The following is a 143,411-nucleotide window of genomic DNA, read 5'->3' as shown; positions in this document are numbered from 1 at the left end:
GAGACGCTACTCATTGCATCAGTTGGGGTTAAATAACTTGTTGCCAGCTGAAAGATAATCGCCCACGCAGTAATTATCCAATAGGAGGCTCTTACCTATTTGCTTAGTTAAATCCAGGTGGCGACTTTTTTTTTGGCCAGGCAGTGTATGATTAAACAGTAAATAACAAAAATATTCAACACACTAACTAGTAATGAAAATAACTGTTTGTTTCTCCCCTGGGACATGAGTTGTCATTTTTGCATCTCTTCCATTCTTGGTTTACAGCACTTACAGCACATATTTTTAGAGGTCTGTAAATGTCTCCTTTGTATCTCGGCTTCCTGCTTCCTAAGAAATGTCTCAGAAGTATGTTGAGGTGATGAGTAAAACACACACACACACACACACACACACACACACACACACACACACACACACACACACACACTCAGACGGGTATCATCCTACACATTCATTTCACATGTCAGGTAAAAACAATGATGATTGTTTCTATCACATCTTTGGACGTCTTTTCTCAGTCTGTCAAACTGAGTAAAGATTTCAGCTGAGGTGGAAAGAAATGTCTTTTTTTCTTGTCATCCGCATTATTACCCATGGTGCACCTCCACCACCAAACTGTTTGCTGTTTGTCTCTCTCCTTCCCTCCCCTCCTCTCCCCAATCCCCAAGCTGTACCCCTGTCCTTGCCAGCTCTCATATCTCATTTCACCACCCGAGAGACACACGTTGGTGCCTGTTGTGGTTGTGGTCAATTCACATTCACTCAATTCAGAATGTAAAACGAAACTGGTGTTTACTTGCTGCTCACAGGGCCGCTCATTTTTGATTATACCACCCGAGCTGATCCCCATACCAGCCTTCATCCATTCAACTTCACATTCCATCATTTTCCTCCAAATCAACATGCCTTCAGTCACAGTGATTGAGTTACACCGTCCAACACTTTCTTCCTTTTCTTACTCACCGCTGATATTCTCTGTCTCTTTCTTTCTCTCCTCCTTACTAGTGCTGGCCTTGGCCTTGTTTGTGGAGGATGGTCTGTTCCTTTTACACTGCAACTACGTGGGATGGTTACAGTTCAGAAAATCACATTGATGTGTGGTGCTATGCTCATTCACTCTTAATATAAGAGCTCACATAATAACATGGCTCAGTGAAGAAATACTCTCCCTCCATTTACCTGCTCTGACTACTCTTGTCTTAATCAGGTCCAACTAATATTGATTCTAAAACGACTATTTGATGGATCGTCATAAAGTCTTGCACTGAAATTTATGGTCCCCAGAAGATGAACCAGAATGACTATACTCTTGCTTACAACCACTAGATTGGAAAAAGAAGAGAAAATGACAAGCTCTGTGGACTAATATTATGGGTTTTTTTGTTTGAGTAGAATTACTAGACCTTTGTTGTACATTTGTTGAGTTGTGTACTTATGTTATCCTAAATGTTTCAGACAATGTTCTAACCCAAAGAAATCTGTAAGTTTCCATTTCCTTTGGTCGCCTGGCGCTATAACTCTTGTTAACTTAACATAACATGAATAAAACTTTAATACGTTACCTCGGCTGTGAACATCTCACCTCAGATTTTTATTGAAAATGTTGGTTATTTGATAATGAAGGCAGCATCTCCCATGATCCTGCACTACTTCACAATGTCATCAAATAAATGAGGTCTATCTACATTGAAATCAAGAAAGCCTGTCACTTTCGAGATCTTTTAAGTTCAGCATTAGGAAAATATTGCTTGCGTCGCTCTCCTGTAATGGCTTTTTTTAATACTTTGTTTATCTGTATATCGTTAATGTGGACCATGGCCATATAAACTGCCCAAACACACACAGTTTTGTCTGCTGAAGCTGCTCCTTCTTATTACACGTGTTGACAGTTATTAATATCTTGAACGTCCTCTCACTGTGTGTGCGTATGTGTGTGTGTGTGTGTGTATCAGATTGTGTGTACATACTTATGTGTTGGAATGATAATGTTAATGAGCCGCGGGCATGTGCCTCTTAGTTATTTATAAAGTGTTTTGTGCTCAAGGGTACACACAACTGCCCCCCTATCCCGTTACGTGCGTGTCCCACTGAGGACACAGCGCACACTCCTGTTGCTTTCCAGGGTTGTGTGTCAAAAGACCTGCCTTCAGATATATGTAGCTATGTGTGGAACATAAGTCAGACCTTAGATGAAGATGTGTGCGTGCGCTAGACAAAGAGAGTTGTGGGTGAGTGATGCTACCTTTGATTCTGTGACTGGGGTCACATCCTCTCTACAGGCACACTGCTTCCTGTTGTGTTGCCATGGTGACACCGCATACAATAAAAGGACAGGCTACTCTCCTCCTTTAAGCCGTGAGCCGTGTTTGTCTTAGGCGTCACCACATGGAAACACATGCACACACACACACACACACACACACATTCAGAAGGAGTAGAGATCATACACACATTTGCTCTCCTTCTGTTCGGTTATAAATACTCGTGTGCACCAAAACAGCAGCACAAATTACATTATTGCAACACAGGAGACCATCTAGTTACAGGTTTATTTCGTCAGTTAAGCCATGCTGGCATGCCAGCCGTGTTAACTCACTAGAAAATAGGTCACTATATTGAGATATTCACCAATCACATCACTGTGGATTACCAGATGCAGCCACAGCCCATCAGGGCATTAGATATTGAACATTAACTGGTGGATTTGGTGACAATAAAAACATATCTCATGATGTGTCTAATATGAGCAGATCAGAAGCTGCAGTGTTTGATGCATGAGGGTATAATTATGCCGCCATGGGTTTTTTTTTTTTTGAAGACAGAAAACTTGTGACTTTTGAGAGCTAGAATTCACAGGCAATCTGTTTCGCTGGTTTGTCGAAAACTTTCAGTCTTGTGGTGAACGTGAAAGATTGCACAGAACAGATCCAATATTTCACACGGAATATTGAATTAATTGTTGTACTGCTAATTGTTACTCATTCCAGCATGTCAGCGCAGACAACCACTTAAAGACCCTTGAAGTCTTGAGATAATACCATCTGTTTTTACATTGACAGACACCATCATTTACGACCACACACTCATACTTTTCTTTTTCTAAATAATAATACCCTACTTTACTGAGTTTTTTGACTGGCTGCTGTACTGGGATGACTGTGCAGAGAGTAGTTAAGCTGAGGGATGTTAAGCCGTCCCTTACTACTGAAATGAAATGACCTGTAGGGGCAAGCAGCAGTGTGTTGGCGTCTCTGTATTTCAGTGCACATGTGTTCAACTGAGTGGGTATCTGCAGGGGCTGCATAAGTATGCTCATTTACAATACCAGAGCTGCTGTCATATTTCCATGAATACATTTAAATAAAGATCTAGATTTAAATAAGATAGCCCATTTCCAATTTATTCTGATGTCCCGCCCATGTCTGCCCACAAGTCAGCTGGTGTTTCATCCGAGGTGGAATCGACCCGAGGGTGCCGCCGCCGCCACCGCCACCGCCACCGCCACCAGTTGGGGGGATTTGGCCTATGATGGCTCATCAATCACTGTCAGTAGTTAAACATCCAATCAGAGGGACCTTGCCAGTGTCATGTCCAATCCGATTGATGGGAGAATTTTTCATCCTCCTGTCTAATCAGACTGAAGATGTCAAATGTCTCCTCTACCAAACTATTTCATCTGGTCAGGGCCAAATAAAGGTTTCACCCCCAATGGGGTAGATTGTCTTTAAACAGTAAGTTCTTTCTAAACATCAGATGGATATTTTCAAATAAGTTGATTGCTGATGATTCCCATATGCAAACTATAGTTACGCAATATGCTGGAGAGCGAGAAAAGGAAACAGGAATAGTTAGTATTGTAAAGGTGGAATTTCAAGGTGTGATAACTATCTGAGAAAACCTAATGGTTTCAAATATTATCGGTATTAGACAATTATTATAATCATTATGATCAGTTGCAATGACCCCAATGATAACGGTCAATTTTCATGCCATGGTATACATTGAACGTTAGTAAATCCTCAGAAAATAAATGGTGACTATTTGGATAATTGGCTTAACTGTGGCTGATATTTTCAAGCAAAAGTGTCGAACATCTTCTGCTTTCAGTTCCTCAAATGTGAGAGTTTGCAGCCTTTGATTGCCATATATAACAGTACATTGACTGCCTTTGGGTCTCAAGCATATTGAAGACATCTCTGTGGGCACTGAGACATTGTGCATGGCATTTTTTTCCACAATTTTTTTAACATTTTACAGACCAAAGGGAATAATCGGCAGAGTAATAGATTATCAAGACACGAAATAACTGCAGCTCTACATGTAACCAGATGCAATCATTTACAATAACCACATGGGCACTTCCGGTTTCATGTTATACTATAGGAGGCACATGTACACAGTACCCGCTCCGCTTACTACTTTCAGTTTAACTTACTTGTGTCATCATTTTCAGTTACTCGTACCATGATTTCAAATGTTTGCAGAAATAAAGTATAAATACCGTTATACCGTGCGTAAACAGGTGTGTTTATTTGGGAAATGACAGTAAAATGTAAATGTACAATAAATACTATACAGAATGACTAAAGAAATCAAACATGACAAATCCTCTGATGATAAACGGTCAACAAACGATGTCTGAGTCAAGGCAAGTAATGACTAAAATGTAGATTCCCCAACAGCTAACAATCAGGTAGGCTTTCAAAATGACAAACTGTGTCACTCAGTGGTGTGTGTGAAAAATATATCTGCGTGCCTCTGCTGTTATGTTGTGGTTTTGTGATTCAGTTGAAGTGTACTAATGAAGTGCTTTACAAGAGGTATCCATTGGGGTGCAGCCCACACAACGTGTCGCCCCAGACTTGGGAAATGGATTTACAGAAATCATTTCTCCGACATGACACTGAATGTGCAATCTGAGCGTGTCAAATGGAAGTGAGATTTCATGGCCTTGCATTATCAGTGCTGCAGCAGAAATTGGAGGAATGTTGTTTTTTTTGTTTTTTTTTTTATTGCGGGGAAGATTAAATTGTTGATATACGGTACACACAAACACAGACAAGGCTTTACATGCCATTGGATTCCAAGGACATTGTTGCTGCTATGGTGGCCTTTCAATTTTATATTGTCTTTTGGCCTTTCCTTGACTTTCAGAGCATACAAGAAGCATATATGACGAAAAGCAAGGCACACTTTATAGTAATCATGCTATAGCACACAGGTCAAACGGATGCAGCAACAACTACAATCTGAGGATTATGAACTTGGCTTACACGAGATGATTTCTGTTTTGATAGCAATTAAGAAAAGTAGAGCTGTGGGAGTCAATCGTGTCTCTGGCAGGGTTGGATATTAAATGCGTTGGCTGCCAGCTCTAGCACATACCCTGCATTTTTGTCAAGTTTTCAACCCATGGATTAGAATCAACTGTAGCTGTACTGAAGTGCAACTTATAATACACGCTGACAGCTCTTGTGCCTGCATGGCTGACGTAAACTGTACTTTTACTGAAGAGCTCATCAGCAATCTTTTGTCAATTTTGGGTAAATCTACCACAATTCATGTCAATTATTCAACATGAATTCTTAAAACTTGTCGCACAGTCAGGTCTAGGTAACTTGCAGGTCCTGAGAACTTCCTGAGACAATATGTTTTTCAGGTGCACTTGGAATTTTTGACAAAAGACACCAGGACACAAACAAGTATGGAAAAATAAATAAATAAAATACAATAAAATATAATTGGATCCCTTCCCTGTTTATATGTTTTAGTTTGTAAATTATGTAAATTAACCAAACAAAAAATTTTAAATCGGTCCAGTGGATCACCTCAGCTGGCAGCCACGACACGGTTGCAATGGCTGCAATGTAATCCTTTGGGGCAATTGTGACTGTCAAAGTTGCATGCACTAAAAGGTTTTTGCCACTCACAGACTGATTTATTTGAACTTTTTGTAGATGAGAAACATCCTTTTTGAGCCCAAGTCTTGTTCTGGGAAAAAAGTCTTTACCTGAAATCTTGCGAACTGAGTTGTGACAGTTGTTGCCTCATCTAGATTGTCACAGTCAGCTAAATCTTCAGCCATGACTTTGAAGTTCTTGCTGGCGGTTCCTCCGGGTAAACTCCAGGCTCCTTTCTTCAACTCTGACTCCTTTCCACCGTCATCTCCCTGCAACAACTCACCACTTGCGAGATTTCAGATTGAGTCAGAAAAAGGCAGCTAGTCTTGTTCAGAAAATCGCATCACTTCAATGTAACACAGCCTTTAAAACCAAGAAAAGATGACACTTAGGACGCACAAATTTCCCCATTTGCAGGACTAATAATGAACTTTCTGAGTTCTGATTTCTTCTATAACAATATAACGTTATCTATATCCAGTGTAACATCATTATATTAATGTGTTATGTATATAATACCAAGTTATATGTATCTAATTTGGACACACATTTGCCAAATTCTCATTTACAAGAAACAAAATATGGACTATTCTCTTTTTATGCTGGTGAACAAAAGCACTGAGCTTGTGAATCTTCTTAGTTGAGATGAGTGTCAGTTACATGCCTGAGATGTCACAGTCCTCCTCCGCAGCTCTTCTCTGCTGAACATCACAGGATTTTTGTGAATGACTGTGCCATTGTTACGGTTTGCTTTTTATCTACTGAGCTGTGAATGCGTCTGCTTGTTCTCCCTGTCTCTCCCTCAATTTCCCTGATAGTCACACTCACTCTGTACAAACACCTATTTCTCTCCGACCGACTCGCATGGTATTATGCTGCCAGTGCATGATCGATTTTTCTGGTAGATTTGTGCCTACACACCCACAGCCAAAAACTTTGCTATGTAATCGCACAAATTACGTTGGAAATCCTTTTTATTTTCACACCGAAAGGTTCATCAGCTCTTGGCCCACTCACCGACGACACTGCCTCCGCTTTTGTGTACCTGTAGAAATCAATCGGCATCCTCTTAGGAGTGAGGGGGCTCTAATTAGATAAATGGAGCGCATCATTGTATGGGAAAGAGTGCGGAGGGCAGTGCAATCTGTCCTTTTTCGGGATCCCACCCTCAGTGCAGCCATGAGTCAGTCACCCTCTGAAACACCCCTGCCTGCATGCGGATACACACTCTGTTTCTCACAGTCCATCAGGTGTGTGACTAAGCATGGCATTGTCAGTGTGACTGAGGATGAGCCTCACTAGTTCACCAGTCCCCACACCCACCGTCCCTCCTACACACAGGCACACACACACACACACACAGTGCTATCCCTGTTTCCCATCTGTCACCCTCCACACAGCAGACAGCAGTGTCGCCTGTCAAAAGTGGTGGTCATTGATTGCTACTATAAGGTGGGATGGGCCCTGCAGTATTGGATTACGAATGACTGCATTGAACTGTGGGGCTGGTGTGGGCTTGGGCAGCTGTTTTGGTACAGTGCTGCCTTTGTGGGCCCCAGCTGACTCAAAGATCTCATCACAGACAGTTCATACTGAGCTGTTGGATCACTGGCTGATTCATCCCACCCGGTTCACGCTATGAACAGTAAATTGGCTAAATTGAAGACTTTCTTGAATGGGGTTTTCTAGGGATTTTGTGCTGCATTCTCAAGTTTGGCGACTCAAGAGAGACAGACTTTACAAATATTTGTTTTAAAGTAATCCCTTTTAATTCCTTCATAGATAAAGCTCTATAACATACAGTTCAGTTTTTGTTCACAACAAACGCATGTGTCTTCATGCACCTTTTTGAGCTCCTTATCTCAGTGCCTCTCTCCTATTAGCAGCAACCAACAGTAGCCCTCTAGTTTAGAAATTGAGTCTGCTAGCATAAAGTTACAACCTTCTTTCTAGCACAACACAGAAGTTATATATATATATATATATATATATATATATATATATATATATATATATATATGTATGTATATATATGTATATGTATATGTATGTATATATATGTATATGTATATATATGTATATATATATATATATATATATATATATATATATATATATATATATATATATATATATATATGTATGTATGTATGTATGTATGTATGTATGTATGTATGTATGTATGTATATATGATAGCTCTTTAGCTGTTAATGCGCCACTGTGTTCACCAGCAAGTGGCTAACTGCATCTGTGTGCTTTTTGCTGCTGAGCAGGTAGCATAAAACATTTCCAGAGATTTTTTGCTGAAAAAAACTGCCTGCTTTAACTGAAAAAGGCACTATATGGGTGGTGAATTGAAACAGTAAAGTTGCAGACCAGACAGCTACACAATTACCTGACACTCGCTGTAATGCTGAGGGGAGATACAGATTTAGATGATAATTCTCTGTAGGTTCATCGCTACAAGCAACTCCTTTCACATTGTCATTTAATTTTTATTGTAGTGCACAAGTAATACGTACATAATGAATGAATTAAGACAATGGCACTACCACTTAGATTTTAGATTAAAAATGTAGTCCAATTAGAACTACATAGAACGTGGGCGTCCCCGGTTGTTCTCTCATAAACATATCCCTGGCTGGCATGCTTGCTGGATTGCTAATATGGATTTATCTGAGTGCCACCATGTTTGTTTTCAATGCGACCATGTCTGGGTGAGCATCATGTTCCGTGTTTTCTGAGAAAGGCCTGTTGGCCGACAACAGGAGAAGGAGTAGGAGGAGGAAAAGGAGGCTAAGGCCGAAGCAAGTCTCCATGTCCCACCGCATCCTCAGGTTACTCACCAGCCTCATCCATTATTGCTGACCCTCATCCATTTTGAATGAGCAGGTACAATGCCACATGGCTCCGGAACCGACGCTCCCAATGCTCTCCCCTTCCACCACTAACACCACTGCCGCCGCCGCTGCCGCCGCCCTGCCAGGAACCTCCACCGCCCTGGAGCTTCTTTATCATCTCTCTTGGCTGTGACCTACATAAACTAGGAGCACGGACATCGTCTCAGAGAGATAGCGGAAAGATGGGATGGTGAGACAGAAAACAAGAGGAAGGAGGTGGACGACTGAAATGACGCAGATCCGTGAAAGTATGCGATAATCATGATTAGGATGATTTAGGCCTTCATATTTATTTTATCTCGCCTGGTGTTCCTATCAGTTGATCGTTTCCATTTCACATCAGCACACCACAGTTTATACCTTGAGCAAACAGTCTATCCATAATGATAGCAATTAGCATCTACTAAAACTGGCACTGTGCCAGCTTGCAGCACATCCAGCACTAAGTTCCACATGATAACACTAATGATGACTTGCAGCCTCCGACCAGAGTCTCCTCTCTGTCCGTTTTTCCCTTTTATAGCAAGGAGTTCCTCAATGCTACTGCTCTGGGGAATGTATTTAGTCACAGCTCCCCTGCATTTGACAGTCAGGAGGCACTTGTTTGACATTGGGAAGTAAACTGGAAAGAACCCATGTTTCGTTCCAGCCTGGAGCACATCAACGGTCTTGGCTAACGTCTGCCAACCAGACCTTGAAAACAGCTAGACGTGCTGTTATTAAAGGAGAGCAGAAAAATATTGTGATACATTCAGCAGCACATATAGAGGTTTGATAAAAAAAAATAAAATAAAAAAAAACCAGCATGAAGTTAAGTCACTAAACTTTCCAGGGAGTCTCCATAAGACTCAGTCAGGGCTCATTAGCAGCCATATGTCCTGCCAACGTGTCCTTGAGCAAGAATCCTGTAAGTCACTCAGGGACAAGCTTGTCAGATAGGTGCCTGAAATATTAATGTAATAAATATCCCATCCCAGTTCTGGCTCTCTGTGACAACTCTGCCCAATCTTCCCTTCTCGTTTTAGGTTAGCTCCAGCTCACAGTTGCCATTACTTATTTGGACTCTGTTCTCATGGAGAGACTGACTCTTCTGGGTGTTTTTGTAACTGGGCTATTGGAGCTGAAAGTAGGGTAGCCCTTAACTAGGCTATGCACAGACTACTCCAACTCGGCTTCATGTTGTCTGGTCACTCTAATGAGGCTGAGGTCTATTTCCCAAAAAGTGAATCTAACTGCCCACATGTCAAATGTGGGGACATGTGGGCACTTAAAGGAACAGTTCCCAATTTTTTCTGGGAAATTGATACCACTCTCATGTCTGCATAGTATATATGAAGAGTTAATTTGCAAAAGGATAGAGCAAATCTATTCTTAAAACTATAATGGCACTCAGCAACTCGACAGTCTGATTATTTTCATGAAGACCCATGCATTATTTCCTTGGATATTCATGAAATATCGCCCTATTTTGCAACCTTGGTGGGTGAAAAAAATTCCTGGATCTGTTCCGTTATCCAGCTCTGCACCAGTAGTTAGTTGGGTCTATTCTGGGCCAATACCAAGCTTCCATGTAAGTTTCACGGTAATCTGTTCCGTAGTTTTTGGGTAGTGCTGTTGACAAACCGACCAACCAACAAACAGACGCGAGAAAACATAAAGCTAATCAATAAACACAAGTTTTATCGATATTCCTTCCAGTGTACAATTAACATTCCTTAGGAAAATGAATCACATTGAGATAGCTGTTTGTCTAAATTAGTCCTTAGCTAGAGCCAGCAGCCACATGATTGATTCGCTGTTAAGCTAACCCGCTTTAGCTGGAAATGGGGAAAATAGCTTTATTTCGAAATTAAATCGACTTACCAGCATCCATAAGGCCCGAAATTTACTAAATTTCTTATCACGTGTTTGACTGAATAACCCTGTTCACATGCTTGCCTATGTACTACACATGTTACTGGAGGATACCAGTTGTTCTGTTTACTCACCCTGTCTCATCCCCACACTGACCCAACACTGCCCCAATCGTTCATTTGTGTTTTTCATCCTGCGAATATGTGGTGTTAATTCTGAGGACTTGCACAACCAACGCTCCAAGCTGACGCAGGATACGCAAGTCAGGAGGTGGGATAATGGGCCAGGCTATTTTTTGGCAGGGATGAGTTACTTCCTGGAGTCTTCGCTGGTTGTCTTTCAGTTGGCCAGGAACTAATCCATTGTTTTTTGTGCACATCCAGCAAAAGAGATATCACATATTCATATGTATGGGGGGTATGAGTTGCATCATTCTTCCCATCTAACTCTTTTAGAAAAAGCTTCTTTTTTTTTCTCTCAGAATGTGGTTTTCCATCCTCCAAAACATCACAACTCAGGATTCTGACTGGTACAAAGAGAGAGTTTATCACAAAGAAGAGTAAATGGAAAATCATCTTCAGCTTTTCAAATTTTCACACCTTTTATTAATGTAATTTTTTCACCAATTTTTTTCTCCAACACTGAATGTGCGAGTTGGCCAGTCATCTGCCACAGCAGTATTACTCAGTTCAGCTCACAAGACACTTTCCCCAGCACGAGAAACAAAGGCCAGTCTGTTTCTATGGTTTCTCACATACTGGAGATCTGAGTGGAATTTTACATAGACAAGGCTAATGGATGGACTGCACCAGCCGACATTTAACAAATACCAAGGAGAGGTACGATAATAGAGAGTGCAACTTCAATGCTCCGTGGCTGAATGTGAGCCGTTCCACAGATAACATTTTCAGATATTGCTTGTGTCACTGTGTCGCTCATTAGTGAAATGAGGTGTAGTTGTTACATCACAGGTGGCATAGGGAGAAAAAAAAAACGCCCGTGAATGCGCTCTGATGCTGGGTAGAGCCCAAACACCTCCTCCCCAAACAGAGTATACACACACATACACACATACACACATACGTACATTCACGCACACATAAACTCTTGCCCTTCTGTAGGTCAAAACAGGAAGCCCACCAAGCAGGCTTTGACAAACATGCCCTCCTTTCTCACACGAGGGAAGGGTGTTTTTCTACAGACAGAGCATTGGAACACTCCTGCCTTGCCCTTCAGATGACACACTAACAGAGAGGAAAGTTTCCATTAACTGTTGGACGGCAGCTGAAGGTTGTGACTTTAGGCGAGAGGGACAGCTGGAGGACAAAGGAGAGAAGATCCATGGCAATATTTCTGAGCAAAGTTAAACAAACTGAATATGTGTTTAAAGGGAATTGTGCAGTCTAGTAAGTAACCAAAGTAAACATTTCTGTAAAGGATTGATGAGAGGAAAACCTTCACGACAACCAGATCACCGCACAGTCTATCAAAAAGGTCATCTGTGTCTAAATACATCCTCAAAAGTTTGTAATCAAAGAACGACAGAGAGAAAATGGTTGAGGACCCAATGACTGCTCGGCATCACACGTATTATGACTCAGGAACTGAACACAAGGCTTGTTGGACCTTGTCAGTGTGTTCTGTAATTGAATTGAAGGGAATATTGTGTTCCTTTTGAACATGAGTAGACTAAACTGACTTCCTGAATTGCAGTGAAGCAGGTCAGCGCCAGTGTCTTCAATTTACAGCTGATGTGCTTGAATGGGCAGGTATTTATACTCCCTTTTTTATGGGCTTTTTGAAGAAGAGTAATCCTCACCCAAACCACAAAGCTGAAGCAATCAAATGTCACACATATCTTTACATGTTGGTCAGGCAGCTGATGGTGCACCAAGAGTTGGTTGTAATCTTGAACATCTTCGCTCAAGGACAGTTTAAAGTATCGACAAAGTGGCTGTTGGTCAGGAGGTTTGATCTCCACTTCCTCCTGTCCACATGTTAGAGTGTTCTTAGACAAGAAACGTAGCCCTTTTCTGTACACATGTGATGGCTTGGCTTGACTAGGTTTAACTCGACACTTGAGGCCAGCACGGAAGGGATTCAGCATTAGGACAGGCCTACCAGCTTGAAGGTTTGACTTTAACTGATGACAGGCTCGTCTTGAGTCGATTGATGTTTAAAAGCAGCACCCACTTTGATGCTGTTTGCAGTGTGACGGTTCTTGGTAGCTAGCTTCTTTTCATCATGGGTTTTCAGAGTTTCTTTACGTTTTTTGTCAATGTCATCGCTTGGAGGCGGTTGCAAACGCTTGGACCCGACTCCGGACATGGCCCCCCCACGAGCACAGATCGCCAAGGCTGAACATGACTTGTCACAGCTTGGTGCTTCCAATAATGGTATTGCAAATGCCAATCCACATGACATGGTTTGACTCGCTATGGCCAAAAACACCACAGTAGATGCCCCAACTCTAATCCGGGTTGCTCACCAGCCACTGGGGAGCCGAATAAATGGCCGATTAAAAGCCTGTGCTAAATCAAATATGCAGATTAAGACTATCTACTGTATGCACACCTAATGGGGAGAAGCCAAAAGGAGGAAGAAGAAGAAGTAGAAGAAGAAGACAATTTAAAGCAATTTCTCCACCTTGTCACCTTGCCAGCCGTAGTAGTGTGTAATTTGTCATTTTAGCCAACAAAGTAAACACAGCTGGTTCGTTCTTTCTGTCTCCAATTGACAAAAGTTCCCTCTGTCTGGTCTCTCAATCAGAATGGTGAATCCAAGTTATATCTGGCTCTGGCTCTATCCTGCCTTTCAGTCACAGTAAAGTGACTGAGTTTTCCCCAGACAGACCCAGGGTAATTGGAACAGTGGATTGAGGGGTAGGCACACACACACGCGCACACCAACCCACACAGGTCATTACATTTACCACTAAGCATCTCCATAAGCCCAAGCAGGCATATCTGACATATCCATCTGCTATGGTGGGATCATACTGGATCTGCCTCGCTCTCACTCTCACTCTCTCTCTAAATCGGGGTAAGGGGTGTGCCAGTGGTAATGATGATGGGTATATGACATGTAATCACAGGGTTGATCACAGCTCGGTAACTAAGCAGGGCTATGATTTTACCCACAGTTACATCTTCTCAGAGGCAACATGTCATATTGGCCTGTTCAGTGCAATAAAATAAAAACAGTTGAAATTCTTGAAATCCTTTAATCCTATAAGGATAACTGATTCTTTACGGATTGTGTCTGTTGCTGCTCACATATTACAGACCTTCCCTATTTTTTCTTGCCTCTCTTTCTTTCAGTGCATGGGTTCAATTTGCTGTTACGTATTGCTTGCATAATGCTAAATATTACAATACCTTCGTATTAGTCCAGACCTCAATACTTTTGAGGTTTTTTTCCCCACAAAACCTGTTTGTTTCATTTAAGAAAAAGAGCTGCAGTTCTTAAATGTTCGACGATGCCAAAACACAAGCAGCTGTACAAGAGCTTTGCTCATATAAAATTGAATTGGCAAAAATTGTATATTAAGATTGGAGAATTGACAATCCTTAAGACTTGAGCATTGTTAATACTTAGAGCCTAGTTACAGTGAACAGGTAACATATGCAGACTGGCTACACCAGGCATGTGAGCACATGCAAATGATGCGTATTTGCCACAGATATGAAAATCCCTCAACAAAAATAGGCCTGTCTTGTTTACTTTTTACGCGAGGTGTGCGCGGCCTCAATATTTTGTTTATTCAGCTTAAACTATCACTAAACAGGAAATGACTGTGGCTGGCAGTGTGGTTTTGAGAGTTTTATATATTATTTATTACTTCCTGTCACATGCATCTTTTGATGACAGCTGACAAGACAGATTGAAATATCAGCTTTCACCTTGAGGTCTCGATCACTATGCCACCATTTTAATCAGCTGGTGGTCGCTTAGTATCATTATATAGCTTAGTTTGTAGATGTTAAATGACCCATATCACAAACTCGGTGAAAAGCTGAAGTTTCCCAATGCTGCTGGGTCCCGTTTAAGATGCAATATCAAAAACGGAAGCTCATTGTCTTTTTTCTTTTCACCAACGGTTTCCATATGTGACGTATTTTATGTAGTCAGTTGCATCAGTGCTACAAACACATTACAGCTGATATGAAAAAAATATTTAACATCAATATCTAGCCCTGATTTTGAATGCATATTTAAACCATCAGCACAAAATTTAGGGAAATATACCTTTTTCCTTTATTGCTGAGAGTTAGCTGAGAAGACTAAGGCTACAAGCTAGCAGGTGGTTTGCTAAGCTTAGCTTAGCTCAGTACAAAACATGTATTCTTGCCAGTTTTTAATTTGTGTTCAACAAATAAGATAAAACATGTAAATTGGAGATTTCCTGAGGTGTTGGTAGGCAAATTTGGATCTTCGGACAGAGGTAGGCTAGCCATGTTCCCCAGTTTCTAATGATTGTGATAAGCTACCTACTATTATGAGAGTGGTATCAATATGCTCACCAAACACTCAGAAAGAAAGCAAATAATCATATTTCCCACATTGAAGAGTTGTTGCATAAAAATTTAAACCTGCATTATAGACAGTGTAATGAACATTTTGTACATAAGCAGATGTAATGTATTCTTCTGAAGATTCAGTTGATTTATGTCTTATTCCTTGACTTACTTCTGTCCTCTGCTTCTCTTTTCACTTTTCACTTCAAACTTTTCAGCTCCTTCTCACTCGTCCAGACACACATATGTTCACCTGCTCTCTTTCCTGCATCAGGAAGGTCAAAGCCATCGCCTCCTGCAGGGCAAGATGTGTGTTTGTGTGCGTACGTGCATCTGGAGTGTGTGCTCACATGTGCTCTAGGATTCGTTTTTTGTACGAGAATCATGGGTCCTAGTCTATAAGCCTTCCTCTTTTCCTCCCTGTGCCTTCTTTCCCTCCCAGGGGAAAAGCCCCCATGCGAAAGGGAAGAAATGGGGTGTAAAGGGCACCGAGTTCCCATTGGATCTACTCTATGCCCCATCTGTGCCCAGTTTATGCCACTCTGCTTTGGATATTGCTAAAGCTCTGCGCCAGCTTGAGGAAGCAAGCGCTTTTAATGTTCCCCTTCTCTTGGTCTGTGGGTTAAGCAAAAAATCTGATATGGCACTGTAATTAAGTTGCCATTAATTGTTTTGCCTGGTCCCGGGTGGCACTGCTCAGACTTTGGGGGAAGAGAGCAGCAGATTTATAGGGCTGATGGGCTCCACGCCTAACTGAACAACTAAACACAGTGAAAACGGTTCTTAATTACTGCCTGTTGCTGCTTATTCACCCAAAGTCACCTCTGCCAGAAAGCTAACTAGCCCTCACCGTCTCACTGCGCTCAAGCACACAAGCTCCCTCTCTTTTATAATTTGGCCCCTCTATCGATAAATCATGTATAAACACCTTGAACTGTTACCCTTTCTTATCACGTATACATCATTTCTGGTAAACATGTTTTTCAGCCTGAAACACACAAAGCAAGTGTTTGATTCTGCAATATTTTTTTCTTGTATGTTTTGTTTCCCCCGTTCATTCCTGTTTGAGTGTAATGGCAGCATTTTCCATGAGCTCTGCACTGAGTCTAAATGTGGAATCTCAGGTGGTTTCTCTGCCTTGGCGGTAATTGAATCAAGACTATTTATATGCCCTACATTTTATGACATGTAGATGTTCACTGGCCTGAATGAAATACACTTTCCAGCTCCGCTGCTGGCCGAGCCAAATGTAAATACAGAAGATATCGACGGAAAACAGACCATGGAAAACATGTCCTAGAGGGCAGTGGCACTACCCCCACAACCCCGCTAACACCCTTCTATGGCTCTTCTATGACTCCACACACACACATGTTTATGTGGTGAAGGAATACTATAACCATACACAGCCTCTTCCACTCACGCCCTCATATTGGGCTGGGTGGGTCGCTGTCCTGACTAAGTCTCGCCTCAATGGGCACTTGAGGTGAATTATTGTTTGTGAGTGGAAACTTGGCCAGATAATCTCGATGCTGCTGGCTCAGGGCTGAGTAAGACCACTGTCTCCTTCCCTGCACACACACACACACACACACACACACACACACACGCATACATGCCCTGCACACACACACAGCTCTTGTTTTACCATCTCTATTTCCACTTCACACTTATTTGCTGACTCTTTGCCTTTTACAATAAGTCCTTCTCTGTCCTGTCCGTCTGTTTCTTTTGCTCCGTTTTTCTCTTCCTTTTCTACTACTTCTGTTTTCTCCCCTCTCTCAACCCTTTCTTTTCCCAACAACTCTGGCCTTTATCCTGCAGGCCATTCACCTTTCTGTGGCTGCCCTCGCCGGTGCCTGCAGTAAATTCCAGGGCTAGTTGGAAACACAAACATGCACAAGCCTGGGACGAGCAGCTCAGTCATGATAGACCCCTCCTTACCACCGCCACCACCACCACCACCTCTCTCTCAGCTCCCCTTCACACAAGGGGTCTTTGTGCGTCTGGCTGCTTCAGTTCAGATCTTCTGTCAGAAGTTTACCTGCATCATAGGTGTAATTCATGTGTCTGTCAGTGTCTTTCCAGTTGCCAGTCAGCATTGTGTGAATGTTAATCATATAATTGGGGATTCCTCAAGCAGACATTAACTAATGTTTGGACTTTCGTGGACCTCTGGAAAAATGTGATTACAGTAATTGTGGCAGGCTAACGATGTGTTAGATGAGAAAGGTTTGTTATTACAATGAGCTAGACCCATCCTTATTACAAACTTTGTCTGATTGATGTAGCCACTGTCCTGCTTGAATAATAGGTCTAAACAGTCTCATGTTAATGCAGTCTTCTTCTGAGGATGACGCTGAAATACAGGCAAAGAATCGGTTAACAACATAACTTTTGATTAACGTCCTATTGGAACATTCTCACACATCATCATCCTCTGATCAGCAGTCTCTTTCTAAAGTATGCAACACAATTTTCCCTCTTCCTCTTCAAAAGAAGGAAGCCCCCCCCCACCCTCCACGTCTAACTCTTTGCCAATGTGCTGAGCCAGTGGAAAATCCAACGTCCGTTCAAGAAACAAAGTGGTGTAGAAAGATCGTTTGACCAGAGGAAGCAATATTCATACAGCATGTCCTCACTGATAGGGACCCACTTGTGTAAGTCAACTAATGAGACATCTTCACGTTAGCATTTTCCACTTGCCCCGGCTTGAGAGGCACATGATCTCTGAGTGCGCCATAGGCATTTCCACCGCAGTCATATGTTTATTTAAAAATTGTTTAGGAAATAACTGATTATCTCTCTGTGGCCTTATGATTTATATTTTCCATTCCCTTTGGCATTTCCATTGTGCTCTGTTACTTGTGCAAATGTCTTAATCTGCTCACAGCAGTGTGTTATCTAGAAATGCGATAAGATGCCGAGTCCGCAACTAAGTTCCTCTCTCAGTTGGAGCAGCAGACACATTCATGCGGTGCCAGTTGCGAGACACTCTTGGACTGAACCTGCAATTATTTGTCAAGCTATCTCGTCTCATGGTGTATAGAGCTCTCCCCCAGTAATTAAAGTTCTATGTTGGGATGAACACACACATGCAGCACACACACGTCCACAACTATCTTATTTATTCTCAAACACTTTTGCCAAACTTTTTTGTTGTTGTCTGTGTTCTCTTTCAACTTAGATTAATAAAGCTGTTCTGTTTTTGAGTGCGTTTCAATAAATGCAAAAGTAACCCTGAGGGCAACATCCCCTTTTTGGAGTTTTGGTATGCCTCATCATTAATGCTTACTCAGAGAGCATGAACAACACATTAGCATGCGCAAAGGCTAATGACACTTGACATTTACTGTAGTTCACAAGATGCTCCAGAGCATATGGCAAATTTCCACCGAGAAACTGAGTCAACAAGACTCAGACAACAGCTGTGGGGAAAATGATTGGTGTCCTCGATTTCAAAAGCTTGATACAAGTTTTTCTAGAGTGGTTAATTCCCTTCGTCTGCTGCTCAGTTACACCTTTTTTTTTAAAATTATTTTCAGGATTAAATAATTCACTGACTCCATTAAATAGTGAAGATTGTTGTGTGGATACAGCTAAAAAGGCCCTTCATGTGGGGAAGTACCATCTCCCTAGCTTCTGCGGTCCCAAAGTGTTTAAATGGACTGAAGCTGAGATTAAGTGGTTTCAACTGAACAAACAGGCTCTGTTGACACAATGCAGAATTCCAATTTATTGTCTATCATATTTAGATAGAGAATAAGACAAACATCAGCTGCTGACTGGAAGGAAAATGTCACGGAAAGTTGATGTGCTTTGCAGGAAGACCTTGTTTTTTTAATATATGTTAAATTTTTGTGAAAACTTCTATGGCCTATGGTGTAACTGTGTGTCTGTCTCTGTGTGTGCGGGCTTGTGTGCATTTCTTCTAATGCTTGTTTTTTAATGTTTTACATACTTATGGTGCATAAGATAAGAATTTTGGTTGAACACTTTACTAAAATTATCAACAGAATGTGAAATATAACAGTTTTGACATTATGACTTCTATGTATTCTCAAACCAAACATGACCAGCTGGCTAACAAAATAGCCCTCGCCCGTACTTCTTCAAAGCTGTTAACAGTCTAAACACTGTGCACTTGCCTGTTGCTACGGGCTCCCAATCCGGACTGCTAGCTGGACAGCTAACTGAGCTAACTAGCTAATGGTAGCTGCAGTTGGAACCAGATAGCTAGTGTACCGTGGTATGTTGCCGCCTATTTGTTGAGCTTGAATTCAACATATTATAAACTCTTACGTATTGCACCTTTAAATATACTGCAAAAATAGTCTGACATTTTGGGAAAAGCACTTATTTGCTTTATGATATTTTTACACTTCAGTTTTTCTAGAAATTAAACAAATGAGATAACACTCATCAATTAGTGTTGTTTCGATATATTCTGTTATAACTAGCTGCCTGCTAGCTGCTTCCCCCTGTTTCCAGTCTTTGTCCTAAGCTAAGCTAAGCTAACCATCTGCTGGCTGTAGCTACATATTTACCACATAGACATGAAATCCATTAGAAAGCAAACAAGTGTACTCCCCAAAATGTCAAACGCTTCCTTTGACAAGATGAACGCAGATGCGAACATATGCAAATCGGCATCTTTCCTGCTGTTTTTACCACCTAATTCTCTCTCCTCATCAGGCATATTATACTGATCTAGGTTCCTTAAATCCTTAAGCTTCTAAATAGTTTGTGAGTAGACATTTTGAGTCTATATTATTATCATCCCTACCATTGGATTCTTGTTAAGTGTGTGTCCCCCCCCCCCGCGCTTCTGAGGCATTTGAGCAAGTCTGAGATAAAGAGGGAAGGGCGATACGAAGACTGATAGACAAAGATAGACAGAGAGGGAGAAATGGGCGGCATCGGTGTCATGTTAGAGGGACATCTGCTCAGCCAAACAAAAAGCACTGCAGGCTGCCAATCAGAAAGCCACCAAAACCACTGACAGTTAACTGGAAAAAAAAAATGGCAGCCATAAAAATAGGTCTTCACCGCTATTGGGTTTGAAGGCCTGTTTGCCAGTGCCGGCTCAGAGGAGGCCTGCGTTGCTGTTGGATGTACAAGAAAAACATCAGCACTGAAACGCTGCTGTGCTGCAGCCCCAGTTTGAAGTTTGAGAGCAGAAGATTGAGTGACAGATTAAAATGTGTGAAGGGTGTGGAAAGGCATATTTGACACCCACACTTTAGTGACTGCAATTTCTCAGGGTTGCTGCCACTGCTTCCTTTGCTATCAGTCTATCTATCTATCTATCTATCTACTTATCTATCGAATAAATCTTTGTATATCTACGCAGCTTGACTGATTGTTTCTCTTTCCTGTTGTGACTGAAACAATTCGGTCAAATAACACAGACCAGAAACCAAACGGTTGCACAAGTCATCTTACATAAATCAAGTTTTTTCCTGCTTCTTCTCTTCCTCTTTCTCTGTCCTCTGAACCGTTGACGTAAATCTGACGCGTCAAGTTCTGAAATGGCCATTTTCCAACTTCTAAAATTGCACACAGACGTGAAGGTGTTGAACTTTCCCCCCGTTTACGAATCTGATGAGGTGAATACTTGTGTGCACTCAGGGCTGTTGTGTTAATGATAAATCCCATTATGTCAAGACAGCAAGTATATTACACTGAGGTTTGACCTCAAACAGAGTTGTTTTCTGTTTATCATCTACCACCACTCGTGTCTCTCTTTTAACCTGGGGCCCACCATGTAGTAACAAAAATAACGTTTCTTCACCTGAATTGATTGGTGGAAATTATCAGTATTAGACTTTTAAAATTCTTGCATTCAGTATCACGCACCTTATAATTTTTAATAATTGACTCGTTGCGGTGCTGGTTTGCACCTCATACTGCTGCACAGCAGATTGCACTTATCTTACAACACAGCGAGGTGATCACAGGGGACTTTTCCCTGCACTAATTGTGAAGCATATTCTGCACTCTGTCCATTATCAATGCGCTGTTTAATTTCTATTGCATAATAGAAGTCTAGGGGGGTGAGAAATGGAAGGATGCGCCTCTGCTTGCATTGTAATGCAATGCAGTTCACTGCATTTCACTGACAGTTGGCCCTAATAAGAGCATGGCTGGCTGTCGTGTGTGACTCCTTCTCGGCTGCACCAAAGAATCGCAAAGAATACAGCCATTGAATCTGCAGAAGAAGTAGGGGAAAAAAATGCGCTACGTCATGGAAAGAATGACGTCAGGTTTGATTAGGCGCCGAGGGAAGAGCCTTGTGTAGCCGAGGTGGAGTTGAGGCAGCCAGAGAGCAGAGAACGATGCGGGAGTGAAAAGGTTTTGGTGCGTACTTTTAGCAGGCTGCATTATATGATGGGAGGCGGGAGGGGGGCTGTTGAATAATCCTGTTATTATAAAGCGGACACGGGAGCAAAGAGGGAGTACGAGCGGATCATGACGTAACCGTTTCCATAGGCGACTGATATGCTGGATAAGCCAATGGGAATCCACACCAGCGGTCCATACCCATCCTCCTTTTGACGTGCATCACATGTCCCCGGCGGTGTTGTGACAGTAAGGGACCAGACGAGGCGAGATGATTCCCGACAGCCCACTTCCGCCTTCGTCAAAAAAACCTACATCAGAAAATCTAGATCCCCTTTATCCTTTGCCTGGATTGTCTCCTAAATGTGTCTGATATCTTTTAATACAGGTTTTAATGCCTAAAGTGACTATAGCGCAACGAGACAATTACGTGTATTGTATTGTAAAAAACCAGGTGCTTTTGTCTTTCATTTATTCTATTATTTGTTAATGTCTTACAGTTTATATTCGCATTCTTTTAAACATATTAATAACCGGGTAGACAAGTTGTGGTAAAATCGTGCCAGTAGACCGGTATAACGGCTCGAACAACTGTGCGCATGTGTCATACTGTTTCCGGTCAAGTGGAAATGAGTTTCCACTCCCTCTAACGGGATGGTGACTATCTTGACAGCTCTGGTCGGAGACTTTGGTTGTGGTTGTGACAGCGAAGTGGGCGGGATTTTACCTCAGATCAGGGGAGAGAGTCTAGTCTTTGGTGAGACTGAGGGGAGTTACAGAGAGAAAGGGACCTGGGGTGCTCTTCAGAGAACGGAGTAAGTATTTTCGGTTATATTTTCAGCGCTGGCGTGGCAAAACGCCGCATGATAAGGGGCTGCTTTCAGGCGTGTCAGACGCTGCACAAAAAAACCCTCACCGGTTGAGTCTTCATTTTTGCGTGCAGTGATCAACGAGGGCCAGCCACCGGTGGGTAGCTGCTGTGGGTAGTTAGCCTTATACCAAGCTAACATCGTTAGCTAACGTTATATGTTGGATACATACTGACATTGGGCGTCTCGTTCCCAAACGCAGGTAGCTAATCAGCCAGGATGCTGCCAGATTTTCTGTGCCTGGTGCTCGGTTTTGTTAGACTTCTGATTTGCACTGGAGCAAGTTTTTCGACCTGTCAGCCCACTACAAGGGGCTTTTTGGGTATTTTCCTTCTTTACAATCAACATAAGCTAACGCCTGGGAGCTAGTTGGCTAACGTCGTCCGCTAGCCTAGAACCGTTGTTTTTAACGTTGGACCCAGCACGCTTCATGTCTCGTGCACGGGCTCCTCATGTGGAGACAGCCGGTGAAATAACGCCAGACCTCCATCACGTTACGAGAAAGTTACCTCCATTTCATCCCACAGCGAGGCGCGTTGTGCGAGCTGTCATTCAGTTTATTTAACGGTATGTGGATCTTCTATGAAAGATAATGTCAGTAAGCTAGTGTAGTAACATTATTAACCGGGCTGGAAGGGTTATCTGCGAGTGTTGTACTGTACGCTGCGGACGAGTCGTGGAGCTCAGAGAGAGACCCGTGTAGTCGCATTGAAGTTATTTCCTCGGCCGACTGTCAGCACAGTGTGGACACGTTAAATGTGTAATTCAATGCGAATATCAGCAACCAACAACGCCTCTCCTTGCTGTCAGTGTTAAAACATCCCTTCGGAGGATATCATGTGTCGAATTTATGATGTTCCTTACCTGAAACGAACCTTTCTTTCTAAACCTTAACCATATTCCGCATCGTGCCAGTCTGGTAATGTCAAGCTGCCTACCAGGCTTAAATGTCATACTAGGAACATGCCACTTTCATCAGGGCAAGCTATAACCATGTTAAAAGAAAACTACCGAGGCGAATTTAATTCAAAAACAGACGGACTTGAACGCAGCACGCCGCTTTAAATTACATTTAAACGCTAATGGCAACGATAAACCTCCCATTTCCCAAGCCTTGCAGTTACTGCAAGTTGATTACGTAGATTAACGTTACACTCTTGACCTTGATGAACAACGTAATAGTTTCGCACTCGCGAACATTGCATGTAAGTTTTCAGGTTGATGCTGAGTGCAGCCACTGAGCACCTTTAGGTGTCTAGTTGAAGGGATCACTCCTTATCCAATTAAATAGCACCGGGTTTGCTGCTGCAGCAGCAGCAGTGTCTTCCTGTGTTTGTGTCATGACATGTGATCCTACAGTGGGTTTCAAATAATGCTTTTATTTTGAACAAAATGCATTTGAACACTGAATTCCAGCTTGAGCTTGAAGAGAATAGACTGTGATTCAATCACATAAGGTGTGCCGGTCTCTGTGGTATGGTATAGTTATCTGTAGATACTGCATTACATAATGCTGTATAATGTAAGCTAACCAATTCCTTCGCCAAGCGTTATATTGAGAGTATCTTGTTGCAGATTATATGCTACACATTCAGATTTAGTTTTGAGTAGTAATATGTTTGAAGTGAATGGATATTACAGATACTCAGGCCAGGTCAAAGAAAGAGAGATTTTTCATTATAGCAGCCCATCTCAGCATATAGAGATTCACAGTTTGTTTAATGATTCACTTAAACCTCCAGTAACACAATCTGTTGCTGTGTCTGAGCCCTTTGAACTGAGACTGTCGCTGTCACTCAAGAATGACAAAAATATCCTTTCTTATTCCTTGCTATACCGTGCTTTTTCATAATGGCTGACTGCTGGCAGCACTAGTCACGCTGACCGAAGTTTATGAGTCAGTAGTTCTTACACTTCGTTTTTAAATGTTTTGACAAAATGGTTGTTTCTCAGATGCAAAATCGCTTGACCTCCTTGACAGTGTGGTCCAGCTGGATAGCGTACTCCCTACTTTAATTTGTGCTGTAGAGCTATCAGCCTTTCAAGACTTCGACTCTAGGTATTCATACTCTTTGCATTCAGTGCATATGAGGTTAATTAACAATGCTTGAGCATATATAAATTCTATCAATCTCACATCATAGCTTGCTGTTAAAACACTTTTTGCCTCTCAAGACATGGGAGTCTTTAGTAGTCACACAGTGATAGTCAGTGAGAAGTAATGCAGTGTACTGGGTACAATTTCTTCCAGGCAGTTGTCGCCTGTCAAGTCTGTACCTCACACATCATGAACAAGTCTGCCTTACAGCTGTTTGATATGTCCACTGATTTCATTGTCATGCTCTGCACTTAGGTCAATTACAGGCATACCCTAAAACATTTAAATATATTATGTATTGAAATAATTGCTACCATTTATCCTCTGTTCAGTTTGTTTTCCTTAGTATTCTCTTTTGTGAGTATCAAGTATAAAGCATTATTTTAGAGAGTAAGCCACTGTAGGTCATTAATCTAAGGTGACATTGAGCCTCATGTAAACGGACATGGAAAGCTAAATATAGTCTGGTTTTCTACCACAAAGTACAATGTATTTATGGTGCTATTTACATATGTAGTTTTGCTTATCTTTCTTTTTCTGTGTGCATTGTATGACCAAGGTTATTCCAAGCAGAGGTTGACTCAATCATTACTAGCCTACTTATTCATTAAAATCTTGCCAAACCAAGCAGTCGAAACAAAACTAGATTTGGATGACCACAAATATATATATATTTTTTTAAAACGCAAGACTCCATTTGACTCCAAGTGTAGGGAGACTATGATGGCTAAAACTGGAAAAAACTGGTAAAAGTAATTGGATGAACTCTGCCCACCAAAATGATTACAAGGCACACACAGCAAAATGCCGAAGTATCCTTGAGCAAGATACTGAACCCCAGAATTGTTTCTGATGTGCAGTTGGCACCCTGTGGGGCAGCCACTGCCATCAGTAAGGGTCCTGCAATGAGCTGGCGACTCGTTCAGGGTGTACCCTGGCCTTCGCCCATGAGTAGAACTGGATTTGGCCCCAGTAAGCCCGGCAACCCCTCAGGGGGATAAAAAGCGGCAACATCCCGCAACCCTCACAGAAAAAGCAGAAAAGAAAACGAACGAACGAACGAACACAGCAAAATATCAAGAATTAGTCATCAAGACAGTTAGAAGGTCTAACTGTGCTGCAAGTCAGTCTATCAGGCATTTGTGTTAGATTTGGCATTTCTGAAAAGTTGGTGGGATTTATGGCTTGACATGAAGCCTACTGGTAGATTTAGGTGTGTCATTAGTTGTGCACATCTATGCAAAATTTAAAATGATTTCTTCATGACCTTATAGCATTATTGTTAAGTTTATACAATATAAGCATACCGGTTCAGTTGACTCTGAAGTTGATTCAATGTAAAGAATTGCTGGTTGTGATTTACAGGATCAGGTGTAATCTGCACAAATTCAGGTGATCATTGTAGCAGTTTTGTGAAACATAGCCATACTGAGGCAGTAGAGGGAGGCCATTGGATGTGAGTGAACACTTACTACCTGTGCAGGTCTCTTAAAAGGAATCTCCATCAAAATGCAACTTCCTAGGACTCTATCTTTGTGAGTAATAGTCTTGCAAAATATTACAATGTTGGGGACACTAAAGAAGAAAAATCTAATTTCTAAACACCTTTCAGACCTTTATTTAGCTGTCTAGTTTCAAATCAACCAGTAGACATCGGTGTAGGGTTATCTGGTGAACCTGCAATTACAGCAGCTACCTTCTTGTTAAGGCTTCATTGTGTACATATCTGTTTGGCTAGGACAAATTGCATTCAGTAACACAGGTCAAGGTGAAATGAGCCTAATGCTTTTAACTAGTGTGACCTGAAACCACAATGGTAAGGACAGCAAGGTCAGGCTGTGGCAGCAAGCGGCAGGACCTCAGGCCACTGGGCCGCTATGTAGAATCACACATAACAAAGAACACCGAGAGCTTCTCATCTTCAAAGTGGCTTGATGAAAGATGCTCCATTTTGGAATATTTTCCACCCTATGGACATGAAGGACTCTGTAGCAGCTAAATAAAACCATCCCTCCTGGTTTTATTTCCTCTGAAGGGAGACCTATATTTTTCACAATCACAGTTTGAAGATGTCTGCCGGATTGACGATACTGAGGCCAGGACAAATCTGATAAATACTTAAAATCTTACATAGAACATTCAGTCCTGCATGAAAAAAACATATATTTTTTAAGGGTGTGAAAAAGTGTTTCAGATATTATTTATATCGTTATTACAGGATAGTCGTTAGACTCTGCACTGCTTGGACATTTTTGAGCAAATGAGAAGTAAATGATTATGCCATATGACCTCTCATCATTAACAAAGATATCTTCCCAATGATTAAAAGAGGTACTGATCTGGAGAACCACTGTATTTCAAACTCTGCGTTACACCTTAAATAGTTCATTGATGAGGTTTTTAAAATTCAGATGAATGGATTGATCATAGATTTCCTGCTTTGACTTTGGCTCACATTAAAAGCCTTAGCTGTATTTTGTGACGACTTCGTGACACATTTAACAGGAACAACTCTGTCCTCTTCACTTGAGCATGCAGGGATTGAAGTAGATCTTGACTTGATTTTTTCTGACAGGCCCTTTTCATGGACAAGTTTTTGCAAACACAATTATAAGCACACTGCAGGAGCCTGCTGGTCATTCTTAACGTCTCTAAATCCTTCCATGCTGTAAATTTTAGTTTTTGTGGCTCAAAAGCTAGAATTTATTTCTCCTTGGTATTCTGATCTAAGGAGCCAAAATCCTGCCCCATTTTCAAGATAATTTCTGCTTCACCTGCATGGATTCTGTGATGTATCTTTCTGTTTTTATTGATAAATATGAAGAAAAAAAAAAACTCAGTATGGATTCTTTGATTTGACTTTTTGAAAAAAATGGAACACCTTTATATTTTAACAAAGGTTTCACAACAAAGATTGTTTTTAGCGCATGTACAATTTTAGTGTACAAAATCACTTGGTTATAAATGAATGACTGGAACAGCAATTCCTTAGCAAATTCGATGAAGCAGTTATATTAAAACTATCCCTAAAACAACTGTTTTCAGTGGCTAGACATTTACTTATGTACACAACAAGTAAATGTAACATTTTTAGTTGATTCTCGCATCCATATTATTTTACTAACTGTTACATGTCCATCCGTACATAAAGTAAGAAAAGCTGAAGAGGAAGTGATGATGATGGTTACACCTCTGACATGCTGTGTGTTCGTATGAACTGGCAGCCTGACAGCGTTTTTGAGAGCCGTGTAGAGGTTCCAGTCTGTGGGGTGAAGTGGCGCTCTCCGCTGCGAGCCATGCTGCACAAGGAGGGCTGGGTGTCTCTGCTTTGTACCCTCCACATTTACATGGCCTGACCCAGTTCAGCAACGGCTCGCTGTGGGGGGAGGGGACTGTCTGGGGGAAGCTAAAAATACCACCCCTCGCATTAGGCAGCTCCATTGCAGAGGGATCCCTAGAATTGCTATCCTTGACTTGCATCTAGTTGTTGGCACATAGAGGTGTACAAACTGCCAGAGGGTTTCCTTAGCGTGGAAACAAAGACATGAGTATACTTCTGAGATGCCCACCACTGTTGTCCTATGTACTCGTCTCCACTTGCCACTGCCTTCTGGGTGGAGGATGTAAGTGTGCATCCAATGTGTGAAAGCAGCCGTAAATAGCATGAGTAGAGAGACTTGTGACTTACAGTACAAGACGCCGGTCCTCGGGTGAGACTGCCTCTTATTCGTGCTGGGCTGCGGTTTGGTTGCTGCTGTGTGGAAAGGGTTAACCTTAGCCTTTGCCATTCAACCATACCATGCCAGCTGTTGGCTTCAAGATCCAATCACAATGATTTTCCACTGTTGTGACATGTGACCTGCTCCGCAACCCAAAACTGTCGCAGCGCAGCAAATGTTGGCACTTCCTTCAACTTGGCGTTGTTGCTGCTTGTGGGGTTAGGGGGTGTGAATGTGGGAGAGGGCTCATCGAGTAGGACTAGAAGACAGGGAAATGGAGAAGGCAGAGAATTGCGTTCATTACTGTAGGCTACACATGTGCTCTACCCATGTGGGCAGAAACCCTGTCTGAGATCATATCATGTAGTCATGTTGTAAAGACCATTTACACAATTACAAAGCCACATGTTATTCCAAGATGAAGTGCTAAAGACGTGGTGGCAAAAACTCTTGCGTGTCAGGATTTGTATCAGTTTGTTTTAAAATGTAATTCTTATATATTAATCTATTCTGTAGGATTATTTTGTTTTGAGAAAAGGAAAGAAGGAAAAATAGCTGAGACCAGTGCAGCATAAGCTTTCTCATAAAGGCATTTTCACTTTATCGTCAAAATATATTGCAGTTTTTAAAATTCCCCTGAATAGATTAAGTGAAAATAACCTGTATGTTCTTATGTGCGTTGTTATTCATGTTATGGATGACTGTAATCGAAGAGATCCGAGGCTTGTCTTGTTAGTCGCTGGGCATCAGAAGGTTTAAACAGAACTGACCAGACGTGCTTTAGGATTTAACAGTTCTAGCATGTCATTTATCATCATGGAAGGGCAAGTATGTGTCTGACTTGACTAATAATTGTCACACTTGCGTGGCAGTGTAACTCGTGCAATGGAAAGATGACCCTCCAGAAAATTTTCTTTAAAAGGTTGGTTTGGCATTCTCTGGCATTTCTGTCCAAACCCAAAAGCAATCCTTTTTTTTTTGGAGGGGGGTTAATCAGAAAAGTTGTGCAAAAAAATTTTAATTAATGTCATAAAATTATCATGAATAATCAGAAATGAAGAAATGTCTTATTGGACATGTGGTCAGTACAAGAGGTGCAAGAGTATTTTCCCTTCAAAATAGGGATTGCTGTGATCTCTCCCACCTCGGTAATACACCCGGCCCTGCAATTATGCTGTGTAATAAATAATAAATTCTGTCCCGTTTTCCATGGCAGATGGCTCCAAATAGAATCTCAACATGTGACAGAATAGTTTCCAAGAATCTCAATGGAATAAGCTGCAAGCATTCATTGGTGCAGTGAGCAATGAAGCCTTCATTTTCTCTCCTGCATCTGCGTCCTAGTATAAAGTTCTGATAGTTTGGAGTTGAATTCCCGTTTGGTGTAAAGAAAGATGAATGGCGTTCTTTCAAGCACATTTTGGTGGGGTTTTTTTGTTTGTTTTTTTTTTGCCAGATATTCAGAAAGTGAGCAGAACCTCCCCAGCTGAGAGATAACTACAGATTTTTTCCAGGCAAGGAAAAACGCTCCTGTCTGCTTTCACTGGTGCCTTGTCTTTTTGGATAACACTGCTGAGTCCAGGTTCCCTGTGCAGTACAAATTATAGTCTGACATTTCTTTCCACCTGGAAGTATAGTGTATGTTCCGTGTTTCTCAAAATAGTTTTAGACTAGAAATCATGATCATCTTGTTGAATCTTTCCAACAAATAAAACAAATATGTTTTAGGTTTTTAAAGAGCTGATATGCTCAGTTTCAGGTTTGTGCTTTTTATTCTAGGTGTCTACTAATTTACATGCTTTTATGTAAAAAAAATGACATTTTTCTCACATGGTCCATGGCCCAGCGGGCCACTAAAATGACAGTTTTTAACCTGTATTTCTGTGTTCACAGAAAGCTAACTGCTGGGTGGAAATTAAAATTCGATGACGTTGCCTAGCAAGCATATGAATTTATTTATTTCAACCATTTCCTCTTTACACGCAGCTTTATTGTTACATTCAGGGCATGGCTATCGGTGTACAACAGCAGCAGCAGCAACACACATACATAAACAGCAGTGAGTGTCCTGTAGCCAAACCAATGTCTGTAGATCAATAAAACTGCTAGCCCAGCTAGCATTACATTATAATGACACAAAAAGCTCACTGGCATCCATCTACTACACATTATTTAGTTGGCTTCAAATGAGGTTAAACATGCATACAGTTCTCTTGACTGCCCCCCACTATGAAAACATTAGTCCAGCGTCACCATAGAGAAGAAATAGCCACATTAGTCTAGCAATGTGCTAATGCCATGGTCAACTGGAAGCGGGAATGCTACTTGGAACTACACAGTGGAGGAGCATTATGCTGCTGTTTGTCTTTGTCTTTGGAAAAAAACAAAATAAAAACAGACAGGTTGAAGAACAGTCTTTGATTCAGCAGTTCTGTGCAATCTCTGTTTTTAAAAAGGCTTGGGTCTTGAGATCCCTTAGATGGTGGGAGCAGAGGAAGACTTTTGTGTTGGTTTGTGCAGCCTACAACAGACAAAATTGGCTTGGTACACATTTTCATATTATAACCGCAGACAGTGGGAGGGACTGTCACAGATGGGTAAGATGGTCCCCTCGCTGAACTTGCTGCTGTGTTACATAGTGACTTGGATATAGATATCCAAGGCAGAAGAAGCTATCTATCTATCTCTGAGACTAACTGACTTTGGTGTGGACTTGGACTGGATTTTAATTTTGCAGATGTTTTAAGGTGCGAAAAAGCTATTTTAGACTCTAAAATATAAAAGAAAACCCAAACGCATAAAGGAAGCTTTCAAGAATCATCTGGTCAGGACCTTAAAATGCACACAACTCCTGCAGTATTCTAGCCTATGTAATTGTATTATATAGTTGTATGCTCAAAGATCTGTTGCACTTTCTGTCCAAGCTGCACCAAGAACAATTCCTATCAACTTGGTCGACATGAATGAATTAGTCTCATTGTGTTAGGCTGATTAAAGCTGAATGGACAGCAGCCTCGCATTAGAATGGACTCTCCCATGTAGAGCACCATGGAGCTCCCTGATGCCACAGATAGGCTTAATTAGATTAAACAGAAGGCTTTTCCTGAGGTAATCAGTCACTTGGTTCCTGCTCACTATGTTACCCCACCAGTTTCACTGCAGGGAAGCTGGTGGCTTCTTTCTCGCTCTGATTTTTTTCAATGACAGACCTCCTGTATGCTGTTTGAACATGGCGGGGTACTTTGATACAGTGTTGCGGATATTGCTTGGGTGAAGGGATTTGACTGCGTTGCTTTATTTAACACCATAACATACTCTCTCTCTCTCTCTCTCTCTCTCTCTCTCTCTCTCTCTCTCTCTCTCTCTCTCTCTCTCTCTCTCTCTCTCTCTCTCTCTCTCTCTCTCTCTCTCTCTATAAAAATAGAAAATGGTCAACTACTGGCATGATCTATGTTCAATGCAAAATCAGAATAGGCTACATTAGGAATAAAAAGAAGATAAAGTAAACTTACTTGAATGATACACTTTACAACACACAACATAGCACAAAAAACTGACTTCATTTTAAGCGCTAAGCTCCCACCTGCTGATATTTAACAACCTGACTAAGAAAAACTAGGTTGTTGTGTGTTATAGTAGTTTTTAAATTTACATTTTGAATGAAATACATTCTGTTACCGGTATTTTTTGCAATTTAGTTTTGATATTTTTGATAAGTATTTGTAATTTGAAAAAGGGGGATGTTTTGATGTGGAGGCACGTTTCTTCATCAAATAATGATTCATGATGTAATCAGTCTCCAGCAGTCAGTGCCTGTGTAGAGCAGGACCATGCATTTGAAAAGGAGTCAAGGAATAGTTAGGTGACACCTTTATCCGGTTGACCTGTTGCGTCACATACCAGACAAGTTAAGAAGCAATGAACGGGCTGCACAGCGAATGGTGCAAACATGGAGGACTTTTCGGTGCTGTACATTTCATAATATACATTGTATCAATACCTTCATTGCCTTCGTCTTCTTCTTTTGTTTTTCCCAGCCATGGATGACATCCAGGTCATCTTGCGCAGAAGCCAAGGCTAGTTCAGGTCCGACTAGGGTGTATACATGAAAGAGTAAATCAACTTCAAACCGCATTATCTGGCTGCGTTAGTCCGACTGAAATTGAATTTCTCAAAGTCAGCCTAGCACACACTTAAAAAAGTCCTGTTTCTGCCGGACTAACACAATAGTTTTCTAACATCATGTAAATGTACTGAGTGATTAAGCAGTTTTAATGCATATCCTTCAGCCAAAAGGTAGTATTGGCCTAGACCATAGTAAGAAATATCTTGAATAGTTATCAGGTAATCTTGTAGTTATTAGTCTTACTATTAAATGCAACCAAACACATTGGGTAAACTAAAATCAGACAAAGGCAAGAAGCTTGAAACCTTTTACTAATAAACAGCTGCAAGAAGTTTATATTAACAGTCGATTTACATTGCAGAAGAGACAGAACTACCTTTTAAATTCTCCATGCAGGAAAAACCCTAGGAGCAGCCCAGAGCACAGTGATCACCACTGAATGCTAATGCTCCACTCTGTTCACATACTCTGACCGGGAAGCAGAGTGCACATTACTTGACAAGTGTTTTGCCCAAATGACAAAATTATTATTATTTTATTACAACTCAAGTACAGCTAATCAAAATCTCTTTGCATTGGCTGTAGGCTGTTTGGCTAATTACTTTGCTGCTTGTCTCAACAGCTAAGTGGTTTTGTGGTTTTTTAAGAGATTCCATGTTCCCCCTAACACAGTAAAAATGATTCTGTTCTAGTGTACTGTACCTTTTATGATTATAGAAAAATATTATGTATGGTATGATGCATCATATTGTTTATATTGGTTCATTGGTTATCCAGTGACTACATCAGAAGCCCTGAAACATTGGCCATTATTCCAGAGACTTGTTGTCTGGGTCCAGAGATTCATGTAGACATCATTGGTTATGATATAAAAACTAAGGAATTCTCACATTGGAGGCCACAGAAAATGAGCTCATTGCTTGCTTGTTTGTCAACAAAGTCAATTCCTCTTCTCAACTTACCAGCTTTAAGAATCTCACTAATGATTTTTTTTTATGTGTTTCCTCTCCTTCCTTAGATCTGCATGCATGGTGATCTCCGCCTCTGTGGGTGATCCTCAGTCACCATGAAAGACTAGGAACTCAGCTCTCCAAGGGAAATGGCTTGTTTTGTAATATCCCTGCCCCGCTACCTGCCGTATGACTCCAGCTGCCTCTGAAGGGCCCGTCAGCTGTTTATGGGAACTACCACTGTGTTCGCACTCTTGAGGATTTAAGCTTTTCCAGGACAACACTTTTTGTTTCTTTTTTCTTTTTTTACCCCCACGGCCGGGCCGAAGCAGCAAGGCTTTGCAGTACAGTGGGGAGACGGCAAGAAAATGGCGAACAACTCGTACAGTGGGGTGAAGAACTCCATGGTGGAGGCCAATCACGATGGAGAATTTGGCTGCTCGCTCAAAGAACTGCGCTCCCTTATGGAACTGAGAGGCGCAGAGGCGCTAAGCAAAATTGGGGAATCTTATGAGGATATTCAAGGACTCTGCAACCGGTTAAAAACATCACCTATAGATGGTAGAGTAATATTTCCTCTACACTAATTCAAGATGCTTACTATTCAAATCAAATGCAGGATGTTTTCACAACAGTGCTAGTAGCAATTGCTTTTGGAATGCTAATGTGTTGCACACATAGTTTAGGAGGCGTGTCATTGGCCATGTCATCCACATTGTGGATACCTTGACATCACTTCCTTGGAAAACTCAGAGGCCAGACAGGTGGCCTGGGCCTGTCCTGCTCTATTTCAAGGCCTGTGGATATGTCCCTCATACCCTCCCTCTCTCCCTTTTCACCTCTGTGTGTGTCTGTGTGTGTCTGTGTGTGTGTTTGTGTGTGTCTGTGTGTGTGTGTATGTAGGCTTCAGACAGACCAGCTGTCTGCCTGGGCACAGCACCAGGCTGCAGGCAGGTCAATGTCCCACATGTGGCGGACAAAACGGAAGGCTGTAAGGCTGGGTAGCAATGACTTGAACATTTTTGGGAAGGAGTGAGTTCATCTTTTGAACATCTCCTCAGTGTTACTCTTACATCTTCATAATGGAGAAAGGACTGTGCTTTAATACTATGAGGGTTTAAAACAAACAAAAAAAAGGTTAGTTGAACTGCACTAGGGCAGAAGTGGTTGACACCTCTCTTTTTCCCCTTTTCTACCACTCTTTTTCTCTCTCAGTTTGTATCTCTATAGACAGTCTGCCTAATCGCCAGTATGACCTTGATTGAACTCTTATGGGAGGGGATTTTCAGTTTGATCCCAGATTAAAACGGCACTGCATATTCACTGTAGCAGCAACAGTCCTCTATTCTCTGTCTCAAAGCAAGGGAAAAATTTCCAGGGCTTCATCAACTCAAAAGGAATGTGATAAATACCAGGCTAAATGACAGCACTAGCATCTCACTCAAGAATCGTTACCATGCCATTTAATTCATTTATTGACAATATGGTAAGTGTACAAGGTGAACCATGCAGTCTGCTTTCAGTGTCTGTTTTACAGACCTGTAGGCCATTGTCTGAACTGAGGAGAAATTGCTGAATTGGAATTTGACTGTTGAGAGAGCGCCTGAGTTGTCCAAACACGCATGTGGCTGTGTCGAGTTGGTGAACGTAGAGTACTGTCATATTTGTAGCGTGAGTGACATCGGTTGTTTCATAAGTGTGAGTGTACTCATCCTCCCCCGCTCGTTCTACCTGGTCTGTGCTCCAAAAACTGAAAGCGGAGGCCCAGCTTTTTCAGCTCTGTTCATTGTATTGTAGTGAGTAGATAAGGGAACAGAATAAGCATGTTTGGAATATAAAACCACTTTCAGCATCTGCTATAGCTACATGCTCTTTATTAATATTCCACCTGTAAGCAGTCTGATTTTACTGTCCCTCAGTTATCACATGTGTTTTAAGACTAAGAGAAAATTATTATTATTTTGAGATCCCAAATTGAATGAAACCTTTTAATTAAATTGACTTGCATCCTCACAGAGCAAAGGCTACTTCACCCAATTTCTCAAAACATTTGTTTTACTCCTGCAGTTATTTGCAACTTGTAGTGTACTGATAAGCTTGAATGGGTCCACATTTTGTTTCCCCTTCGCAGCAGGTGCTGTTCCACTTGGTACACTGCCACCCAGTCTTGATACTTCCAGTTTCAATCAGCTCATTCGTCACTGGCTTGGGAAATTAAGCCGTCATTTAAGATTACAGGAGCTTGACAATTGAAAAGGGATTTCTAATTAGCTGGTTGGCCATTTCTCGAACCTCTTAAGCCAATCCTTTGCTAATCCTCCACATTTCCAAGCTCCTTTTTTCACCCGAAGAAGTTTGACGGAACTTCTCTGTTGCAGCTGAGCATGGCTGTACCACTCCGTTTACTCTATAACTAGTTTCTGGCGTGGTCTGTTTGGATTTGACTAGATGTAATTTATCATGGCCATGGCCATTTTTCATGCTACCACATAAGGCGAGTATCTGTAATATCTCCCAATACAGTTAGATTTGAATCTAACTGGGCTATGATTCAAATTGATTTTGGTAGTTTAATAAAAAAAAAAACAATTGGGGCTGCACAATACATTGTTTCAGCATTCACATCGGAATGTGTGTGCAATATTCACATTGCAAAGTGTGCAGTGTCAAGTAAAGCAAATTAACTCTGTTACTTTATGCTACAACTATTATGCTCCTTCATACAAAAGGAAAATGCAGACAGTTCTCATTTTCCATGTCTGACCTGAAAAAGGTGTCTGATATTATATAATTTAGTCTGATAAAAGGGTTCTTGAATACATGGGAATCTGTTGCTTGTGCGTGATGTGCAGGTTCTGCATATACAGCTAACCACCACTCACAATCATTCTTAATCAACCTTCCCTACAAAATCAACTCAATTATTCTAGATTTAAGTTATCTGGTGAAAATGTGTGTATTTTTATAAACAATTATATAGAATATATAGCAGAAAAGCTTAGTATCGCATTGTCTGTTTTTTCCAATATCAGATTCAGTCCAAATACCAATGCTCCAAGTTTAAAGAGTTAATTAAGCACACTTTACAGTGGTGAAATTGTGACAGTGAACACTGCTGAAGGCTTATTCAAATATTACATTTATCTATTTAACAAACGTCAACGTCACTCTGTCACACTGCTGCAGTTAAATAAAAAAGGGAAGCCTGAAGGGCATAAATCACAAGATTTTTTGATCAAATATTTTATTTTAACATGGATTCTTCTAGTTGTGTTGTTTTGCTGAACTTCTCAAAGTAACCCTTTTGCCAAAGTGGTAAGGAAAGAAAGCCCACCACTACCTGAAGCTCTGGCAGTTAGTGATATTTCTATAAGTTCACTTCGTCTGTGTTTGAAGACATTTTTAGTTCTTAGTTAGTTTAGGGCTTTCTCTGCCTAAGTCAGCAACCATCAACAAATTAGTGACAGTTTAGTCTCAATTTTCAGTTTCTCTATTCATCTCCATTTTTCTAGTTCATGTATGGAAATAAAACACGTAAAGGGGCTTTTACACATCAGAATCGGTGTGCCCATAACAGGAACAGGGAGCACTACTCATTTTATGAAAGCAGTTGTATAATGTTAACTGGGGCTGTTTGTAGGAGCCTGAGAACACTGGTGATGTCACCAGGGTTACCTTGGTTTGGGCTTGGAGATGACACATTTTAACTGGAAGGCTGAATTACGTTCTTGGGGCATGGAGCGTGAAAGACATGGTTGTTTTCCAGGCAGCGAGGGTGCAGTGAATAGACTCATTATGGGAAGTAGGATCCACATTTGTTAAGCTTTAATGATAAACATTTACTAACAAAATTAGGCAGTCTGAGCCGGCATGTCCGAAGTCAGAGATGCATTGCGGGTTCTACTTAATGTTCATGGTCTTGCTTGATGAGTCTGAACATCGGAACCTCTGCTGCATCAGTTGTGACCATTCTTGTTTTTTTTAAATCTGTCTCTTGTGAGTCGTCCAGCTGTTTGTAAGAGCAACACTAAATCACTGGAGTACTGTTATAACAAAATTCCCATCCTTTTACCACATTTTCTCAGCATTGAATATCACAGCTCAGGGTCATAGCATTGTACTCTAAAGTGTACCCAGATGTCTGCATTTAAGCCTTGAGGTGCTTTCTTTTGGGCACACAAATCAGTTGATGCTTATAAGCCAAAGCGGCTGTAGTTGCCCAGAAAAGACTTATTGCTTGGTGTCATTTTCCAAATACTTAAATCCTGCTATAGTATCAATATTGTCAGCAAGCCCTCCCAACACAGCAGAATATATTTTCTCCCAGTGGTATCCTGTTTCCTCTACATAACGACGCTTCAATAAAATGGGCAAGGCCACTCCACATCAATATTATTGACATTGTTCCCTTATTTTTTAGTTATTCCCGATGATTGCTATTTTAGTGCAGTCAAATATTTGGGTTCCAGCCTATTGATCCGACTGTGGCCCAAGAGGCTCCCATAAATGGTCATGGCAGACACCACACCCCCTCATTCAATTGATAAGGTTCAGACTGTTAAATGATGGTTTGTGATGGTTTACTCTCAGTAAATCTCAGCGGCGTAGCCTCGCCTTGATATCTGAATTGAAAATTATGTACTCAGATGAGCTTTAGCTAGTGAGTGATCATAACATTTGGCCAGACACCCACATAACAGACCCTGTTATGTGGGTGGAGCTAGCACTTGTTTTATTGCCATTCCTCGTTTTGGTGATTAAAGGTTTTGGTTGTGTTGATCGAGTCAGCAGTGAGGTAGATAACAGTTAAAACCTGATTGAAGTTAGCAACTTGGTGTAATCAATGATTGAACAGACTCTTGGGAATTAACCATTCAGATATTTATTGTTTTTGTAGTCATTTGATTTTAATGTAATTAAAAGTAGTGAATAGTTAATTGGTCAACTGAAAGAACTGACAGTTGTTTCAACCATTTATCAGGAAAAAAATTATATTTGGGGTTTTGTTTGTTGGACAAAATAATCAATTTTAAGATGTCTTTCGATGATGTTTTCACATTTTATAGAATAAATGATTAAGCAAGTAATTGTAACAATCTGTGTGGCTGGCTTCTCCAGTATGGCTTGCCAGGTAGAGTATTATCTCAATCAGTCGTCTTTCAAGAACTTCTGAGTGGAGTGGTGTTACCGGTTTCAAAACACATGTTCTTTGAAATTGCATAATGATAGCCATTTAACATTGTTTTTGAAACGGAAATGATCATGCTATAGTAATGAGGGCGCAGAGCTTTTGTTCCATTTGTTTAACAAAGCCCTGCTCATTAACACAGAATCTGCTTATGTGCAGCAACACCCAAAATGGCCTAATAATGTGTAAACGTGACAGAAGCATTGGTAAGTAGTTGCTAAAAAGGTCGCTAATGGAAGTTAAATCTTATAAACAAGCTCAAATATTATTTTAGTATTTTCATCGAAAGGAAGTCCTGTTAGAAAATAGCAGGAAAGTAAAAGATGAAGTGACTAGACATGCAGTCAGCATTTGAGTGGACTCAGATGCACAGGGACAAAAATGCTGTCCCTGTGCATCTGTTGCTACTCAGTGTGTAACTGTGTGTAAACCCTAATAATCTGGGGTCTCATTTATAAAGCTTGTGTATGCACAAAATGAGGCCTGAAAGAGACGTAGGCCACTTCCGACGCAAAAGTTGTGATCTATAAAAACAAACTTGATGGGAGTATGTGCACACCTGTAGGCAAACTGTGACCCATGCGTACCGACATTTTGGAGGCAAGCGGAACTGGTGACAAATGATGAGGTGATGAATTGACACCGATAGAAAGATAGATAGAAATTGAACATGAGAGTCATTATTCTGGGCATTATAATACACCTCACAATTGATTTAGCTTCACATCAAATGTTATTTAGAGATCGATGTTATCATAAACACTCAAACCAGCAGTGTCATTTGTGCTTGCGTTTGTAGTGAAGTTTTTCTGTTCCATCAACAGCTTTTAAATGTAAAAGATATCAGCCACCATCTCATTCCAACCCCCGCAGCGCAGCATCGGGATTGTGTAAATTAAGAACTGTGGAAATAATGGCAGAGACAGCTCTCGCACGATCGTTACACTCCATGTCGTCATTGCGAGTCCTAATAATAATGCATGCCGCGTTCACCGTAACTTTAACTTCAATAAATAAAAAAATAATGGTCACACATCAACTTCCACTTTTTTAATAATATCCTACTGTGGAAGATAACACAGATCGTCGTGATCATTTTGGCAAGTGGAACAGTCTGACCAGTGTTTAGGTATAAATACTTCTGTTCTACTTGTGCGCAATGCTGCATGCACTGTTACGGTCCTCGCACTGCTAGAGGACGACTTGAATGAACGTATATATTATGTGCCTTTTAACCTCCACCTCACCAACGAACACCAATGACACACTTCTGTCATTCAGACATGGACTGTAGGAAGCTCTAATGAGACAAGGACCCACATTTTTTAAGTTTACCATAAGGGAGATGGAGTCCATGTTCCTCTCTCTGCAACATTTTAATTACAAAAAGTCTGGTGTTTTCATGAATATTAACATGTTCTCTTGGATGTGAGATTGTCCTATCAGTCTGTTGTGTGCTGGCACATTGCTGCCTACACAGTTATGTGAAGCCAGTAAAAGAAAAATCGTGACCTTCATTTAATTGTGACAAGTGCAGAGCGAAGGCTTACCTTGACCCCACACTGGTGGCTAAAATGACAGTACTCCGAGGGGGTCAGCCGGGGACAAGCATCCAAATTAAATGGTTAATGATTAGCGGCTTGACTTGAGACAGACTCTGGGTGCTAAAATGATGTGACGGGCCAAGGCCAACTTATTTTCTGTGTGTGTATCCAGTGGAGGGACGACATGTTGATCGTCCTCTGTCACTTGTATTTATTGCTCTAATGCAAAGGGAAAATGTGGTGTAAAATTGAATGGGGTATTAGCTGTCAGCATGTTTTCATTAGAGGCATAGAGAATCAAAGCAGACGGTGAGAGACAGCCAGGGAGCAGCAACAGGCAGCTATGCAGGATAAACCCCATAGCCTTTTAATGTGCTGTGCTGATGAGTCATCGTCATACTTCTCACCTCCCTTTTAGAAAAGTATGTGTTAGTGTGAGGTTGTAATGTCAATTAATAATGTATCTAGTGATACAGGATTATTTTCCTCTTTTAATGAAGTCAACCAAAAGTTGTTTCAAGTGAGCAGAGGGTAGAAATGTGAAAGATGAAAGAGAGGCCAGGTTTTCATTAAATTGGATCAGGTTCATAGTATCATATTAAACAACATGCACCAGTCTGCTTAACCATGACTTTCAATTTTAGGAATATATTAAAGCAATTCATTCAGGGCTAAAGACCAGTCCCATTGTCACATCATGATTTAATTATGAGCATGTATAATGTTAAATTACCAAATAATTAAGAGTTCAAAGGTTGATTAATTATTTAGCCAATTGGCAGGACATTAATCACCAACTTTGATAAAGCTTAAGCTGTAGGTTTGAGAAAAGATGAATACAAGCATTGTCTTTGGTAAGCTTTACCAAAGAGGTTTACATGCTGATTGTTTCACCTAAAAACGATGCAACTGTATAACTGATTATAAAAATAATATGCATATAAAGCCATGTATTGGTGTATTTGTATCATATCAAGAGGTGAGAACCAGAGGGCAAAAGTGACATTTGACCTCCTTTACAGGAGAGCCAGAACAAAAACATTACCATACTGTGTTTTTTTTTTTTTTTTTTTTAAAGTCGATCTTTAATATTAAGCCAAGTGGCTGTCTCTTTATAGCCATTGACTGTGGATTGAAATATCCCATGGCTTCATCTGTTGCAGCCTCATCTTTCTCACTTTGCCTTGACATTGTGAAATCTGCGTGAAATAAGTTAAATTTAACTGCAGGCTACGATTTTTTTTCAAAGAGTGAGTTATTTTTTCCGGAGCTTGTCAGAAAATAGTAAAAAAAAAAAAAAAAATATCACACTGGTGGTTCTATTTCACCAACAGTTGAAAACCCAGAGATTTGTTCACTATCAAAGATGGCAAAGAAAAGCAGGCCATCTTTACATTTAAGAAGCCAGAACTGGAGAATGTTTGACATGTTTGCTTGTAATGTCTGAAACAACTAATAGATTATATAAATAGTTTAGCAAACAACCAAGTGTTGCAGCTATACTACCATCAGTAGACAACAACGTACTGTTCTCCCCATGCTGTTGTCGCTGCACAGACTCCGTATTCAAATATGGTGTCATGATTTGCATTGTACCGCTACTCTGTCTGTCAGTCTATACCTTGACCCTGCTGATCCTTTTCCCTATTAAGACACTGCTATTCCGAGTGCAGCTTCCCTTCAGCCATCAGCAGCTCCACTCTTTATTAGTCTCACTCCCTTGCACCCTCACCCGCCTCACCCCCCCCCCCACTCCCCCCCCCCCCCCCCCCCCCCCCCCCCATTTGCCTGTCAGTAGCGGTTTCACACAGTCACTCTTCCCTGGCCCCCCAATCCTGCTCCACCTCCTCTGCGACACACGCACACACGGCTCTATCCAGCCTGCACAGCCACCCACACAGAGTCGGTCGGCATGAATAGAAGTGAAAAACTGTCATGCATCATCAAATGTGCGAAGGCCCTTTTGAATATATGACTGTGCCTTGAATGTGGAGGCATTTGAATGGGTGGCTGCAGAATGCTCTGTGTGCACATGGATGAATGGGTCTCAGGCCAACCAGACGTGTCACAGAGATGACTCTATCAACGGACAGCAGCGTACATGAGCACCTGTGAGTGTAAAGCTGATTCAACCTCTCCAGTCAGTTGGTCATTGTGTTTAAAAAGGCAGTTTACGGGATTAGATTTGACCTCTCTGTTCTCACATTCTCTTGCGTGCCTGAAAGAGGTGAAAATGTTTGTCATGCCCACAGAATGTGTGTCATTGTTGTCCAGCATTTTCGCCTCCACAGTGCCCTGTCAGAAATGCTGATTCCTTTTGGGGGAATAGTGTTTTTTTGAGGCCCTGTGACAGGAGTTCAGACAAGCTCTCCTCCTGTGAACAAAATGTCGACAGTAACCCATCCATTTGTGCTCAGATTATGTGGCACTTGATCTTTTTTGACGTGAAGATTTGTAGTCCTAGATGAAGATTTAAAAGAAATACCTTACAAATAAAATGCCTTTTGTTCCTTCTTTCCCTCCCCAGGTCTAAGTGGGCAGCCGGCAGACATCGAGAAGCGGAAAGAAGTGTTTGGGGCAAATCTTATACCGCCCAAAAAACCCAAAACTTTCTTACAATTAGTGTGGGAGGCGCTTCAGGATGTCACACTAATTATCCTTGAAGTGGCAGCCGTAGTTTCACTAGGCCTTTCTTTTTTTAGACCTCCAGAAGCCGAAAGAGACCGTAAGCAACATTTCATCATTATCTTACTTATTCTCTTACATTACCATGTTGTCACTAATGTATATCAGCCTATTAATGTTTTGCTAAGCTTTTGGAAAAAAAAAAAAAATTGTTTATTTTCTCTGCTTCATTTATTCAATTCATTTAGTTTGTGTTGAATTATAATGAAATGCCATCATCTCAGTTTTTTACACTGCATTTATTTGTTTGTCTGTGCACTTCATTGTGTCTGAGCGATGGTATGATGTGATAAGCTGCGGTGACTAGTTGTCGTGATGATTTTTCTGAATTAACATTTGCCCCTGTCCCTCTGCAGACTGTGGAAAGGCCGCAGGCGGTGTGGAGGATGAAACTGAGTCTGAAGCGGGCTGGATTGAGGGTGCCGCCATTCTTCTGTCGGTTATCTGCGTGGTTCTGGTGACGGCATTCAACGACTGGAGTAAAGAGAAGCAGTTTAGGGGCCTCCAGAGCCGCATTGAGCAGGAACAGAAATTTACTGTCGTCCGTGGAGGACAAGTTATTCAAATTCCTGTGGCTGAGATTGTGGTCGGTGACGTTGCACAAGTAAAATATGGTAAGAATAGTTTGTCTTCTACGTTACTGAAGTTATTTGAGTAAAATGAAATGTTGCTCTGATGAATGAGATAAACATTTTCTTTTTTAAATGAAGAATGTGTGTGCTATAACTTGCACATTTAAATATTTTGCTCCCCCAAATTAAAGACGTGATTTAACCGTGTGTCTTTCAGGTGACCTTTTGCCTGCCGACGGAGTCCTCATCCAAGGCAATGATCTTAAGATCGATGAGAGCTCACTCACAGGGGAGTCGGACCATGTCAAAAAAACACAAGAAAAAGATCCAATGCTGTTGTCAGGTAACATGAAGCCTAATTTTTCGTTCTATTTTTCAGATTTTCATATGGCTCAAGAAAAAGACTGAAGTGGTTTTGTAAAAAAGGGCTTGATTGAAAACATGAGTTAGCTGAGTAGATTTAAATAATACAATACATATCATCTACAAAGTCTGGCTTTTGTTCAGGCTGTATTAAAATTTAATGACCGATAACCCGTTTTCATCAATTTCATCATACATCATGCAATTAATTTTTCACAGACTTTTTATCAGGTCAGATGTACACAGAGGTCAATGGTGAAACCAACCCCAATCTTACTTTGAAAAATTAATTCTAGCAGTTGAAACGGTATCATCCATGAAGTGGCTGGATTTTTAAATTGATATTTGATCTGCTGTCTTGAAAGAAGAACACCCAAAACTGACCTTTAGGAGACTGAGGCCCACTGTCATCAGTGAGGCTATTAGCTTGACACAAAGTTGCTTCATTGTGGCCAGAAAGTCACTGCAAGGAGCTAACTTGATCTACTTGTCAATTTCTAAGTTTCAAAACCTTGTTAAACATCTCTTTTACACAGTCTCTTTTTAGTTTTATACAGTCTGAAAACAAATGGGTTACTTAAACTAGGTAAAAAAAAAAGGTGTAACCATTGATTTAATGTTTTAGTTCCGTTTTTATTATTCACAAAATTAGTCATTCTAGCTGCAGATTGAAACTGCTGCAGATAATTTGCCACTGCTTTTAAAGATAAGTCTCTCTGTGTATTCAGTGTTGTGGTGTTAATTTGCATGGCTTTAGTGGTAAACAGGATTAGAAATTGAAAGTGAATTGGTGTCCCTATCCTGCTGCTCAGTGTAATCAATTATCAGCAATCCCAACACTCTGCTGATTTAAAGCTGTAATAGCTTCAGTGTTTTGCTGTGCACAGTCCACTCCATGTGCACAAAGCGCCTTCAACGCTGTGTTTGTGCTGTCGGATAGCTTTGTTTCACTGCTCATTTACCCAGAAGGAGTGTGCAGGGATTCTTGTTTAGTTCGTCTGGCTCTCTGTTGGCACACCTCCAAGAGAGAGGAGTGTACTCTGCATGTGTGTGTTTACACATTGCTCCACCACTGCTTTTTGATTTCCCTCAGCACAGGCTGTATCCCTTCTGCCATCACCAATGAAAGAAAAGCATTCTCTAATTAACACAGGCATTAGATAACTTTTATAAGCTTTCTCTCTTTTCAGTCTCTGTTTTCTCTGCTGTCATTTGCTTTTTCTGTACAAATCGACAAGATTTTCCGATGTCCTGAGAGGGAAGGAGAACCAGAGATAATAACTCCAATTGAAGCCTCTCAGATTCCCATTAATTTACTCGTACTGAAAATTAGCTTTTTGATTAAAGGCTGTTGATTAAAGCTTTGGAGGGCTTTTGCGTCATGACTGTGTTTCTTTCTCTTTTTAGATGCACTGCACCATTCCTTTTGTATTGAAAACCTTTTCTCCTGAGCACGCCACTTGAAAGCCTTGCTAAACCACCCTCTCACTAAGCAAAGGAATCTATTTCAACATTTAGTCTCCACCAAAATGAGAAAGTCAAAGCGGAAAATGACTTTGAATTGTATATTTGGTCAGGTGTAATGCAACTAAACAGAAAGATGGTACATCTTCGAAACGTCATAATTTATTCCGATACTGTACATGTCCCTTCCCTCTCTCTCTTATTGACTGACGTTTGATTTTCCTCTTCTGTCTAAAGGCACCCATGTAATGGAAGGCTCAGGGAAAATGTTGGTCACTGCCGTGGGTGTCAACTCTCAAACTGGAATTATCTTTACTTTACTTGGGAGTGCCGAGGATGATGACGAGGATGAAGAGGAAAAGAAAAAGGAAAAGGAGGAGAAGAAGAAACAGAGAAAAAGTCAGTATACTCACTACTTATGTTCCTTTCCCTACTTCTGTTGGTATTATCAATGTCCACACAGCAGGCAGATGTGTGTGCAGACATTTTCATTTTCTACCAGCAGTTTCGCATCTAACTGAAACATTTCATCATAAAAACATCATTCATTCCTTTTTACAGGCAGTATACTGCCAACCCAGTTATTGCCACTTTTTGTGTCCGAGGTTCAAAAGATGTGATTTTATGCACATTCTTGAGTGTGACGTCTCCGTGTCTCTCTCCGCTCTGCTTAAAGAGAGCAACAGTAGCCAATGTTAGTTTAGAAATGGAGTCTGCCTATATAAACTAACAACAAGCTTTGAGCACAGCATAGAAGTGCTACAGAGCCTCTTTAATGCAGCTTATGTTTCATTGACTGATTCTTTAGTCTAAAAAAAAATGTCAGAAAATAGTGAAACGTTTTCTTTTATAATACCCCACAGGACATCTTGTTTTGTCTAGGTGACAGTTGAAAATCAAGGCATTGAGAATGTAATTATCTGGGTAGTTGCAGATTATTTTTTCTGTTCTTAAATGGATAAAGCAATTATTTGTTGCAGCTCTACTTGCAGACACAATGACAAAGTTCTGTTTCCTTAGATCCGAAATTTGAAACACTAAAGAATGGTCGGACAAAAAGTGTCATTACATTACAGCAGTGGTTTATGGCTATTCAAGAATTTTCTGTCTTTTAAAAAAAAAAAGAACGAGAGAGAATTGAAATAATAATAGCCATATACATGATATCTTACAAGTGATTAATAGAACCATTACTATGTATGTCTTGTTCTGTGTAGTGTACTTCTGACTTCGTGGTGTTTTTTCACAGACAAGAAGCAGGATGGATCTGTGGAAAATCGTAAGAAAGGTAGGTTGTTTGTCCACACACACCCAACCCTATATGGTTAACCTTCACCTTAGTGCTTACCTTTTATGTATTAGACTTTAGCATATAAGTGTCTCCCTCCCCATTAAACAGCACTGGATGAAGGTTAAAGCCTCGTATTGTTAATAATTGCCTGCAGTGAGTAATGAGGAGTGGCATATTTTTGCATGACCCCATGTCAGTGTATACTTGGCACTGGCTGTTCTTACCCATCCATTGTACTGTCTGGCCCTCCCTTCTGTCTCTGTCTCCTCCTTTCTCGTCCTTCCCTGGCACATTGTGCTTTGAGCAGCAGGTGCTACTGAATCCAGTTATAGCGATTAGTGGTGAGGAGATTAAAGCCATGCAACAATTCTGGGGCCAGAACATCTGCTTTCCCACCCATCTCTCTCTTCCACTCTCCCTCAGGCACCCTCAACTTGATTTCTATTGATGTCCCGATCTTAACTCTTCAGAGTCAAACTGTAAGACTCGCACTGGTGCAATTCCAGACGGACAACAATGATAATGAGGCTGTTTAGTGGTAACTCGGCCAGCTAGCTGGGCTCATAGTCCTGCTGGGACACTGTGATCAGTAGTGCTTGGGTCTGTGACCACAACCCTGGCGCTAGTCCCTGTTGCACAGATTCCCTCTGCCTGCCAGGAATCAACAGTAATCCTTTAGACTGAGATTACACAGGCTATGTAAGTGCAGAACAAGCCACAGTCCATAGCAGCTGCAGTAGTCCAGTGTTAATGCCACTCCTCTTCTTGCTACATACGTTAGCACACAATACAAAGCGACTGTCCATACGATAGTAAATAGAGCTTTTATCATTGACAAACTGGTCGTAGGCTGACTGTGCTTATAAAAAGCAAGACTACAGATATCATACAAAGCACCCAAATAGTGTGTGGTAAAAATATCAGCAAAAATAAGAGATGAAAAAGATGTGTTAGTTGTCCTGTAGTAGCAGTAGCAGTAGCAGCAGCAGCAGCAGCAGGAGTAGAGTCAGTGCCCAGCAGCTAATGATTTTATCATGGTGAGTGACACGAATGAGACCAGCCCCTGCTGGCCAGCCGGCCGCCTCTCCTCCCTCCTTTGCCATTAGAGGCTTTGCCGTCTCCAAGGTTACCTGGTTAGATGTGGGTTTGGGATTCCCATCAGTTCTGCATGCGAGGGAGGCTGGTCCTGAGGGATGTTGAGGAAGAGATGAAAGAGATTCATGGGAATTTAACTGGTTGTGGTTGCTGTGAAGGAGGAGGCGATCCCTCAGACAGATCCCAATGCTGCCAGCTAGTTAACCTGTTCTTTAAATCTCTAGGTGGGAGTATGGTAATTACACTTCCAAATCTTTCAGCTAATTACTGTGCAGTCAGATCACTGCAAGCATAATTACAATGACATTTCCCAAGTTCCACAGATAAAGGGAAGCAAAAAAAAAAAGCATGTTAAAATTTTGAGTGATCTGACGTCTCTTCTCCTCTTGGATGTCCCTTTCCATGGAATCTGTTCGTTGAAAATGACTCCATTGTCTTATACTTGAAAAACTGTGTATTTGTTGTCCTGTATTCAAGCAACTTGCTGTGACTTGTTACCTGGTAAATCAGATAAGATCGAATACTTCAGGGTATAATCTCGTCCAAACCTGTTAATCTATTTGTTTCTTTCAAAGATAAGTATAACAGGAAATGTTGAAAGTGAAAATATTTTAGGGTATATTACTTTAGTGAAACACACTTTGTTTGTTGTTAGACACACAGTTTCTTCCTTCACTGGTGGAACAGCAATGTCTTCATTTCAGATCGTGCAAATGAAAACAAATAGGCAGATCTAAATAAGCCTGTTGGAAGACTGTAACTCTTATGTGTTCTTAGGTTATGCTGATTTTGTTTGTTTAAATATGAAGACACTAAACACAGTAATGCTTTGTATTAAAATGGAATAATTGACATTGCATTTAAATGCACCCCTTAAAACAATTTTAAACTTCTTGGCTCTACTTGAGTAGAGTTTTGTTTTTTTAAGCAATTTGTTCTTGTTCTTTGCTGCAGCTAAAGCACAGGATGGTGCTGCAATGGAAATGCAGCCTCTGAACAGTGACGAGGGAGCTGATGCAGAGGAGAAGAAGAAAGCCAACCTGCCAAAGAAAGAGAAGTCTGTTCTCCAGGGCAAACTGACCAAACTAGCTGTACAGATTGGCAAAGCAGGTGAGTCAGACAAAAGCACTTGATTCTGGCACAGCTGGATGCTGACTTCATTGAAACCTACTAATTTCATGTGCTTGTATCTCCTTTCCTCTCAGGACTGGTCATGTCAGCAATCACTGTCATTATCCTGGTGGTGCTCTTCATAGTAGACACCTTCTGGATCCAGGGTCTGCCCTGGGTCAAGGACTGCACACCTATTTACATTCAGTTCTTTGTGAAATTCTTTATCATTGGCGTCACCGTCCTGGTGGTGGCTGTTCCGGAAGGCCTGCCGCTTGCTGTAACAATCTCCCTGGCCTACTCCGTTAAGGTAAAGTCCTCCTAGCGAAGTGACCCGTGCCCTGTGTTGAACAGCTTACACCTTGGCGTATTAAAGCTAGCAGGCCAGGCTGTTAAGACAAGGAGACTTGGCTAACTGATACCGTAAAGCCCAGCTATGATCCCGAGGGCTGAAGTTGTTAGCCAGTAGAGGGCTTTAGCCAATCAAGGAGCTATTCATTTTAATCTTGGAGCCTTTATACACAATTGCATGCAGCACAGAGAATGTACTGTTTCTTCTTCTTGTTTAATCAGTTGATATATTCAATCTTCCTATAGAAAATGATGAAAGACAACAACCTGGTACGTCACCTGGATGCCTGCGAGACTATGGGCAACGCTACTGCCATCTGCTCTGACAAGACTGGTACGCTCACTATGAACCGCATGACGGTGGTGCAGGCCTTCCTCGCTGAAAAGCACTACAAGAAAGTCCCAGAACCCGAGAACATCCCCTCCTCCATTATGGACCTCCTGATTCTGGGCATCGCAGTCAACTGCGCCTACACTACAAAGATCATGGTAGGCCTGAGCAAAGCAGTGTGGCTCTGTAATACACTCTATATTACCATGAATATCCCCTTACTCACTCTTTTCCCACCTTCTCCTTCAGCCTCCGGAGAAAGAAGGGGGCCTGCCGAGGCAGGTGGGCAACAAGACCGAATGTGCCTTGCTTGGCTTTTCTAATGACCTGAAGCGCGACTACCAGGCAATTCGCCATGAGATCCCCGAAGAGAAACTGTACAAAGTCTACACCTTCAACTCGGTCCGCAAGTCTATGAGCACTGTGTTGAAGATGGCCGATGGCAGCTACCGCATGTTCAGCAAAGGGGCCTCAGAAATTCTCCTTAAAAAGTAAGAGAACATTTTTATTATCTTGGACTGTATGTTTTAGCTTTTATATCTGTGTTGATATTGGAAAAAATCTACTGACTGATAAATTATTCCATTCAATAAAAGGTGATCTTTTAGATTTTTTCGTTTCCAACTGGACAGACTCTGCAGTAAATGATATCTGTAATGGCTTAAGCAGCTAAGAAGTTCAAGTGCATCCCACCCAAGCCCCTTACTTTGCGACTTAAAACAGGCGCTGAGAAAATGAGCTGGTAACAACTCTGTAAGCCTCTTAACCAAGCAGGCTTCTTTTTAACCCACAGAGGGCTTAGTGTGACTTCTTACTACCGCAGCTCACCATACAGATGCTTTGTCTTCTTCTCTGCCCTCAACCCTTTATCTCACCTAAATTATTTTCTCTATTTTTTGAAATTTCTCAGCTGCATCTCCTCAAAGCTTCCACCTTTTTTTCTGTTTACCTTCTTCTCTACATTTCTTTATTAACATCTTACCTTTTCACCGCCAGGTGCTATAAAATCCTGACAGCAAATGGCGAGTCCAAGGTGTTTCGCCCACGGGACAGAGATGACATGGTTAAGAAAGTGATCGAGCCCATGGCCTCAGAGGGCCTGAGGACCATCTGCCTTGCATACCGAGATTTCGCCCCCTCCGAAGGTGAACCTGACTGGGACAATGAAAATGACATCCTCAGTGGACTGACCTGCATCTGCGTCGTGGGCATTGAAGACCCCGTGAGACCTGAGGTTAGTGGCTACACATCAACATGGGGTTACATTTAAGTTGTTGTTTTGATTGAAAAGGAAGGGAGAGTTTAATTTCATAAATGAAATTGCATGTGGGTTCACTGAATGTATGTGATTATCCATCCTTACTTAGACATGGTGGAATTGACAATATTTTCTGCTGGCATTTGCAAAGTCAAGCATCTGTGTGTTACTGCATGTCAGCCTTTTCTGGGTCTATATGTCAACCATGCCAGAAGTCAAAGATCTAAAGAGCCACACTTGAGGGTTTGGCGAAAAGCCGGCCATCGTTGAGAGATGCTTTATCATTTAAATATGCGGATAAAAGGCAGATTTTCAGACTCCCTGGGAGACCTCATAGTGTTGCACTCTAAAAAATAGTCTTGTCAAGAATGAAAAGAGCTAGGAAGAGAAGTCCGACCCTTGCATCTTTCTCACTTTTGCACAGATGGTCAGCAATGTGTGAAATTGGTGTAAATGTCAGTATGGGTGTCAGAAAGTTACAGAATTGATTGCACACTACCCAACAACCATCATCTCAAGAAGCAGCTTAATGGTTCAGCTCTTTACACGGGACTGTTGAGCACCAAGGCTTTCAGCATCTGGAGATGCAGCATCAGCCATTTTTAAAAGCAAGGAGCGGCTCTGTTTGTGCGTCAGCATCATATTCAAGAGCACCACAGGAGTAATGATTTCAAGCTTTTGAAGGAGTGGTTCCACATTAAGACAACTTAATGAATATTTGAAAGAGAACTGGGTCATCAGCTTGCAAGATGGTCAAGATGGTAGAACGCACTGAACTTGTGTGCTGGACACTATGGTTTAAAAGGGGCTTGATGAGATCATACAGCTTTTGATTTAGTGTTTAAATGCAGAAGTGCAGCTTACACTAGTTCTTAATTTTAATATCCCCTGTGGTATGCAAAAATAACCTGCGTTTCCTCATTCATCATGTTTCCGCTTTTTTTTCAGGTCCCAGATGCCATCAGGAAATGTCAGCGTGCCGGTATCACAGTGCGAATGGTGACTGGGGACAACATCAACACAGCCCGAGCCATTGCAACAAAGTGTGGCATCCTATTGCCCGGAGACGACTTCATCTGCCTCGAGGGCAAAGAGTTCAATCGCAGGATACGCAATGAGAAAGGAGAGGTGGGCCAAAGTAAAATACTGTACCTCAGAGACTGTTAAAAAATTTGCAGTTGGGATTCTATTAGGGTTTTGTCTCATGTTTCCAGATTGAACAAGAACGCATTGACAAGATCTGGCCCAAACTACGAGTGCTGGCTCGCTCTTCTCCCACAGACAAACACACCTTAGTGAAAGGTATATCAGTTTTTCTTATTTGGATAACATGTATGAATAATATTTTGTTGTCAATGTAGGCTTCGAGGTGTCATTTTAAATATTCATGTTTTACTTTTCCAGGAATTATTGACAGCACAGTGATAGAACAGAGACAAGTAGTTGCAGTGACAGGAGATGGTACCAATGATGGTCCTGCCTTGAAGAAAGCTGATGTTGGCTTTGCTATGGTGAGTTACTTTTTTAGTCTCAAATTATAATGGACTTTTAGTAAAAAAAAAAAAAAGAATGTTATTTAACACCTACAAAACATTTTTTGCTGTTCTGATCATATGCAGCCAGGTTCTCAGTCATTGTTGATTTTGTGTCCAGGGTATTGCTGGCACAGACGTAGCCAAAGAGGCATCCGACATCATCCTGACTGACGACAATTTTTCCAGCATTGTTAAAGCCGTCATGTGGGGACGCAACGTCTATGACAGCATCTCCAAGTTTCTCCAGTTTCAGCTCACTGTCAACGTGGTGGCTGTCATCGTAGCATTCACAGGAGCCTGCATCACACAGGTTAGCACCCGCCAAGTCTTTTTTGCTTTGGTCTCCAGTGTGAAGGTGGTTAAACTGTGAAAAGTTTTGTTCGCTAGTTCACACTTTGACTCACAGGAATGGAATTGGTGCAGCTGGCAGCAACAGACGGAAATAACTAAAGCTTTATCTCAAATCTGTGAAGTTCTCCAGATCTTTGTCTAGATGCCGCAGTTAAACCAGAGGAGAAATGCAGGTTCTGATATCATTTGAACATATAGAATCATGTGCTGTGCAAATTCAAACCTTCTGTGTCAAAGAGGCCCTTTAATTGAATACCCTCTTGTATTAGCAATTATAATTATCTGTCAAATTCTTGACAGTTTTTTAAATTTAATTTGCACTGTTTTGTGCTCTAATTGAGCTGTGTTTTATAGCCTAAAGTAGTGATTTAAGTGTCTTCTTTTGAATCCCTGCCAAAATATTGCAGATATTCTAAAGTATTCAATATTTGTTTTTGACCCAATTGATTTCCATAAAAATCCATCCTGCAGGGCAACTTTTATAGTTCTCCTGGAAGAACTTTTTTGGTTGGATTCCAGCTTTTGGCCCTGTGCTGCATTTCTTCTCTTGAGCTCTATCAACTGTTCCATCCAAATTCTGGCTTGCACACCAAAAATACCCCCCCCCAAAATATCCCAACCTGTAACCACAGTTCTTAATTTTGTGACATTTTTTGCACGAGTGCATGGACGCCAAATCATCTTTTCCCACCTGTCAGTCTTAGAACTCTTCTAAATGCTCATGCTGCCGCATCTTATAAACATGCAATTAAGTGAAAACAAGATGAGTTGTTTTCCTTATGCGGTTTGGTTCATGTCAGGTGAAAAATCTCTAATAGGTATTACATTTGACTCACTATCTCTCTCTACCTCCAGGACTCTCCACTGAAAGCCGTACAGATGTTGTGGGTCAACCTCATCATGGACACCTTTGCATCTCTAGCACTCGCCACAGAGCCCCCCACAGAAGCCCTGCTGCTGAGGAAGCCATATGGCCGCAACAAGCCCCTCATCTCCCGCACCATGATGAAGAACATCCTGGGTCAAGGAGTGTACCAACTAATCATCATCTTTACTCTGCTCTTTGCTGGTAGGAAGCTACACTGAGTGTGTGTGTGTTTACGTGTATACTAGATCAAACAATGGTTTTAAACAAATTCTCTCTTACTGCTACTGTAGGAGAGCAAATATTTGACATTGACAGCGGCAGGAATGCACCCCTCCACGCCCCACCTTCTGAACACTACACCATTGTGTTCAATACCTTCGTGATGATGCAGCTTTTCAACGAGATCAACGCCCGCAAGATCCACGGTGAAAGGAATGTCTTTGAAGGAATCTTCAACAACCTTATCTTCTGTAGTATTGTCTTTGGCACCTTCATCATCCAGGTAAAGTAAACTGGAGACGTTGGTGTTTTTGTGCGTTGTGGCTCATAGAAATGTTAAATCTAAAGGTTTGCGCTCTGATTAATTCTCTTCCTGCTCCTTTAGATTGTCATAGTGCAGTTTGGCGGGAAGCCATTCAGCTGCGTGGCTCTGACCATCGACCAGTGGCTATGGTGCACCTTCTTAGGCTTCGGCTCTCTACTGTGGGGACAGGTATGATTTACTACACAGCTGAGCTTCACATTCTGTTCCTCTGATGCAAAAATAAGGTAGGACACTGCCCCCCTGTGTTAGAGTTTACTTACTGGGTCTAACAGTGGTACCAAGGTGGAACGATGCAGTCGTCTACTGCTTAGGAGAGAGATGGGTAAACTTCAAGATTTGGAAAATGTATATTTAAACCATTTTGAGCAGTTATAATGCAAAATACGTAGCATTAGTAGCACCTTTTTACTTGAACGAAACCTCTGTTTTCTTCTTCCTGTAAGCACAATTGATATAAACATTTATCACAACTTTTTTTTATTGAAAAATGAATATTCTTTTAAATATGTCATTATCTTTTTTAAATTTTTTCTTATAATCATCCGCTTTTAGATTTGACTACTGCGGAGTATATGATAGGAGTATGTTTTCCTTATTAGCGTTACAAATAATTGACTGCTTGTAATTTTTGACAGCGAGAGATTGAGGGTTCCTCATCACTGTTGTTGACAATGCAGAGAGTCATAATGAGTGTTTGATGTAATTCTAGTTTGCTCCTTCTGCCCACACTCATCCCACAGAGCAGCACACAGAATATGTCATTATCCACTCTCGTCAATTCAAAAAGAACGGCTTCGCCAACGTTCTCTGACGAGTCACAAAGAAGCAGGGCTGTGCTGAGTGCTTGTGAGTTCAAACAGCTGACAGTTGTAGAGCTGAGAAGGTGGCTGTGTTCTAGAAGGAGAAAGATTGCTGGTTCCAAACCAGAGATTGTCCAGACAAAGGTCTTTCCATTAACCAAGGTGCTAGACTTTTGAGTGCTGAGTTGTTGCTGCTCTCTCCTTTAAGACAGGATGGGATGGCTGCAGAAATTTGATTTTATAAAGGTTATCAGTGAAGTATAACCAGCGCTGCAATCATTAGTCAATCGAAAGAAAATTAACGGCCAACTATTTTGATGATCAATTAATCGTTTCTGTCATTTTTAAGGTAAAAATGTCAAAAATGTGCTGGTTTCAACTTCTTAAATGTTAACATTTGCTGGTTTACTTTGTTTTATAGGATGATAGTTAATGAATGAGGAGTATTTGTTTTTTCAAATATTTGTATTTTTTTTTACATTTTATAGATGTAATTGGTAAAATTATTCTCAAATTGATTGATAATAGAAATAATTTTAGTTGCAGCACTAAATATAAGGCATGAGGAAGGTTGCAAATTAAGGTCAGACATTTTGAGTTAAACATTTCAGATTTAGTTTACCTTGTTATATGTCGTAATATATAGAAGTATTTGTTCCTGTTTTCTCAATTAATGCAATCATTGTCTATATTATCTGCATTAATTATGAGAAAATATTAAACTCCCTGACCAAGGTGGCACCATCATATTGCTCATTGTATCCCATAATTTCTCCATAACCCAAACATCTCATTTAAAATCACTTGTAACACAGAGAAGGAACATTTTCAAAGGTAGACCCAGAGAATGTTTGGTATTTTTGCTTGAAAAATGACTCAAATAATTTGTTGATTGGTCAGAGATAATTTTCTGTTGACTGGCTAATTGATTAATGTACTAATTCTTTCATAATGTGTTATATTGTGACATACAACGAGTGAGGGGGAAGAATGAAGCTCCATTTGACTCCTAAACATATCGGCTCTTATCAGACAGCCAACATGATGAAATACTTTGTTAGAATTACTCACAGCATCACAAGCCACAGCTGTTCTCTCAGTTCTGATCTATTAAGTGTGAATGTCTTTACTCTGAGGCTCCGATGGAACCAGGTGACGTCAAACCGACTTTCTCACCTTCGTCTGGGCGACTAATTTTCAGGATCACTGGCTGCTTAATATCTGATGTACCCAGAAACGTGTCTAGTCTTGCCTTAATGAAGTGTCACTTCGCCGCGTCTATTGGTTAGTGTTGCTCATGTAGCTCTTGATGTCTTCCAGGTAATCTCCTCAATACCCACTAGCCGCTTAAAATTCTTGAAAACGGCGGGGCACGGCACCCAGAAAGAGGAGATCCCGGATGAGGAGCTGGAAGAGCTGGACGATATGGATGAGATTGATCACGCTGAACGGGAGCTTCGTCGCGGCCAGATCCTCTGGTTCCGAGGTCTCAATCGCATCCAGACTCAGGTAACAATCCACAGACCCTCCCCTGTAACACCGCACTTGACACCAAGGGAATCAAAAGCCATAAACCCTTTAACTCTCTGTTGCTCTTCCAGCTTAAAAATCTTTTTTGTCCTCTCTCTCGGCACTCTTAAAGAATGGCTTGTGCCCTAAAAACAAAAGGCCTTCCCTCTAATTTTTTCTGTTCTGCTTCTGAGCTAAAGCGGGTTCCTATGCCTTTTTCTGACTCGATCTGAAACTGCTAAAACGAGACCAGTTTGAAGGTACTGATGAGAAGCAATTGGATTGGACGGGAGAGCATGCTAGAACAGCTGAATGTTCAAAGAGTATTGGCATGGCTATAGCTGGAAGTATGAAAGGATTCTGCAGAGAAAAGAGTGAAAGTGAGGTCAGATTTTGGAGTTCGAGCTCCCTCCGATCAGTGCCTTTAAACCCCAACCTCCCCCTTTTACCCTCTCTCTTTAACTATAATGCCTAAATCCAATTTCCAAGTGACATTTTTCCTATGTTACTGGTGCCTTTTCTTTATTTTTTTCTCTCTTTTCTCTCTCCTCTGGCTGTGTTGTGTTTTATTTCCTCTGGGCTTTTTCTCCTGTCACGCTGTCTGATTCTTTGCAGATGGATGTAGTGAGTGCGTTCCAGAGTGGAACTTCCTTTCAGGGGGCTCTAAGGCGGCAGGCCTCCAACTCCAGCCAACAACAGCACGATGTAACCAATGTTTCTAGCCCTACACATGTAGCCTTTTCTACTACTACCACTACTGCCACTGCCGCCAACACCGCTTCTGCCACTGTGGGGTGTGAGTGCGTGTTCTCCTCTAGTGCATGAGACTTTTTATTTTTTACTTCTTCTGTTCTTCTAACATCTTCCTCCTCCACTCTTCTTCTTCTCACCTAACGTTGACACTTTTACTCTCTCATGCTTCCTCCTAATGTCCCCCTCACCCTTGTTCTCCTAAAAAAAGAAAAAAAGAAAAAAGACACCAAAAATACCACATCTTCCATATTGCTTCGATAACACTGCTGTGTGTATATATACATATATATATATGTACCCTGTAACCAGGTCGCTTCTGGTGTCAAGGTGTTTTTCTCTGTGTCATCATGTTTTCTGTTCTGCTTCTGCTTCGGTATCAGAAATGGAAAAAAGTTTAACTCTTATTTACTCTTTAAAAAAAAAAAGAAAAAAATCACATTCTAGATTGACAGTCACCAGGTTTGTCTGCAGCTGCCGCAGTCTGCTCTGTGCCCCCTCTTGTAGCACCCATGGGTCTGTGTCGCAGCTCTCTAGTCCCTGGTCGGGTAAATGTTTTGAGTATATGCCCATGATCACGGTCTAAAAGTGTAGAGACAAACCATGACGCTGACCTCCTGTGAGGGGAAAAATCAGGGTTGTGTCAGTGGATGTTTTTGTCAGTTGGTGGTGAAATAATGACTTTTCCTTCTCCAGCTGTTTTTTGGAGGCGTGTGTAGAGAGTGGGTGGTACAGGAGAGGCTCCGATAGCACCCTCTAGTGGATAAGCAGCTGCAGGTGATCGTGACAGTTTTTAGATGCGTTTGGATGCGAGGCTGTGGGGGGTTTCCAAAGGTCTGACAGCCTGCGGGGACAATCAGAACCTTCGACAGTGAATCTTTACAAGACATTGTGTTTGCTCTTGACCATTTCTCTCTTTCAGATCTCTCCAAGCAAACACCGCCTGACCAGCAGTGGATTTTAACTGTCAGAATATAAGAGCTTTATGGAATAAACAACTTTGTTCTTGAATGTGGGACTTTCCCAGACACATTAGATGCAATATGATTTCCCTGTCATTAAAAAAAAAAAATTATGCAAACGCAAAAGTGATGGTTTAGGTCTCCGTCTCAGGTGGGACTCCTTTAAATCTCAGACCAGCTTTCCCTCTTAACCCACAACTTTTCCTTTCAGGTGCTCCGGCTTTCTTTCAATGTGACTTAATGTTTGTTGGCAGAATGTGTCCACCTGGGATTGAATGTGTTGCCTGAAAAGAATGAATACCACTGACTCCCCACATATTCTCCTTTAGATTCTGTGAAATGTGTCATGGGCTATACTCAAAGGTTTACTACCATTGAACACAAAGGTAGCGCCGCGCTCTGCATGGGTTCAAAAGTCTCTGGTCTCGTTTGTGAGTTTTTTCTCTTTGTGCTGTTTTTGACATGTTATTACCAGCTTGTAGACATGCTTGGCTGCCGCAGCTTATTTTGTTTTTACTCCACAAACATATAACTGACCACCCCTTTCTGTCTGTCTCGCTCTCTCTCTCTCTCTCTCTGTCTCTCTTCCTCTGTCTCTCTCTCTCCCTGTCTCTCTCCTCACTCTTTCCTAAGCATGTCCAACAACAGTAAACTCTTGTGTCCAGCCTCTGTGGGTTTTTGGATGTGTTCTTATCTAAAGAACAGCATTCCTCTTGTCTCTTGGTTTCCTTTTTTTGCATTTTGATTAATCAGACACAGACGTCTGCCACGTGTTTTTGTGAAATTCTACTACTGTACTCACAAAAAAAAAAAAAAATGTAGTATTGGTGATACTGGTTTGTACCCTTCCCAAGACATTGGCTGATTCTTGAAGTTATTACGCAAGTTTAGGAATAGTTTTTGACGCTCAACTGAAAAACGGCTCTTTAAAGGCTTTTTTATCCTTTAAAGTCAGTGACATGTCTACATTTTGATGTGCATTCGTTCCATAGTCTAGAATAAATATAAAGGCAGGACAGAGGGTGACTTACAGCCTGGCTACATTGAACATGTAACGTATGCGGACTGTTGGCTAAGCCGCTGCTGCAACACCATGCTTCCAATGTAAATGGCTACACCAGGCGTGGGAGCAGTGCGTAAGTTGTGCTTATGGGCCACAGAGATCCACCCTACAAGCATAAAGAGGCCAGTCATCTATTTATATATATTTAGTTGTGTATGTGTGTGGCCCCTTTATTCAGAAAGTGGTCAAATAGTGTCAATATTTAAATGAAACGTTCGGTATACAGGAAATCCACTTCTACTTTGGGCTCTTGATCACCCTGTCTGCATTTAACCAGCAGCTGTCGTTGCTTAGTAACTTTATGCAGTGTACTGTCGTCTGTAGACGTTAAATGACCCACATTTCACAAACTCTGTGAAATGTTGAAGCTTCAAAGCGCTGCTGGGTTCAAAAACTGACAGTGAAAAGCTCACGTCATGTTTTACTTGGGACTCATACAACTTTACGCCGTACATGCGCTGCAGGTGTAGCCAGTAGAGAAATACATTCTGCTGTGCATGAACTCCGCGACCGGTCCGCATCCTATAAGTGTTCAATGTAAGCCTGAGCGTACGAGAAACAGGAAGTGACAGATCGAGCAGTGAAACTAAAAAGCTCCTGTTTACATTTGTGAGCCAGAAGGGACATTTGCGCTGGTTTTCAGGCTATTGTAGTCTCAACAATGGGTAAGGACAACTTACAGTGACAAGCTGTAAATGTATAACTCAACATAACCGCTCACCTGCACGTGTCTCTGAGAGTTTCCCCCCTCACTGATAGTTTTTTGCCCCCAAAACTCACCTATTATTGACCCAATAAATCCTCGTTTCATATCTGTGGTGTTATTCAGGTGTTGAGAGTCAAAACGCAGGTGTATCATTACTGAATGTGACTAAACGTATTACCCGTCCCCCTGTCCCTTCTTCCTCCCTCCAGATCCGGGTGGTGAATGCATTCCGCAGCTCCATCTCCCTCTATGAGGGGCTGGAGAAGCCCGAGTCGCGAACATCAATCCACAACTTCATGACCCACCCCGAATTCCGGATAGAGGACTCTGAGCCCCATATTCCCCTCATAGACGACACCGATGCGGAGGACGACGCTCCCACCAAGCGCAACTCAGCCAGCCCCCGCAATGCCACGCCCTCGCCCACCCCACCCTCACCCACGCCCGCCACCGCCGCCCCCACTGCGCCCGTCTCTCCGTCCCCAAACCAGAACAATAACGCTGTGGAGAGCAGTAACCACCTCCTCCCAGAGGGCCCCAAATCAGGAACCCCCTCGGCCCCAGGGAGCCCCCTACACAGCCTGGAGACCTCCCTTTGATCTGACCTCCCCAGCGCTCCACACGTCACCACCACTTTTCTGCCCGCCACCGAGGAGCTCAACTCAGACGGAAACGAACGGACACTTGGAGAGGAGAGACGGAGGGCTGGAAGGAGAGCGGAGTCTTGTGTGAGCTTGGCTTGGGCTGGACTAAAAGAACAGCAAACATTCAGAGGAATGTACGGCTTGGTGTGGATGCTTTGGTCTTCTTTTATTTTTGGTTCTTATTAAATCCCCCGCTGCGTCACGAGGACTCTGTCTCCACCCCTCCCTCCCTGGTAACTTGTTTTTCTCGGTAAACAAGGGGTGATTATAAACTCAGATTGAAAGTGACCTGTTTTTATTATTCTACTGTTATTATTATTATTAATATTATTATTATTTTAATTGAGATGGGGAGGTTCCTCCTCCTGGCTTGAAGACCGTCTGTAAGAATTCTGAAAGAAACCTTTAGCTTCTCTTTTATCTGAATGGTGTTGTATATTTATCTCTTTGGCCCTTGCTCATTCAAAACTTATTTCTGCTCCATTGGCTGTTAATATTTTGAGTTATTTATGTTTTTGGAAAAAAGCAGGTCTGTTTACAAAGTTTGTAGATACTTTTTTTCTGTTTGTAGGCAAAAGAGCTTCCTGATGTATGATGCAGAAAACTGGGACAGAATTAAAAAAAATGAATGAGAGGATTATTTCAGATACTGCTGTATTTTCAGGAAAAAAAGGGTGTTTCTATTGAAACTTAACTATTTTTGCCTGCAAGTTTTATTTGTTATATATTTGTAGATAAATGTAGAACCTTCTAGCCAAACCGATAAACACTAAGGCTTGTATAGAAAAGAGGTCCATGGGGGCGAGGAGTTTTTCACAGGAGACGGGACGGGAAAGACAATTTAGGACCTCTGTCCACTAACATTGCTATAAATATTTACTTCTTCCATTTCTTCAATAGTTTTCATGTGCACAAAACCTTCTGGAGTTCTGGATTCTCTTTTCATTCAATCTGTTGTGTTCAAGGATTTCCACATGTTGAAAGGTTCACTCGTTAAAAAGGGAGTTTTAGTTTATATCTGGGCCTGTATTTAGCAAGCATCTCAGGATGAGACGTAGAATCATGCTTGAAGTTGGACCGGGAAACAAAGTCTTACCTCAGAGTCTGACATGAGGTCCTTACAAAGCCTCCTGCAGTCACGCTTGGCGGGGAATCGAAGTTCTCATTTTAGATTTTTGGAGTTTTTTGGACCATAAAATGAAACATCTTGCAGTTACATTCAAAGTAGGCTGGGAAAAAGTAAATGGCTTCACTTGCGGGTGTATTACAACCTAATTTATGCACGTTCAGGCTAAAAGATGTTTTGCCAAAACTCATAAAAGCACGAGCTTTTCTTTATGACCACTTGAGTTCAAATTAGAGCTTCATTAGCTAATCAGCCAGTGCGCCTATCTATTATTCAGTGATTAGTTAATATAGATGAAACGTGAATGTGCCTTGGCTACAATAACAATTTACATCCCATCATTTGACGCCTGCAGGTGACGGCTACTCCTACAAATAAGCCTCATTCTGATAATCCTGGGCCAGCTCTGACTGAGTCTCTCTCCCTGGATGCTTGATACATATGGACCCTGGTCATCATTTGTAAAAAAACACAAAAAAAAAAAAAAGAAATTGGTGCATTTATTTTCTCTTTTTTTTTGTTTTTCTCAGCAAAACATTCGCCCCCTGCCAATGTACAATATTGACCTTTTGTTTACTCAGGCATAGAAAAAGTATTTAATTTAAAAGGAATCTATAAACAAAGGACCTTTTAACTGCAGACTTTGTGTATTTAGATAGCAAAAAACATCGTCTTGGTCAAAAAGCAAGTGAATTATTTTCATATTTCATTCAATCTTTAATATTTCGCCTTAGGAAAACACTTAATTTTGCTCCTCCGAGTTCTGGTTTGTTGACGTTTTAGGAAAAAAATATTAAAAAATGGGGGAACAAAAGGCTTATTTTTTCTTCAGCCCTGTCCGTAAGACTCCTTTCATCATGAATAAATGTTGCTGCATTTGATTTGTTTGTAAGATATTTTTGACACCTGTTGTACTGGAAACGCTAAAGAATTGGACATGTGCATTTTTCAAGAATAAAGACTAGGCATACACTGGTATCTATCTGCACAGGGTACTTTATTTCATAGCGTTCCTTGGGGAAAAATAATTTTGATACAAATCATAATTAAAAAAATGTACCTTTGTATTTTTATGACAATAACTGATGAAACCTTTCATCGGACTAAACCAATTTTGGATGATTTGACACCAATCACATTATATGGGGACGGGGTTTGGCCACTAAAATGTGTGTTGTTCTGGAATATTCATCTCAGGGTGCAAATGGTATGAGAGAGAACAGGCCTCTTAGTTTAGTTTGTATATTACCACACACTTAATTCAATGTTTGGGACGGTGCTTGGCGACTCGGGCAGCAGGCTGCAGATTGTTCCTGCAGCCTTCTGGCCGTCTCCACCTGAGGGGCCGTTGACAGGGGAAGGAAGTGGAGATGTTCACACACAACGTTCTCTGAGGAAGTAGTTTGTTTTTCCTTGTTTTACAGATGACATGACTAGCAGCTAAGATTGCATACAAAGTGAGAAATTTGAAAAGACGAGCAGAATCCATAAGAGGAGTTTGTTCTGTAGCTTCTTCCTGTAATGGGAATGAATGTTTTTCCATCTGTTTTATGGATTATTATTTTTTTATCTTTTAACATTTGGAAATAAAAGTACTTCATGTCTGTTTATCTTGAGCATTTTAAATGGATATCGTGATTGGATTTACATTTGAAACTTGTCGAGTAATGTGTATGGTTTTTAAAAATAAAAAATGTATTTAGCCTAACTGCAGGGCCATGTTTTTCATTTACCGCGCAGGACTAATGGAGTGGAGCAATGCATTCAAATGTGGACGCTGCAGAGTGAAGACACAACAACACCTTGCATGACAGTTTATAATCATGGTACCCAAATCACCGTTGTATATAGCCAACATAAACAAATATATGTAACTGTACCTGTAGCAGCACCTTTGTGGTCTAAATTATCAAGGGAGGGCTTTATTGTCATCTTTTGGAAAATGCCTGAAATTTTCCTTTTTTTCTTTTGCCATCTCTTTTAAATTCAGGTTCCTAAATTTCTTCAAAATCAAGAAGTTCAGTTTTGATTTCCTTTCGAACTATTGTAGTTTTTCAGTATTTAAAAAGAAAAGTTGTACCTAGAAGTAATGGCTGATCCAGCAAATAACATGTAAGGGAAAGTGTCCGCCCTTGGTGCACAATTACGGACTTCAACAATACAAATACATCTACATCCTGTGAGAACTGCATGCAAATGATAAAAATGTATCATCAACATCTCTTAAATTAGATGGTTTGTTCAAGAGGGAAATTTACTTAATTCATAATTATTTCAGAAATCCCGATTTTTGTGTGTTAAATATTTTATATTATTCAGTAAAACTTCATATTTCAAGGCAATTTTTCACAGGTGTTGAAATTACAGACAAGATAATTATATAACTTAATAAAAATAGATATATATTTTTTAAATTACTTTCCTGGTCATGTCCTAACTGATTAATCGATTTATAATCCTAATTTATATGATCATAATTAAATAAAGTAAGAACATGTGTAGTTGCACATCCAGACCAGCAGAAGGCAGTAGACTCCTCTCCCGGTCTCAGCCTGTCGCCCTTTAACCAGAGATTGTCTATTATTGAGATGGCTCACTCGGTTGTCTCTTCTTCACGAGCGACAACCACAACCGAGCCCGCTGCCACCACACCGCAGTCTTGAACCCGGAAGTAAAAACAGAGTGAGACGTCTTGTTTTTTTCTACTCTGTGTACACCGTGGGTCCTTTCCGCTCCGCAGGAATGCACTCTGCTGTAATGGTTCCCAAACACTGGGCGAAGGTCTGTTAGTGACGGGTCGCGACATTTCTGTAAGTATTGCTCACAGTTACCATGTGAGCCTCATGTAATACACAGAAGTAGCTTTATAGCTGATGTAGTGGAGGATTAGAGGTGTCCAGGTGTCGTGAGTTGTTGCCTTTCCCGTTGAACGCGACCATTTTAGCTAACTTAACGTCCCCGTAAGTTCACGTCTTATTCGCGTTTGAATGACTTAACGTTAAGTCTTCAGCGGGTTTTATTTGAGCTGTTTCCCCGGGTGCGTGTTTGTGTATCATGTGGGCTTGTAATGTGTTACCGCTGTCTACAGTGGAGGTGTGGAGGCAGACTCGGCTCGTATCCCGCCCCTGAACACGCCTCCATACACCTGTACGGTTAGACATTGTTCCTCCATGTTTTGTTTCCGAAAGAGGCAGGAATGAGACTCCCCCACCGCTGAGCTCCAACATGAGAGAGTGGTGGATTCATGTGGGTTTGATCTGCATCCCGCTGGTGGCCGTCTACTTGCACATCCCGCCCCCTCAGCTGTCACCTGCCCTGCAGAAGTGGCACAATGCCGGGGAGGTCTTCCACTTCCGGGGCAGGGAGATCTTCTACAGAGGTGAGAGAGCTCTTAAATTACCTTCCTTCACTATCGCCGATCACCAGGGCCGATATTCAGCATTTTCTGATAATTGATTTTTATTGTTTTTATTAGATTTTAAAATGTGCTATTTGGCTCTGGTGCAGCATCCTCACACACAATGTTTCACCCACAGCAAGATCTGATTGTCACAATAAATAGCCTATCAACACTGAATAATCTACATTTATCAAATGAATGTACTCTAGATGAAATCTAAACTAGCAGAAAAAGGGAAATACTCAATTAAAGTACGTGAATATTGCACTCAAGAACAGTTCTTCAGTAAATTGTGCTCCGGTGTTTGAAACTTTGACACACAAAGTTTCATGTTTACTACAAATTAATATCAGTCTCTCTGATTTCTAATAATCGGTATCTGCCCTGAAAAAGCCACATCTTTGTCATCATTAGCAAATACAGTTTGCTTTAGAGTTATCATGGACTATTTAGATGTTCTTTTGATACTTAAGTACATGTAATACCAGAGACTTACTTACTTACATACTCAACACAATATTTCAACATGCAATCTATACTGTTACTCGAGTATAGCTTTTGTGTACTCTACACGTTTACCCCTTTTCTAGATTCCTACGGTGCTTTGGGAAGCTCTGATGTCGTCATTCTGCTCCACGGCTTCCCCACCTCCAGCTACGACTGGAACAAGGTACCCACTGCATGCGCTCAGTAGCCGATCAACGCGCAACTGAAAAATGTAGGGTGTTTTTTGGGGACCAGCTCTTGTGTGAACCAGTCTGTAAGCACGTTTTCTTCCCCACACAGATCTGGGAGCCGCTCACCCAGCGCTTCCATCGAGTCATAGCACTGGACTTCCTGGGTTTTGGCTTCAGTGACAAGCCAGTGAGTCAAATTTTAAAAATTTTTTTAAATGATATTTCCTTCATATTGCTTCTTTCACACATCCGTAACTCATTTCCTTTTGTGTCTGAACATCCCAGCGACCCCACAGGTACTCAATCTTCGAGCAGGCCAGTGTGGTGGAGGCCCTGGTGGCTCACTTGGGTCTGAGCAACCAGCGAGTGAATCTGGTGTCCCACGACTATGGAGACACTGTGGCCCTGGAGCTGCTCTACAGGTATGTGTGTGTGTGTTAGTGTATTTATGCAGATAATCAAAAAGTAGAGTAAATCTTGCTCACCACCTCCTTCTCTCTGTGTTGTTTTTTTTCTCTGCCCTGCAACCAAACCAGGAGTGACCAAAACCGCTCAGGCCACCTGAACTTTAACAGCCTGTGTCTCTCTAATGGAGGTACAGTGCAGTCTGTTTACTTCGGCCATGATGTAGAAAACATTCTGGATTCTGAAGATGTTCTGTCTGTCAGTGGAAACAAGCAATTTAAAGACTCCCTTCTGTGTTCTGGGAATCATTAGCTGCAGTGAAATTCTTAAACGAGTCCTATAACTTTACCCAAATGTGATTTCAGTGGAAGTGACACTTTTATTTCCAACAGGATTGTTCCCAGAAACACATTATCCGCGGCTGCTCCAGACCGTGAGTCACCTTTGTTTTCTTCTTCTAGGTTTCAGCTCGTGTGGAAATATTCAGATTTGTGTTGTTTTTTCTCCTCAAGCTTCTGAAGGACTCCAGTTTTCTGGCTCCACTTCTGACGCGTCTTACCAACTATATGATCTTCCACAAGGGGTAAAATAGCCAGATTACTGTTCCAAAGTGGAGACTAAAACCTGTATGTACATTCATGAATATTCTTTTCACTGCTGATGTTGTCTCCTGTCGTCTGGTAGGATTGGAGACGTGTTCGGTCCCTACACGCAGCCCACAGACACTGAGTTTTGGGACATGTGGACGGGTATACGCTACAACGATGGCAACCTAGTCATGGACAGGTGTGTGTTTGCTTTGAGTTCAAATCATCTTTTCTCCTGTTGTTTATCTCTGTTCATTAATCTCTGATTCTTCGCCCTCTCTCAGTATTCTGCAGTACATCAACCAGAGGTTGAAACACAGAGATCGCTGGGTGGGCGCGCTCACTTCCACCTTCGTCCCACGTGAGTTCACAGTTGCATCAGGCGTCGTGATGTTAATAAATCAGAGGGAGGAAGTTTTTCTATGTAGGCCCAAACATTCCCTGAAGGTGTATTAACCCCGCAGCCTCGGCCAGCCGGAGACACGCTAAAGCTAAGCTGCTTAGCCCGCGGGGAGAAGCCTCGTAGTCCCATCTGTGATCTGAAGCTCTGGAGGGGGACGTGGGGGTAGGGACGTGTGCTGCTCACACAGACTTCATGTGGAATGCAGCAAAAAGGGCTTCAGCCAGAGTTTCTGAGGCAGTTCTTGTGAATTTTGACCTTCCTTTTGAATCTCTCCTCCATTTATCACCGTCCATCTCCTCCTTGTCTTTCAGTGCACATGATCTACGGACCCCTGGACCCAGTCAACCCTCATCCCCAGTTCATCCGTCTTTACCAGTGAGTGCTCCCAACCTCTTATTCTTAAAGCCCCGCTCAGATTATCTGTAATACACTCGTCTGCTCACCTACAAATGGCAGGGTACCTGAGCCATGTTCTTACTGCGGTCTGTAAAGTCTTCACACAGTGTATTGTTTGCCTGTGAAGGACAAACTGAAAACCATGATGGGGTTAACTCGTCCTCGTGTCATAGCATCATGTCGTCAGAATGATGGTTTAAATCCTGTGTTTTCTACTTACTGTTTAAATGAAAAAAATGCTGCAATACACATATTTGCATTTTCATTTTAAAAGGCTTTCTTCACATTTGTATATAACACAGACTCCTACAACATAATCTCTTATACGAAGATGAACATGTAACAATAGTCTCTGGCTGGATTTGAACTCAGAACATGATTACTCACAGACAGCATTTTAAACCCACGTCTATCATTCCTGTCTTTATCTCTTGCCTGCGATAATCTCGTTTATCTCAGATTTGTGTTTTGTTCCTGCAGGCAGCTGGTCCAGAGGTCGACAGTAACCATTTTGGACGAACACATCAGCCACTACCCTCAACTGGAAGATCCCACCGGCTTCCTCAACGCGTATTTCAATTTCATCCACTCTTTCTGAAGGGAGAACAAACGCCTGCGTTCAAGAACTTGTTGGGTTTCTTTTGCAACACTTCAAAGTGATAAATGACCTTTTCCTGATGATTGTTCGCAGGAGACAAACTGCGTCAGTTTGAGATGTAATCACAGATGATCGGCTAATTTACCAGCATCTTAAATGTCAGGTGCTGGCATTGGAAGCTAGAGCTAGAAACATAATTAATTTTACTTAATGCAACTAACTGAGACAGTGGATGGGGAGTGTTGATTATGAACACTCAGAGGAAGCATGATACTTCAGTTTGTGTGATTATTGAACTCATCTTGTGGGACGCTTTTGATTCCCTCCATTTCCTGTTCAAATCAGCTGAACTCTGAATCAATTTTGATATGATTTTCTACATTTCTCTTGATGTCAACGAAACAACTAAGTGTCGACTTTTCTTCAAATAAAGCTAGTTTTGTAAAAAAAAACAAATTGAATGAAAGCTGCTGTACTTTGACAGTCAGATTTATTGAAGATTTGACAGAAGAACATTCGTACTGCAAAGAAAACATGAGGACCAGCAGACACTAGAAAGAAAAACTGAAGAAACACTTTTTAGTTCATTTACTAGATAATAAAACATGTATGTTTCTTTCAGGTTGGTTGTTGACAACATAATCACAATATCAGTATACATAAAATTTTAGAGCCGTGGAAAAGAGCAAAGTGTCAGAGAGGTGAAACGTCTCGTGGTTGTGTTGGCACGGAGCAGCAGCATGAGTGTTTAGCCCACGGATGCCAGGATGACATCGACAACTGTCTCTTCGCTGCTGCGAACTGTCACCTGCATAGTGACGCCGTCAGCCAGCGCCAGGCGAGCTCGAACCAGCACGTCATGACCTCCCCGAAACACACCTGAGAGGAGATGGAGGGAAAGCCAATCAAATCACGAGAAGAAGCAGATAACATCTTAAAAACATTAGGCAACGTAATCCTAACAACAAATATTTGCGTTTGATTTGTAAAAACGAAGCCTTCCTAAAGACCAAACTGTGATCACATTCATGTCGATTTCCAACACCTACCAGCGAGGAAGAGGACGTGCGAGTTCTTGTTTTCAGGAACTTTGTCCGAGCGCTCACATGGCTGCATTCCCAGGAAGCTGATGATGTTACCCACCGCCTCTGTACAAGAAAAACACACATTAGTCACATATTTTCACTTATTGCATAAATCAAGCATCACTTAACATATTGTGTAAATCCCTGGGCGCAGTGTTTTGCAAAAAAAAAAACATACAAAAAGTAATGATTTCAGCCTAAATCTCTGACTTCTGCGTACCGTCTAGAGTCCGTACAGACGCCAGGGCAAAAGTCTCCTCCTTCTCATTTTCATCTCCCACTTCTTCCCACGCTGCTCCGAAGTTCGGTTTCAAAACCTTCTGGATGTGGTCGGCAACCGTGACCTCCAGATCCTCCAGCTAAAGAAGAGCAGGGCGGAGGCAGAGAAGGAACAAAGATCGAGAGGGAAAATAGATCATTTACATAAATGAAAATACACAGAACTCGTTTTTGTAGAACAAGTTTCTTGTAGATGTGCTGAGATTGCGTACCACATATTCATCGTCGTAACCGTCATCGTCAGGCTCTCCTGTATTCGGGTCGCAGTCTCTGACCAGGTACTTCATAGTGCAACTGAACGTACAAGACACTGTGGACAGATGGGACACAAAGATTTTCTTTAATAGTTCATTATATAGTCAGCGCTGTTTAACTCATCACAATTTGAATGAACAATTTGTGCATGCAAGAGATAGTCACTTTAAATCAGAGCTGCAACAAACAATTATTTTCACAATGGATTATTGGAAATCCATTTAAAGCCACTTTTACTGTTCCATGACCCCAATAATGTCTTAGTGTTCCTACCAGCTGTGGGGTCGTCGTCAGGCAGTCGGACCAGAGTGTAGCAGGAACCAGGCTGGCTGTAGGGGAGGCTGGGGGCTGGGATGTAGTGAATCACCTCATAGGACTCTGATGGCTCCATCTGTACTAAGACCTGACACAAAGAGGAACAAGATGCAATCAGTCAAAGTTGTTTCCTACCGTCTAATCATGGAAGTATTTTCCGTAGACTGATCAAGCTTAAATAAAGATTTATGGAAAGATATCTTCATAAATCTACAGAAAAATCCAACTTAATAAAACAAAAATGTCCTCTGAGCTGGTACCTTCTGCAGGAGCTGGTCATTCAGCGTGTTTGTGCAGTCGAACTGGAACACCATGTGTCTGGCGAAGGTGTGTTTGATGCAGCGCACCACATATTCTGTCTCAGCCTCCGTCAGCTGCACCGGGTCGGACGACTTGAAGAGCGGGCCAAGACCCTGGAACTCTGGGATGGCCGCCAGTTGTTCTGTCAGCAAAGATAAGATTTTAAAAGTCTGAATGTCATCACGTTCATGTTGAATCTGATGTCGGACGCACTATGATGACAATCTTACCTTGATAAATGTCCTGGCGTGATGGGGCCAACTTTTCTGGCAGTTTGCTCGTTGCAATAGGGGCGATTTCTGCGAAGAAAAACAGTAACAGACGCGATTAACGATTTGATTCCTGAGTATAAAAATCAGTAGAAGCCCTGCGTAGATTAATAAACAACACGTGGTTGTACCTGTTTTCTGTTCTGTGATCGGAGTGGTGGCCAGAGGGACTGACTTCATGTCGAATGGTTTCTCCGAGGGATCCAGAGTGTATTGGTGCAGGGACTTCTCCAGGCCGGGGATGGACACAGACAGACCTGAGAGCAACAGACAGAAGATGAGACGTTAATGCTATTGACCAACAGCCGTTATCAATCAATAGTATATCATTAGTGTGTGTGTGTGTGTGTGTGTGTGTGTGTGTGTGTGTGTGTGTGTGTGTATGTGTACCATTAAAGATGTAGGCAGCATTCAGAGCCTTCTGCTTCTGCTGCAGCACGTTCATGTAGAAGGTAGCTCTGTCTCGCACCTCATCATCACTGTCCATCATGCACCTACAAGAACAGACACGAGTCATATTACCCATAATGTATCCAGTGTTTTCTTTGTATTCCTCAAGTTGAAATGGTCACGGAACAAAACAAACAAACAAAAGTAATGGAGTACCTCTGCATGAGAACCAGGACGCTCGGCAGCAGATCATCATTCTGAGCTCCAAATTTAGCCAAAGCGCTGACAGCAGCTGAGGGCAGTCAAGGGAATAAGCATTTAAATTTTAAATGCCATTAAATAACAGCGCTGTCCTCAGTGAACTTTCACTTAGCCGCACCGAATAAAAGCAGCACTAACAAACGATTTTAACTTGTGACTTCTTGAAGTAGCTATTGATGAGGGAACACCATTTTAACCCAAACAACACAATGGCTCTGTGCGCTCTGATAAATTCTGTCTGGGTTAAACAGTTTAACTTTGTGGTTACTGGTTCCATGCAAGATCTGTTTTGTAGTTTTTTTTTCACCATAATCACAAAGTTGCAACTGAACTGCAATTCCTAAAAGTTTGTTTTCTTTATAAACCAGAGACTTTTTAAGTCCTGGATTCTGACTTTTTGAGGACCTGCAGACACCCGGTGTTAGACACCAGCCTCTCTCACAGTTGATATAAAATAGGTGAAATTAATACAGAAGTTCATTGTGCTGTCTCACCTGCACGAACAGCCTCGCTCTCCAGAACCACCCGGTTGAAGATGAAGCGGATGTACTTGGAGGGCTGCGGGGTGCGCGGGCCCTCTTTGCCCAGCAGGTGCAGGATCTTTGTGGCGAGCACCGTGTGCTCACAGTCCTCGATGAACTCGCACAGGTGGGCCAAGCCTGTCTCTTTGCTCTCTGGGTTCTCCTCGATGATGCTGATGATGCAGTCCACGATGGCCCGCTTGTAATCAAAACCGCCCTGCAGGGAGACGTGGTCACTGTGAGTCTTTTGCTCAAATTAGAATGTAAACTCTGCAGGTAGGTTTTAACTTAATATATTTTGCACTTATTTTGTTGGACTAAAAACAACTGTTCTGTTCAACTGCTGATCAACATTTATGTATATTTGACCATCTGTTGTAATAAAAACGTGTCTTTTCTACCATGTCTATGTCTTTAAACATGTCAGCACATATAAACTGAATTTAAGTCCTACAATAAACATAAACATGTAGAAGCATGCAAGCTTCCGAAATGCCAACTGTGATTACAGATTTTTCTTTCTAGACAGTTTTCTGTTTGCATGATTTCACTGATATTGACTGTGCCCCTGTGAGGCAAAGAGCAAAGTGTGAAAGATAGTCAGAGGCCTGTTAATAATCAACTTACATCATCTCTGAGCATGTTGGACAAGAAGTTCATCATGACGCTGTGCTTCCTGGGATACTTCTGGCACAGAGCGCTGATGGCCTGCACCACCACCACCTGTTGTAAACAAGCAGCGGGGACAGATTTAGGACAGAAAATGGAACAAATATAACAAGATTAAAAAAAAGGGAGGCGAAGCTGCGAATCTCATATTAGAAATGAATCTTTTTTTGGCGACAGGAGCTGAAATCCTGGGTGATAAAAAAACACCTAATCACAACACACTCCCACATGTTTCTAAAAAATTACTTAATGATTTATTTTCTTATCTAAACCAAGATTAATTGTTTATCCAGGCAAAAAAAAAACTCTTCCCCCCCTTTCTCTGTGGAAGTCAGAGGGTAGATTTAATTACAGAGCTTCCATTTCCCACTTCAGGGGATCCCAGCAACGTCCCGATGTGCAGCTAAAGTAATTTCTTCTCACTCTCTATAACACCTAAACACCCACTATGTACGAATGAAATGAAACTAAACAAAAGTGTCTGACCTTGAACTCGTCCGAGATCTCGGACACAAACGAGGAGATCTGCTTCATGAGTCGGTCCACGCTGCTCTCACTGCCGGTCTTGAGCAGTGTGGTGATGGCCAGCGTGGCGATGCTGCGGTTCGAGTCGGTGATCAGGTTCTCCAGGTCCAAGTTGCAGGCGGTCACAGCTGATGGATGCTTCATGGCCACCTGGTGGACACAAAGGAAACATCAGGGCAGATACTTAAGTATGTATTCAACATAGAGTAATAATACAAGAATAATTATTATCATTGTCATTGTCATCAAAATAGTTGGCAACTAATTGACTGGTTAATTGATGAATCGTCGCAGTTCTTGATGAAGATTTACCTTGTTGAGGGTCCTGACTGCAGCGTATCTCAATGCTGCTTTGGGAGAGCTGCAGAAGAGCTGCAACACTGCACACAAAAACATTCCCAATGAGACTCATAAGCAGCAATATGACCAGGAAAGTGAACTGAAACAACACATAATGATAATTAATGAGCTGTGAGTAAACTACGGACCAGACACAGCTGGGGCCAGCTCCCTGGCTGTACAGTTGGGCATGTGGACGATGGCAGAGGCAGCCTCGTACACCACCATCTCGTTCTTGTTCCTCAGACAGCTCTCGATGAAGTCGAACAGTGGGCTGTCGTGACTGAGAACATGAAGACAGAATACATCCTGTTAACAAGCTGAGACAGTAAAGATGACAGCAGATCGTTGATTAGCTGTCCCTACTGGAACATCAGATTAGATTACTGCAGGTCTGCTCACCCTCCCTCTGTCTCGTCCAGCAGTTTGCTGGCGATCCTGATGAGCATGCAGTAAGCGAAGGGAGACTTGAGACCAGACTTGGTGAACTTGTTGAGCATCTTGGTGACGGCTAGGCGGTCGTTCTTCCTGAGGTGATACAACAGGCCGAGGGCATGGTACTGGAGGACAGGACGCACACAAACAACAGCTATGAAATTTGTGTATTCAGTTTATGAGTACTTGTTTGCTATATAAAAATGCACACAAAATAGATGGGTTAAATAAAATAAATCCTGAAGTCCTCACATATGTCAATATAACTCACCTGGACCATGATGTTGTCACTTGAAGCAGCTTCCTGGGCTTCATTCACCCAACGCTTCACCACATCGTAGCTCATCTTCACCATGTGCTGAACACACAAATAGAAAGGAATTAATCACAGACCAGCAATGGTATGATTTACAATTACGCCACTTTATCTCAGTTATAGAACCACAAAATACCCTGAGAATAAACTCTGAAAACCAGACATAATTTAAAAAAGTTCTTTCTTGATTTATAAGTTAAATATGATACTGTGCAGTTTATTTACCAGTGAGGAGACCAAGGCTGAACTGGACACACTGGGCACCTTGTCAACAATAGCCTGCTTCATGTATCTCTCAATGGCCTGCAGCATGGTGGTCTGTGGAAAATGACAAGGAAAATTCAACAAACAACGTTTCTGTAGACAATATTTCCTTTCTTGCATGAGATGAAAAGATAGAGATGGGGAGAAGGGAAAAAAAAGGAAGGAGCACTGACATCTGTAATCCTGCAGAGGGCTCTGATGGCAGGTCCTCGGTACACATCCTCCTTCCCTGTCATGTCTTTGGTCAGGCTGCAAAATATCACACAAAGAAGAATTAAAGACTGAACTCAAAAGAAAAAGAAAGATATTACAAAACACATTCACAAAGACTTTATCAATTTACCAATTTTCATAACACCACAAGACAAATCTAATTCTGCACATGCAAAACGACGTGTGGCCATGTTGTTATAGATCCCAGTGTTTGTGCATGAAAACAACAAATCTGAACAAACTCTCCACAACTAGTTTCAGAGATACTTTCTCGCAGCCAAGACAGATAGTTCCTGACGGAGATATCAATATTCAAACATTTTGGTACAAACCTGCTGGTAACGATGATGACATCCTCAGAGATGTTGGCCATCTCTTTGATGGTAAGGTAGCACATCCTCCTCAGGGTTTGCTGGAAGAGAAAAAGACAGTATAAACTCTCTATACTACAAAAATGCACTATACACTGAAAGTTTGCAGCTTAAGCTACAACAGAATGAAGCACCTAAACCATAAACTAATGAAGGATTGAAAGAATGAAGAACCTCTTACATCATTAGACTGAAAGAGCCTGGTCATCGCAAAGAAGGCCTCCGTGGCCTCTGTGGTCCCAAAATGCTCTCCCTGAACAAACACAGACAAGACACAAGAGTTGAGACGGAGTCCAGATGACAAGGCACGCTCGACAAACACAAATTAAGAAGTACTTTACATTTTCATCAAACATCTTTTTACCTGGTTGAGGAGGTAGATAATCTTGGTGAGGATGTGGAGGCATCTTCTTGGGTTGATAGGGGTCTCATTGAAGATACGTGCCTGTGAACAAGAGAGGAAACCTTACTTAATTTCGGTTTATTCAGGGTTTTGTTTCTTTGGCTTATGCTTGTTTGTCTTATAGAAGTGCAGAATATGTTTGAGTGTATATGTCAGTAACATCAAGTGCAGGCTTTACCTCTTGCAACACGGCACTCTTCTCCAGATGCTGGAAAGGGTTCGACCCACTTCCTAAATGTCAAAACAGTACAGTGAGAACTCTGTGCAAATAAACCTTGTCGTGTCACGTAATTGAAGTTCATTCAAAGCTAACACACGTAAACGACGCAAGGTTAACGCCAGCATACTAAACCTATTCAATAAAGCTGAGTCAAGAACTTCAAAACACTTATTGATTAGCAGAAAGACCGTGTTTAAATAAGAAATCGTTGCAGCAAGGTTTAGTCGACTGGATTTTGAGAAGACAGGTAACGAGTAAAACTAAATTAAAAACATCCAGCTGGCACTACCCTAGCATTGCTAACGCTAAGCTAACAGCAGTTGTACGACCGGTGTTATTATTACTGTAACGTCAAATAAAGCGTATAAAAATGACAACGCAACTGCTAATTAGGTTATAGCTAAACCTGCATGCATGTTTAATGAATAAAATAGCCTGCAAGTCACAGGTACACTCCGGTGCAGTTAGCTGACTAATAGCTAGTCGGCTAACTGACCAGGCTATCACCGCTAGCTACCAAAGACTCTAACACCCTGTCAGTCAAGACACAATTTCTATTTTTCAAACGCTGTCATCATCAAAAGTAAAAACCCTCCGATCTTACCAGACTCCTCGTCCTTCTTATCAAACTTTTTAATCATTATGCCGGAATGATGCTGACGGACGAGAAGCAAAAGCTGCTCTCAGCCTCGGTCATAAGAGAAGCTACTTCCACGTAGCCAAAATGAAAACCCGCTTCCGGTTGAAACGTCCACGTCAAAGGAACGTACGTCAAAGCGTTTTACGTAACGGCCGACAGATGGCGCTGCTGACAAGCTCACCGTCACAGATAAGTCATTCCTTTTGTTTATTGTGATCGATTGTGATTATTAACACTTTTTATTAACTGTAATTAAATTGACCAATGAATGGGACATTTGCCTGTATTAATTAATTAATTAATTAATTATGATTTATATTAACTGAAATTAATTAAAACTTTGAACTTATAATTAAATCAACTTATCAGGATTCAGAAAAAAGGACCATTTAGTAAGACATGTTAGTCACCAGATACACTTAAGGCTCCAAATGTACTAATTATACAGTATGACCCATTTCAAAATATGTCTTATTATTATTTCATTATTGAATTATAATTATTGATAGTTTTGTGAAAAGTGCCCATAAGTTGTACATCTGTCAACTTAAATGTATCACCTATAAAGAAATACTGCAAGTATTACTGTAAGCGTATATAGTATACACAGTAATTAGTACAGTGTGGGTCGACCAACTGTTAGATCTAATATTCACTATCATTCTGATTATCATTTTATTATCACCTTTTTTTCTTTTTTTATCGGATTAATGATCAAATGAATTCATTTAAAAAATGTGCTTCTTTAGCTGTGAGGCAGCATGTTATCTGCAAATGAACCAACACTGTAACTAAAGTTATCAGAGAAATAGCTGCGAAAAAGTACAACATTTGCCTTCAAAATGTAGTTGAATGGAAGAAGAAAGTAGCTGAAAATGTAAATTCTTAAATAAAGTACCTCAGTAAAGGACTTAAGCACATTACCTGAGTAAATGTAATCAGTTACATTCCTGCACTGATTACTGATGCATTTATACTTACAATACTTGAATGTTGCAGCTGGGGCTGAGGTTTTACTACACAGTGCTGGATGGCTTATGAATTTTACCAAATGATCAGCATGGTCTCGTCTTTATCCATGATGATACATTATAATTTATTTAGTTTAATCTGTATTATCAACCCGAATCTACAAAGTAACTAGTTGAAGTATAGTACATTATTTGTCTTGGAATTGTAGTGGAGTAAAAGTATAAAAAAAAGAAACACATAAGTAAAGCATATGTAACTCAAGCTTGAGTAAATATACTTAGTTACTTTTCCACCATTGCTGACTGGTGATTTAATCGAATGGACGACAGTATAAGTAAAAAGCGTTGAATGTGTCCTAACATGGGCCCAACAGGGTGAAGCATCATAATCACACCAGACAAAAATCTCATTGACCTTTCTTCACCGAATCAGCTCCACACCTGCAGAGCTGACTCACAACCTTGCTGTGTGATTTAACGTCAAACAGCCACTAGATGTCGACATTGTTCTGCATGTCGAGCCTTCTCTTGGGCAGGTGAACGAAAACACTCAAGATTTAAAAACCCAAAAGTAAAGTGATAAAGTGTTTAATTTAGAGGAATAAACTAAATTAAGCTGATGACTGGTGACAGTTTAAACTATATACTAACTAAAAATCAAACTGATATTTATGATAACAGATCCAAAAGTGACTTTTAACAAATTTTCTGAAAATATATTTAGTATTTCATCATCGCAGTGTATATATTTGCCTGACAGATGAGGATATCTATTATTATTATAGTAATTATTTTAATTATCAACACATAATATAAACTTTTTGGAACATTTTTGTGTTGAAATCTCTTGTTGCCTGATGGTCAACATATATCCACACTTTTATATCTATAAGTTTTAATTGGCCAGTAATGCTGATGTGTCAGCAAGGCTCTTACTTTAGTGAAGTAGTAAAAGAAAAAAAAAAGATAAATTAAATCCATTATTTATTGATTCCATTGTGCAAAAGTCTTTATATAAAAAAGGCAAATGTAGTGCGTTACATCTGCTTTATTTGAGGAAAAATAATCCTTTATTTTGAGTATAAAAATAACAGACATCTGATGAACACATACATTCCCATGCATTTGCATTTTACTGTATTTCACGATCTTGCAGTTGGTTTTGTACAGTAAGTCAGTGTCAGTGTTGTGTGTTTCACACCAGAATCTGGAGTCACTGTGGGCTCCCATGTGAACTTAGTAGATAAATAAATGAAGCAGCAAAGATAGAGACAGAGAGGAGAAGAGGAAAAACATGATTATATCAACTCTAATGTTATGATTATGCAACCCGAATTACAAAACATTTCATTGGTCTGGATGTGAGAATGACTAATCGCAACTGCTTTCTTCTTCTTGTTCAGTCCGGGGTTTAAAATTTGATGAGTGTGGGGCTAACTAACCACATTAAACATTCATTTTACTGGAAAATAAAAAGAGGCTCTGAAGGCATTCCTTCTTTCCCCTCAACAGAGTCCTAAAGCCAAAGGATGAGAACATTTCATCTGTTTCTAACGCAAACATCTCGTGTTTCCCTCCCATTCATCTTGATACAAGTAAAACAGCTCTGTCCTTATTGCTCTTGACTTCTTAATTCTGTCTTGATTTAAGATTTTGAGGAAACAGACGAATCATTTTCACCACAGAGGCTTTAACACAAGAGTGTGGAGTTGTCAGTAACTGATGAGAACTAATCACATTTCAAAATGATTAGTTCTCATCATTTATTGTCCTTAATGGAGGGGGGGTTTTTTTCTCTGTGTTTTCACTAATAGAACTCTGATTCGTTCACATGAGAGCAACTAAATTAAATTAAATCAGAACTGTGTCTGTGATGTGAGTGGTGAGAGGAAACACCCTTCCACCCTGGAGAAACAACACCATCACTCTAAAGTAATCTGAGTATATCACGGAGGCCAACACTGGTCATGGCTGTCTGTCTGTCTGTCTGTCTGTTGGGTTGAAGTTGTCCCGACTCTCTGCTCACTTCCTCCGGCCGATCTGAGCCAGCAGGCGCGCGTTCTCGGCCGCCTTGGCGCGCAGGTTCTTGGCCTTTGCCACGTCGAAGAGGACGTTCATGATGTTGGTGGGGACGTCCAGGGACAGGGTCAGCCTGCTCCTCCGGTCCCCTTTGCTGCTGCTGCTGTTGCGGAGCATCTGCCCTCTGAGCTTCGTCCGGCTCATGAAGCGGTAGTTTGAAGCGGGACTGGAAGTCCTTTTTTCCCGGCTGGACTCGGCAGAAGAGGAGGAGGAAGAGGAGGAAGAGGAGGAGAGGTACTCCGCGGACTGAAGGAGGGACCCCCAGCCGTCCACGGGGGAGTAAACCGGCTCGTCCTCTTCGCTCCGGACCCCGACCGCCATCTGGTCGTCGCAGAGGAGGTCCAGGCGGGACTGGTAGAGGCGCAGGCACAGGCTGGAGGTCGGTGTGCACAGGACCGAGAGCAGCAGCAGGGTCTTCAGGGACGACAGCATGCTGTGTCCTCTGGGACAGGCGGAGGAGGAAGGACAATACTTACTTCACACAGTCATATTTTATACAGTCTTATAAATCTGTTCATCTTAAAACAAGTGAGAAAAAACGCACGGATAATAAAAGTGGATACTAAATAAAGTGTAATCAACTAAAAGTGTCAAATCCACATCGAATTGGAACCAAATAGTCTCCTCCACTAAGTATTAAGTCGTATATTTAGCCCTTTCTTTATCAAAAAATATAGTTTCAAGACTCTTTTAAGATCTATTTTTTTTAGAGCTTGTGTCTTCAAAAAGTCTGCAAGCTTTTCTCTGCACCACGTCTATGACAGCTGTGTCACAAATATGTAAGAAAATAACTTACCACTCGTGTCCTGCAACAAAGAATAACAGTTGGAGAGGTCAACCCACACGCAGCTCTGCAAAGCAACAAACAAGTAAGAATAAAAAAAAACCCACACAGGCGGAAAATCCTCCCGACTCAGGCTGTGAGCTCGGTCCCGGTGAAGTGACGCTGTGTGCGGAGGTCAGCAGTGCGCACCGTCTGACCGGCGGAGTGTCTCGCTCGTCCATTCCCACTGCATTCATTTAGTAGGAGCCATCAATCTGCAGCCCATACGCCAGCAACAACGTCATCCCGTTGACATGTTGGTTCGCTGTGAAGTACCCCATTGGTTGTGACGCGGTGATGTAGCGGTAATTAAAAAAAAAAAAGAAAAAAAAAAAAAGAAAAGTTGGTAAATGTGACCTCCCGTCAGAGAACACGAGACATCACGACACCAGAGACGAAGACACAAAGTTTCTTCTTCTTTTATTTTAAATATGTTTGACGTGTTTTTACTCGACGTGAAGGGTTTTTTTGCTGGAGTCCACCTTCAGTGATCAGTGTTACTGTTAGAATCACTTGTGAAGGACAGTTGCTATACAGAACCACAGACATTTTTCATCTTTAAGAACCAGGGACCGTTTCAGCTTTCCAGAACCGGGGACACTTCTGACCATAGACAGTTAGAACTCAGACAGTTCCATCTTTCAGAATCAGGACAGTTTACAATCTGCAGGGAAATTGACAGTTACATAATTTGGAACCATGGACAGTTCAGGCTTTCAGGACCACGGCCAACTCCATCTTTCAGCACCATGGACAGTTCCATTTTTAGAACCCAGTGGTACTAACATAATTCAGGAGGGTGGACGCCTCTCTCTTTCAGAACCATGGGCAGTTACAATCCTTCAGGGAAATTTGACAATAACATATTTTGGAAACAATGGACGGTTCCGTCTGTCAGAACTACGGACACTTCAATCTTTCAGGACTATGGCGAACTCCATCTTTTGGAACCATGGCCAATTCCATAATTCAGATCCAGGTACAGTTCCATCTTTAGATCAACAGACTGGTCCCATAATTCAGTCGTACAACACTTCCCTCTTCCAGCACCATGGACAGTTACAGTCCTTCAGGAAAAAATGGACAGTTACATATTTTGGACACAACGGACAGTTCAGTCCATCAGAACCACAGACTATTCCATCTTTTAGAACCCTGGACAGTACCAAACTTCAAGATCAGGGACATTTGCATAATGCAGGTATGCAAACACTTTCCTCTTTCAGAACCTTGGACAGTCACACAATTCAGGACCACAGACAGTTCCACCATTCAATTTCTAGAACTAATAGAATATAAACTATTAAACAGGGGAAGCTTCTCTTTATTCAACCTGGTGTCGTACGGAAGAGAGTAATGTTATATAGTGACGTACAGAATAATCATGCACACTGGTTAGAAAAGGTATTCTTTGTTACATTTTCACACTAAACAAAATAAGCTGCACTAGTTTATCAAATAGTCCATTAGTTTACTTTGATAATCAATACATTGTTTTCAGTTTTTCAATGGTTGAATGAAACATGCACTTTAAAATGTGGGATGTTGAAAAGGACAATGATAGTTATTTGCAGCACAATTTGGAGCCACTTTCAAACAAAGCATCCTTTATTAAAGGTTTATAAGGTGTAAATAATGACTTTATTAATGATTAATTAATCTTTTATTAATGATTAACAGATGAGTTATGAGCCAATAACATCTTTGAGATTGATTAGGTTTGGCTGCTGTCTATCCTCCCCAGAAAGACATTTTGTTATAGTTTGCAATAAGCCATTAAGTTGGCGATAATTTATAATACAAGATAAGTCAATAAATGCTCATAGTTCTGCAGTCTGGAGCTGAATTAAAAAAATAAAAAAAAAATGTTGATAAATAGAATTGGATTTTGCAAACACATTGCAGCACTTTTCTTAAATGTGGATCAAGTGTGTCATGGAGGTGTTTGGTTGAATTCCACCTTCATGGAAGCACATCCAGAGGGATTTTCATAACCAGGAACAACCCAAAAGTGGCTCTATTAATGATGTATCAACAGTTAACGATGCTTTAAGTTCAAGCTTATAACACCAGTTTATAAGACGCTTAATGCTTCAGTTTTAATGTAATTTTTTGTAGATTTTTCAGAAACAAAGCCAAGTTTATGTTACTATAACTAACTATAATCCCTCCTAATAGCATCTTACGCCTGACATTAATCACTCACACACATCGTTGCCTCTTTCATTGTACATGACATACAAAAAAGTGCAGAGTTCACTGAGACCCTCCATCCTGAACGACGCCACATAAACTGTGTTTGATAACACGACCCAGCATGTACGACTTTCATGCTCTGTATACGGCTGTTTAATTTCAAAAGGCCGCTGATCTCTGAGATCCAGAGAACATTGCGTTTTAATTAAAAAACTTTGAGATTTCACACCATGGGAACCACCTGCAGTGACATATATTATCATGTCAACACAAAGAGGGAGCATGGACGGACTGAGAGGATCAAAGGCTGTTGGGTCAAGCTCTAATGAGCAACTCCATTGTGAGACTAATATGACTGTAAGTCATCACAGCTGGAGTAATCACAGTCCGTGACACACTGCAATAAGACATCCACCCACTCTTGCCTCTGCCCGGCATTTGATCTCTGAAGTGGAATTAGTTGCTCCTTTTCAGCTTCAGTGGAGAAATCACACTTTCATTGCTGGATTATGATGTTGTTAGTTCCCTGAAAAAGGATGTGTGGAGAACTCATCCGTGGATCCATTAAGGCCTTTTGGAGAACTGACCACACACTTTTTACTCTTGTGTGGATCCTTATAATCAACAAGTGAAATAACATCTAACAAACAGGCTGAGATACGTTCAATAGTTTTTTGATGGGGGCTATGTGGACTTTTTCTTGAGCTATAGTTGCCCTGGCATAGTAGTAGTACATTGCAAGATATTATCACAGGCCTTTAAAAAACATTTCTCAATCGGAAGAACACAAACTTTTCTCACAAAGTTAGAACAGTAAACACAGGTTTCTGTATTTGTGTCCTTGCTATTCTAACTAGTATGAGGAGGGGGGAGCTCAGTGCACCGAACAAAGTTTACTCACAATCCTGATAAAAAGCAGATTAGCTGCTAAATAAGAATGTTTGCTTTTTATAGAACTTTTAATTTGATTCTTTCTTTTAATCATAAATGTTCACTGTTATGGACAAACATGGAAGATTTTTGCGTGCGTGTATGTGAATGTCTTTTCCGTGTTTCATGATGTTAGCAATTTACCAAAAAAGACAACATTTGCAAATGTTTTACGAGAAAATAAATGCAAACGACGCATTTGTTGGAAATTAAAGATGCACACAAATGCGTTTTTAGTGATATGAAACTGAATGTAAACACATTTTGTTGTCTATTTTTTGGAGAAAGAATTCCACAGGACACCAAGTTTTTGGAGGCTTTTAATATCTATTTTTCATGGAAATTAGTGGGTTTTTTCGAGCACAATTAGTCTATTTTAAGTCAAAAACGATCTTTACTATTTGAGGTTGACAGGGGGTGTGGTACAGCGAGAACATCCTGTCACTGTAGACTGTGTTACTGCATCTTGCATAGCTATAAAGCATCGTAGCATGTGGGAGTACATTACAGTGCAACATCGTGACTAATATGATGAAAGACTCCGGAGGCTTGTAGCTGAAAGACTCATCCGTCAGTTTGAGGTGATTGGGATTTCCTGCTTCAAATGCTCACCCTTTGTCAGCGAGCAAACATTTTGGGGAGGTCAATTTAAAGAAACCTGGTGGTGGAGCTGCTGCAGCACTGTGTGGCAGACGCTCCGTGATGACACCGGACGTTGACATGAGCATTCACGCCCGCAGATGACCGGAGAATGTAAGTTGTGTCGTGTATTTTCACTGCCAGGAAAAAAAAAACCAACACTTTGAATGCGTCCTGCCCCCACATCAACACCCACGCAGGAATCCCCTGTTACTGCTGCGTCTGTCTGATGGAGAGTCCTGTAAAACAGTCCCCGCGTGATCTCCCTCACTGGGCCCCTGTTGGCCCCTCATCTGGCTCCCAGCCTGACCCATAACACCCCCTGCCAAAGAAGCATATGTAGTGGTGGAGGTGGCAGCAGGAAATGAGCTACCAGCTTCTTATTTTTCACTCCACACAGGATGCAAGGGCGATTGACAAAACATGAGAAAGGTGACCGGGCCGTTAGAGAGTCGAGACAAGCATGACAAAGACATCACAAAAAAACCAAACACATATATAATCTTTTAGTGGTAAACACAGTCACAAAATTACAAAATGAACATGTTTTTATCATTCACATCAAGATCTGGAACACGCTGGCCATAAAACAAATGAAGAAACAGCTGTGAAACTATATAAATAAATCAGATATTCAACATTTTACATAGTTATGTACAAAAAGTATTTCCTTTTTTGGTGTTTGCTGGTTCCATCTTCAGGGTTTCGTGCATACACGTAAATTCATACCTTACAACAATACAAACCCTTTTCTGATTAGCTGTCACAACATATATTTCATCTGTGATCTGATTGGTAGCCCCGACCACTTCTCTCCATCCCGCACCAGTTCTGGCACTCCTGTCTTGAGGAGAATTGGTTTCTGTTGCCACCACAGCCCCCGTACACAAACGGTCTGCATTCGCCTGAGCGAGGGTGGAAGTACCACAGCAGGACGTATTCTGAACAGGCGCCCTCCGACATCGGCTCCAGGCAGCGGTCTGTTGTTGGAACTGCATGCGAGGTGAGAAACAGGTTTAAATAGATTAAAATCACTTTGTGTTTCCCATATTCCAGGAGTTGAATATGCTGCTAAAATGTTTCAAGTCGTTCAAGGAGTGGGATCAATAATGTCATGCTACATTTTTCCTTCTTGATGAAATCCTTCACTCTCAAAATACAATATGTATGGACGCCACTTAATGCCAGTAGTGTGCGGAGTATGTTGTAAAGCTATAATTAAGAAGGGTTGTCAAGACTCCAGAGGATATTGTTCATCAAGATCTCAGCCAGTAGCACTGAAGTGTTAATCTTAACTTAGAATTGGAATTTTGCTATAACAGAATCACCCTCACTGAAAACTTCTCAAGTTAGCGATGCTGATTACGCTGGCATAAACTCTCCTATATTCAGAATAATTCCCAGCAAAATGGCAGCACCACTGTTGTTAGGTAGGTTGAGACAATGACAGTGAAGATGAACATTAACACTGAAGTATTATAACTGAAATGTTACTCAAACCACAGCTGTTGGAGAAGCTAACCTTGATGTTAGCCTGTTGGACCGGCTAACACTGTTGTCAGCTTGTTGGAGATGCTAACATTAACATTAGCCTGTTAACTTTAAATTTCCCAGAAATATTGCCTCTTCCACTGACACAATTAATGTCGCTAACTCACCCGTCTTTTCTACTTTATTACAGCAAGCTAGCTAGCCAGTGACAGGTGCAGGAAGACGGCCATTTTAATGGATACAGGCAGTCTTGTGTGCATTTTAAACACAGATACGGGCGTAACAAGATGAGTATCCTTTCGAAAAATGTAGTGTACAACACTTGTTAGCATTTCTTAAGCCAATAGGAAGATAGGAGTTTTCCTGTCTCTAAAGTTTAAGTTCATTTAGGACAAGCGGTTAGAAAGGAGTTGTTGGACACTGTCAGTGTATTGTTATCTTACACACAACGTTTGGATGCAACGTTCTTCATTACACTTCTCCGCTGCATACTTTCATTAGTATATTGCCTCATGAAATCTAGCACAGGCTGGATTAAGCTTCAGTCTTATCGTTTTCTCCCACCTTGTCCTTTTAAACAATTTCAAACAAACTAATTACTCATAGATTATGAAGACATGAGGAAGAAAAAAAAGGCGGATACATGAAAGTAAACAAGAGATAAAAGAGGGGCAGCAGAGAGATGAGAAGAAAAAAAATCAGTTGTCTTGGCAGCTCACCAGCAGCGTTTGTTCCAAACACCCTTCTTTTCTTCCTCCGTCCCCACCCCGCAGTCCCTCCATCAAGAAAATCTGAAGGAAAAACAACATCAATGAAGAGTTTTACACGTTGGTGGATTCAGTCATTGGGGGATCGTGAGGGAACCACTAATTCTGGAGCAACACATAATCAATGCTTCTGAAAATAATTTCTCCCAAGCAGCTGAGCTCTTATTGATGGTCTTTTTTTATCTCTTTGTGCAAACAGTCTGTGAATCTGGAACACTACAGACTCGGTTTGTGGGGAATCACAGTTACGCAATCGCGCAATTCACATGCCGCTAACGTTAAAACCAGGGATGAAAGAGGAAATCCAAAAATATCATCAAAAAGAGATTGGATGGAGCACATTTATAGGTGCAAAGCAGTAAGCCCCGGTTTTGGATTTTTTTGTTTTGTTCTGCAAAGTCTGCTGTGTTGAGCTTGTTTCATCTGATTTGATCAAACAACATCGCAGGAAACTAAGTTCAGTCAGAGACACTTGCGTCATGGCATTGACCATTTATGAGACAAGCATCAAAACTCAGTTAAATCAATAACACCCAGTGATCATAAATAAAACAGCCACAGGTACTAATTGCAGTGCAGAGGCTTTAATTTTATTTGTAAGTCTCCAAATTAAAGCTGAATATTGAACTGTGGCCCACAGTGTGCACAGAACGCGATGAACGTCACCGTTTTACATCTAATTGTAATTTATGAATAAACATGCTGACATTGACAATGGGCAATGACAGGCTCACTCTGTGATTAGTTTTCTGGTTTACCTAAAGCAATAATTAAAATAAATTGGGAAGCAGAAAGCTATTCTTGCCTGAGGACTGCGATCATTAATGAGCTTCATGAAATATTGTGTGATTTCTTGGCACATGTTGACCCTTTGTTTAACTTTGTGGTTGCTTTTTTTGTCTTCGTGCTGACGGAGTCAGTAGCAGGACTCCAGCGCTCCAGGAGCAGAACAGGCTGCCTACAAAGCTGCCTACACTGCAGCTGCTACACATAAGTATGACATATGTAAGCATTCAGCTTTGTTACACACTTGGTCACATGCTATAAATTTGTTGAGCAGTTTTGCACATTATGATATCGCAGCCATCTGTGTGTTTGGCTGCTGGGCCTGGACAACAGTCCAACAGAGAACTTGTGTCAATCTGTAATATTGAACTAATGATCATCACCAGTGCTGTTTGGTCGTATCCCCATTTCCTCGAGGATCGGAGCTGCGGGAGTGGTCGCTTCTCCCACTTTGTCTCCATGTTCTTCTTCACCTCCTTCCTGGAGGTCGCGGTTGAGGGATAGTGCCTCTTTGTCCAGCTCATTTCTTTTCTTCTCGGTCACTGACGTAGTTCCATCCGGATCCACAGACTTCACTATGAGCTTGTACTCCAACCCTGCGACGATACAGACACGACACACAGCTATATGCATGAACACCAAATGAAAATTTTGTCTTTAGTTTTTTTTTATGACTTTCTGGAATTTTAAATCTTGGTTTCATCAGTTTTGTTATCCAGACAACTTTATTTATTATTTCACACTTTACAGATTTCACTCTCCTGTGACCAGAAAATGATTAAAACACAACTTTTCACTACAAACATTGTGGTTTTAGACGTGTGGTTTTAATAAGAAACTATTATCCAGCAAGTAGACCATTCACGCTCAAATAGTCTGTGCTGAAATCATCTATTTTACTCCAAGTATGAATCCATTTTTTCATTTTTTCTAGGTGATTACAAGTATTTGGAAAGAGAAAATTGTGCGTTGCTAAAGAGACACCAGGCAGTCTTACAAATTCATACATCTATAATATGATTTACTGAATAAATACATTGTAAAATGTGGATATATATCAGATTTAAACTATTTAAAGTGGCGCTATAAATCTTAATACAAACAGGAAACTCAACACTGACAAGAGTAAATAAATGTCACTAGCTTTGGAGAAGATTTAAAACACTCAGCAGAGTTTGTTGACAGTCTCCACCTGTGATTCTCCTACTGTGACATGTCAACGTGTCACCTGTGAAAAAGGTTTATTGCAGCAAAGGTTGACAAATGATCCTTTAAGTGTCTCGTAAGTGTGTGGCGGATTCTTGGTGAGGCGTCTCGTGTTTGTGAATGGCTCCACTGTCGCTGGCACCATGGTGTGTGTTCCTCTGAGAGAACATAACAGATGGCACAACACACACGGGTGCCGTGCTGCTGCCACGGGAGCTCTACAACAAACAGCCACACACACACACACACACACACACACACACACACACGCACACACACACACACACACACACACAATATGTAGGCCTTTCCACAGGCACATGTTTGTTCACTCAGAAAAGTACAAGCACACATAGATGGTTCAAGATGTACAAGTGAATAACATGACACCCCGCAACACACACAAAGACACACACACACACACACACACACACACAATCTTACCGCACTTTTCTACCACCTCCTGGGTGACCAGCTCCTTCACTTCTTCAGCCTTGACACAAAGAACAACAAGATTCAATGTCATTATTTAAATTCCCCCATGTTTCTAACTGTTTCTAACTCTGAATTCAGCACATTCATGCTGTAAATATATTTCTCTCTTTTAAATGTGTGTGTCAATGTACAGTGATGTACGTACAGAGAGTCCAGGCTCCCCCTTCTCCCCTTTTTCTCCTTCAGTACCCACTGTACCCTGTAATAAAAACATAAGATTAATTTTTATTCTTAAATCATTTTAATTTGAACAAAGTCTGCATAAAGAGTTGAAGTCCTAGCCTGTTCCCTCGCTAGTCACCAGCACCTGCAACCAAGATTAATGCCACAATTGTGCCATATCGTACCTTAAATACAAGCAGTGACCAAGACTTTTTGATCCATGGACGTACTACAGACATGTTTGAGGACAATTTTAATTCCAAACCAGCTGTGATCTTTTCTCACTCTATTTCGTACGATTGGTTTTGGCTTGCGTCATGTTGGAGAGGCGGGATGTAATGAGGGGGTGGAAGACACCAGGGAGCCCGTCCTGTCTGGGCTGGTTCACTGAAGCCTCTTATGAATAAATGATGTTATAAAAGTACTGTTGGGCAGGACAAATACATTTAAAATTGGGGAAATTATTTAGTATATCTAAGTTTAGATAAGAGGGATCGAGCCCTTGGTAGCACAACAGTTCTATTTGTTACATGGTATATGTTATGTGGAAATTCTTGCATCGCGTGGAGTTTTTATTTATCAGTTTGATATTTTTGTTGTCTTTGGTAAAGATTGTCTTGTTTTTGACTTTACTATGTTACATTTTTTTTAAGAACTTTAATACAATATTAATGTTCAAAAAACAAACAAACTGGTATTTATGGGGAGTTGTTGATGCCTTCAGTATAGTCCCACTTAGCAAAAACACCAAGTCTCAACAAAGTGGTGCAGAAATGGTGCTGAAAGTTGGATATTTTCATTTCATTTTCATATTTGAAAACCTGAAAAAATTAAACGCAGTTATCCAAAACAAACTTTTATGAATTCTTTACATCTGGTGAAAGATTTAGTCAACATACCACACTGTAAATACATGAAGATAATGAATAATGTTGTTCATGTCTCACACTCTCTCCTCTGAGTCCAGGGTTCCCGGGCGTTCCCCCCTGACATGGCTTCGATCTGCCCCTCCGTCCCCTCTCGCCCTGTTTGACACAACACATTCTGAGTTTTAAAATTCTTTCAAAGAGAAACTCTATACTCACAACAAAGGAAATCTACAGCCGCAACATTTAACAACTCACTTCTAAACATTATGAAAGACAGACCAATTAGGTACATCCTTGGAATATCCTCATTAGTGGTTTGCAGCCACTCTCTGTCAACACTGAAAGTCTGGTAATTGTAGCTGAAAGGAGCTAATTGAGTAAGATATTACTTGAAAGCTGGAGACGGAAATAGACCTCTGTGTGTGTGTGTGTGTGTGTGTGCGCGCGCGTGTGTGTGCTTAATTAAGGACATGTCGCTGCTGTATCCTCTGCTGCAGTGTACAGGCTGCCTGCCTCTGCTCGAGACACAGACATGGTGATGACTGTAATCAAGCTCGGCTCATCCGTCTGTTCCCCGTGCTCTGTCACATTCTCACTCTTCTTTTCTTCCAACTTTTTATGAACGCAAATGTATCTTAAAAAGTTCACCGCGACTATTTGCTGTGTGAAAGATACGGCGGCGTGCGACGTACGACGTCCTGAGCGGAGATTGACGTCAGGACGATGTTGTAATCGGGGACGCTTGATAAAACTTCCACAGATGCTTTTGTGCGACACAATCTGCATCACAAGGAATCTGATAGTGGACAAATACAAATGATAATAATAGATAATAAAGCAAATCTTGGCCTTGGCCTTTTTTTAGTGCTGTCATCCCCCAATTTGCATGAGCGAGTACGAGAGGGCATATAATGGTGCTCACAATTTGCCGTTTGTATCAAATCACTGTAGGGAACAAGTTGTGAGTTAATCATGCGTTTATTCATTTTCAACCCTGCCTGTGTGATCCCAAGACAAATATTCACATTCACTTTCTTGGCATGTAAACATTGTGTTCACTGCTCCTCCTTCACTACACCATACACTGTATGGTTGTCTGTGATAATTATAGATATAGATATATACATAGATAGATTTTTCTTCTTCTTAGAAAGGCGATCATGGTTTTGTCATGTTGTTGCTTACGAGTCTCTGTCCCTGTCAGCTCAGCCTGACAAATCAGCGATCAACAATTTTACAGTAATGAGGATCTGACTCAGGCAGTGATGAGCCACCTATTAGAGATATAACACCCAAATAAGTCCTGGTCAAAGGAGAAGAGCTGGACTATGATTACTTTGTTATCTTGAGAAAATGAAGCATCATGATCAAAATGAGATAATTATTCTGTTATGTCGATAACAGACCCAGGTTTTTCTGCCAATGTACAATAACACATTAACAATGCAGCATAGAAATAATAATCCAGTATTATATATCCCCAATACACTGAGGGAGCAGGCATATGGTACCTTAGGCCCCGTGTTCCCACGGAGTCCTGGGAGTCCAGGTGGTCCATCATCTCCATCCCTTCCTGGAATCCCTGCTGACCCCTTGAACCCCGGGAAACCTGGGAAACCTGCTGCACCCTGTCATTGCACAAGAAGTGAGAACAGTTTGTATAAAAAAAGACACATTTTACAGTCAGTTCTCCCCACATTTAACAGAAAAGTACAACTGTGACGAGCTCCATGCGATACTGATGTTATTTAACAAACCTTTTCCCCTTTCACTCCTTGATGACCATCAACACCGTTGATGCCTCCTTGTCCTTTATCACCCTAAAATTATTAAAATAGTAAGATTGCATATATTTTCGTGGGAGAGAGAAAGAGGAAAATATGTGCACACTTGAATGTTTACTTTGCGCCCGGTGAGTCCATTCAGTCCAGGTATGCCAGCGGTCCCGGGGATCCCCATATCTCCCTGTTTTTAAAAGTACGTCAGGTTGCATATACATATACTTTCTTTGTATAACATTGTTAGACAGTTCTCTTTTTGGTCTGTTAAGAAGATAATTGAGGCCTAACCTTTTCTCCATCCAGGCCTGGACTCCCAATGTGTCCAGTTAAGCCTCTGAAACCCTGTAACAGCAGGTGACACTTTGAAACGTGACCGCACAAACAGAAATCTTAAATAAAAAAGGAATCTTGTACTTAGTCACAAGCACGAGGGAACAAGGTGGGACAACTGCATGAAATAATAACTTCCTGCACCTTCTCTCCCTTCTCCCCTTTGTCTCCTGGTAAACCTGATTCTCCGCGATCACCCTGTGGAAAAAAATAAAACAAACAAAACAAATGAAAGACAAAAACAAAAACCATAATGTCATCTGAATGTTCCAAAAAATGTAAAGGATCCTGATGGGTTAGATGTTGATTTGTCCAGCGTACCTGATTGCCCTTCTGGCCTTCGAGTCCAACATCTCCTTTGTCCCCCTTGGCACCATCCACTCCATGATCCCCGTTTCGGCCCTTTAATCACATCATGATATCTTTTGTAAGTGATTTCCTGAAACTAATACAGAAATTTGGCTCCATTTGTACTTCAGCTTACCATCACTCCATTGAGTCCGGGCTCTCCTGGGTCTCCCTGCAAGAAAGAAGACAATTTCATACACAGTACCTCCATAAAAGTAATGAATGGGTAAACAAATGTTGTTGGAGTGTAAACATATTAATGAAGCTGTACTTACCTTCTGGCCGACTGGTCCTCGAGCGCCAAACCGGCCCAATGCCCCTTTAGTGCCTGCATCGCCCTTTAGGCCCTTTAAAAACAATTAAAGTGCCTTCCATGATCCATATGTTTGTAATCCCATTCATTTAGCATGAATGAATTGTCTATCATGAGCTCCATCATGACATCTCCAAGCACTAAGTGTCTCAGTTACCATCAGGATTTATTACCTTATATCCAGGAGGACCGTCCTCGCCCTTCTCTCCTTTATCTCCGTCAAAGCCTGGTGGGCCTCGCTCGCCCTGGAACAAAACATCTAGTAAATTCTTCAGAAGTCGTATTATGTGTTTACTGGTATGCTTGGATCTTTATAGTATATGTGAAAGCATAAATCCCTAATTGCACACATAGATTTTAAATTGATTGGTTTTAAGATACATTTTTTCTTCTTCTAGAATATATTGTGTGTTTCTGTTGGCCCGGGTGGTGAGATGCTGAGTTGCACTGAATTGAAACCAGGCGGCAAATACTGTCAACGGCATCCTCGTCTGAGGCTACTTTACTTGAATGTACATTGCACATACACGTACAACTTCGAGTGAGTCTCACCGCGTCTCCTTTGGAACCCTTAAATCCCCGGGGTCCTTGGATTTGAAGTGTGCTCCCCTGTCGGGAGGGATGATGGATATATTCAGCCATGAATCATGTTATACTTTTACTTAATAAACAGTAAGCCCTGTTGTGATTTGTTTTGCAACAAGTCACCTGTAATGAATGTGTACAAAGCCTCAAGACTTCCTGATATGTCTACAAAGACACATAAAGATCAACATACCCGCTCTCCTCTGACTCCAGGTAATCCGTTTGACCCCTGAAAAAGAAAGATGCTTTTCAAAATGACAATTCCAGGTGTCAACAAATCACACACAGACAGTATGTGACTGTTGCAAAGCAGCACTTTATACTACTGTATAATAGCTGAGACCTCAAATCATGTTAATAAATCCCTTCACAATACAATAAAATCCACCTTTTATAAAAATGTCACAAACAGGCTGAACACAACATGGAAAAGGTTTAGTGGCATTTGACAGGTATGAGTCGCTCAGTGTGACACCTCAGTGGAGAAGAAACAAACAAATATGACACCAGTCTGACTGAAGGCTGAACTCACTCCCATCAACACAGCGTGGACCTGCTGACACTTCAGAATAAATGGGACGTCGCTATCCAAGAAATGAAAAGGAGTCAAATGTCAACGCTGGCCTCTTCTTTCACATCTCATACCTCACTGTTGACGCAAACAACCTTGAGAGTGAGTCAAGTGTAAATAAAGATTTAGTGCGCTCAGGCAGACGAGGTCAAGAAGTTCACTGATGCTCTCAGAAACTGAAGCGCCTTCATACTTTTCGTGCAAAATGGTGAAAAGATTTGACAGAAACTGCATCAAGTTTTTATTTGTGGTCCTTTTGGTGCACAAACTTTGGTGACGAAAGACGTCAGAAAACAGCATGAATGCATAAAAGTATGCAAGTGTCCTGCTTCATGAGATAGGTTCAAGTACAACATGCTGATACTCAGGTCCAAAAATCTATCATCTGTCCTCCCAGCTGGCAACAGCACAGGTTCACACCTGTGATGTTATCATCAGTTAGGTCCTTTGATAAAAAAGAGCATCATTTAATTAAAAATTGTTGCAACAAGACGCATCCTTAATCTATAAAGTATCCAAAATTGTGAATAATGCTCATCACAGCTTCCCAGACCCCAACATGACGTCTACAAACAACTTATTATCTCCAACCAACAGTGCAAAAGCCAAAAGCCTTTCATTAACTGTCATAAATGACATTTCAGACATGACATTTAAGCTGAAACCAGCACATGTTTGATATTTTTGTTTAAAAAAAACAACTGAAACTGAAAATGACTGAAATTTAATCAAGTTACTGGCAATTTACTTTCATTCAATCGACTAATCGTTGCAGCTTTACTACAGCGTCCCCTTTTTTAATTTAGAATTTCAGCAGGACAACGTGGCAGAGATTCAGTCCTCATCCTAATTTAACCTTTGGGGCACCTTTGGAGGAGGTGGACCAGGTGGCTCACAGCAGGGGTCCCCAACCTTTCTGACAACAAGGACCAGACATGAGCTGTAAGTTTTCTGGCAGCCCGTGGCAGGGGAAGTGGAAGTGACCACCCACTGAGCATTCGCACCTTTGACCCGTACGTGGCATATACAAATAAAATGTTTTCCTTGCAATATTTACACTTTCACGTAAATAAAGTAAATTTTTTGAAAATTTTAAAGTTGAATGAAAATGATTTACTTTTGGTTAAGTGAATGATTCATATGAAAAGAGTCATAAATTGAAAAACAACGGCTCACCTTTTCACCTTTGCTGCCACGCAAGCCTTTTGGACCCTAGTAAAAAACAAAAAGGTGAAAGGAAAAGATTTTGTCTTTAAGTGAACAAAAGTGAAACTCTCATGGTTTTTAATAAAATCATTCTCAGTTTTATGGTTTTGAAAAGTTGCTTACTAGATGTCCAGGAACTCCTTTAACACCTGGAACGCCTGTTTCACCCTGGGAAGAAAATAAATATGTTACATTTTTGGATTAATGCACTAAACACAATGTCAAAAGCTTTTCAAAATGTTGTTGACATGTAAGATGAGGACAACTCACCCTTCTGCCTGGGAAGCCGGCCAACCCCCGAGCACCGGGCTCTCCAGGAATACTGTCGCCCTGATGAAGATGAGATGAAAAATAATATAGACATCTTTTATAATAGATCAAAATGAATATCCTGCTGCTACAAACATGAAACAAATTTCTTATAGTATTATGTTGCATTCATGTACCAAACAAACTATAAATAATTACTAATTGAATAATATATATACAGTATTTGTACCTTTTCTCCTTTCACTCCAGATAGACCAGGAGGACCCTTTATTAAAGAGATACAGTGGTAGCAAAAGAAGATATCATTGATTTGATTGAAAGCTTTATGAAAAATCACTTAAATCAAATGCAATGAGCATTCAGATCAGTCTTACTTGAGGTCCTGCTTGCCCTCGAGGTCCAGGAGCTCCAGGTGATCCATTCCTCCCCCTTTTACCTCGTTCACCCTGCAGAGATACATGAAACAAGCGAGTATCACTGTCTTAATTTCACCTGATTCAAACGAGCTCCAGTTAGAAGAAACTTCTAATACGTGATGATGTACCTCTCTGCCCGGCACTCCTGGGTCCCCTGGCGGGCCCCTCAGGCCTGGAGAGCCCTGGATGCCTGCGTTACCAAGGATACCCTGGATGCCCTGAGCACCTGGAGGCCCCGACTCACCTGGTTCACCCTGAGGCAACACAAGGAAAGAAGAGTAAAAGCAGGAGAAAGATGAAAACGAATGAAATGCTTGGATAAAAAACAGTTAAAGGTCACCTTTTTTCATGTAATGTAATTATTCAGCTCTTCTATCACTTCTGACTAATTGCTTTTGCATAAAGTTCTTCTTTCCTTTATCAATTTATACGCTCAAACACAATTTTAAAAGAGGGAGTGAATCACTGAGCCAATTAAATCCACTAAATTAAAACCACGATGGGGAGCAGAGTCATTCAAAGCGAACACGATGGAAAAGACGGTGGGGATTAATTGATTCAGAGTGGGCATTATAAACAAAAGTTTGCTTGTATTTTTTTTTTCTTGCTTTTACTTTTTAAGAGGAGTAAAAGAGGAAGGAGGGAAATGTCACCTTCTGCCCTGGAGGACCTGCTTGGCCTTCTGGACCTCTGTGGCCGATGCCTGGCTCTCCCTAAAAACACAAAAACACAAAACCATTTCCTCATTGCACTGCTAAAAGCTACAACAGCTATGTTGATATTAGCTTTTGAATGAACATTGTACATTACCTTCTGTCCTTTTTCACCAATTTCACCCTGGAAGTGTGTGGACACAAAGAGCCCGTATCAGACAGCTGATGTGCATCTCAGCACATTGTTTTTCATGAGCCAAAATAAACCAACACAGAGGAATTCAAAATAAAAATAAAAAAACGTGTCAGCATGTTTAACAAGGGGAATTATTAATGTCTGCTTTAATCTACTGTCTCACTGTCAAACAGAAATAGAGCAGAGGGGACATCAAAGGCCTGGAGCCAAGCGACTCTACTGACAAGCGAGACGGGAGAGAAGTTCTCCCTGAGCTCTGATGTCATTCACCGGTGCATTGTGGGTAGTCAGGGAGAGCAGCGATGATATTTTTATGAACTGGTGGCACATTTCATGTGGAGACTGTCACTCCTGCTCTGTGATCTCAGGATGATGATGCTTTAAATCAGTGTGATCAGGGGGGCGAGATCAGTGACTGCATATGTTTCAGTTTAAAGGATCACTCCACCCAAATTATCAAACAAAACATATTTTCCACACTTACTCTTATTAGTGTTGCAATGTCATTTTGTTTGTGGGTACGCTTTCTCATGTAATCTATTTCAAGGATAGGTACTTCAATTGAGTATTTTCTATTGTATGCAATTTACACATGCTTAAACTTCACTGTATCTCAGAGGAAAATATTGCAAAAAGAGCTCAAACTTAAAAATGTAAAGTACTAGTTAGTAAATCCAGTAAATATCAAGTCAAAACACCAAATATCAATTTGTTTCTGATAGATTTTTTTTTTAACAAGCATTTTAACTAATGCTTTCAAAACTAATTACCATTCCCCTCGGGCTCAACTGTGTGTGCTTGGTTTTTTTTTTTTTTTGGGGGGGGGGGGGGGGTAATTAGCAAACATTAGCATGATACCATGCTAAACTGAGGTCATAAACATTATAGCTGCTGCACATCACCTTGTTGGTTTTTATACACTTCAGCTGACTTGTGGAAGAAAAGCATTTACTTTTGCATGGTGTGACCCTTTAGATACATTCAGTAAGAATATGTTTTGTGCCATTAGGGTGAACTGACACTTTTATCAGGGTTGCCAAAATGTAAAAACACTAGTTTTAGTGGCATTAGGGCGAGCTCCATGACAGTTATCATACATATGTAATGGTGTCTTACGGTTTACAAGGGGTAGCTATGATAGAGTATACTCTTAATGTTTAAAACATCGTTATTCACCTTTTTTCCTGGTTTCCCACTCTCACCTTGTTGCCCCTATTGCAGAAAGGTATAGTACATTATCAGCATTGCTTAATCAAACTGCATTCCGAAAAATTGACACTGATGTCATGATGTTACTGTAAGATCATGATGTGAATACTTTGTGCCCTTACCTTTAGGTAAAAATACTCTGGAGGGTATGGGTATGGCTGTCCAGTCTCCTCATCGTAACCTCTTTGTCCCATTCTCTCCATCTCTGCCCTCCTCCACTCCCACTCCTCCCTCTCCCTCTCCAAGTCTCTCTCCCCCTCCTGCTCTGTCCTCTCCCTCTCCAGTTCTTCCCCCCTTTCCGTTTTTTCTCTCTCCAGCTTCAGTTTTTTCTCCCTCTCCGCTCTTTCTCTCTCCAGTTCCAGCTCAGCCTCCCTCTCTTTCTCCAGTTCCTCCTTCTCCCTCTCCATCTCCAACCTCTCCTTCTCTCTCTGACTCTCCAGGTCCTCCTCCTCTCCTTCCCTCTCTCGATCGACGTCCTCCCCCGTCTCCCAGTCGTAGTCTCCGCTCCTCTCCTCCTCCTCATAGACTGGATCAGTGCCTGTTTCCACTTCTTCATCATTAGTCTGCTCGTCTTCTCCACCTCCTGTGTATACCTCTCTTTCTGTATCACTGTATCGCTCTCTCTCCCTCCATTCTTGCCTCAGCCTTGAGGTATCTGTTTCTCCCTTCTTCCTCTGGAGACACAAGTTTTATAACACAAAATAAATGTATTTAGAAGCCTTAATCTTAATTTTTAAAAATTAGAACTCATCTTCACTGTTAATATCAGACTTACATTCCAGCTGCTAACACCCTGCGCTCCAGAGGACAGATGCTGAAATCAAAATTAAGGGGGAATCTCATATATGCTCCACAGAGAGTGACCATGAAATTGCATTTTCATAATTCATTTGCCACATGTAGAAAATCTTAATTTGAAAGAAAACCTGGTGAAAAACGTTACTTTTTGTGTCTCCCTGAAACGATTTCTTCCACCTGGGGCACCTGGCATGAATGCCTAGAATACAAAAATCATCACTACTGACATATCTTAAAAATTATAATCGCTCCTTCTTCTACAAAACCAAGTGACACTTACCATGGAGTCAGGCCAGGGGGCGCTTTTCTTCACCCTGATTTGGGACCGAGGAACCTGACGAGCCCCGCAAAAAACTTCTCATGAGCAAATTTAGCTTCATATATGTTGATGATTCCTTAAAAACAGCTGCAATAATATGTGGACTTGATGTATGTATAATTGTAAAAATGTAAGAAAGAAAGACACAGACTTGTTTAGAGAGGTATTTAAACATATTTTTTTTTTTTTTACTGAAGGATACATGCACAGAGAGGTTAAACACAGACAAAACACAGTAAAAACAGAGAAATATTTCACCAGTGAAAAAATTGTGTCTGACCTGGCTATAAAATTGCTTACATTACCACTACATTTTGCATAATATCGGTGGTTTTCAAAGATGTTTGATGAGGCTACAACACAAAATATTTTCCATGTTTCAATAAATAAAATTTCGGTACAACATGACAAAAAAAAAAACTTATTTTAATTGTTTGAGAGAACGAGTGTGATATTTATTTGTTACGATATATGTCTTAATAAATAAATTAGGAGTTGCAGACAAGGTAAGAAAATGTAAGACTATACTGGCATTTATAAGGAACAAAGTGAAGAATGAAAACAACCTGGACATCTTCTTTAGAGTGCTACATACTCTTGAAAGATATGAACTTTGGTATGGCCAGGTTTGGGTGAGTGACATCATCTCTGTGTGGAAAGAAGTCCTCGCTCATGAAACGTTGCTCAGGTTCAGCGCTCCTCACCAGCAAAACAGTTTTTGTAGTTTATTCACACTCTCCACGTGCTTTCTTATGAATGCTTAACACTCTATAGTCAGAGTCTCTCGGGAATTAAGAGATGTCCTGTTTACAAAAAAAAAAACGAGAGAGAGAGAGAAAGTATTAAAAGTCACTCTCTGGAAGTTTGTCTTTGTCAGTAAATCATTCCGGAAGAGTTGAACGAGGCTGCGGTTTTTGCTCATTCCCACTCAGACAAGCTTTGAAGAGATCACGCTAAAACCATGCGGTTCAAAAATGCTCTCCTGTCTCATGCTTTGGTCATGTTTTTGGTATCCACGTTAGAGTTGCACCTTTTTTGCACTGGTGAAAAGGAGGCAGAAGGAAGAAAAAAGGTCTTGAAAGGTGATGCCAAGTGCATATGACAGGGAACAGGAAGCACTTGTCCATCACTTTCCTTTGTTAAGTGAAAGATTTAAGTTAAGAGAGATTTACATTCCAGGGCATGCAAAGAAAAAGAAAAAGCCTGCATGACTTAAATTAAAATCAAATCACTACCGTATCTCGTTCTTCTGTCATGATGGGAGGTGTAGGCAGTGACTTTTCATCCTGGTCATAACAATAAAGGAGAGATACAAGTATGACGGCGAAAACACCACTTTGACAGTCAATGTTGAAAAAAAAAAATCCATATGTGTCACTACATACCTCATCTATAACATCAGTGGGTTGAGATAGTGGCTGTGTGGTTGCCAAGACACCCTGGGGATGAAATATCAAAAAGTAGGATTACTGAGACATTCAAAATTCATCGTGCATATATGACTTCACCCCTATATCAATTATCTGTGCAGAAATATCTGCCACACTTCCCTGATACAAAAGAATTTTACGTTTGAAGACATCAATTTGAATTTAAAGGCTGATGTCACCTGATGAGGCCCAACAGACTTGAATGTTGTTTTTTCATAATTAAAGCTAAAAAGTCTGATTCTGAATGGAGAGAATGGAAATCAGCCTTTTGCATTATTTCCAGAAAACAAACAATGGAAAATATTTTTTTTATGATGAAACCATAGGCACACGCACAATTCAGCATTTTATAATTGAATGACTAGTCGAATACTCGAAAATCATGACTCATTCCTGGAGTCATCATGGCAAATCATGCTCTTTTGCAATGGCAGGTACCATAGAAGCCTTTTTGAGTACTTTGCCTGGTGTTTATATGTCTGTCTGCTGATACCATCACAACAGTGCAAGATGCAGTCACGAAAGATTTGCAGTTCAGATCAAGCTCAAATATGGGTTTGATCATCATATCAGCACAGCAGATACTGTATGTGTCATGGTTTTGGGTATTTGGTTAGTCACTTCCTGTTTTATTTTGTGGATTATATTCTTATTATGTGTTACTTTCCACCTGATGTGATCTAAGAGCAAAATGGTCTCCGGTTTAGAAAAGTTTTCTCCCTTTTCCTTTCTTTGTCTGACTGTGTTCTGCACTGTCAGTAGCTGTACTGATGGGGGTTTTGACCTGTGTTCTTGTTTCTTAGACTTCTCTTCACAACCAAAACAATTGTTGACAAACCAAATATGAATCATACATTGAGTGTAGTATCTGTTTCTCTGTCTGAGGAGGATGTTGGAGGATGACTGGAGGTTTCCAACTGTGCAGGATGTCCCTCCTATAAAGACAAAACCCATATAAATATGTTATTATTCTCCAGGTACAGCAGTGCAACACTCTGACTGAGCTCAGCTGTCTTTGCTACCTTTCTATTAGATCAGTCCTGCAACAATGAATGAGTTTTTTTATTATCGGGGCTGCAGAATTGTTAATGCTCCGCTTTTTATCTACCGGGTGGAGGAATTCATCTGTTCAGCTGCATATGATTAAAAAACATGGAGCATATTTTATATTTCCCAGCTGAAGCAGATGACAGCATGCTGTTTGACGCAAATGTACCTGTCTGTTGTGTCTCCTCTCCTGAGACCCCGAGGTGTTGTCCAGGTTAGGCTCTTCCTGTTCAGAAAACAAATTTAATCTCAGCGTCACTTTTAAACACCTACAGCGCCGTGGATGATGGGCAGAGCACACGCAGTGGGCTGTAATGACAAACTAATTTATTTTTAATAATTACTTCAGTTAGTGGGTGTGTCATTAATCAACTCTCTCCAGCATTTAGTGTGGGCAGAGATGAGACGTTGCCTTTAAAAAAACAGGGGATTTGATTATGGTCTGACAGGTCTGTTAATAAGAAGACACCCACTATGACTATGTTCCAAATCTGTAACAACCCCACGTCATCAATCATCACTCTAAACTGAAGTTTCCCACAGTTCACAAATTAGTCATTCACTGCAGCAGTAGCCCACCTCATATTCGTAACTGTATTCTTCGCCGTTATAAAACTCCTCTTCTTCCTCCTCGTCTCGCTTGTCCTCTCCACTTGTCTTTGGATAAAGGAGACATGACAATAATCACAAGAAGATACTGTTGAACATCATAATTTATCATTCGTGTCAGTGGCTGGGAGCACAACAATGCCAAGCGGTTACAAAGCAACCCATTAATCAACAACCTGTTAGCAATATGATGAGAAGCACATTAAGACAAAGGCATGCTTTAGTTTTACTGGCCACGCCAAATATACAGCAACTGGTTAATTCTGTTTGTTATATTTAAAAAACGTGTTAGTTTTTTATGATTATCTTTATGAGGTTTTAGTATTAAAGCTGTTATTTCTACACACATAATGTTATGTTAATGTCATCTTAGTGATAGTTAACACAAAAATGTAAAGTTTGCAGCGTGAGATGGCTTTGTTAGTTTTATTTTTGTTTAGTGAGGTTTTCAAGTTTAGTTCGACCCCCTTCAAGGACATTTACCAGGCGTTGTCTCTGCCTCTTATGTCTTCCTTTATTTCCTTTGCCCTGGTGGTTAAGAAGGTCACAGTCGGAGAGAAAAAAAGATAAAGGTTTCTCATGCTTGATGATCAAGTGTGAAACTATGAGTTGATACTACAAGTTGAGGGAGATATTCAAGAGGGGAATAAGAAGTTAATGAAATCAAAATTAATTTAATGAAAGCACAACTTTAAATTAAGGTGTTTAGGAGCCCTCAGTGTTAAAGTTATCAAATAGTTTAGACTCATTTGTATAGGAGCACACTGGTAGTTTTGCATGTTTCAGCCCATTTATGACAAATACTAATGACCATGTTTGGAGTCATTTTATACATGGATTAGAATCTCTAGATTAAATTAGATCAATTACCCTGCCTATTGGCGTCCTTTGCAGGCAGCCACTTATTTTAGGTCAAGGTAATTTTCATCTGTTTTTTTTTAATATGTCATGAAGGTCCAGACTTGGTGAATTCTTAAAGATTCACAGAGACAAACTTCAGCACACTTGTGGATCGACAGGTGCATAGGACCAAGGGTCGAATAAGAGCGAAAAAACTCCCCCACACTGTCCTCTTCACTTTCAAACAGGACAATCTAACAACAATCTTTCTTCGCCAAGACCCTCATCAGGTGATGAGAGTGAACTGATTAGAGTCATCATCTTTAACAACATAAGGTGTTGTTGTTACACTTTCCTGATTGCAAGTGAAGAGGTCAGTGTATGGGAGCTCTTATTTTTTTCACCCATGGTCTTCCCCTATGCACTTGTCGATCCACAGTTGTGCAGAAGTTTTGGTCTGTGTATCAATAAGTAAGAAACAAATGATTTGACTGATAAAGAATATACTGAAACCCCAAAACTTGAGACTTGAGTATTGTTATTGATATTTTTGTAAAATGGTGCTGTGTTTTATGTAAAACATTGACATTTCACACATGTGCATCCTTAAAAAACATTTTTAGCTTTCTCTTATTCCAATAAAGGCCCTGCTCCCATCTATATTATGACTGTACAATACCTTGATTAAAAAAACTATCTAATTTGATTTTTATATTGTTATGGCAACTGAACTCAGTGAATGCTTGGAAGTTAGGATGTTTGAGCTAAAACATGCAGTACCAGGATGCTCCTTTAATAATATAAATTTAAGTTATCAAAGACAGTTAAGAAACATAATAACAGTTGTTAAAAAATTCTCCAAGGAATATTTGTTGGTTGTTAATATAATATGAATGAAAAAACACTGTTTTTGATTAGTTAGGGGTAAAACAGATCATCAATTAAGATGTCCATGGTAACTTTACCTTCCCACGTTCCCTGTTCTTCTTCTTTTGTCCTGAGTTCTTCTTCAGAGAGTCCTCCTGTGTGAGGACAACAGTCTCCACCACAGTTTCTGGTAACCCTGAAACCGGCTGACATACACGTGTACATTTGTATTGTTTTCCAATCACCAGAACATAATTACACTTTTCAAAAATGTCCTTACCTCCTGCGTCGTAGTATAATTGAACGTAGAGTTGACTTCAGTCATATTTATTCTGAGAGAAGATGCTCCATCTTTGTCCCCATTCACTACCACCTTCCCTCTGGATCCCTTTACCTTCCTCTCTCTGTTCATTGTGGTAACGTTCCATAACGTAGGACCCTCTGCAGTTTCATTCAAAGGGTCCTTTAAATAAAAATATAGAATTAGTGCAAGTGAGACAATATTTACTTAGCTTTGGACCAAAAGCATATATCAAAAACAATACACAGTACAAAGTGGTTGAAAATCTAAGTGTTGATGACAGCTGATAACAGCAAGTGATATTATGGAGCACTAGTATTATGTAATAAGAGTACAGATTGTTTGACAGAACTTTACCTAAGTGGATTTGTCCTTAAAAAATCCCAATCTACAAGCTCTCTAATGACTCTAAATACGTTTTTTTAGGGGACTTACAACTGACAGAGACTCTAGAAGCTGTACCTCTAAATCAGGGTCCTCAATGGTGTCCGACTGCTGTCCGGAGAGGTCAAAGTTCACTGAACTCTGTGAAAGCAAATAGAAAATGAGCATCGTTTTGTGTCTTAATTCCATTTGTTTGGGAAATGGACAGGAGTTGGTGACTCATGATTGAAATGGTTGTTTGAAAAATAGACCATGAAATTGATTACTGAAAGTTATGAGTATTGAAAGAATTTACATCATCTTACATGAACTTACATACAGTATATGGCCTCTATAATCATTTTTTACAAAACAACTCACACACTGCTGCCCTAGGGTTTACGTACTGTGTACTCAGTGATGACGTTGGAGGTATGAGTGTCTTTCTTTTCATTTGTTGTTTTCTTGGAGATGTCGAGTACATGAAGCAGCTCCTCTAGTCCCTCCTGCAGCAGCCTGTCAATCAGAGCCTTCAGCAACGGCAGCTGAGAAATAGATTTGAGTGAGAAGGTCAAACTGGGATACTATTACAAATTCTATCAACCTGAAAATTCATACGTCATGCTGAGAGCTCACCCTTATGCCGTAGGCTTCAAACATCACTTCAATGTCCTAAAGTAGAGAAAAAACACATAATGATCAATGTGGAAAATAAGAAAATGTATCCCAAAGGAGAAATGACTTAATCCTTTAGTCACCTTCATCTCAATAGACCTTCCAGGAGCTCCAGCGTCACCCTGCAGGAACATTATAATAAATGCATTCAAGAAAATATAATTTACATTTCCATATTCATCTGTTTTTTGAGGGACAACACTGAAGCACTACCTTGTCTCCTCTCAGGCCTGTTTCTCCTCTATCACCCTGCAAAAAAGGACAAATGAGCTGCAGAGCTAATATTTCTGTCTTTCTTTTACAAATAAGTAAGAATAAACTCCATCACCATCTTACCTTCATTCCTGGCGAACCCTAAACACACGGAAACAGAGGAGCAAGACATTGGAACATGCATCTACAATGCATGACATCAAGCTTGCCAACCCACAATAAAGGCACTACAGTCATCGCTGCATTATGACTCGGATGTCATGCAGGCCAAACATGAATTAAGCCATGCAACAGCTAAAATCATGTGCCGTTATTCATATACATGACACGTGTGTAAGCATTATACTCACAGTAGCTCCTGGAGGACCCATTGGGATTGGAAATGCTTGCCGGATTTCGTCAATGGTGGCGCCCTGAGAAAAAGAAGTAATCAACTGAAGCTGCCAGGCAGGTTTAGGTAGACCTGCTTAATGTTTTTCTGAATCATTTACAACAAGAAATGGGCCAAGGTGATAATGATTTTGGGTGCAAGCCTTCATTAACTCTTGAATCTACTGTTATGCTTTGGTAAGAGATGGCAAATAAGAAATATGCTTTCAGGAACCAACAATGCAGGTAATTATACATACCTCTGGAGTGACAAGCACCTGCATACCAGGTGAACCTGGAGGTCCTGGTTCCCCCTTACCGCCGTCTTTACCCTGTGAAGGAAGAAAGATGCTCTAAAGGTGCAACCTTAGTTTTCTCACACTGATAACTTTAGTTTTGAATCAATACACCACTCACATTGGCACCTGGATCTCCCTTGTCCCCCTGAAAAGAGAGGCACATTGAAAGATCATGTCATATTTATAAAAGAGATAAATGTTCTTTTTGTTAGCAATACATTTTAATAACCTTTTCCCCGATGTCTCCCTTTGGTCCGTTTTCTCCCTGTGTAAAAAGAAAAATGCATTTTCAACTTCAACACGTCTTTTTGTTCGCAATAATGTAAAAATAGCTGAAACATTAGGCATAAAAGTAATCCAGTTGGTGTCACACAAAATAGGTGAAATGTTCCTCACATCTTTTGCTGGCAGGCCTCTCTTCCCATCAATGCCAGGTCTCCCCTGAACAGCAGAGGAAATAAAACGCAAAAAATTTTGTTACATAGGCTTGAACGTAGACTCCAGTACGGACTGTGACCATTAGAAATGTTTGAAGGATGGATCGGCAACGTGATTACTCACCGGAGTTCCCGGTAAACCAGGCATTCCAGCAATCCCAACCCGGCCTTGGTCTCCTTTATCTCCCTTCTGCTCACATACAAAAACAATAGTATGAAGCATAAAAACATTGTTTGTCCAAAACAATAACAAATATGTAGCGGCAAAAAGGGAACCTGGCATACAGTTTACTTAGTGAAACATTACTAAAAGATTAGTGTTCTTTTTTATTGATTTCTGTGATTTTATTATCTAATAAAACTAATCCCTGGCAATGGACAATATATATATAATATTTCAGGCAAGTGTGTCCAGTTCTGCTTTCAAATGTATTGTAAACAAGACACTGTACTTATTCCTAACCAGTGTTGCCAGATTGGGCAGTTTTCCACACAACTGGGCTACTTTTTATGTAAGTGGACGGTAAAAAATAGTTTTGGATGGCCTACTTTTTGAACCATTTTTTCCTACCAATAAAAAGTAAGGCTGTATTCCCTGGTGGCAGAGAAACGAGAAGAACCAGGTTACTTTAAAGAACTGGTCTTTTCATCATTAGTAAACTGAATACTCTTGCATCTGATCATTTCTGTGTCGTGATTTTTGTGTTTCAGTCTGTCTGACATCATCACATAATGAGTCTTTTGATTCAGCCGTATCAACAGAGTCACAAGCTCAGACAACTGCTTAATGAGATCAAAGGTGTACAATATGTGTGTCATTGATATGAACTGAAGTGAGGCAAATTATTTCTCCAGTTTCCACTCATGTGGTGGATTATTAACAGTTCCCGAGTTCTGTTGTCTAATAGCTACCCACACACCTGTGTAAACAAAGATTCTTTTTCTGATATTTGAGCAAATGTAATAATGTATGAACAAAATATTGGTGCACTCACCAGACCAGGCTCTCCTTTTAAACCCTGGTCACCCTGCAGTTATTATAAAACATCTTGTAAGTTCACACAGCAAACGTATGATGCACAATGCAATTCACATGGGCATATTTTTAATAACACTTATGATAAATAATTAAAAAAAAGTATATAGTATATAAATAACTAGTACAACTGTGTGCATGAGTTTGAATAACCTTAAACCCTGGTTTCCCTGGTAAACCATCAAGACCCGAACTGCCCTGCAAAGCAAAAGGTCTCATATCTTAAAACATACAAACAGGACCATGATAAATGTAATGTAAAATGATGTAGACATGTACCAGAGATGATCCTGGTAATCCAGGTTTCCCTTCTGGACCCTGTGGAGAGACACATATTCAAAATGTTGGGATGATTCAAGAAATTTAAGTAAACCTAATTATTATTGTCTCCTACAAAACGTGTGAACTCTGCAAAGAGATTAGAACTTAGAAAGTAATGCAATTAGGGCTAACTTTTGTCAACTAATCACTGTTTTGATTATCAGTTAATCAGCATATTATATTCTCTATGCAAAGATTGATCATTTAAGTGTTGAACTTTAGGTAATGTCAACAGTCCAAATCCCAAAGATATTCAAATTTCTTGCCGAAAAAAAAGAAAACCAGAAAATTGTCACAGTTGAAAAGGTGGAGTGAAAAACTGCAGAAATTATGCAAATTCATTTTCCGTCAATCAATTAATGGTATATTTGATACATTGTGGGTTTTGAGAAATTTTAATGGTAGATATGATCAACATGTAAAGCACACTCACTCTTGGTCCAGGCAGACCTGTTTCTCCTGACAAACCAGGCTGACCAGGCTCTCCTGGTTCTCCCTGAAGGAAAGGAGGGGGAAGCAGACACATTTAAATCCACAAAATAACATTCAATGAAATGAAACATGTTGCATGCTATTTCTTTTTAATTACCTTTATCACTCTTGTCAGAACATTATTGTCTGCAACAATCTGATGGAACAAAATGAGAAATCAAACGTTAACTTGTTATTGACACGATTTCAACTGACTGAGAACAGACATTTTTTTTTCCAGTTGTCTTATGGGAGAGTGGTGTTTTTTCCCCTTTGTTCTTAATGAAATGTGTTACAACGAATGCCCTTGTCAAACATGGCTGAACTGATGAGAAGCTGTCAGAAATGATAACAGAGGTTTGTTTACTTGCGCTCCCGGAGGTCCAGGTTTTCCCTTTGTGACAACAGCAGTGTGATCAAAAGAAGAGCACCAGAAAACACAGTTAAAATCTGAAATGACAAACTGCTAAACACAATATCTGCTGCCCAAAGGAAAAATAGTGGGTGCAATGAAGTGCGGCACAAACAAAAAGCCAACCTTAATTACTGAACATATCAAAATAGAAATCACGAAGTCACAGGACAATAGCAGTTTGTGATAATATGACATGGTGAGTGGCACAGAAGAATAATCGGAAAGTGTAAACCAGGAGAAACAATAAACTTGCTCGTCAATGAGAGAGAGAGAGAGAGATGGTGGTGAATACAAACGTACCGGATCGCCTTTGTCGCCTTTCTTTCCATCGGTGCCCTAAACAAAAAAGAAAACAATCACGTGTTGCAGTTTAAGCTCAATTATTACCTTCACAATACAAAATAACAGTCTGCTTCTATTAAAGTGTAGTCTTTTAATGAAATTAAAAAGAAAACTTACTAGTGGGCCAGGCTTCCCAAGATCTCCTTTCTCTCCTGGATCCCCTGGTCGCCCTGGTAATCCCAGTGGACCCTGATCAATATTAACAAAGGAATTAGGAAGAGATATCGTGTTGCACTGCTGGCTAGATCCACAGTCTTACAGATCAAATGTGGAAAAATTAAGTTTGCAAGTTTATATGTATATTATATACATATTTTTGATTTCATATCTATCTTTATTCTTGGAAAACACAAAATAAATACCCTAATTCCCCTATCACCAGGCTCTCCAGGGGTTCCTTGTTCACCCTGTGGAAGACAAAATGTTATAACTCAAAGTTAGTGTATGATTGTGTTGATTATAAATGTAAGTATACCTGTGATTATAAATCAACCTAACCTCCAAAAACAACATCGCTGACCAACATAACAAATGTGTGGACTGTACCTTATGTCCTTGGTCTCCTTTAGTTCCAGGCACTCCCTACACACAAAGCCTACAGTCACTCTAAATATTACAATTACAATACTGTGCAAATATACAGTAAATATCTGAGATAAAGGGACAAAGTGAACTTTATTTTCCTGAGCTCCAGTTAAAATGTCTTTACATCTGTAAACACATTTACACACTCACACATTTATGATATTCTACTTCTGTTTTATGTTTGAATTTAACTTGAGCTTTGTCCTGATGCAACTTTTCTAAATTAAAATATGTTTGGATTGTGCTGAATTGTAACAACTTGTATCACTGCTGTAACAGTCATGTAGGATTTACTTACATCTTTACCTCTTAATCCTGGATCTCCAGGATTGCCGGGTAAGCCAAGTCCCCCCTTGTCACCTTTAGAGCCATCCTGCCCCTGGACAAACACATAACTTCTGTTGAGGGGAAACTTGTAATTGACTTTTACTAAAGTACACATTATCGTTTACATAATAAAAGCAACATCAAATGTCCCATATTATGCTCACTTTCAGGTACATATATGTATTTTTGATGTTTATTTTAGCTCCCGCTCTTTAAGGCCTCCCTCCTAAAAGAAGCCCAGTCTGCTCTGATTGGCCAGCTCTCACAGGACTGAGCAGGCACCGCCCACAGTGTTTCCATAAAAGCTCTGCTGGTGTTTTTGTGATGCGGATGTGTCTGAGGGCGGTGACTGTATAGTTGTGATATAAAAATCTTATGGAAGTTCTGATTTCTTGTTTTAAGGCACAGTTTCTTAATTCTGTGGTTTAGGCAATTTGTTACTTTTACATTATTTATAAAGCACTAAATCCTGCTGTATAACGACACTAGGCATGTAAACCTCACTTTCTATAATACCGGACATTTAAAACTTTTTTAGGCATTTGTTGGATTTAATCATTTGATCATATGTTTGCATAAAAATATAGATTAAAGCAAATTTAAGTAAAACAGTCAGTTTTTACTTACTTTTGGTCCGGGTTTTCCAGACAAACCCACATTTCCCTGTGAATGATAAAAAGGATAAAACATAATTTATCAATAAACAAATGTGATATCAGACAACAAAGGATAAAACATCATTTATCAATAAATCAAATGTGATATCAGACAACACATTTTCAGTGTTAAATGGTGCCTCACCCGCTCGCCATTTTCACCCTTTGGTCCCCGCTGTCCTGGTATCCCAAAACCGGGACTGCCCTGCACACATCAAAACAAACCATCCTCAGTTAGTCAGTTATTCTACACTGACAGATATTCACTCTTGAATGACAAATGCAAGCATGATGTACAGTATTTCTTATTATTAACCTTATCTCCTTTGTCTCCTTGTTCCCCCTTTATTCCCTGGGGCCCTGTAGGGCCGACTGGACCAACGTCCCCCTGACAGACAGGAAACATTTAGTTACAAGTGCACATAAATCAATCAACGTGATGCCGAACACCGGGCCCAATTATCCCAATAGTTTTAAAACAAAACCCTTCACTTTAAATGGTACCCTGTGGACTGAGATTAAAGAGGTCCCATTCAATGGCGCGTTTGGTCCCACTGCTAAAAGCTAATGAGAGAAAATCTTAATTGTGTTTGAAAAGCGGACCCAAGGGACTGAGTCTGAGTTTGCAAGAATACCCCAAACAATTAATTAGCTATGTCTCGCCAGAATAAAACATTAAGAAAATCCCCTCCCTCTGGCTGGCTGACTTACTTTAAACCAGTTAAGGTAAGTAAAAGCAAACAGTGTAGAGTTTAACTCTTTGGACTAATTGGGAAAACCTAACCTGGGCAGGGAGTAACACTTTCCTCCTCTTAGACAACTTCTCAAACTCCAAATCTGTAGTCAAGTAGCTCAGTGATGAAGACCATTGCAGACTTAAGTTTTAATTATATAAATATTTCTTGTAGGCACAGCTTTTCTGGAGGCATGAGCAATCTTTTTGGCTGGAACACTTGAGGGGTATAATTATATATTTTGAATCATCATTCTAAATGGCCAGGTTGCACAGAGCCCTGCAAGAATCAGCTAAACAATTTTAGGAACACAGAGAACTAAATGCAATTGAGAATAGTCAATTGAAACAAACATGTAATGAGTTTTAAATGTAGTTAGCACCTAAATTATATCTGGCCAATTGTTACAGACCTGGGATTTGCTTTTATGATAGTGGTGTTACACTCAGAAACTGTGGGGGGAGCCAAAACAATCACAATGCCAAATTCTACACAATGTATCTTTGAAAAAAAAAAAGCAGAATTTGGTTACTCACCCTTGTACCCTTTTTTCCAGTTGGGCCAATTATCTGTAGTGGTGAGAAAAAGAAGACTTATGTCTCATGCCATTTTCTTAAAATGGGTTGGTTGCATTTCATTTTGAATGTGAGCTTTTCAATCGCTATGCAAAAGTTTAAATGAGTGAAATGGTTTTCTTACACCCTTGGCAGGATCTCCAGGGGCTCCTCTCTGACCTTCATCTCCTTTTAACCCCAAGGGCCCCGTCTGTCCCTGGAAAAATCAAGACAAATGAAATGTTCTGTTATGATTAATCATTACCTCCAAGCCTCTCTGCCAAAAGAGATATATTATATTTCTATTGTGTTATTTCCCAACTTACTTTCTGCTCATGAATTCTTAAAAACTATAAGCAATATCTAACACTCACTTATAACACATAACACTTATTAGCTGTTATGTTCAGAAATAAACTTTCTTAACTGAAGAATGCAAACTGTATTACAAAAGACAGGAAGATGCTTATCATGACAGCATTTTTTTGTCATAGTCTCTTCCAGAGCGCTATGCTGTTTCAAATTAAAAACCAGTGATGCAGGACAAAATGGTCCATTTGTTAAAGATATCCACTGAGGTTTGACAATTTGGCTCATGATTGTATGTAATCACAACAATCTGTGATCGAGCCTAATCATGAGAACCCAGAGCAAAAGCGGCTTCCTCGTTTACTCGTTATCAATCTTAATGTCTGTTTGGAGACATTGAAAAAAACACTTTCCAGCATGTTTTCAGAATTGGCCCCAATAAATATAGTGTCTGCCTCAGGCTTCCATTGTAATCAAAAATGAATTAGAAAGTGGATTTTAATATGCTCAGGTGAGTAAGTAGAAGCAATTATGATGATGTGGATTTTAGTGGGAAGTTATGTCGTGTTTGAGTGTGCTGGAAGTATGCAAGAATATATGTGAAGGAATACTTTGTCTTAGCACTATGAAATGTCAACCTGAAGTGGCTAAAAGGTGCATAGATGTGTAATGTCATCCTGTAAGATGCAATCTTCACTCACTGTCGGTCCTTGTGGTCCAATCGGTCCTGTCTCTCCTTGTTCCCCCTAAAAAGGAAAAACATTTGTGTGTTTATTCAACACTTAAAACATCCATATGCATGCACACACTCACATACACACACCCTTACTCTGGTGTGACCCCTGGCTGAATTTGAATAAAGACATAAAGTGAAAGAATCAATTTAAGAGCCAATATTTTCAGCCAAATGAAGAGAGAGTGGACATGTATGTGGGATGAACTCACCTTATCTCCTTGCTCCCCTTTGAGTCCTTTCTTTCCCTGCAGGTAAAAATAAACCAATGGCTCTGAATCCTTTCAATGCTGATTCTAACACAATATCCAACCTTAGTTTAAAAGATTTGATTTATAACTTATCCAACTAAGACAGGAGTAATTCAAACGCGTTCAAAATATGCAGGATATCATTATGAGCGATTGAAGAGGAGATGAGTGCGCACCCGAGGTCCGATGATTCCTTGGATGCCCTGGTCTCCAACACCACCCTAAAAAAAAAAGTTAGAATACACGGCAAATGTTATTCTACAAACAGGATTCTGACAAAAAGGAAGTAAAGAGACTGTGGAAGGATCAAAGGTGTTTTTCATGTTTCCTACCTTTGGGCCAATTGGTCCCGTGAAGCCAGTATTTCCCTGCAAAACAAGAGTTCAAACACTGAAACAAAACTTGAAACAAACACTGAAACAAAACTTTGACTTGTTATATCAGACTATGCTTAAACTACATTCCACTCAAAATTCAATGATATTATTCTATATTTATAGATGATTTTTCTTTTGTACTCAGTTTCTATACCATACCTTCTCTCCAGGCTCTCCACGAGGACCTTGAATACCTTGTATACCAATTCCTTCTTTACCCTGCAGAGAATGAATATCAATCAGGCCACTAAGTCTTACAGTCATATATTTTTCGTAGACTGACGTGCACATGTTCTAATATTTTGATTTATAGCGCTTTTACCTTCTCTCCTTTCTGGCCTGGTAAACCTGGAATGCCATCAATGCCAATGGGACCGGGCAAACCTGCAATACCCTACAGTTGTTTGCATACGTGTGCATGTATCAGAGTTTGTGTGTGAGAGACAGCGGAAAGAAAGAAGAGAAAAAAACCCACTTATTATGCAAATTTATTTTTCAAAAGGCACCTCAGAATAATCTTTTTATTTGTGTTGTGCAATTTCTTTTGCCACTTTTATAATTTTATCAACTGTGTGCTTACATCTCTTCCTGACTCTCCTTTGTCTCCTTTCACACCCGGCTTCCCACGTAAACCCTTTCAAACATAATGAAAGCGTTATCAGATAAAAGATAGGCGTAATATGCAAGTAGACAAGATTTATGATGCATGATATTTATGCAATTCAAAAAAGACTAATAAAAGAATGCAAAACAGCTTTCATTCTTACCTTTTCTCCAGGTTCCCCAGGATCTCCCTACAAAGTGCAATCAAAACACGTTTAATAATTGTGACACGTCACATGTGTCTGTAGGTTGATATAACATGATGCCATGATACCTGTACCATTAAAACAAATCGTCATTAAAACAACGGGGGTTAAGGCCTAAAAATGTCTGATTACATTAAACACAACCAGGGTTCCCTCACCTTGTTAAACATTTAATTCAAGGACTTTTCAAGGCTTTCCAGGCCAAATGTGCAATTCAGATGTGGATCAAGGCTAAATGTTTTTACAATGAGAATTTTATAATGACAGCTAGCAGGTTAGGTAAAAAATATTATTATGTATAATTTCTATTGTTGCATAAAAGACTTATATTCAAGCACTTTGAAAGAGCCTTGTCTTCTAACATCTATTTAAAAAAAAAAAAAAATGAGGCATTGATTTTCCCCGGCAAATACAGAAACTTCCAAACATATTATAAACAGAAAACATCATTATGCTGTGTCAGTGTTCACTGATCCATGTTACCTTGACAGATATTCCTGGTGACCCTGTTGGTCCTGGTTGGCCAGGTATGCCCGGAGATCCATTGACACCCGGGACACCAGGAGGTCCTTGGGGCCCCTGTAACATGCAGCAAGTTATATTTAAGTTGTCATGAAGTTCACTTTTGAAAAACAAAAAAACAAATGTTTTTGAAGACTCACTGAAGATCCTGGCTCTCCTTTTCGTCCGGGAACGTAATTTGCATCTGCGCCAGCTATTACATATCCAGGCTCTCCCTATGCGGAGCGATACAAGAAAAAAACATCTTTGCCAGTAGAAAATAAATTCAGCACAAACCTTGTCATGAGCTCAAGAAATCAGAGAAAGCAATCAGTCTAAATTAAATGCACATGTTTGACTCACTCTCTCTCCTCTCTGCCCCTTTGGACCAGTGAGTCCAGGTAAACCCTGCCATAGAAAGAAACATAGCTAGCTGGTTAGCATGCTAACATCAGTAGATACCTTTATAGCACAATACATAGACACAATACATGGTAGCAGCAGCAAAGATGTCAGACAGGCATCACATTTATATGATCTGAGTTTTAGCCAGCTTGCCTAAAATAATAATAAGGTTTTTGTTTTATATTTGTCATTTTCATCTTACCATATCACCTGGAATGCCAGGAGGGCCCTGAAAACAAACAAACAAACAAACAAATAGGATTTTCAGAGTCAGACGTAAATGAAATATACTTAAAGCAAGTCAGTGTGAGGTCTTATGTTTTCTCAATTTAGTTACCCGTTGGCCGGCAGAACCTGGGGGTCCACTTCTCCCTGGTCGTCCCGGCAACCCAGGCACACCATCTGTTCCAGGAGGCCCCTGCCATATTAAAACATTATGGTCTTTGCTGGAAAATGAAATAATAGACATACGCAGCAAAGCCCAACTCACCCCGACAGTCGCAGAAGTGTTATGAGATCGAATAGAGTACAAATGAAAAACATTTGATACACTAGATCTATGAGGACAGTGCAGTTGTGTTAGCATTTACTGTAACTGAGTCAAGGAAAGATGAAAATTAAACAAACTGTGGATCAATTTAACCAGTCCGTACAGATTTCAAACTGATGACTTATGTTCACCAACACAGCACACATTTTGCAGAAACATCTTCTCACCTGTGAATTTGTCAATATTCAACACAGGGTGGAGAGGGTGTGTTTAAAAATGATAAAGATGATGTAGCCGTCACTTTATATACAATTTCCATTTTACATAAAGCTTGTGTCTTTATGGTCCCAATCTGTCATCTTTTTGTTTTATTGCAACATCTGTTACTACGACAGCTGGCAACTTTTAGCTGTCATGTTATTAGCTGTGGCATTTATTAAATAAATTGACGGCTCGCGCACTGCAGGACTCCAATATCCGATTATTTAATGCACCAAAGTAGTGGTGTTTCGAACGATTCTGATCTTTAGTGTTTGAAATATTTATGTTTTATATGTTCTGAACAAAACAAACCTCCGGCACACTGTCCACAATAGACCCTTTCATTGATGATAGCAACAGTGATGGTGTGTACTGTGTGGATGTTGATTCTTACCTTTTCTCCTGGTTCTCCTTTGGAAGAAGTAAATGGATCATACTGTCCAGGGCTTTGCCTAAATCTCTACAAAAACAAAACATACTGTTGGTTATTCTTGAAGTTAAATTAATAATAACGATTTTAATAGTAAAATTAATAGTAATGAGGATAAATTGATACAGGACAGAGAGAGGACGGTGCATAATGCATTAAACATACCAGACCGCCGAGACCAAAACCATCTCCCTAAAAGGATGAGAGTAAGAACACTGACAATGAACAAAACTGCTTTGCATGCATTTCTAACTCAATTTAAACACAATTCAGTTAACTCACCTTTTCCCCTTTCTGGCCCTGGATAAACAAACACATAATAGGATTAATTAATTGACTATTAATAAAAAGAAGAACCATTATTTGAGCTGCTTATTAGTTCCTGTTCAAGACCAAAACTGAACAATATTGTATCTAGGGAATTGTCTTGTGTTATTTGTTCCCGCTCACACATTTGTCTGCCCTCTGTCTGATATGATAATGACAGAGATTATGAAAACAATAATGACAAAGGTGGCGGTGAGAGGAGTAGGAAGAATTTGTACTCACCTTCACACAATTGGAGGGGCAGGGGCCCTCAGGCTTAAGCAGCTCCTCTGGGTCTCCAGTCGGGGTGTCCAACTGAGCAAACTGAACATGGACATAAGAAAAAGGGTAATCACTTGTAAAAGATATCATGGACAACTAACATTACATACAGTGGAATAAAATGGCAGAGATGGCTATGCAATGCAGCAACTTTAATTTCGGCCCCTCCACCACTCTGATGTCAAACTAAAGTCAAGACTGCTGGATCGTTTCCACCTACACAGTCTTTGTAAGACAATTAAAAAAGGGATTACATTTACATGAATGTAGATTCTACAGAGTCACTATGAATGCATAAGTGTCTCCACAGGTAGTTTGGGAGACTTCTCTTATGTGGCTAACAGGAGCATTTACTGTACATGTGCACCCTCACAAAACGCGTTTGTGCCCATTGCAAAGGATTATTTACATTGCATTTATTTGTATAGGGCGTTTGAATCTTTTCTCAACAAGGCTGCTTGAAATATATCTTTAATGTTCCAACAAAGACAGAAAAAAAGAGACAAGCAATGGTTTTTCTTTGTTTTTGTCTTGCCTCATCGTTCAGTTTGAACTCGGAGAGGAGTTCCTCACTGCAGATGCTTTTGATAAATTCTCTCTCAATGGAGGGGAAGTCATCAAAGGTTGGTGAGTAGAAGATATTTTTGTAGCTGGTGGGCGCTGCTATCTTATTCAGCTCCTCTATGTCTGCATTGGAAACTCCGACTGCCAGGACGCTGACACCTGTAGAGAAACAGAAAATAATCCAGGTGAGTCTTTCAGTCATTTCAAATCCAGTTTTATCAGATATTCATAATAATAATGAATGCATTAACTTTTACTGACCCAGAGCACGTGCAATTCTGGAGGGTGGCTGGACATTATCCTGGGCCCTGCCATCTGTGATGAGAACCAGAACATGGGCCACATCCTGCCTCATGCCCAGAGACTCCTGGAACAGTTCCTGCAGGACGTAGCTGATGCCTTTTCCTGAAGGTACAAAAAAGTATTAAGGGAAAAATATCTCAACTTTTGGGAGAGTCTGACTCTGATAAAATGCTGGTAGACCAAATGTAACTGTCTGAACACCATTATGAGGTACTGTAATGATGTTGCTTATTCCATACACCATATAGAGAGTGTAAGCACTGCACACCTTCAATCAAGAAAGTTCAAAACAAACTTTTATTTGTGCGTTTGTCCATCCTGCACAATGCACATTTCCTTTGATGAGCTTATCTCACTTGGTAAAAGCCATGTCAGCAGTAGGTATTTATGTACACATAAGCAGGACCAAGAATAGCACATTTTCTGTCTGCTAACAGCACAACCTAAACAGTGTTGTAGTAACAATCTGCCATTTTATCACAGGTGGCAAACAGAGGCAAAGAAGTGTGCACTAACCCGTTCTGGTGTTGCCCCCAACATAACGCAGTGCTCTGAGCGCCCTCAGCACAGAGTTTCTGTCTTTGAAGTCATTCAGTCGGAATTCAATTCGAGGCTCGTCGCTGTAATGAACCACGGCTATCTGAGAGAAGATTAATGGAGGGCATACACATCATCAAAACATCATCATCTTGGCTAAATTGAATGTGATGCAGCTTTAACTTCAATTCTAAATTCATTTCATTCATTCACTCCCCACTCATACTATACATATTTTTGCATGTTTATGGGCAGATGTGTCTTACTTGGCTGCCACTGTCTACGCGGCATTGTGCCTTGTTAGTCCTATCTGCCAATTTATGAGTGAGATTCTTCCACATTGTGTTCCTGCTAATGGTGCCGGCCCTCAGAGGAGACTCACAGGAGCAGTTTCCTACCTTGCAGCAACTATTATCACTTAAATTCAACGCAGTCTAGTCCAGTTTGTAATTGTCTGGCAATGCCAACAAATTTACGGTCAAAGAGACTAAAGTACAGCCATATCATCACAACAATAAAAGGCTAGAAGAAGATAAAAGAGAATAAAGTTTGGATATGAGACCCACCTGTGTGGCCTGAGAACTAATGACAGGGAAGTAAGTGGCCACCCGGAATATGAAGTCTTTCATCTTCATAAAGTTGTTAGCGCCGATGCTGGAGGACTCATCCACCAAGAACACTATGTCTGCTTTGCCCTTACCACACACTGCCAAAAACACAAGTACACACACGGTTTGAATACACATTGACAATCTAGGAACTACTCTGTTTGATCATGTAGAAAATGTACAAACATCAAGTACCTGGTCTTGGTGGAGCAGTTGTCTCTGCACTGGACGTGAGGGAGGTGACTCTTGCGTCTTTGGCTGCAGTGACACTTGGCTGACCCTGAGGCTTCTTGGGGATTATGGAGTTAGTCGGTGGCATAGCAATGGGGTGCTGGGTGGTCCTGCCGGCTTTATGAGTGTCTGTAGCATTGGTGTTGGAGGATGTCGTGATACGAGGGGCGACTGTAGCCGACACAGATTTGACTGTTACCACCGGGGGATCCGGTCCCACTGAGATGCACAGAGCCAGAATACAACTGATTAAAAAACCTAAATCTGACTCTTAATGTCTCAAGGGGAGACAGAGTGGTTGATATCTGCAACAGTTGGGATACAGCTTAGGAAAAAAGGATTGTAAGGATGGTGAACTGAAGCTGAACTTTACTCAGTGGTTTTAAAAGTTGAAACTCAATGTATTTCAGTGAGTTGCCTCAGCATTTCTTAAATTCATTACTTAACTTTCTGTGTAAGGCATTTTCTCAAAGGTGTGATTTGTAGTATGTGGCCAGAATAAGCTCTAAAAAGATAGGGGGGAGCATATCACCAAAGTAACAGACAACTTCTGCTCTTTGCTAGCTGTCCTTGGCCATAGTTGTCAACAGTAAGCTAATTAGCTCATAGCTCAGTTAGCAGTGGAGCCAGTGGCCTAGAGTTTGTCTGGACCAGGACTTCTGACCAGCACCAGCCACAGGGTCATGTTGAGTTTGAAAGAAGTTCAGTTTTATGATGAATTAAAAAGACACTTAAGCTCGTCTTAGTTTGGTAAAAGGGAAAAACTTAAATTCAGAACCCCTTTGTTCATTTATTGCACAGCTAGCGTTATCTGTCGGTTGAAATTTATACTCTTTTCTCTTGTTGGTTTAAAGTGTTACTACAAGACGGGAGGGGCTAGTGTGTTTATCATGGTGACATCAGTAGACATCTCTGCAACACAATGCATAGACATCTTTTACTAACAACACTGTTTCTTCTTTAAAGCCAGAAAAAGCAGTGCAGTGACTTTAACTCAATAGTAAGAATAGAGTAAAAAAGGGCAGTGCACATACATATATCCTATGCAATCAATTATCATACTGTCGCATGCAGAACAGTGATTTCATCATTAACGTGATGTCTTACATATTTTCTGATACACCGTGCTGATTGGGCCCTCGACTTCTCCATACAGTGGTCTGATGGTAAAAATATATGTTCTTCCATACAGCAAATCCCTGATCTTATAGGAGGTGACACCAGGACCCAGGGTCTCTGTTTTTGTCTCCAACACTGAAAATGAGAAGAGAAGTAATTGATTTAGTTTACAAGACAGTCTACAGTGATTATACAAACAGTGATTTTCAAATCAGCCAAGCAATCAATGTGTCATCATACAATGATGAGTGGCACAAGTGACTACTGTGTTAACCTGCTCATATCAGGTTGTCGGTCCTGCCAAAGGAAAATTGAGCTTGTAAATGTCATGCATGTATAATTAAACATGAATATTAGTCTTGTGAATGTTTTTCTTAATTATCCCTCTCCCACAAAAGAGTGCTTATTCTAGACTCAAAGCACAATGCAATAACATGTGTCGTGCGACATTACATATCCACTTCAACACCTGAGAGACCTGGAAAATAAATATCAGTATCAAAGTGGTTCTTGGAAATTATTCAAACAAATATTGATTCCTCAAAACAATGCCACTGTTAAACAACAGTGCCTATGACAGGGCTCTATCCGAACTCATTGAGTTAACTTTTGATTGGAGGTTAACGTGACGCTAAATTAAGGGTGAGACCTGAGATGTGCCTCCAAGTGAGAAGATATCCAGAGGCGCCAGCAACACGTGTCCAGTTGAGAAGAGTGCTGCTGTCTGTCGTGTTTAGAGCAGCAAAGCCATTCACTTTTGGAAGATCCACTGAAACAGAAGAAGACACATGATGGATAAAAAAAAAAGAATAGCAAGGGCCATGAAGTTAAAGAACAGAAAATATTCAGTATTATTTTTAAATCAAAGGCTTAATGTGTATGGACAAACATGGACACAAAGGATTCTTTTATCCTACCTCTGGATGTGTGCTGATACCATTTTCCAATCTGATTCAGGGCACCCAAATTTTGAATCTGTATACTACGCTATGTAGAAGTCACTGAGTTGAGTAACCTACACTTGAGTTACAGGACCTCTAAATGGAAGTATTACACAGGATGATGAACTTTGACACAAGGATATATTTATAATAATATTAATAGTAATAAATATCTCCCTAAAACCTCTGATGAGAGCACATCTCATTCTGTTCCTCACTGTTTTGGGCAGGCAGGACTCACAGGTGCGTGCAGTGACCAGGACTGGGCTTCCCTCCCTGTTTCCCATCATGGAGGCCACTTGGATCTTATAAGCCGAGCTCTCCCGCAGGTTGCGGATGGTGAAGGTAGTGGAAGCAGCAGACACCACGTGGAACTTCTCATCACCCCCTTGAGCAGGAAATAATCAAATTTCATTATTTACAGATAATGAGATTGTCAAACAATACTGTCGTGTACTCATTTGCAATTAAAACTGTTTTTGCAATAATCCCCAATTATAACCAATTATGCAAAAAGGTTTTCAAGAAATATTTAATATTTTAGTCATAAGATATAATATTATGCTACTTGTGAGGGATGTATATTTGTTGGAGTGGCGCTAAATGAACAGATGAATCGTTATAGGTGTATAGTATTAAGCGCTGCTGTGTCTTTGTGGTGATCACATACAGTTGCTCTTTGGATACTTTAGGTGTTCCGTGTTTATTTTACCTTGTGAAGAGCTCAGTGCGTTGCATTAAAAGGTTATAAGTGAAAAATTTAAAATGCAAGGCTCTTTTATAGTGACCAACATATTGTGACCAGCACAGGTCTTCATCGGGGTCATTGTCAGCAGTGAGAACTATTTATTTTTGAGTAAACTGTTCTTTAAGTGTACATTAATGTATGCAAACATAGGTACACACATATCCACGTGTGTACGTAAATGCATGAGTGTATGTTAGAATATTGGGATGTAAGCATACATGGTTGGCTGTTTGTGTGTATATACAGTATGGTCCCTTACCCAGGAAAGGGATCCAGGAGATTTTGTACCCAGACGCCCCTGGTGTTTTCCTCCAGGACAGGGTGAAGGAGTTGACGCCGATGTCCAAAACCTTCACCTCCCTAACTGCCTGTATTGGCCCTGAGTCTAAGACAGCAGCTGTAAAAGAAATCATGTTGTATGAATTATATAGAACTGTGTTCTCAAAAGAATCACAATAAGAATCACATGGAATGCACTCTTGGTGTAGCTTTATTGACACAACCCTTCCTTTGTCAGTGTAATAGACTTGGCCTTGCAGCCTGGTGTGACACACTAACTTTGACTGTGACAGTGATAAAGTGATAGCAGCTCTTCTGACTTGTACTCAGTGATACGACAAGTGACAACGACAGGAACTGTGGTTAAAATGGGAAGACCAAAGTACAAGACATGTCAGTCAAACAGAGACACCATGAGGGTGCCGTGTCACGGGATGAGGAACTTCACTGTCCCTACCCATTTAATTACAAAGGGGTGTGCAGCTGCACAGAGCTATTTAGATCTGATAAATGGAAATAAACAGTGAGACTTAACTTCCATTCTGTACCTGTGAGTTGAGACAAGGAGATTTCTGGTCCCTCTGAATTGCCGTACACTGCACAGATGGTGATTGTGTATGTGGACTGTGGGTTCAGGTCTTCAATTCGATGGAAAAGTACACTGCGGTCCAGGTAATGGGACTTAGGGCTGCTGTCACCTGCAAGCACACAGATACATTCAACACAATATCATATACACAGTGAAGGTAGTTTGAGTCATTCCCATAATTCCTATTCACTTTTCCACACATAAAGTGAATATAAAGGCTTTAAAAGGGCTAACAGGTTGTTTTACTACACAAACAGAAAGTTAACTTGATTCACCTGTGAAAACATATAAATAATCTTTTTACTGAGCTGGAGCATGGGTAAATACATCACCTGTGTTCCAGGAGAGTTTGTACTCAGTAGCTCCAACAATAGGACTCCACTCCACATCGATGGAGGTACTGGTGTAGGATGTCACCTTGAAGTTGGACACATAGCCCAGTGGAGCTGCACAAGAGGAAGATGGAACAATAATAACTTTAATAATTTAATATATTTGTTTTTGTACATACATCCCCAAGATGTGATTGTTTTATCTGCAACCCGAAGATGCAAAGTTTACTGTCATAGAGGAGTACAGAAACTGGAAATATTCACATTTAAGAAGCTGATATCAGAGAATATGACTTTTCTTTGGTGACTATACTTGAATTTGTCAAAGTAAAATCCCTTTGGACTTAATATGTCCCTGTCAATCAGACAAAAAAGGTAAGAAATAAATCTAAAGAAATCACAATAAGGATGTTATTATCCTTATGTTATTAAGTCTGTAACCATAACTTCACCAGTGTATCATCATATATTGACTTTGCATGATACTTTTAGAAAGAAAAAAACAAATAGTGATACTTCAAGCGAGTGGGAGACATACTGAACACTAGTACTCACATGTTCTGAAGGTTGCAGAGATACCAGGCCCCACCACAGATCCAAACAGCACATAGAGAGAGAGCACATACTCAGTGTCATGGGCCACATTCTTCAGCTGGTACTCTGTAGTGCTGCCGTTCAGAGCCAACTGCCTGGGACGGTCCCGACCAACAAACTCTGAGAACAACATTAAGAGCGCGGTTACATAACTCTGTCTTTCAAATGATTTATCCCCGCTGCCCTGGTACTCATCTCTACTCTGGCTCAGCATCAGCGCTCCACTTCTCAGGAAAACAACACCCTCTTTTTCCCCCCAACATTTTATATTTCATCAAAGAGAGGCCCCGTGCTACCTGTCACATCCTGCAGGCAGACTGGCAGGTTGGATGTGACCAGTGTAAAAGAAGTGGCATTTCAAAAGCTCTTGTTAGTGTGAGACTGTCACTGGAAGAAAGCATGGGAACGCACAAAGGCAAAATCCTATACCCAACACTTGAAAGTACATCACCGGGCTTTGTAGCTTTTCTTAAAAATGTATAGAAATTGAATAATGCAAAGTTACGAGATGTGTCTCTAGAAGAACTACATTTCATAACTGAGTAAACAGCAAATCACCTTGGGTGGGTCCCCAGGCCAGTCTGTAACCTGTGGCTCCTGGGACACTGTTCCATGAGATGACAGCAGCACTGGTGCTCACAGCAGACACCTTCAAAGTCTGTACTGCACTGCTTTCCACTGACACACAGAGAGAAACATAGCGAGGGCTGTTACGCATCATCAAATCTCTAATGCTGTAACACTCATGGCTGTATTTTTGTTGCTACTAGCAAGTATCCTAGTTACATGTTTTAGCTTTGGTGGTGGTGACGGGTCCCTCAGTGTCTCCAAAGATGGGGTTGATGGTGATGGTATACTCAGTGCCTGCGTTTAGGCCCTGGATCATGTAAAAGTTGAAGTTGTCCCCGAGGTTTATGTTCTCTATGTGGCCATCTGAAAGACACAGAAAGGCACAGAGACACCAAACCGTTCAATTTCATAAAATAAGCTCTGGTCTAGTTTGGAGCAATCATTTCGAGGATATCATGGTATACTATTCTTCCTTGTGTTGTGTAGTGACTTTCCAATGCCTTCGTCCTTTTCCCGCCCGTTTCCTGCATACGCCTGCGTTTCATTTGTTCATTAGCCCTAGTGTATTTACAGTAAGCCTGTCTTTTCCCCTCTCTCTTTGTCGGTTCATCTGTTTTGTTCTTGGTTTCACTGTGTTCGCTCCTCGTGTTTTGCCCTGGTTTGTACTTGTACTTTAGTTTTGCATTCTCTTTAGTGATTTTGGAAGGGCCTGTCAGTTGTATTGCTTTCCTTTAATTTCTTCTGTGGATTCAGCTTTACTTGCTTTTTGTTACAAGATCTTCCTGTCTGCCTTTTTTCATAACCATAACCAATTTCCACTTACCTGAGGATTCCCACGTCAGACGGTATCCTGTGGCACCCTTAACTGATGCCCACCTCGCCTGGACAGTGTCTGTTGTGGCATTTTGGACCAGGAACTTCTCAACTTGTACAAGCTTTACTGTGGAACACAGACATATCAGCACAAACAGACACATGTACACACATTCACATTCACAGAGATTCAATATGTAAGTAATCCATAACCCCACTCTACAAAAAATAGTCATTACAGAAAGCAATTTAATGAAATAGAGATACATAAGAATCTTACTGTATGCAATAGACCTACTACTCTTTTTTCTAGAGCAACATCACCCTACTGTGGATATTTTATGGTATTACATCATGGCATTTGCCTCCCTTTTTGATATCTTGGGTAATTTAATTTCGTGTGAGAAAGTGGGGACTCTGTTCAGGTAAATTCATATAATTATGGTGTTTTGATCAAAGCCACTGAACTTACATGTCTTGCCCACTATTGAAACCGGTTCACTTGGTCCTTGCGGGTAAACAGCATAAATACTGATAATGTACTTCTTATCTTCTTCCAAGCTGTCGATCACATGAGAAGAGGTGTCTCCAGGAAGCAGGTGCTCATAAGTGAATCCTGGTCGGTTGGCTGAGGGACAAATATTCAGGAGAATTAATGCCCATGAAAAATAAATCCCAAACAACTTATTCCTTTGATGCTTGCTGCCTCAAGCTAAATCTAATAATAATAACTGCTTGACGTAATGTTTGCATACATCTTGGGATGAAGATCTTGAACCCGTTGATCTTCCCCAGAGGAGGCGTCCAGCCCAGGCGCAGAGAGAACAGACCCTCCTCAATAACACGGAAGTTTGACACCTGAGCCAAAGGGGCTAAAAGACAGAACGTCGTTGCTCAGAGATGTTAAGTACTGTGCAATATACAACAGATGCACACAAGTATTTGTGTACATATAAAGTTCATGCATTGATGTGTGACACCCACTTGTCTGGACGGTGATCGTTGCAGAATCTCCTATGCGGCTGGGGTAGATGGCATAGAGAATGAGGGAATAGTCTGTTTTGGGATTCAGCTCCGTCACCACCGTCGTGCTCACATCTGCCTTCAAATCAATCTGTCGCATACACAGAAGACAGCAGAACGAGCTTAGCATGTGAGCAAGAAAGAGCCAGGGAAACTGAAGTGAAGCGAAACATAATTGATCACAAAAGTGTTGAAGTCGGAGCGGATGAGAGAAATACACAGAGAAGCTGCAATGACACAGAGATACTTCTGAAATGTGCAAATAGCTTTCCTTGCTACATATTCATAGCTTCACTTGCCGTGTAAGTGTCTACCTCAATAACCCACAAGCACCTCTATGCTTTGTTTACACTTCTGTGCATATCCTCTTCCACATAATATTCAAATGAAGTGGCATGTTGAGCCTGATAACTAAACAATCTTCCTTTGGTACTGTACGATAAACACAGAAGCATGGATATTGCTGGAGAAATGGGAATGGATGCCAGCACTATTGTTTTTGTTCATCCCATTAATGCAGTATTGTCGCAAGCTTAGAGAGTTCCAGAGAGGGAATTGCACAAATTAAACAGGCTGCCATGAGAGATGACTCACAGCACTACGGTGAAGCACTAGGCAAGGGCTGGGAATCGTAAAATGAAACACGATACTTAAGCAATGATAAGGACGGTAACACAGTTGATTCTGTGATACTTGCCTTTATGGCCTATGGTTCTTGTCGTAGAAGGACTCATACTGTACAAGTGTGTGTTATTTAATAAGGTCCTTAGCTCCCCACTGCACCCGACTTCACTATCATGCTTGAAGATTTGATTATATCATTAAAGAAATCATTTGAGAAGCGGCACTTATTGTTAAAACTGCACAACAGCTGCAAATTAAAGCCTTTTACAAGTGTCTTTCTAAGACATTGTACAAACTTACAAACATTGCACAGGAACAGTTGGTTGTTGAGTTTTTGGATGAGTAGACACAAGACAGTAATTTATTCAGAGCTTCTTCTGAACAATAATGGTTTATTGTATAGGGTCTGAGACATTCTTTGTAGTTTCTATCAAAGTCTTTGAGCTTTGAGGTGATTGAGGATTTCACTTCATCAGCAGGAAACAGATTGTGATGTGCAGATTGGTTAACTATCCATGTGAAAGTCATACCTACGGTACCTTTGATAAGCTAATACCGTATATGCTCTAAAATAGTCCAGCTCAAAAGCAACATAGCAATCATCACAGTAGCATATAACCATTCACCTGTCTCTGCTGTAGGGAGAGGAGGTGTCCCTTGGAGTTGAGAGGGGTGACCAGGAGACGATATCCAGTGACGTCGCTTGTGGCCTGGGTCCATGTCAGTCTGAGCGAACTGTGGGCCAACTCGCTAACCTGCAGGTCTCTGGGACCCACCACACGCACTTCAACTAGGATTGGTAGAAAAAGAGGGATGAGAAAAAAATTATAAGAGAGAAAAGGAACATTAAACATGCAGGTTGTGGAATTTGTTAGCAAGATGAATCCATCTTACTGTGAAAGCTGCAGGGCAGAGTGAAATACGAGAAAACGGTTCTTCATTTTTATTATCCTATTATAAAAACTGCCTCACCAATAAGGCCCTTGTACACTGCAAATATTCTTTAAACTAAATACTGTGAACTTAAGCAGATTCCCAGGACAGTGTTTTTGCATATTCTTCCACAAAACTGAAAAGCTCTTAAAGCTCTGCCTTTGAATAAGCTCTTAAAGCTCTGCCTTTGAATAATGGTCATATTGTAGATATTTTATTATTAGTTTGTATAATATTTTTTCTATTTCTTATTTATCTATTTCTTTATTTATCAATTTTCATTGTTACTGTATGCACCAGTATACACAGGCAAGTTCCTTGTAAGTATTTTTTAAATACACATAGACCAGAAAAAGATACACCAGATTCTGATTCTGATTCTCAAAATGAGGGCAGCTATCTGTATGAGGGCATCATTTCAATACCACATGCGACTTGACTCACCAGGCTGGTAAGTTTTTACAGGACGTGGTGGCTCAGAGGCAGTAAAGCAGACTCTGCGGGACAATTTGGGAAGGATAGTTTCAAGCAGAGAGTAGTCGGTGCCCGGCAACAGGTGCTCCTCACGGGGCTCTGAGACAATTCTCCTCAGCTCTGACTCATCAGCTCCCCAAACACCTGGTCACAATATACATAAATGACAATGGGAGAGATTGAAAGGCACATGAGGACAACATTTTACAAGCTTAAACTGCCTAACAGCGGGACTTTACTTCATTAATGCACAATAACAACAAGTGAATAATGATTGGAGAGCACGATTTATATGGCATCATTAATCTCTTCTTCTTCACACACTTTCATATACCACTAGGGGGAGCTGTTGCGTTATGAGTTATTCTAAATCACAAAAAAGATGTATAAACGCATGCACACTGTAGACATACACACTATCTTAATCACACATTTTCTTGCACCTGTCTCAATTGATGGTTTTATGTGTGTCTGTCAAACCTGAGAAGTTAACTGTCTTATGTAATAATAAAGAAATGTTAACAAAAGCAGATGGCCTTGTTTCAAGACTTTTGGGAAAGTTACTGCATGGTTACAATTAACAGAAATCAGCATCTGTACAAAAGATAAACACGCATCTATTTTCTTACTAGTTGTTAATATCCTGGAAGACGCAATCCGAGGCATCTATCTGTACAGAATACGTGATATCCATGCTGCACAGGCCCTACAGGCATATTGGTTTTGCACTAGTACACAGGACGCGGGCAGAGTGTCTTCGCGAGAGTGATGAACGAGGGGAACAGGCCTCAGTGTCAGAGGTGCAGATGGGGGGACAGTGAATCGCCTAATGAAAAATGGCTGCGATTAGCACACCATCGGCTAATGAGCAGTAATTATTGCACCGCTCCCAGCTGAGAAGAGCAAGTTGTGGGCTTGTGTGCTCACGCATGTGTGTAGGAGAAAGAGGGTAAGAGGTATGTGTGAGTAAAGTTGTGGGTAAACAGCAGTAGTGTTTATTCATGAGCAGGGGGAAAGGTTGGAGGATAAAGTAGCTTTGCTGATGCAACACACAGTATCAGAGAATGTGCTTTTACATGTAGGAGCTGAAATAATCACCTATTTGTGTTTACATTCATATTTGGTAGATGTTGTTATGTTTGTGCATTCATATACACTTGCATGAGTGCACCCAGATGCTCAGAAACAAGAATCTCACGCACAGGCTCGCAAATACCCGCCCTGAATCCAATGAATTCAAATGTACAGGACATGAATTTCTAACTGCAAACACTGCAGATAAGCCAGCAAGAGCTTGGATAAAATCTGAGGGGCCGCTGCAGTGGGGATGTTGAAGGAATTCACAATACCGAGCTCCACACTCACCTACTGCAAAGAGAGAAATCCCATTGTCAGCTACCGCCCTGGCTGCGGCATCGACCTGGTCGTCTGACGGTCCGTTTGTGATCAGTACAGCAATCTGAACAGCAGTGAGACAGCAAAAACTGATCTTTGCAAAGCCATTAAATGTAAAGAATGATATCTTACCGTTAAAATATACAGTGGCATGCATTAATGGCCTGTAGTTGGTACTTTTATAGCACAACAACATATAAGCACATGCAAAAATGCAATCTTTTGGGAAACTGTGTTGGTTTTCGTTAAATCAATGCTCGCATCAATGGAGGTTTTGCAACTCACCAAACAACGTTTTCTTTGGATAAACAAACGTCCTTGCAAACTGTATTATGCACAAAAAGCCCCTGTGGACTTTTGACACGGTTTAACTCACAATTAAATAAATCAAACAAAGATGAATTCAAGGATGCTGGACTGCAACTGAGACTGCTAATTCGCCCATTAAGGAATATTTACTCAGTTCATTCAAAGTTCATCCCTCAGTCAATGAAGAAGGAGGCTGGAGAGTATCGATATGAGAATGAAGCCGCTTTTTCTGCATGTGCTCCGGCTGTACGATTCAATACATCGGCGTAATCCTCAATTCTCTACCTTCCCATGTCAAGTGTGGTGCCGCAAGATGATTCGCAAAGCACACTCAGAGATAGAGAGATGAATGGAATGCTAACCAGCTGTGTTATACTGAGACTCACTACAGTGTAAGACGTTAAAGATGGAGCGCTGCTGGAAGGGCATTTAGATATATGCTTATGAGACAGGTTTAGCTCAGCTGATGACTACTGCATTTAGGTTAGGGTCAACAGTTAAGGACAGTACTGATCTGATACACTGTTTTTCAAGATCCTGTGACAAAACAAGTCAATCTCTCTCAGTTGGCATCTTTGGATGACCATCAACTTATGGCAGTCCCTTATCGATATCCATTCAGCTGATAGCGCATGTTGAATCGACAGCAGCAGCAAAATTGTCTCCACCAGCAAAAGACAAACTAAAGTTTGTTGCCAGCTTTAACTTTCTGTCAGACATACTCTTGGTTTGTATTCCAAGCATAAAGCAAAATCGTTTAATCAGATTCACAGTGGAGGGAAAATGATAGACAATTTGGTTTTGTTTTGTACAAATACAGACTTCTGAATACTTATTTCCTTTCACACAGGGCCAGAACATACAATATATGCATGTTGGTGGCCAGCTGGAAGCAATAGTCTTAGCAGCGTGGGCTGTAATCTTTAATTCAATCGTCTTCTATTGTTTGTGTGTCCACACTTTGTCATACATTCTAAAAGATTACAAACCTTCAGTGTTCAGTGTGTGGCAGAAGTTTAAGGAGCTTAATTCTGAAGTGCTTTGACCTCTTTTACCTCTCTTGTTTGATATCATCTACAATAAGCGTTGGCAGTTTTGGCACTATTTCAAGATTACTACTTTATTTGTGCTTTCTTCCAGGTCTGTAGTTGTGCCACACGAAGGGCACCCTGTGTACACTGTACCTTTGGGGTATGGTCTGGACTGATGACAGGGCTGAACACATGGTCAACCAGAAACTGGAGGGCATCACCAATCCTTCTTGATCCACCCTCATATGGGAGGTCTCTGATGGCTCTAAGCACCTCCTCCAGTGAGCTGTAGTCCGTCAAAGCAATCCTCATCCTGCGAGGAAAGAATTACAAGAACAGCAAAACTAAATCTTGTAGAAATAATAAAATAGTGAATACAAACGTTGGTATATGTGTATGTCTCTTTTGTCTCTCATTAGAGTTCCAGGGACTCTGAACTCTGAATATCTAAGCTTTTTCTGATGTAACCTATGGCAAAGTTACATGAGTCAGGCTTCAAGGCAATTAGTTAAAGAGGTCTGTGTTGTGTGTGTTTGCTTTGCTGTTTTACCGGGGGATGTCTCCAAAGACGGTGACTCCAAAGCGGACCCCTTCCGGTCCCACCACACTGCCCTTGAAGGAGGAGATCATGGCTGAAATGAAGTTCTTGACACTGCTGAAGCTGGTCTGGCCAACACTCCATGACTCATCCACCAGAAACACGATGTCGGCCTGAACCACTGTCCTGCATGCTGAGGGAAGGAGAGTGGATGAATTAGTGTGTGAACAAAGGAGTGACGAGCAGGGGATGCCCTAATATTTAATAAGCAGATGTATTTGGAAAGAATCCAAAGTAAATTTCTTAAGGTTAAGAGGGAATGCTGGGAATGAAGCCCAGAGCCTCATGTTTTATTCCTACGCTGGCCAGCAGATAGCAGTCTTGTTCCATCATGCTGAGCATTTGTTCCTACAACTTACATCTGTCATGCAGGCAGAGCACCACACAAATCCCCATGAATTTTTAATGAGACACAAGTGAGCCAAAGAGACTATCAATATTCTGAGCACTCCAGCAATAAAACTTTAGTACAGCGATGAGGAACGCTTAGAATAATAAGGTAAACACACCCAAAATCAGGGTCAGTCCCCTCGCTCAGGCAAACAATCGCATTTAACATACGGATCTGCTGCGTTTGGCAGGATTGTGAATGTTGAGTTAAAAAGCCAGGCACACAAAAAGGGTAGACTGATGGATTGACTTCATGCACACACACACACACACACACACACACACACACACACACACACACAAACCCAGCTTAGCAACTCTGTCTCAGATGCACATGGCTGCACACCGTCCCACAAAGATATACGGTACTGTACGGGCAAATGCACACACTCCATGCAGAAATCTGCTGCGTGCGCAAATGTCTTCTGAGTCAATATGCGGGCATTACATATGCAATAAACCACAGTGAAGACAGCATTGATTAGACTAGTGAATAAGAGATAGACACCACTGATTGTTCTGTAAGTGATAACTCAGCTTCTCTGCTATTTCATTACAGAGCCTTCTCGCCTCTATTATCTGGCCCTTTCCTTCTTTGGCTGCAATCCCAGGATTTACTGGGGGTGACATATGTCTCCAGCCCATGGCGACCTAACATTATGTTCATTTCTCACACATCTATACATGTCTGGCCACACACCAAGAAAACAAAATATCATTGGGAATACCATTTCTCCAGCTCTAGAGCGGAGCTACTGTGGGAGCTTTAGTGTTATATATTCAGCAACCCCAATGCAAAAAGCACAGTTAAAACCAGAGATGCAAATTAATGGGATACAACAATGTCCATACTCTGCATCCTGAGTCAGGCTTCACATACGCAGCAAACAAACCCAGAAAACATACGTGGCTGTTTCTTTTATCAAGATGCATTTTCTGCTTTACACATTTTGTAATGTTATGGAGACTTTGAGCAAAGAAGCAATTGGAGGCTGGTCTCAGACACAAACTGAGGTGGAAAACACGATCTATTATCCAGAGGTTTGTCTGTCTGGGCTGGCAGGTGAGAACCACATACCTAGGATAAATAGACAACACATGCTGAGGGATTAGGAATGGTTTTCTTGAAGGTTATCTATTCTGATATTTTAAAGGTTGTGCTCACCTCTATGTAGGACCACCATTGATTTACGCATTAGATGTAGCTCAGTGGCTACAGCAGACTCGACAGAAAAATTCTGCCACAAAATAAATAGTCTAAGAAATAATGATGCACGACTGCAATCACCTCCAACAAGATCAAGAGAAAGCATGTACAGTAAACCATCAGAGAGCACAAGTCGAAGAAACTCCATCAGGTTCAGATTTTATCCCGGATAGATGGATTTAAAAGTTTCTTGAAGAAGAAGTTGCAGGAGCTTGCAGATAAGCTAACACAGTGCAGTACAGACATACTACATGATAGAAAGACCAAATATTGCCATGGATGTGACAACCAGGAACAGCTGCAAGCGCCCTGTGTGAGGAATTCTGTCACGTTTGAATAGACTATTTTTGAGTCCACATGTTTTGTGTTTCCTGAATTATTACTCCTTATAATACATGTTGCCTGTGACAGTTACACAGCCTTACTCTCCTGATATACAGTTGTGTATAACGTTTGATTATAGGCTGTGGACACCACAGCAGGTGTTGCATGAACACACATATCAATCATGTCTGGAGGTGCAGAGCAATGGATGTAAGGAACAGAAACTTGACAGTAGAAGCAACCAACAAAACACCTGCATGCACTAATGTTCCTGCTAAAGTCTGATCCCAGCTTATCTCACTAATCTCTTGATGACAATGGAGTGTTCCAATTTTCTCAAGTTTGTAAACTAATTGCTCCAAATTTCACCTGTTTCCAGTTTCGAGTGCTGAGCACTTCTGATTTGAGTGATTGTAAGAGCAACCTTTGTCAACTATGACAAAGGTGGAGCAAAATAATATATATAGTGGTTCAAAAAATGTTTGTACTTGGTGAAATAATTGAGCTCAACTGAGAAACATATGCACTCGCAATAATGTGATGAACACCCGTTAGAGCTGTTCATGCCCCTTGACCATAAACTATTATGGAATCAGACATTAGACATTCATAAGGGAACCTAACTGAGAGCATTAAAATATTGTCTTATACCTGCACTAATTGATATTATTCATTAAATAAAGCATAATTTACTGAATGTAATGTTATTCCCCTACTCTGAAACCTAGCTGTTGAACACAAAGGAGTACTCAACAGCTAACGAGTTGGATATTTACCTATTTACCTCACGAAAACATAGATAACAGAGGAGAGGGATATGGACTTACATTTGTTTGGTTGAAACAGATACGTGGTGATAGATCGGATTTATGTTTACAGCTTAACTCCCCCAAGTTGTCAGAAATAATCCAATTGTTATGGCTAACATGTTAGTTGTAGACACATTGGAGCATTATTAGCATTCATAAGCAGTCGTGTTTTGGACAAACTCCAATGTAAATTGGTGGACAGTAATCCAGTCACCCAAAAAGGACAATTTTACAGCAACAACAAAACAATGTTGCTAGAATCCCCCAAATGGCTGAACTATCTGTTGGACTACCAATCTTCATCTGACCCGACTTTCCACTGGTACGAAGTACGAAGATCTGAATTTTCATTTTTAGGATACTGTTCCTTTAAAGAGGCTTAAAAGCTTCATGTGGCTGTAGAGCTGGGTGATAATTTCTAAAGGTTCCTCACTGGAATCCACCAACATTCATTTGATTCATTGTTAATATAAAATATTGATTAATGGGTGCTTTAAGATGTCAGATGGTTTATTGGTTTGAAATCGACCACATGCCCATTCTTGTGCGTAATATGAAAGACTAAGCCCTCAGGGTTGTTACAGAGTCATATGACCTGATATGACGACATGTGAATGAACCCTGTCAATAATAAACAATGGGACAAAGGAGCAGTAGCTTCATATATGGCCTGAGGCTATTTATATCTATCCATAATTCTGCCCAACAACTTTACCAATCACTTTCTACCCAACCACAGTCCAGGTGGAGGAAATCTAACTTTTGATTGGCTGATTGACCTTTTGGTGACATCCAGTAGCACCTGAGGCTTTGGTTCTGTATCTAGGGGATGGGTTTGACAGGCCGGCAGACAGAGTGCTGTGGTGTACATGAGGCTAGCAGATGTTTAAATTCCCTGACTAGACACAGTCTAGAGAGAAACTGGAGCTGGGTTAGTGTCTGCTCCATGTACCAACCCATGTGTGGAGATTTAATGATGGAGCAGCTCGCACAGACTGTGTTCATTGAGCACCTGCCCTTTCTTTGGCCTACGCATCCAACTTGTCTAATTCATAGATCTGTGCACATTGCCGGAAAATAGACATATGGCTTTGACTCAGAATTAAGCAACTGGTAACATAAGGCACTGGCTGAAGTGTTGAATAAATAAATGATTAAATAAGAGAGAGAGTAAAGAAGGTAAATTAAAACATTAGGCAAATCAGCGTGTTTGAGTGTTTCCTCCGGGCATCAGAACGTAACCGTTACCTTCAGCTTGTGCCGTGACACGTTGATGGGAGAGAGAAAATGACAGCAGAAGGATCCACACAGAGGAGTGACCCATACTCTTCCTCTCCTCCTCTTCCTCCTTCAATCACCTGCTCTTCCGCCCAGTTCTTCTCTTTGCAAGTCCACTACTTGAATTCCACTCCACAATCATCAATTCCAACTCTTCTTTCCTCTTATCTGAAAGTATTTAGGAGAATAGAGAGTTGGAAAAAGTCATTAGAGGCACTCAAAGATAAAACATAATCAGCCATTCTTTAATTTGTATAGGCCTTGTGCCTTTTATGCAGAGCCAACGCGTTTTTTTTTTTCCTCCAGTGACAGTGTAAAAGAAATGTATGCAAGGAAGGAACGAAGTGTTCGCAAGAACCTGCACTGAAAGCTGTAAATATATTGAATTATCAATACAATTGGAAATTAATTAAATGTTTTCTTGGTGATTTACTGTTATTGCATTAATTTAAGCCAATATACATTAGGTCAGCATAATGTTGTTCTCACTCCCATCATCGTAAGAGTGCTTTTGCAGACGGGAGTTCTCCCTGTAAACATTTTTATGACACATTCCAATGACACCAAGGAAGTAAAAGCATCAAAAGGGCTTTTAAACTGTCCAGTATGGACCCGGCTTTTATTGGGAAGTCCAAACATTATGGATATACATACCCATTAAAAGTTATTACCCCAATAATCTATTCAAACTGTGGTGCATGGCAGGGTTTCTTCGATTCAAAATCAACCTGCAAGTTGACCTGGAGGACTGCTGTGTTGTTGACATGGTTCATACAGTTCATCAATGAAAAAAACAATTTGCATCTAAGTAAAGTAAAGTAAAATTGGTTAAGTGGTTGGCCTTCTTTGTGGATTCAGACTTTGAAGTATGTCTGCATTTAAAGGAAAGACTTGCCCACAAATGGAGATTCAGTCATTATCTACTCACCCTCATGCAGATGGAAAGTCAGGTGAAGTTTTGTATTTCACAAAACATGGTTTCACAGCAAAACAATGATGCAGCATTCTCCTAAACAACTGAAGTAACAAAACAAATAAAATAAAATAAAGTGGCTGCAGCTTGTTGGGTGTAATACAAATCTCTGGAAGCCTTTCATTCTTTCACTGTTGTTACTACGCTGAAAGCATTAGCGTGCACCCAGTCTAAATAGCCCTATGAGTCCGGTGTAACTAAGGTCTTTACAAATAAATGTAGGATAGTGGGGCCTCTGGAAACTTGGACTTCGCTGGATGAGCTGTATCAAGCCATTTGATGTATTTTTGTTTGTTTTTCTACCCCAGAAAGTGTTGTGGACTATAAATCTGGACACAACTTATTTTTTCTAAAAAAAGGCCAAAAGGTATTGATAAGCACATGTGCTATATAGACAAAACCTTTTTATAGTTTTTTGTTTCTCTAAAACAGTAAAAGCAAAAAAGAGGCTTACTGTTTGGTTTGGGTCCCCATAGATATACATTAAAACATATGAATAGCTAAAGTGAGGAATATGTAAAACCCCATGAATAGCTTTAGTATGTAGGAAACAATGTCTCATCGTATATCATACATTACTAAAACCCCTTAGTTCATATTGACCGCAATGCCTTGATTTAGGAAGTCAAAATTGAATATGCATTTTGGTCTTTTTTCAGTTAACACAGCTTGCAGAGGAAAGATACACGGTCCTTAGCGACAGGTTCAAGACAGCTCTCATGATTCGACAGGAGCAAAAGATGTTTGGACAGGTCAAACCTCTGGACCAAGTGCACCTGTCCTAGACTGAGGATTACCCAAACACCCCAAGGGCCCACCATGCCCTCCTCACACCACAGAGGTGATTATCTTCTGAGCTAAGGCCAGAGACAGCATGGCTAATCGCTTCCGATGTGTGTGCGTGCATGCTACCTTGCACTCGGTCAAAAAGATTTGGCTCCACGGCAAATCTTCAAGTGTGTCTAATTATAGCTTCCACCTGCCCTCTGTTCATTTTGTGCATGGGTGTTTTGGTTTGAACACAACGCAGTAACACCATCGCAAAGTTGTGGAGAGAAGAGGCCATGTGAGTTACAACAATCTCAGCTTGCAAGAATGCAAGTAATATACAGCAACAAAGACAGAGATTGATGAAAACACATCCAAATACCTGACTGTCTTGTCTTTAGTATAAAATGTGGTGGCAAGCCCTTTCTGCTTCACTGTTCATCCTTTTTAGTGCCGAATTGACAGTCGTGTGAAATAGTGACCTGGCAGGACGGTACAGATGTTTCACATGTTGATAATGTGTGAGAGCAACTAACACAAGGTAGGTAGGGCAAATGAAAATGTCAGTGAATTGGGTGGGTATAACATGGACGGTAAATGATTGTTATTCCCATAGTATACCATCATTATTGTTTAGAAAGCACTGCCAGGCCAGTGCTTTAGTATTACACGCCACGGTCTCACGCTTCTTTTACTTCCAGAATGCTGGCAAACTATCCAAAATCACACGCTGGGGTGGCATTATGCTGTTGTTGTTTGGTTCAGTGTAGAAAAACAATGCCAGCAGAATGAAGGATCTCAGTGTAAAGAGAGCTACCGTGAAACAGTTGTTTTTCACTGCAGTCGAGATGGATGGGAGTGTATGAGCCGTTTATGATAGTAAATGGTGGTACAGTAACGCTGTGGGATACAGAACATCCCCGATGACAGACAGAGGAAACTTCAGGTTAGCATGAGAGAGATTAGCCCCAAGGCTACAGCTTTTGACTTGGCATAATACGCTGAGCGGAGGCAATTCAATCAGTTTAAGATGTCGCAGCTGCTTTACTGGCATATTATCTCCCGCCGAGACTGTACCTTGGAAGGCAATATTTGAATGGAAGTATACTGCAATTATAGTAACTTACTGTAGAACCTTGCTGCTCGAGGGTCCACTTCAAATACAGCTGACGGAAATGTGTTGAGTGTTAAAAACTTCCCTTAAATGCGTACCTAGGACCACAGAAATGTATCAGCAGAAAGAGCTACAACAACATTCAGTTAAGTGAGCATAATCAATGCCTAAGTAGAGTAAATCCAACACTTAAATCAGCACACTAGGCACTGGCAAAGGAATCATGCGGCAGTAACGGATTATCCCATTTGAAATGAATGAACCCCCATCAGAGAGCAACACGTTCAACGCATTAACTGTGAGCTAGGAAATGCTTCATGCTGTTATGTTTTACATTAGCTTGCTAACCCCCACACGTCCACGCAGAAATGTGTATGTGTGCCTATGTGTCTGTGCATGTGTGTACGGTACCGGCATGTGCTTTTGTAAATTCATAAGCTTAACATCAGAGAGAGATCTGCCTTCGCTCAAATCTACTGTACATGAGATGAAAACATAGCAGATTTCTTTAGGCTTTAAAGATTCCACATTCCAACCACCAAGCGTCCAGTGTTTCCTCATGGGAGCATATTTGAGCTATAAATTAATATGATAATGATGAAAAGAAAATGGATCAATGTGAAACAATCCGAACTCCAGAATATTCCTTGGTGTAATTTGACCACCTGGTCTGAAGTGAGAATGGCTCAAGGCTGACTAGTTTACAACCTCTGCAGATGGAAGTAAGATCTGGCAGGACTCAAATATAACAGCCAAAAAGACACTCTCTCCCCCTCACATACCAATGCAGATCTAAGATCTGTCTGTGCACGTATCTCCTTATTGCTGAAGTGTAGATAGGAAAGACGTGTGTTTCGATGAATGACAGCAAGTACAGAAATACACAGTTACCAAATCTATCCTACGGCAGGATTTTCAGAAAGGTTTGCATGGGTGTTCAGCAAAGCAGCATGCAGGCAAAGCCTCAGAGTTTTGTGATGTGTTCAACGTAACAAAATCATTTTGAAAGTTCCTTTTTTCATGTTATCATCGGCCAAAGGTGTCTGAGGTTTTACTAAAGAGAGCAGAGAATCCTTAATAGTGCAAAATTACAGCAGAAATGTGTTCACACAAATGAATTGGAAAAGATTTACCCACCTATGCTGACTAAGACTAAGGTTAGGTTGCTGGTGTTCATTTAACATCCATTTTAATTTTGCTCCAGGACCATCACTGCAACTGATTCAAATCAGTGATGTCTGAGGTGCAGGTTGTAGATCTAGCACACTTTCACAGGTCCTGTTTGGAGCATATTTTTGCATTGTTGACGTTATTATTTTAAGAGTAACTTCTATCTGTTGCTACCTTTACACTTTGCCAGATATCTTCAGCTGTAGCAACTGGGTGCCACTGGTTAATTAGCTCAGTTAAATGTAGAGCTGGAGGCCCAATGAGATGACTCCAGTTTGCAGAGATTGCAACCTTAGATCAGTGTTCGAGTCACCTTAGGAAATAAGGGCCAGCCCCACTGAGCTCAGCTGCATCCCATCACCGTATCCCCATCACACTGGGACTGAACACAGCCTCTGAGACGACAGAGGCTAACTGGATGACAGGGGATACGGTACAGAGGTGGTTTACAGCAGCTCTGACCAGGACTAATTGAAACGTGAACACACAACGCGCCAAAACAAGACAGAGGTGAAGCATCAGAGGAGAGAGAGAGAGAGAGAGAGAGAGAGAGAGAGAGAGAGAGAGAGAGAGAGAGAGAGAGAGAGAGAGAGAGAGAGTCGGGCATCAGCAGCAGGTGAAAATGGCTTGTAAACCAGAATATTTTCACATTTTACTCTGTAAAGTAAGGATTTATTTCAACCAAACCAGGGCTGATTGTTGAAATACAAACCAAGACTATTCTGGTGAATTTTATTTTGTCAATATTGTCATTATTGACTATTGCCTCTTGAGGTACGAAGTGGTGTAATGAGACAGCACGAGACAGGGTTAGCTGGTCAGCATGCTAACTTTGGTATACATCTCTGCAACACAAGTGAAGGACATCTTTGCATATTACATTCCTTACATATTGCTCCTATAAATACAACGACAGCAACTTAATACCAGATTAATTTGGGGATCTCCAAAGTTATTGCCATTCATCAACTGGGGACGATGACTGTCTGTTCAACAATTAAATGGTAATCAATACAATAGTTTTTGAGATATTTCAGTCTGGATCAAAGTTCTATACCCATGTTAAAAATCATCATGCTAAAGATTCCCGGTTAGTTCAACGTTACCTCAAGACATTCCTGCGATGTCTGCCATAATAAGCCCAAGTCAGACATCTCGTTTGCAATGATCCCTCATAAAAATAAAAATAAAATACAGACTTGCACAAGTCTGATCTATAACTCACACCATGCTGGGATCACACACACTCCGGCCTTGCTGAGGCGACAGTGTGTGTATTGTGTCCAAGGCCTTTAGTTTATCACTGCCCCGGGAGGATTAAATAATGTTACAAAATGAACTCTACTGTCTCTGGCCCTCATACTCTCTCTCTGCTCCCTATCTCCTTCTCTCACTCACACATCATATGCCCTGCAAGTCTAACTGCATGTCAGCTATTTCTACATAATGGCATTTTCCACCTCACCACTTCACAGGATGGATTATCCCCATAGGTGGGGAACTGGTAACAGTGAAAAAGACACACATGGAGATGCACACGCAGCTCAGAATTACTACATATGGCGGCAGATGTCTTTTCAGATCTACAGCGAAAACACACCAATAAATACAAAAGCTCACATGCTGCAGCCTACTGTCTTAAAATCACCTTGCATTTGCAGGTGGCCAACACAGACAAGTCTATGCATGGATGGACGAAATCCCCAATTAATTCTACATAGTTTCTCCTGACAACGCTCCAACAAACAACCTATGATTAAAGAATAAACTAGAGCTGACATGAATGTAAAAATGCATGACATCTTTGTTTGTACTGCTCCTACTGAGTTTTGAGTTGTAAAATCTTTGCTTTAACTTCCACAAAGAAGCCAAAGACAACTCACACGTGTGCAGGACATCTGCACTGCAGGGATAGTGCGTGTATGGTCCTAAACTGAGTGGTGTGGCAAATTCACAGCAACTACTGTACCTTATCACTTAAGGATGGGTAAGACAATGAGAAAAGAGGCAAACATCAAGACTTAATATCAGATAGGTGATGCTGTTTAAGCAGAAAATGTACAGCAAAGAGCAGCAGTAATGGTTCAGTATGAAAATTGTTGGCCTTAATCCAGACACTTAGTCCGTGACAAAGGGTATCTGGGCAGTTAAGAATTCAAAACTACTCTGTAAAGCGCCACATTAAAGTGCAGTTAAAGTAATGGGTTTTGACTACGGCCCTAAACTGGGCCCACACAATCTCACTTACCACTGCAAGCAAGTGAATCATCATTATCTTCCCAATCCAGGTGACCTCTTGATGGCTGACAGGGGAAAAATATCCCCCTAAAATGCACAAAAAAATTTCATCCGAGTCTGGGAAAAAAAAAAGAAGTCTGGAACTGATACTGTATTCCTGCAGAGGCTGCTATCAGAGATAATCGACTGAATGGCACATGAGAATCAATGTGTGGTATCTGTGTGTCTGCATCTGAGTGAAAGAGGAGGTAGGTGTGTTTGAATGTGTGTAAGAGTGGATGAATGACTTGCTGAAGCTCAAAAAAGTTCAGGGAAGAGGGGTGGGAGGTGAAGTTGCTGTAACCTGTTAGCTCCGAAGAGAGAGGGGGAGAGAGAGAGAGAGAGAGAGAGGGAGAGAGAGAGAGAGAGAGAGGGAGAGAGAGAGGGAGAGAGAGAGAGGCAGAGACATAGCAGATAGAGAGAAGCGGGGGTTACTGATGAGTTTTGACCCTGCTAGGAATGCATTGCTACTGTTTTTACAGTGCATGTGTGTGCATGTGTGTAGTGTGTAGAGGCGTAAACACAGACAGACGAGCTGTCACCTCAGGGAACCAGAATGAGCAGTTATGTAAAGTGATGTTAAAGACTTAGAGGGTAAGCCCGTCTTCATCCACAATCAAGCTGATTCTTCCATAAGTAAAGAATGTGAGAATACACCAAAAATACACATATTTGTATGCAAGTCACCCTTGGACGACCTCTGCACATAACGGCAGAAATAATTTTCATGGTATGACACCTTAGCAACCCAGTCTTTTACAGCTTGTTCCACTTGATTTTAAAAAAACGATCCCTGGAGTGATTTGAACTACATTTTCACTCGTCCTTTACAAAATATTCTATTCATCCCCACAACAGATTATGTAACATCAAATAATCAAAGCAGCGAACACAGCCAAGGGTAAAAAGTATTCTTGTATTCTTCCACATACCTCCGTGTTCAAGGTTTGTATACTCACACATAAAGACAACCAAAATAGCTTGTAGAGCAAACAACTTCTCAAAAGAGAGAGGAGAGGAAAGGGGATAAATCTGTCGTGCTTTACAAGCCCCTCTCGGTTGGTTTGTGAGCGCGCGTTCGTTTGTGTGTTTGTGTGTGTGCATGTGTGTTTTGTGTACGTTGAGGGGCATTGGGTCACCTTTAATGGCGGACCTCAGGAATGTGGTGACTTTAATAGGGTTTAGCCAGCTGTCAGTCTTGACATGCTATAACTCACCAAATACACACACACACACACACCCACCCACACACAAATACACACACACACACACACTGAGATACAGCTCTAGATGGTGTAGAGATATGAAGGTAAACCTATACATGCAATACTCGATTTTGGGGGCCAATGTTGATACAGATAATAGGAAGCAAAAAATTCCAATATCAATATATTGGACAAAACATACACATTTTTTAAAATCCCTTAAAATATGGTTTTCAAACACCTGCAATAAAGATTGAAATGGAGGGAAAACAACAACAAACTATAACCAATCAAAATGACCCCAAGCATCTTTTGAGGCTTTATAATCTCTGAAGAAGTTTTAACATCAGCACATATATTAGCCTCGATATATCTGGGATAGGCCAGTAACTGCTGATAATATCGTCTGACTGATATATTGATCATCACTCAAGAGCACCTTTTCCCACCTTTCAGGGATACAGAATGACAGCGGCTGCCCAAGTTTCTCTATTCATCTACATACTGTGAATGCATCAGCAGCAGAAACGCTGAAAAGAATGTAAATAATGACTCATCTGCTGTAGCTGCCAGTAACAAGAAGCTTCACAATTAAATAAATACATGTGACCATTCAGTCTTGCTTGAACACATCTGCAACAAATTGAAATGTCTTTGACCAGACAACCAGAATTTCACCCTCCTCTTGCAGTGAGAGATTGCAGGCTGATCAAAGCTATAAGACACTCACGTCTGAATAATTCCCAGATGCTGTGATGTGCATCACGCACACTGAAACCATTTCATTTCCTTCACAGGAGGTGCATTCCTTAAATGAAACACCCCTGTAGTACATTGCTTTCCAAACATTCAGTCTACAGTGTTAATGGATCAACCTGTAAAACTGAGGGCTACTTCTACTT

General features: G+C 40.8%; 5 protein-coding genes across 12 annotated transcripts; 2 read left to right on the top strand and 3 right to left on the bottom strand.

The window, feature by feature from the left end:
• Window positions 1-22,151: 22,151 nt before the first annotated feature.
• On the top strand, window positions 22,152-63,097 carry atp2b1a (ATPase plasma membrane Ca2+ transporting 1a). Of its 4 annotated transcripts, none has more exons than XM_030439354.1 (22): window positions 22,152-22,332; window positions 33,348-33,840; window positions 42,539-42,736; window positions 43,053-43,310; window positions 43,486-43,611; window positions 45,333-45,494; window positions 46,345-46,383; window positions 48,436-48,591; window positions 48,687-48,901; window positions 49,189-49,431; window positions 49,523-49,764; window positions 50,270-50,507; window positions 51,480-51,659; window positions 51,746-51,833; window positions 51,936-52,042; window positions 52,185-52,376; window positions 53,273-53,486; window positions 53,576-53,787; window positions 53,890-53,997; window positions 55,950-56,138; window positions 56,754-56,843; window positions 59,829-63,097. In XM_030439354.1, exons 2-22 carry the CDS (start codon window positions 33,648-33,650, stop codon window positions 60,216-60,218), a joined length of 3,840 nt encoding a protein of 1,279 aa, XP_030295214.1. In that variant the 5' UTR covers window positions 22,152-22,332; window positions 33,348-33,647; the 3' UTR covers window positions 60,219-63,097. The 4 variants fall into 4 exon arrangements, with proteins under 4 accessions (XP_030295214.1, XP_030295217.1, XP_030295216.1 ...); XM_030439357.1 differs by having other exon boundaries at window positions 22,153-22,332; window positions 56,754-56,932; window positions 59,829-59,983; XM_030439356.1 differs by having other exon boundaries at window positions 22,153-22,332; window positions 56,754-56,938; window positions 59,829-59,983.
• Window positions 63,098-64,048: 951 nt separating this feature from the next.
• Window positions 64,049-68,311, top strand: mest (mesoderm specific transcript). Its single transcript, XM_030440151.1, has 12 exons — window positions 64,049-64,199; window positions 64,578-64,768; window positions 65,380-65,459; window positions 65,576-65,653; window positions 65,752-65,888; window positions 66,003-66,061; window positions 66,264-66,304; window positions 66,384-66,454; window positions 66,556-66,657; window positions 66,743-66,819; window positions 67,173-67,236; window positions 67,738-68,311. The coding sequence occupies exons 2-12, from the start codon at window positions 64,615-64,617 to the stop codon at window positions 67,853-67,855; spliced, it is 981 nt and encodes a 326-aa protein (XP_030296011.1). The 5' UTR covers window positions 64,049-64,199; window positions 64,578-64,614; the 3' UTR covers window positions 67,856-68,311.
• A 15-nt stretch (window positions 68,312-68,326) lies between these two features.
• Window positions 68,327-76,039, bottom strand: copg2 (COPI coat complex subunit gamma 2). The gene is made up of 24 exons (XM_030440150.1): window positions 75,890-76,039; window positions 75,244-75,296; window positions 75,027-75,107; window positions 74,844-74,915; window positions 74,624-74,703; window positions 74,252-74,327; window positions 74,040-74,132; window positions 73,770-73,856; window positions 73,466-73,623; window positions 73,213-73,346; window positions 73,037-73,104; window positions 72,686-72,874; window positions 72,158-72,253; window positions 71,504-71,747; window positions 70,965-71,040; window positions 70,749-70,852; window positions 70,490-70,615; window positions 70,320-70,388; window positions 70,050-70,231; window positions 69,748-69,877; window positions 69,432-69,529; window positions 69,161-69,299; window positions 68,905-69,003; window positions 68,327-68,734 (listed from the first exon to the last, which is right to left on the bottom strand). The coding sequence occupies exons 1-24, from the start codon at window positions 75,924-75,926 to the stop codon at window positions 68,604-68,606; spliced, it is 2,622 nt and encodes an 873-aa protein (XP_030296010.1). The 5' UTR covers window positions 75,927-76,039; the 3' UTR covers window positions 68,327-68,603.
• A 1,866-nt stretch (window positions 76,040-77,905) lies between these two features.
• ucn3l (urocortin 3, like) lies at window positions 77,906-80,071 on the bottom strand. The gene is made up of 2 exons (XM_030439233.1): window positions 79,772-80,071; window positions 77,906-79,417 (listed from the first exon to the last, which is right to left on the bottom strand). The coding sequence occupies exon 2, from the start codon at window positions 79,405-79,407 to the stop codon at window positions 78,919-78,921; it is 489 nt and encodes a 162-aa protein (XP_030295093.1). The 5' UTR covers window positions 79,408-79,417; window positions 79,772-80,071; the 3' UTR covers window positions 77,906-78,918.
• A 3,983-nt stretch (window positions 80,072-84,054) lies between these two features.
• Window positions 84,055-141,550, bottom strand: col7a1l (collagen type VII alpha 1-like). Of its 5 annotated transcripts, none has more exons than XM_030439453.1 (108): window positions 141,276-141,550; window positions 134,973-135,170; window positions 130,947-131,127; window positions 130,550-130,709; window positions 129,027-129,120; window positions 127,632-127,805; window positions 126,881-127,044; window positions 125,592-125,721; window positions 125,363-125,479; window positions 125,080-125,235; window positions 124,618-124,734; window positions 124,011-124,157; window positions 123,783-123,902; window positions 123,186-123,344; window positions 122,631-122,744; window positions 122,258-122,407; window positions 121,690-121,827; window positions 120,924-121,070; window positions 120,391-120,510; window positions 119,730-119,876; window positions 118,587-118,841; window positions 118,350-118,489; window positions 117,763-117,886; window positions 117,205-117,348; window positions 116,915-117,102; window positions 116,341-116,421; window positions 116,074-116,091; window positions 115,957-115,983; window positions 115,756-115,821; window positions 114,948-115,028; window positions 114,813-114,839; window positions 114,569-114,613; window positions 114,367-114,441; window positions 114,188-114,283; window positions 113,663-113,689; window positions 113,476-113,529; window positions 113,218-113,289; window positions 113,055-113,114; window positions 112,851-112,886; window positions 112,695-112,739; window positions 112,480-112,515; window positions 112,236-112,280; window positions 111,371-111,442; window positions 111,208-111,240; window positions 110,254-110,325; window positions 110,083-110,142; window positions 109,909-109,944; window positions 109,253-109,333; window positions 108,916-108,951; window positions 108,732-108,776; window positions 108,487-108,558; window positions 108,328-108,363; window positions 107,980-108,006; window positions 107,731-107,769; window positions 107,575-107,637; window positions 107,100-107,138; window positions 106,974-107,018; window positions 106,780-106,812; window positions 105,909-105,974; window positions 105,744-105,788; window positions 105,577-105,612; window positions 105,466-105,492; window positions 105,309-105,380; window positions 105,030-105,092; window positions 104,803-104,820; window positions 104,680-104,715; window positions 104,550-104,588; window positions 104,428-104,463; window positions 104,199-104,336; window positions 103,891-103,953; window positions 103,408-103,590; window positions 103,226-103,333; window positions 101,904-101,948; window positions 101,391-101,468; window positions 100,981-101,037; window positions 100,619-100,699; window positions 99,720-99,773; window positions 99,570-99,620; window positions 98,296-98,349; window positions 98,161-98,214; window positions 97,993-98,031; window positions 97,340-97,891; window positions 97,185-97,220; window positions 95,970-95,996; window positions 95,813-95,872; window positions 95,288-95,413; window positions 95,118-95,189; window positions 94,973-95,008; window positions 94,744-94,803; window positions 94,597-94,641; window positions 94,444-94,479; window positions 92,890-92,925; window positions 92,664-92,720; window positions 92,285-92,356; window positions 92,074-92,145; window positions 91,935-91,970; window positions 91,772-91,852; window positions 91,595-91,648; window positions 91,409-91,462; window positions 91,242-91,304; window positions 91,097-91,159; window positions 90,851-90,967; window positions 89,418-89,495; window positions 88,454-88,507; window positions 88,258-88,306; window positions 86,991-87,203; window positions 85,774-85,845; window positions 84,055-84,555 (listed from the first exon to the last, which is right to left on the bottom strand). In XM_030439453.1, exons 2-108 carry the CDS (start codon window positions 135,046-135,048, stop codon window positions 84,341-84,343), a joined length of 9,021 nt encoding a protein of 3,006 aa, XP_030295313.1. In that variant the 5' UTR covers window positions 135,049-135,170; window positions 141,276-141,550; the 3' UTR covers window positions 84,055-84,340. The 5 variants fall into 5 exon arrangements, with proteins under 5 accessions (XP_030295313.1, XP_030295314.1, XP_030295315.1 ...); XM_030439454.1 differs by lacking the exon at window positions 141,276-141,550 and adding an exon at window positions 140,134-140,151; XM_030439455.1 differs by lacking the exon at window positions 141,276-141,550 and adding an exon at window positions 137,871-137,933.
• Between the last annotated feature and the right edge of the window lie 1,861 nt (window positions 141,551-143,411).

The sequence above is a fragment of the Sparus aurata genome, chromosome 14 (assembly GCF_900880675.1).
Source record: "Sparus aurata chromosome 14, fSpaAur1.1, whole genome shotgun sequence".
NCBI classification, from domain to species: Eukaryota; Metazoa; Chordata; class Actinopteri; order Spariformes; family Sparidae; genus Sparus; species Sparus aurata.
This window is presented reverse-complemented; position numbering and strand designations above follow the sequence as displayed.

Excerpts from the sequence above, each read along its gene's own strand:
- atp2b1a (XM_030439354.1), top strand. The coding sequence starts at position 33,648 with ATGGCGAACAACTCGTACAGTGGGGTGAAGAACTCCATGGTGGAGGCC. Across the intron at positions 43,612-45,332 it reads AGATCCAATGCTGTTGTCAG|GCACCCATGTAATGGAAGGC; the intron begins GTAACATGAAGC and ends TTCTGTCTAAAG. Across the intron at positions 56,139-56,753 it reads TCAATCGCATCCAGACTCAG|ATGGATGTAGTGAGTGCGTT; the intron begins GTAACAATCCAC and ends GATTCTTTGCAG.
- mest (XM_030440151.1), top strand. The coding sequence starts at position 64,615 with ATGAGAGAGTGGTGGATTCATGTGGGTTTGATCTGCATCCCGCTGGTG. Across the intron at positions 65,654-65,751 it reads TTGGCTTCAGTGACAAGCCA|CGACCCCACAGGTACTCAAT; the intron begins GTGAGTCAAATT and ends TGAACATCCCAG. Across the intron at positions 66,455-66,555 it reads TATATGATCTTCCACAAGGG|GATTGGAGACGTGTTCGGTC; the intron begins GTAAAATAGCCA and ends GTCGTCTGGTAG.
- copg2 (XM_030440150.1), bottom strand. The coding sequence starts at position 75,926 with ATGATTAAAAAGTTTGATAAGAAGGACGAGGAGTCTG. Across the intron at positions 73,624-73,769 it reads GTGACAACATCATGGTCCAG|TACCATGCCCTCGGCCTGTT; the intron begins GTGAGTTATATT and ends CCTGTCCTCCAG. Across the intron at positions 70,232-70,319 it reads ACGCCAGGACATTTATCAAG|AACAACTGGCGGCCATCCCA; the intron begins GTAAGATTGTCA and ends CTTTGCTGACAG.
- ucn3l (XM_030439233.1), bottom strand. The coding sequence starts at position 79,407 with ATGCTGTCGTCCCTGAAGACCCTGCTGCTGCTCTCGGTCCTGTGCACA.
- col7a1l (XM_030439453.1), bottom strand. The coding sequence starts at position 135,048 with ATGGGTCACTCCTCTGTGTGGATCCTTCTGCTGTCATTTTCTCTCTCC. Across the intron at positions 125,480-125,591 it reads AACGATCACCGTCCAGACAA|CCCCTTTGGCTCAGGTGTCA; the intron begins GTGGGTGTCACA and ends TCTGTCTTTTAG. Across the intron at positions 111,443-112,235 it reads TTGGACCACAAGGACCGACA|GGACAGACGGGGCCCTTGGG; the intron begins GTGAGTGAAGAT and ends TGATTTTTCCAG.